Source organism: Manis javanica, chromosome 10, assembly GCF_040802235.1.
Source record: "Manis javanica isolate MJ-LG chromosome 10, MJ_LKY, whole genome shotgun sequence".
Taxonomy (NCBI): Eukaryota; Metazoa; Chordata; class Mammalia; order Pholidota; family Manidae; genus Manis; species Manis javanica.
In genome coordinates, this window is record NC_133165.1 from 36,813,764 (window position 1) to 36,957,942 (window position 144,179).

Consider the following 144,179-nt stretch of genomic DNA (forward strand, 5'->3'; position numbering starts at 1 on the left):
CATTTGCTCACTTACTATCCCGATGTTAATGGCGGCCCACTGCGTGCCAGGCACCAGTCCCAGGGGTGGGGGCCAGAGCCCTTGTCAAAACAAGTCAAGCCCTTGTTCTCATGGGGTTCACACTCTGGTAAGGAAAGAATTGTAAAAAAGTGAAATAGGTAATAGGTCAGGTGTGATAAGTACTCTAGAGGAAAACAGGAAAGGAGTGTGGGGGAAGCATGAAGTTTTGCAATTTTATGTGAAGTTACCAAGGGAAGCCTCTCAGAGGAGGTGCCATTAGAGCAGAAACCTGGAGAAAACGAAGGTGGGAGGTACAGATCCATAGTCCAGGTGGCACTGCAGGTGCAAAGGCCCTGAGGTGGGAGTAGCTTGGTATGTTCCTGTAACAGCAGAGGCCAATGTGCTGGGCCCAGGGGAGGCTGTGAGAAGAGGGTGGGAGATGGGCACCCCCACCGTTGGGCTTGTGGGCCCACGGGGGACAGTAGGTCCCCACACACGTGCATGCGTGTTGTCGCCCACATCCACACCACAGGTGTCTGAGAAATCCCAGAAACTGAAAGCAGAAACAAAGCCGTTGCTTGCCCTCCCTGCCCCCTCCTGCCTCCAGCCCCACTGCGACAGAAGTGACTTCCTCTTTCCAGCCCATTTAAGGCCCCGCCGGGAGCGCCCTGCAGCAGCGAAGGCGGTGCACAGCCATGGGGGACTCCTTTATCCGCCACATCGCCCTCCTGGGCTTCGAGAAGCGCTTCGTCCCCAGCCAGCACTACGTGAGTAGCCGGAATGTGCTGTCACCGCGCTCCCCTGGCGGCGGACGGCTGGGGACGGTGTCGTGGCTGATGACACCACGTCCCCAGGCCTCAGTCTGCCTGTCTGGGAGCGCAGTGGCCATGGGCCCCTTAACAGATGCACTCCTGGTACCTTGTCCCTTGCCAGGAGCCCAGTCCGCTCCCCGGCCCGTCCCTGCACCCCGAGCTCGTGTCCAGGGCACGCTCCTCTGCGCAGCCCTCCTGACCACCCAGCCGCCAGGGAGCGGTCCTTGGGGGTCCTTACAGCCTAGCCTTTCCAGCCCGGTGACACCCACACAGAGGCCACAAAAGCCTCCCTTCCTGCCCTGGAGGCCAGGGAAGTGTCTGCCCAGACATGGCCACCCCACCACAGGGTCCCCAAGGCCAGAAGAAGCCAGGAGCAGCTCTTAGCAAATGTGGGCTACTTGTGGAGTACGTTTAGTATTACTGGCTAAAACCTTTCTTCATTCTCTTAACTTTCACTATTGAACTAATTTCAGATTTACAGAAAGGTTGACCCCCAAAAGACCAGTAATTCCAATATTCCTTCACCCATATCCTCTCTCCAGCTCCCTCCCTCCCCATCTCTCCTTCTTTGAATATATATTTTTTAATCATTTGAGAGTAAGTAGAAGACACTGTGTTACGTTACCTCTAAATACCACCCTGTGAATCTCTTGCGTGTTTTAAGAACGCTCTCTTACATGACGACAGCAGCCGAGTCCAAATCAGAAAATTAACATTGATGAAACACTCATGTCCAACACAAAGACTGTACCCACGGTCTCACCCATTGTCTTCCTTCCTCTGCAGGAAAAATGTTTCAGGTCCACAATCCCATCCGGGACCATGTGTTGCATTTCACTGTTGGCCTCTTAGCCTTCTTTAAACTGGACCAATCTTAATCAGTCTTTCTTTGTGCTTTTCAACTTTGACGTTTTGAAGAGACAGGGCCAGTTATTTTGTAGAATGTCCCTCGATCTGGGTTTGTCTGATATTTCTCCACTGGAGTCAGGTTCTGCATCGGTGACAGGAACACCCCAGAAGACACTGTTCTTCTCATTGATCCGATCGGGTGGCAGGTGATTTTGACTCGTTCCCATATTGATGATGTTAACTTCGGTCACCAAGTCCTGGATGTGACCTGGACATGTGTCCCTACTGCAAAGCTAACTATTTTTCCCTTTTTAAAATAATAACTAACCTGTGGGGAGACTGAAACTATGAGAATATCCTGTGCCTTATAGTACACTGAAGACTCTTGCCAGAATCAAATTACAGTAAGGATTGCCAAATGGTGATTTTTAAACTCCATCATTCCTTCTGCATGTATTAGTCAACATTTTACTGGAAAACTCTTCCCTTCCTCCTTGCTTATTTACTTATGTCGATCTGATGCATAGACTCCTATTTTATTCAATGGGTTCTGATCGTTACTACCATTAATTTATTCTGATGCTCAGATATGGCCGGTGGGAGTTCCTTCAAGCTGGCTCCTGTGGCCTTTTGACTTAGCCTGTCATTCCTTGATCACAGTCTTATTTCTGGAACAAGATGTTCCAGGCTTACCCTGCCCCACCAGCCCGAACCCTGGGCTCAGCCGGTTCACTGAGTTCCCCCTTGCTTCTTTTTAGTGGGAAGTGATATTAGAACCCAAGATCTGGAAGTTTGGTGCGCTCAGGGTCACTGGGGTGTCATTGCTTGTGTCCAAAGTGGACAGGCTGGAGAAAATAGCCATTTCACGTCCTTGCCTGATGCCACCTTGGATGTGCGGCTCCTTTCCCTCGCCTTGGGAACCCCGGCTCCCGACAAGATCAATACATTTACTCCTTTGCTCAATTCTATAACACCCATAAACTTATTTTAGAATGACTACACCCCCTCATCATTATTAATAATAAATCTACTAACCTGTTAAGTCCAATTTAACTTTTCTTTGCAGTTCTTTTGATCCTTTTTGATTGGTGGTACTGCAAATACTGTAACTGAAAGTTTCTTGGATGTTTTCCTTTTCCAATTTCCTTCATACCAATTTGATAAGTGCATTTGTCTCTTTCCAATTCTGAAGTTTAAAAGATATCCTTGTCCTTGTTGGTTTCATTTTATTTTTTTAAATATGTAAAACATTTATCCTAAAAATATTTTTTTATATTTATTATTTTAATATATAAAATATTAACATGGAATCAGACACCAAAACTTTGCAAAAAGATGTACTTATAGACTCATTCTGGTTTATCTTTCCTGTATTTCTCTTTGCAAAAATAAAAAAAAGGAAGAAAATATATTTTCTTATGTTTTATTCTTTACTACACACAGATAATAAATATAAGATGACTTACAATATGTGCTTTTTTATTCATTTTTGTGTAATATCCTGGAGTTCCCTCCGAGTCTATCTCATTTTTGTAAATGTATTTAATATCCATTGTGCGACCATGCCATTGTTTCTTTAAACAACCATCTGGATTGACTTCATTAATTTGCAATTTCTTGACCATCCTGCCTTTATGCTGTTGTGAGTAAAGGCAAACACTTTTTTAAATGTTTAAGGGTTACATATATGTGTGTGTATGCCATGAACTTTTCATGCCTTCTGATCATTTTCCTATCAGATTTTGTTTACCTTTTTTCCTTCAAATTTAAGAAATTATTTATATATAGGAATATTAGCTCTTTATCTGTGTTATGTATTGCCAGTATTTTCTCCCTGTTTACCCTTTGTCTTTTGTCTTTGCCATGATTTTTGTATGCAAAAGTTTGAAAAAATATTAATGCATTTGAAATAGCAATCTTTTATTGCCTTTAAATTTTGAATCAGAATGTCTTCCTGTATACCGCTTTCCTACTAGCACTTACATAGTGTCAGTTTTTGTGGTTAGATTTCTGATCCATGTTGAATTTATGCTAGTGTGAGATGCGAAGCCAATTTACTTTATCCTAAAAGTCTCACCAGCTGTCCTAACATCAATTTAAAAAAAAAATCTACCTTTACTCCTATGATTTGAGGTACTACTTTATCATATCCTAAATTTCCATGTGTACTTGGATCAATTTCTAGATATTCTATTCTATTCCATTGTTTTTTGTTCATACATCAGTATCACACTGAAGTCCACTGTTAGAATGATAAAGGTTTTTTTAAATATTGTGATAAAATATACATAACATTTACCATCTTAACCATTTATAAGTATACAGTTCAGTGGCATTAAGTACATTTATATTGTACACCCACTTCCAGAGTTTCTTTGTCATCATAAACTGAACCTCTGCCCTGAACACTAACTCCCTATACCCCCTCTCCCAACTCCTGGCACCAACCAGTCTACTTTCTGTGTCTATGAATTTGATTATTTTAGGTGTGTCATATAAGAGGAATCATACGATACTAGTCTTTTGGAGTCTGCCTTATTTCACTTAGCATAATGTCTTCAAGGTTCATTCATGTTGTAGTACGTGTCAGAATTTCCTTTTTTAAGGCTGCATAGTATTCTATTGTATGGCTAGACCACATTTTGTTTATCCATTCATTCTTCCATGGACAGTTGGGTTACTCTCACCTTTTGGCTATTGTGAATAATGCTGCTAGAACATGGGGGTACAAATATCTGTTTGAGTCTGTTTTTTATTCTTTTGGGTGTATACCCAGAAGTGAAATTGCTGGGTCCATTGGTAATTTGGTGTTTCATTTTTTGAGGAACTGCCATGCTGTTTTCCTCAGTAGCTTTACCTTTTTCCATTCACACTAGCAATGCGCAAGGGTTCCAATTTTTCCTACATCTTTGTCAATACTTGTTTTCTGTTTTGTTTTTAAAATAGCTCTCTGAAGCACACTGTTAGAATGATAAAGGGTTTACAGTTTATTTTAATATTTGATAGGGATAGACTCCTGCATGCCTCTTCTTTTTTAGGGGTATCCTAGCTATTCGTTTTCCCCCAGGTTCATTTATTTACATATTGTCTATGATTATTTTCATGCTGAAACAACAGAGCGTGGTTCTGGGACAGAGACCATAGAGGCTGCAAAACCTTAAGTATCTGCTTTCTGGTTCTTCAGAGAAAAAGTTTGCTGAGTCCTGCTCTGAGACATGGTTCTTAGCTCTGCTCAGTAGAATCACCTGCAGTGTATCCTGTAAGATGCCTGGAGTCGATCTTTTTCTTTTTAAACAGCTTTATTGCCTATAAGTTACATACTAAATAGTTCACCATTTACAGTGCAAGATGGCTTTTGGCGCATTTACCGAGTTGTCCAATTATCTCCATAATCTAAATTTCCGAGCATTGCTATCATCCCAAAAGAAACCTGATACCCACTGGTGGCTATTTTGATTTCCCAAGATTTTATTCTGCAAGTTTTCAAACATAATGCAAAGTTGAAAGAATTTTACAAAAACAAAACAAAAGAAACAAAAAAGCAACCATTCAGATAGATACCCACTAGCTAGACTCAACCATTAAGATCTTTACATTTCTATCCATCCATCCATCAGTGTCTCTTATTTTCAGTGTGTTTCAAAGCCAAGTGTAAACCTCAGTGCTTCGCCCTAAGTGCTTCAGCATGCATATCACTAACAAGGGTTCATATTTGTTTGTAGTTTTTCCTCTTCTGGTGTAAAAGTTATGTAAAAGGTCATCTGCAAATCTGAGAGAGATGTTTGCTAAGTTTTGACAGTGCATCTCCCCATGTTACCCAAGTCCTCATCAAGATACAGACCATTACCGTCACCCCCACCCCAGTTCTTGCTCCTCTGCCCCGCAGAGGACCCAGGTGTCTTGAGTTTTTCTCACCTGAAGTCTATTGGGGTCGCTCTAGAATGTCCTGGACACCAGATCACACAGTGTGCAGCCCTTTGTGTCTGGTGTTTTTCACTCAGCATAATGCTTTTGAGATTCATCTATGGAGTTGCAAATATCAGTAATTTGTTCCTTTTTGTGTCTGAGTACTATTCTCCTAGCTATTGTTGCAGATGTATTTTCTTCACTGAGTTCTTTTTTTTTCTTTCTAATATTAGCTTTGTTGAGATACAATTCCCATACCATACAATTCACCTGTGCAAAATGTACAGTTCAGAAGGTTTTAGTAAGTTCACAGAGTTGCACAACCATTATACAACCAATTTTGGAAGATTTTCATCACCCTTCAAAAGAAATCCTGCATCCATTAGCAGTCACTCCCCAGTGCTCCTGCCCCAGTTTCCAGCAACCACTAATTCACTCTCTGTCTCTACAGATTTGTCTATTCTGGACATTTTGTATAAACGGACATTTCATATGATTATCTTCCTGAGTTCTTGTATTGTCTGTGTCCTGCCCTTTCTGTATCTTACCTCCTGTAGCCCACTTTGAGACCTAGGAGTGAGCTCCAACTTTTCTTTCCAATTTAAGGATGAGGAATCTTGAGTTAATTTGAGAGAGGGAAGCCAACCACCTTGCCCTAGGTCCTAAAGCTGCAGGATGGCAGGTCTGGGGACCATGAAGTTGGTGCTCTTCCTGTGGCCCAGGTTGCCCCAAAGAGTGCCACCCCCAGTCCTGTGGGCTTCCTCCAGGGGATGGGGTGCTTCCCAGGCATGTGGCTAAGCCCCCTCACAAGCTGAAGTGAGGCCCCCACCCCCGGCCACCCCCAGGTATATATGTTCCTGGTGAAGTGGCAGGACCTGTCGGAGAAGGTGGTCTACCGGCGGTTCACGGAGATCTACGAGTTCCATGTGAGTGCCTGGGGGTGGGGTAGGGAGGGGTCACCACGCCCGTCTTTGGCTGCCCTCTGGGGAGAAGAGAGGCCCAGGTGGGCCGCAGATCAAGGAACCTGGAACCTCCCACTACCCGCCCATAGTTAGAGTGGCCTCATTTTTTTTTTACTTTAAAAGACATTTTTACTTAAAGTATTTTTTATGGTGGTAAACTACACATAACATTAAGTTGTTCCATTTTAACCATTTAAGTGTACAATTCAGTGGCAATTCGATATTATGCACCCATCACCACCATCCATTTCCCAAATGTTTCCATCCTCTCCCCAGCAACTCCCGACCCATGAAACACGACCACTCTGAGGAGCCGTGCTGCTCTGTCCCTGCAGGGGGCGGCCTAGTCAGCGCCACCACTAAGCTGTCATCCCAGGATACTGCCCTTTAACTCACGGTCGCGGGCCTGATGACCCCCGGTGGATCAGGAGGAGGGCTGAGAATCCCGACACCCAAGAAACCGGGTTGTCTTGCCCTGCGGGTGCCTGCTGCCCACAAGGTTCATTCGAGAGAATCCCATAGGCTCTAAAACTCCATAGGGTCCCCCACTCCAGAGACTGTTTGACAAAACTGGTGTGATCATCGAGGGGCCAAGCTGGGCAGAGCTCCGCTGCTGGGTCCTGGTCTGAGACGGGGTTGGGTGGCTAGGGTGGGGGTCCAAAAAGTCAGTTAAGTCCTCAGACAGGGCCCTCCTTACCCAGGGAAGGGAGTCCTGGAACAATGCAGGTTTCTGCCCTTTTTTTGGGCGAGAAATTAAAAGCAAAATGCAGAGAAGACCTTACCCAGTCCTGCACAAGCAGCAGCCAGCATCATAATTGATGTCTCTGGGCCCTTTGCTACAGGGCTTTTTTAAGGTAGAGGAAATAAAACATTACAAAAGGTGTGAAAGGCTCCCTTCACCCCATACCCCGTGCCAGCTCCTACGCTGGGTGACTGACCACACATGGGCACACAGGCAGAACCTGAGAACGACACGCAGCGGCACCACAGCACAGCATGCATGTTCTGTCTTCCGTATAAAAGCCAGCAGCGTGCCCTTTGCTTCCTTCTCTGTTTTATTAACGTCACTAGGTTATGGTTTTGAGACCTTTGATATGTGTAAGGCTCCGTCTTTTCTCTTTAAACTGTTCTGCCTTATTTCATTGTAGGATGATCCCCTATTATTGATTAGGGGACTCATCCTTCATTCCACCACTATTTATCAACCACCTGCTAAGTTCAGGCAAGTTCTGCATGGTGGGCAGGAAACGCTGCTCCAAGGTGACAAGGGGATAAAGAGCAGTGCAAATCCTCCCCCTCCCTTGTAGGCCTGAAGGTCTAGTAGAGGAGTCAGGATAACAGAGAAACCCAAAATACCTAATTTATGTAGTATGTTATATGGTCATTAGAACTATAGAGAAAAAGGGGTGGGGAGGAGAGGGCTGGTAGGGAGGAACAGTCCTCAGGGAGAAGGCTTCACTGAAGGGGTGTCAGCTGAGCAGAGACTTGAAGAAGGAGAAGGAGAAAGAAAGAGCTCTATTGATATACATGGGGGAAGAATGGGAATAGCAAGTGCAAAGGCCCTGGGGCAGGAGTGGGCCTGGAGTATTACAGGGTGGCTGGAGCACAGCCAGCAAGGGGGACCGTGGTGGCAGAAGAGGTGAGTGAGACAGGCAGGGCAGTTGTGCAGGGCCTTGTAGACCAATGTGAGGTCTTTGGCTTCCATTCTGAGTGAACTGAGAGGCAGGAGGGCTCTGAGCAGAGGAGCGACAGGATCCAGTTCAGGTTGTAAGAGGCTCCCTCTGGGTGCTGGATTGAGAACAGACAAGGGTGGAAGGGCGGAGTGACATCAGAAGGTGGTGGTGATAATCCAAGTCCAGGGGAGGCAGTGTGCAGAGCAGAAGGGTCGGATTCTGGACAGAGCCAAAAAGGTTTGCTGGTGGCTTGGATATGAGGTGGGAGAGAGAGAGAGGAATCAAGGATGCCACCAGAAGTTTCTAGCCCAAGCAATAATTCTGTGGAAATTTTTACAGCTTTGTAATAAGGAATATTCCTTCATGTCTTCTTTCTGTCTAGAAAACCTTAAAGGAACTGTTTCCTATAGAGGCAGGGGACATCAATGCAGAGAACAGGATTATCCCCCACCTGCCAGGTGAGAAGTGGGGCTGAGTCACCCGGGCTGGGTCACCTCCGCCTGTCCCCCAGCTGCCCCCTCTATCCCGCCCCTCTCTGGCTTGATCTCATGAATGTGTTCACTGGCTCTCTGGTGCCCTTCCCTGGTCCGGCCAGCCCCGCGGTGGTTTGATGGGCAGCGGGCCGCCGAGAGCCGCCAGGGCACCCTCACTGAATACTGCAGCACCCTCATGGGCCTGCCCGCCAAGATCTCCCGTTGCCCCCATGTGCTCAACTTCTTCAAGGTGCGCCCTGACGACCTCCAGCTCCCCAGCGACAGCCAGTGAGTGGCTTCCTCATCCTGTCCCCCGGGGAAGGAGAGGGAAGGGGGTGAGCCCAGCCTGGAGGGGGCCGGGAACTTCCCACGTTACAGACCAGGGGGACTGAAGCTCCGAGAGGGAAGCAGCTTGCTTAAAGAGAGCCGCAGAGAAAAGAAGGCAGGATTACAACCTTGGCCCATGTGACCTGGAGCCATCCAGCATCTCCACCTGGACCCCCTGAGCCTCACGGTGCTGGGAGAGGCATTCTGGGCTGGGGGGTTTGAAGGCCTAGGTCCTCATCCTGACTCTGTGACTGCCTGGCCCTGGGACCTAGAGCCTTCTGAAAGCAGTTTCCCCACTGCAACAGGGTGGTGGAGGCTGGGGCAGCAGGGGGGCCATGGAGAAAGCTTACACACTGTGAAGTGCAGAGCCCCGAGAGAATGTGGAAGTCAGGGTCTCTGTTCATTGCTGAGCAGTCTCAGGCCACTGCCTCCCCTTTGTTACCCCACTTTCTGCCTGTCCCTACCTGGGGGTCTCCTGTACTCTAGGGCTTGCATGGATGGCATGTGAGAGGCTGTTGGAGGTCTCAGGAATGTGTCTCCTGCTCCAGGCAGGCTGGAAGATCCCCTTCTCTGGTCACTGTGTGCATGGGGAGGTCTGGAGGACAGGGCTGTCCTAGACAGACAGACAGCACCGCTCCAGCTGGTGCTCACTGACCCCTGAAGGCACCCCTGGTCCAGGACAGCGCAGCTTGTATCAGCCCCAGCGGTGGGAGGCCCCCACCCTGCTGGCTGTTCTCCAGGGCCTTTCCCGACAGGTGCATGGCCACAGGAGGGCCCTTACTCTCTTCAGCAGTTGGGTGCCTTCTCCTTTGGGCCTGCAGGGGGCTGGGGCCCCTCCTCAGGCTGCCCAGCAGGCGCCCCGTCCTTCCCAAAGCCCTTGCCTCACTGGTCTCTGTGCCACACACTCTCTCTGTGGTAGCCCCCAGCTCCCAGCTCCCTTTTTCTGTTGGGGACTCTTCTGCAGGTCTACCCAGAGCCTCCCCTCCCCCAGCGGGAAGCTGAGTGTCTGATACTCAGGCTGTTGTCCCCTGCAGGGTGAAAAAGCCCGAGACATACCTGGTGTCCAAGGATGGCAAGAACAGCATTGCAGGTAAGGGGCGGGGCAGCCATGTGCAGTCCACCCCACAGGTACTGAGACACGTCAGGGACCCTGAGCTTGGGGTGAGCAGGAGGCGAGAGCAGCTTGGAAGGGTCTTGGTGGCTGCACTGAAGAGCTGGGGTCTGGCAGTCCCTGGACAGTGATGGGTGCTCCTGGGAGCTCTCCTCCATGGCTGCACAGACCCAGGCTCCCAATGGCCTGTGGACCTTATGGCCAAATGATGAGCAGGTCTGGGGACAAAGATTCAAGGCTGACTTGGATGTGACAGTATCTACTTTTTATTGCATGATAATTGTTAATGATACTACCTAACACTTACCAAGCACTGACTCTGTGCCAGGCACTATTTTAAGTGGTTTCCATGTATTCACTCATGTGATCACCACTATATCAAACTGAAATAGGTACCACAGTGCTATTATCCCCATTTTATAGCTGGACACACTGAGGCATGATTCAAGTTGCCACTCTAGTCAGGGGTCACACAGCTACTAAATGTGGAGCAGGATTTCAACCAGGGATGCCTGGCCAAGTACTCTGGGCCACTCAAAATGTGGTCCAGGGACCAGCAGCGTCCGAGTCTGCTTGGGCTACCCCAAGTCCAAGATCCTGGTGTGGGCAGGGCTGCTTTCTCTGGAGGCCTCGCTCCTTGGCCTGCAGACGGCCCCCTTCACACTGTCCCCACGTGGCCTTTCCTCTGTGCACACCCTCCTGGTGTTTCTTCCTCTTATTATAAGCAGTCCTAGTGTGTCAGGGCCCCATGCCTATGACCTCATGTAACATTAATCATCTCCTTAAAGGCCCTGTCTCCAAATAAATTCTAAGGTACTGGGGGTTAGGGCTTCAACATATGAATTTTGGTGGGGACACGATTCAGCCCATAACACACAGCGATATCATCACCTGAGGGCTGGTTAGAAATGCAGGCTCAGTCCCACTGCAGACCTACAGATCAGAACCTGCGCTCTGGCAAGATCCCTGGGGGCTTTGCGTGCACATTAAAGTTGAAAAGGGCTGCTTGCTACTCTCATCAAACAAGAACAAGGATGTGTAAAAAGGATCAGTAGTGTCTGGAACCTGTTAGGCTCTTGATACATGCTGGGCTGAAGATTAGCTTGTCTGCTGCTTTCCAGTTTGCAGGTGTCTCCACATCTGGTGTAACTGGAGCTGATGCCAGTGCCAGTTCTGGTGGCCTACACAGGGGACCTTGGGGGGAGCCAGGAGGAGGCAGCCTACCCCTGAGGTGCCCCTCACTCTGTCCTCCCTCTGCCCAGACATCACAGGGCCCATCATCCTGCAGACATACCGTGCCATCGCCGACTACGCAAAGACCTCGGGCTCTGAGATGGCTCTGGCCTCTGGCGACGTGGTGGAGGTCGTGGAGAAGAACGAGAGTGGTCAGCCTCCCCCTTGCCTGGGCCCACAGCCACAAGCCCCCTACCAAGGGTCTGCCCCTGGCAGCCTCCGGCTGCCTCCCAGTTTAGTCCGCTGGGGAGATCTGACTCCTTCAGGGGTCTGGGCTGTCCTCCCGATGCCGCGGGTCACGCTCTGCCTGAGTGTGCGCTGCGGGGCTGGCTGTGGGTATCTGCCTATATTCCCTGCCACAGCTGTGCATCTCTGGGGGTGGTTTCCAGGTCGGCTGGCACACCTTTCAGCAGTGTGTGTGTGAAGTGGGCTCTGAGCGACAGCTCTGTGACCCTGTGTGCTTGTGTGATTTGGGGGTGGTGTGTGGCGAAGGTGACATTTTTAAATCTAAATGTTGGATGTCTGTGTGTCTGTGTCTAAATGCCCTCCCACCCCAGCGACTGAGGGAGGCTGCCAGGCCTGCATAGACTTAACCACTCATTCCCCTGGCACAGGCTGGTGGTTCTGCCAAATGAAGGCAAAGCGTGGCTGGATACCAGCATCCTACTTGGAGCCCCTGGATGGTCCTGATGAGGCGGAGGACCCAGAGCCCAACTATGCAGGTGCCCTGTCCTCTGCGGTGTATGGTGTGGGAGAAAGGGGCAGCACAGGCCCGGGGATACTGAGAACTTGGAAGGGACTGCTTGGGTGGGCCATGATTATGGGCTGGGCAGAGGGGGAGTCAGGACTGAGTCCCTGTAGTCTGACTGGGAGAACCTGGTGGTAATGCCTTTGGTTAGGACAGGGAACCAGGAGGTGCAGTAGAGGAGGGAGTGATGAGTACAGCATGGGACACGGGGTGGCTGTAGGCCTGGGGCCAGGTCCAGCAGGAATCAGAGTGATAAGCAGACCCGGGGGCAGGACGGAGTGCTTCCTGGAGGTGGGAGCATAATGACTGACTGGGAGGGGGAAACTGGCAGCCCTGGGCTGCATGGCACCCATGTGGAGTTTGAAAAAAAATTAGAATTGCTTGCCTATATTTTAAAATGAAGAGATTTGACAGTTTATGTAGGTTATGGCTCCTCTTTATAAACTGAGAAAGATGTGATCCTGGGCCTGCAGCCTCACATGCCCACAGGTGGCAGGACTCTCATGGCTCAGGTGCCAAGTGGACTGGTGCTCCTCCCCCGAAATCCCACTTGGCTTCTCCTTCTTAGGCACCTGGCCCCACCTCTGCAGGCAGGGCTACTCCTGGCCCCTGGTGTGGATGGTGTTGGGTAGGAGTGGGCAAGTGCCCTGGGTAGAGTGGACAGAGGGCAGAAGTCCAGGGTGAGCCCGTGAGTGAGTGGGAGGGGCCTGCAGAGGGAGATCAAAGAGCAAGGGGGTGGGGTGGTGGGAGGAGCAAGGGGAGGGGTCCTTCTGGTTTCCAGCTGGAGGAAGTCCCAGGCCCAGAGAGGAGAGAGTGCATGGCCAGCCCTGCACAGGGCGGATCCTCACATGCTGTCCCTCCCCTCACTATGCCCCAGGTGAGCCCTACGTTGCAATCAAAGCCTACACCGCTTTGTTGGAGGATGAGGTGTCCCTGCAGGAGGGTGAAACTGTGGAGGTCATCCATAAGCTCCTGGACGGCTGGTGGGTCATCAGGTAGGAGGACCCCCACACACATACTGCACCCACCCAGAGTGTCAGCTCTGGCTTGGGGCAGAGCCTGGCAGGCTCCGTGGTGACTTGGCTGTGTGACTGTAGGTAAGCCACTGCCTCTCTCTGGGCTGTTTCCATTTTATTTTCTTCCTGGTCCTGGGGAAAACAGTATCCCAGTGTTGCAGAGCCATTTCTCTAGGGCCACTGGGTCTCCCAGGTCCTTGGACACACTTTCAGAGCCCTGAGTCACAGGGTCAGTCCATGACCCCAGTGAGCTTCTGGCCATAACACCCACCGTCAGCATGGCCCTGGGCTGCAGGCTTTGAGGAAGGGCTTCACAACCTCTTAGAGCCACACTCAGTTAACTCCTATCATGCACCCCTGAGAATCTGCTTGTGATTCTCCCACCAGCTAAGAAGATTTAGAGTTTTACTGAGTGAATTTTGTATTATGCAAAGTTTTTTTCACTCCCAAATATAGTAGTGAGAATGGAAAAGAAAAATCTTTTCAACAAACCATCCTGGAACAACGGGATGCCCATATGTAAAAAAACAAACCTATGCCTCTACCTTGCACCATACACATTTACTTGGGAAGGACCACAGGTTTTATCAAGCACAAAACCCCAAACTAAAAAGCTTTTGGAAGAAATAGGAGGACATGGTGATTTGGAGGTAGGCAAAGTTTTCTTAGGACACAGAAACCAATGATCATAAGAGAAAAAACTGACAAATACCATATTGCAGATATATTATGGCAAACACATGTCCGTGGGGGAGATTTGGATCTGCTAACATCGTCCCCCTCTACTGTCATACCCGGGAGGGCCTGTGTTGCACAAATGAGGTAACAAGGACAGAGGGCGGGGACTGGTGGCCTTGACGCCAGCTGTTTAGAGGGAACGCTGACTAGCTACATGTAAGGCCTGTACTCCTTCCATGGCTGCGCGGGCTTCAAGCGCTGCCTGTTGCAGGAAAGAAGACATCACGGGCTACTTCCCGTCCATGTACCTGCAGAAGTCGGGGCAGGACATAGCCGAGGCCCAACGCCAGATCAAGAGACGAGGAGCACCGCCGCGCAGGTGAATGAGGGTCCTCGGGGCGGGGCGGGGCAGAGGGCAGAGTGTCCCGCTGTCGGTCCAGGCCCTGCACTGGCAGTGCTGGAGCAGGGGAGACCGGGCAGGGGCTCCCAGCCTGGCGCAGCACCTTCACCGGCCGAGGCTGCCCGTGCCCTCCCGCACAGCGGGGCTGGCAGAGGGCGGTCGGAAGCAAGGTGTGAGGTGGAGGTGCTGCGCCTGGGCTCTGCGGCGGGGATCCGCGTCGGTGAACGGGAGTCGCATTCCGGCCCCGCCCAGTCCCTGCCGCTACCCACTTTCTCGGGCCAGTCGATGGAGCCCAGGGGTAGCCAGGCGAGGCTCAGAGGGCAGGGACGCGGATGCGGCGGGGACGCCGGCGGCTGACCAACGCCCCGTCCCGCTGGCCCCAGGTCGTCCATCCGCAACGCGCGCAGCATCCACCAGCGGTCGCGGAATCGCCTCAGCCAGGACACCTACCGGCGCAACAGCGTCCGCTACCTGCAGCAGCGCCGCCGCCTGGGGCAGCCGGGGCCGCAGAACCCAGGGAGCCTGAGGCGTGAGTGCCGCGTGGGCGGGGCCACAGCGCTGCGGGCCTGGGGCGCGGCTGGAGGGTGTGTGGGCCGGGGTCGGGGCGGGGGGGGGTCACTGGGCCGGTGGTCTGCCGACAGAAGAGGAGCCGCAGACCCAAAGCCCGAAGCCGCAGCCAGCGGTACCCCCTCGGCCCAGCGCAGACCTCATCCTTCACCGTTGCAGCGAGAGCACCAAGCGGAAGCTGGCATCCTCCGTCTGAACCCGGGCTGGCGCCCTGGCCCCTCCGCCCTCTCGCGCCGCCTTCTGCCCCGAACCCTGTAGATACGTGTAAAGAGACTGAGGTGTGGACACAGAGGGCAGCCCGGGTCCTGCCCCAACCTAGCTGTTCCCTGCCCTCAATAAATGTTGCTTGGAGTGGGCATAGTCTCTGCAAGGATGCGGGGCGGGCTGTGCTGCCCTTGAGGGTATTTCTAGAATGAGGACGGAGGTGTGTGAGCTCCGCTGGGGGAAAATTGCAAGAACCAAGGTCCGGTTGCATACTGACCTGGTCTTGACCAAGACCAAGTTTGCACAAGGCCAAGTGCAAGAGGAACCCGCATGCCCTGCTGGCTGTTTGGACAGAAACTGCTTGAATTCTGGGCCCACTGTAGAAGAGCCCTGAAGAAGAGTGGAGACAGGGCACAGTCAGGGCGGTAACCTTGACTGTGTGCTCCAGTTGACAAAAAAAAATTGTAACTTAGGTATTAGGGAGGGGCACCTCTGATTATTCACTGAGAGCCTGCTCAGCCCAGAGGCTGTACCAGCAAGCGGTTATTCACTGATGAACAGAGCATCACCGTTTAGCCCAACACTGCAGCCAGCCCAAGGCCTCCGAGTCTTTGCTGGCAGGGCTTTCCCAAAGAGTTGATTCAAAGGAAAATAGCCCGTGAATGGTCCAGTCAACAGAAGGCCACCCAGCCTGACCCCTGCTGTGCCCTCACCTTTCCCCAACGGGCTAACCACCAGGGAGCAACACATGGCAGATGTGCTGAGGGTGCATGACAGACATCTGCTAGGTCCCCATATCAGGCACAGTGACCTTAGAAGAGGAAGAACATGGACTCTGGGGTCACAGAGACCGGGGTTTGAACCCTGACTCCTCCTCCACTGGTGGTGTGGCACCAGGCAGGCCATTAATCACTGAGCCCCAGTTGCCTGTGTATGTCCTGTAGGACTGGCAGGGCCACACCTCTGATTTGGTGTCAACAGCTGCTTGGGTACACCAGGAACTGGTCCCCACAGCTCCCATTGGAAACCAGACTGTCCAGTGTCCCTTCCCCAAGAGGAGTCTTCGAGCCAAGCAGCCCAGCTGCCCCTGCAGCCGGCCTCCCGAGGGCAGGAAGTGGGTCGCTTCCCCTGAAGACACGCACCCAGGCTCCAGCCAGGCCCGGTGCCTTATGCAGCTAACCATCTGGAGGCTGGTCTCTCCCTCCCACAGCCTGTACCATTTTTATCCAGGCCTTTCTCTCCATTGTTTCCCGAATGGGTCATCAGGTCCAGAGCCCCAGCTTTTTTGTACCCTAGTCAGATTTAATTCCTCCAATCCTTAAAGTACTCACAATTTTGGATATAATTCCAGTGACCGATAGAGATTAACACACACACACACACACACACACACACACACACACACACACACACAAAACATATGCTTTCAAATATATATGTATATGCTTTCAAATGGTAACCCTCCAAGGGAAAAATGCTATAAAGGAAAGAACATTAATTACTTGGCCAACTGGCAAAACTGGAGTCCGAATGGTAAACTAGATAAAAGTACTGCATCCATGTTCCACTTGGCTGGAGTTGGTAACTAAACTATGGTTAATTAAGAGAAAGTCCCTATTCTTAGAAAATAGTTCCTAAAGGATTAGGGTAAATGATGTAGGTAACTTTATCTCAAATGACTCAGAAAAAAAATTATGCACATACATTTATACACACATTACAGACACAGACATTCATTTATGCACACTTACAGGCAGTGCTGTACACCACACACACAAAAGGGAGAGAAAGCAAATGATAAAAGATACAATGTTAAGATGAGAATCTAGCAAAAGAACATCTAAGTGTTCTTCACACTGTTTTCATTTCTGCAACTTCTGTATAAATTTGAAACGATTTCAAAATAAGTTAAAAAAAAAAAAGGCAACCTCCAAACCTCACCTTACTTTGCCTTTGAAAGCCTAGGTTATTTATTTTGGGTTCCCCATTTTCAGCCCTACCTTTCTGGATTCGTGTGGAGGCGCAGAGATAGATAATACTGGAACACTATGGTATGTGAATACACCTCCAGCTGATTTTCCTTGAGCTTGGAAACATGTTAGATCATAAGGGATACCATACACAAGGGGGGAGATATACATGTGTGGAGATGTGCCCTTCAATGATTACACACATCCTTCCTACCCCACTGATTTAAACTTCAAGATGCCAGCCCCAGTGCCTACTGGGGTCCAGCAAGTATGTGACTGAATGAAATAGGGGAGACATAAGAAAATTCAACTACTAGAAATACAATAAAACTTTCTTGATTTTTACTGGACTACAGTGAAGCATAAAATGTCATACAAACAGGTGTGATACTGTAAAGTATATTTCTGAGTCAAAGTGGAAAAAACTGGACTCTGAAACACAGAAATGTTTAAGAATTCGTTTTCTTGTCTCACAATCCCTGGGGCCTGGAGGGGTCTGGTCTTATGCCCAATGGGCATGGCTGGTCTTGCTCAGGTCCCAATGTGAAGCATGGAATCCCACTGGGAGTCCTTTAACTGGGAGCAGTATTTAGTTTTACTCAGTTTCATAATAGAAAACAGCTGTTCACAAATGTAGGTGCTCCCAAACATAGAGAGCATCTTTGCACAGTGGTGTCTGTATTTCGGGTAGCTGCTCCAGAGGTACTTATAGAACTCTGGGATTCCGACCTTGTCGTATTTAGTCTTCAGTACCGTGTTGCACTGCAGATCGATAACCTCCATCTGAAGTGCTTCCTGTACACTCTCGATCTTCATGGAGAAAGGAGAGCTGAACAGGGTCAGTTCGCTTTCATAGAGTTTGAAATCGGACAACCTCTTCTGGAATTCAGTCTTTAATTCTGCAATTTTGGGAATGTATATCAGGCCATCACTTTCATTTCTGGAAACTGATTTCAGCGTGGGGAAGTGGGCCAGATTATTCCTGGCCAAGTGAGTCTCCCAAAGGCACAGTTTGGCTAGGAAGGCCCGAATCAAGTCGTACATTTGCGTAACGATTTGTGAGTGACCTTGAAGAGAGATGTTCAAAGTGTTGAGATGCATTGTCATGTCCACCAGAAAGGCCAAGTCCTTGATCCAATCTTGAGAGCTCAGTTGAGGAAGGGGCTTTCCTCTGGATGACATGAAGGAATCAATTTCTTCCAACGATTCAAAAAATCTCTTCAGCACCAGCCCACGACTGAGCCACTTGATCTCTGTGTAGTACAGAAGGCTGCCATACTGGCTGTCCAGTTCATAAAGCAGAGTTGTGAACTCACTGTGGTTCAGTCCACGGGAGCATATCCAGTTCACGGAGTTAATGACCACATTCATGACATGGTCCATCTTTAACTTTTGAGTGCAAAGTGACTCTGGGTGAATGATGCAACAAACAGACTTCAGATCTGAGCCCTTGCAAGCCAGTGCCACCTTGGCCTTCAGTTTTGTAACAAGTCCGTCCTTTGCATCTACCATCGCAGGGGTGCCAGTCGAGGCCACACTTACTAATTTTGACCAGTCAATAGTAAACTTTTTAAGGCTTTTCTCAACACGCAAAAACACCTCATTTCCAGATTTGGTACCTGTCATGGGCACTGTATCCAAAAGTTCTTCTGACACATCAAAATTCTCATCGACGCCCCGGATGAAGATGGCCAACTGGGTGGTATTATTTATATCTGTGATCTCATCGATTGCAATAGAATATGCCACAAATGATCTGATTTTTTCACGTAATTTCTCCCATAAGTTCCCAGCTACATCTTCTACAGGCTGCACGGCAGCATTTTCATTTGGACTCGCATTTGCAAACACTGGTTTTGGCTCAGGACACACAATTCCTGATGATCCTAAGAGGTATTTCCTGAGGCCTTTTTTCAGCTCTTGAAGCTTCTCATCACGCATCTTCTCGGTGTACTGGTCATAGTGTTTACTGTGGTTGGTCTGATAATGGCGTCTCAGATTGTATTCTTTTGACACAGACATGCTCTGCTTGCATATTAAACATGTAGGAATATTCTGCACTTCCACGAAGAAATATGCTCTCTCCCACTTTTCTTGAAATACACGGCCCTCTTGGTCTATCTTTCTTTTTCCCACTTTTGAGAAAAACATGGAGACCAGAGATATTTCACTTTTCCCTTACCTCTACTATCAGAGAAACAACAGCACAAGCATGACCACAAGCATGAGAACAAGTGGCTGGGAGTTAACTGGAGAGGACCCCACCCCTGCAGAGAGGGACGGCTGACCCTCAGCTCCCGCAAACTGCTGCTAGAGGCAACATGGGCCCGCTGCGGCCGGATCTTCAGATTTCTAAAGAAAACCTGGAAGCCGACTTTCATGAAAAAGTCTCTGGCTTTTCAATGTTGGCTACTAATTCCCATTTTTAAAAGGCATATAAGCCAAACAAAAGACATCTTTGGTGAGGTTCAGCAGGTACCTATGTTTGCCACATCTGGTTTAAACAGGAATGACTGGAAAGTATATTTGCATTTTAATATATATGTTTTTTCATTTGAATCTCAAGAGAGTTTTGAAAGGACAGAGATGGGAGTGAGCACAGGAGGCATATGATTTATCTGCTGTTTGAATCACAGAAGACACTGGTGATAGACACATAACTACTTGTTTTAAATTTAACAAATCTGGCCACAGTGCAGGTAAGCTTTACTTCGAGAGGGCACAAATATAAGAATTGACTTTAAGGACTGTAAACAGAGAAAGGTCAGCATAGTGGCTGCCCTATAGAGCCGGGGGGTGGGAACAAGAAATAACTGCAAATGGATATGAGGGATCTTTTTGGGGGTGATGGAAATGTTCTAATATTGGGTGGTGGTGATAGTTGCACAACTCTGTAGATGTACTAAAAATCATTGAATTGTGTATACTTTACACAAGTGAATTTTATCATATGTAAGTTATGCCTCAATAAAGCTATTAAAAATATAAAAAATCATTCAGCAACCAGAGGATTTTTGGAGTCATATTTGAGCATTTAAAAAAAGAATAGTTTTCAAACTTTAAATGAGGAGGTTCCCTAATGATTCAAATTCCTGAGAACATCTCTACACTTTCTGCTTTATGCGCCCTGCAGGATACTGACTTGCTTTCAAGCATTCCAGGGAGACAATCAAATAACAAGCAGAGTGGTGGTGGTGGGGCACTGCTCAGCTGGAACGGATGTTCACCTCAAAATCAAAGGGGGCTCTGGGAGCCCCTTTGTGTCAGGCAGCATCCTTTTGAGTTCTGAACTGTGGGGAGGTCGTAATGGGGGGTGCCCAGGGGGTGGGCCTGCGGTGGCCAGGCAGGCACTTTTTACCAGCTGAGACAGAGTTAGCTCAGTATGCTGATGCTAGCCCCTGCCACAAAGGGTTCTCAAACAAGAGTGCTATGTCTCCCATCCCACACAAGCAGTCTGATGAAGAACAAGCTCCATCCAACTGTTGTATGAGAAAAAACACCTGGCTAATAAAAGCCAAGCAACAGAATTAAAGGATATCATAACAAGCAGGAAAAATAAAATGCACGTAAGAGCGGGACACTTTGCTCTGAAACCCAAGAAGCAAGGGTCCCTTGGTGAGCACCGGCTGAGACCCTGAGCACGGCACAGCAGGCACTGGATGGATCTTACCCCCCCAAATACTCACCATTGCTGAGCTCAAGGCCTGGAAGTGGTCTGAAGAGAAAGAGACATTGGTGAATGCAACAAAGTTCATTTTTCCTCTTTTCCACTTTAATTTGACAAACTTTTGTGAGTGTCAACTCTATGCTAGGTGCAGTGAGAGATAAAACGGAGACAGGCTGCCCATGATCACCAAGAAACAGGAACATAGACACACAGCTTGCAAAAGCAGAATACGATAAAATGAGTATGAGGGACAGCAAGTTACTGCAGGGATGCACCGCCCATCTCCTGGGGTAAAAATCCCTGGGCTGCCGCTTGTCCACCCTGGGCAAGTTGCAAAATTCAGATTCCTTCTCATGACCAAGTGGGGGACTCTCGCTTACCTAATGACTGTGAATTTGATAAATTCTGCGGCGTCCAAGATCCTTCTCATGGAGCTGATTTCCAGGTAACCGGGGGCTTTGAATACCACCCCTGGGGGCATGCCATCAATGACCACACAGCCAGGGTTGAATGTGATTTTCCTGTAAGGAACTTTCACAGGGAAATCCACTCCAATTGCTTCGCCTGTGTTGAGACAAAGAGCAAGTAAAACCAGTTAAGTTGTCACTTACTTTTCCCAAACCATGCTTTAAAAATCAATCACGCCCAGTGACAACACTGGTGATCAGCCATTAGGACTTTATTTCCCAGTGGTACTGTGATATACGATTAACCTCACTGATTTTGAAATTGGCAGTGAGTTGTAAAACAGCCTCAGTTTCTCTATCTGTTAAATAAAATAGGGATTATCATAGTGTCTACTTGAAAAAGTTTCTTGTGAGGGTTAAATGATTAATCACATGTCAAGTGCTAAGAACAATGCTCAGTCATGGTAAGAACTCAGTAAATCAAAAATACCTATTATTATTATTATTGTAATTATTGTTTCCATGTAAAAGCTCTTCAGTAAACATATATGGTAATTTTGATCATACCTCCTTCACAGAAAGATCTATTTCTTAGATAAAATATTCAATTAAAAGGAAATATTTCAAATATATTAATTTTGGATACTTAATGATTTGAAAACTTACCAAACTTTCTGCTAAAGAGGTCATTGACTTGTTCTCTTAGTTGTTTTATCTTTTCAATGCTTGATAATCTTTCCTTCTCATTATCTAAAAATAATGAAACAAACAAGCAAACTAGGATTATTAAGATGTTTGCCCCCAAGAAAGCTGTTGGAGGAAATGGCTGAGAGCACATGAGAAAGCAGTTTACCTGGGTAATCATTCAGCTTAGTTTTAGCAATAGTTTAGGCATTTTGGGACTTTGTAAATGGAAGCCATTATGATGACAGAGAACTTTTCAAGCTATAGTTCTATAATCACAGTACAAACTACTTTAGGGAACACTTTCAATATCATGCAAGACAAAGATGTCTACTTTCAGCTCTGTTTTTCAACATTATAATAGAAATCCCAGCCAATGCAATAAGAGAAGTAGAAGGAATAAAATGTGCTAGAACGGAATCTTCCCAAAGCTTAACATTTTTATTCTGTTTAATTTTGAATTACTAAAGCAATTACATGGTTCAAAATGCCAAGATGTAAAATAGCACACATGGAAACATCTCTGTTTCATTCCCTATCTTAGCTCTGTTTCCTTTCTTGGAAGAGCTATATTATTAGATTCTTTTGTGTCTCTCCAGATGTATTGTACATACACATATTCACAAAGGAAGATTACTTGATGGGCAGCAAATAACTTTCACATCTGTGGTCAATTCCAATTCAACAGTAGCTGGTACTTAGAGTTATCTGTCCTGAAGTCTATTTTCCAGGTAATGCCAGGGCACAGCTATGAGAAGGAATGTATCTGATTAACAATGTCTGACATAAGCAAGATATTCAGTGTGTTGCAGATCTGTAGCACATTCATTCCTTAGTTGACAGGGTGAACTAAGCAAAAAATAACAGCCCTTAAGAGACTAACCCATGTCATAAAATGGTTAAAACATAACAAAAGGAAAAATATAAATTATGACAAAGTCAGATAAACTTCCATACCTGGAATTGTTACCTGAACGATGTTAAGATCATCAACACCTACTGCAGTAACATGGGGTGAATTTCTGCTTCCTTAAAACAGAAATTAAAATTCAGAATTTAAAGAAAATTAGGTAATTCTCCTCTAAAAATGTCAAAGTGCCACTCTGATCAGAAGCCCAGACTGAATTTTTAAAGCTTTAGAAAACAGCTGCAGGATACCAGGTGGCTGGGAATTGATATTTGAGTCTCTGAAGTTTAATGTTGATGTCAAAGGGGAAAGGGCCCAGTAGGTTTTATGTAGTCCATTGTCCCTAAATACTTCAGTCAGCCTATTTGATTTTTTAAAAGGGTGCTTAAAAATGTATTTCCTTTGTTGTTATTCTCCATTTAAAGAGGTGGTGGGAGGGGGAGGTGGGGATAAGACATAGAAATGTGTCCAAGAGGACACTTAAGAAGCAGACAACCTATGAAAAATGATTTAACAGACATAGTCAAGGAAAGGCTCAGACAGAGTTAAAGAGTAAATGTGAGAAACAGAAAGGAGCCTGATGAGCCCCTTCTGAGGACCTCACAGCTCCGGCCCATGTGCTCTGTGAAAGCCTGGCCATTCGGGGCTCTGAGATTCTGCATCTAAGAGCAAGGCCTCAAAGCGGGGCATGATGAGCCACACTTTTGTCAAGAAAAGCCCTCAGGTTTTCCCCAGTGTCCATGCTGCTTCAAACACAGAATCTTTGGTGGAAATATGGGAAAGTTTGCTGCTCATGACTTCAAAATTACATATTTTTCTGATAAATCTAATAAATCCTGGAAAGTCTGATCCCTAATCAGGTTCAACACTAAGAGATCACTGAAATCACTGTGAGGCTCCAGCATCACCCTGAGGTAAGAAGAATCTTTCAGGGCACCTAACACTGCTGTGCCTCTAAAAAACCCAGAACCAATTCAGGCCATCAGAAGAGCTGAGGTAGCGCCAGAAAATAAGGCATTATGCTCTGATAAAGAGCTAACGTTTTATCATTAAAACTGACTCCTCAAAGTATAAAACTCCACCATAAAATACACTATGCAAAATCCAATTAAAATTAATGCATAAATTGGCAGTTAATCCATCTTAGGGACCGTGACATTGAGAATAATGGGTGGCCCATTTCATGACTGCATCTAAGTCTAAATTCTTTTTCAATGCTCACTTCACATAAAGGATGACCCTGTTTGGAAATGACTGCTCAGGTACCTTATAATTTAAAACTGCTCATTCGGCTCCATATTCTAGGATCCATCACAGAACTCCTTGTCAGATACATACACATGGACTTCCAAATGTTATGGTTCTTTCTAGATGTTCGTTAGTGGCTAAATTACTTACCAAATAATCTATGACTAATTCTTTTTTATTTTTTATTTTTATTTTGATATCGTTAATGTACAATTAACGGGGGGAGTACCCATAGGAACCTCCATTATGGGTACTAGGCTCCCCTCATTATTAAGTTCCCCCCACATACCCCATAACAGTCACTGACTTGTATGACTAATTCTTAAAAAAACTGTTCTCCAGAACAAAAGGGTGACTTGGCCTCCCCTCCCTGTACCATTGTGATGCCCCACAAGACAACAGACCAGAGGCCACTTTGAGGATGTTTCCATCACCTGCATTGAAACCACTGTGGGACTTGGATTCTATCATGGGATTTTTCTCTTTATACACACACACACACACACACACACACACACACACACATATATATACACATTTTTTTTGGTATCATTAACCTACAATTACATGGGCAACATTATGTTTACTAGACTACCCCTTCACCAAGTCCCCCCACAAACCCCATTACAGTCACTGTCCATCAGTGTAGTAAGATGCTGTAGAGTCACTACTTGTCTTCTCTGTGTTGTACATCCCTCCCCATGCACCCCTCACATTATACATGCTAATCGTAAGGCCCCCTTTCTTCTCCTCCTATTATCCATACCTTCCCACCCATCCTCCTCAGTCCCTTTCCCTTTGGTAACTTAGTCCATTCTTGGGTTCTGTGATTCTGCTGCTGTTTTGTTCCTTCAGTTTTTCTTTGTTCTTATACTCCACATATGAGTGAAATCATTTGGTACTTGTCTTTCTCTGCCTGGCTTATTTCACTGAGCATAATACCCTCTAGCTCCATCCATTTTGTTGCAAATGGTAGGATTTGTTTTCTTCTTATGGCTGAATAATATTCCATTGTGTATATGTACCACATCTTCTTTATCCATTCATCTACTGATGGACACTTCACTTACGTTGCTTCCATTTCTTGGCTATTGTAAATAGTGCTGCGATAAACATAGGGGTGCATCTGTCTTTTTCAAACTGGGCTGCTGTATTCTTAGGGTAAATTCCTTGAGGTGGAATTCCTGGGTCAAATGGTATGTCTATTTTGAGCTTTTTGAGGAACCTCCATACTGCTTTCCACAATGGTTGAACTAGTTTACATTCCCACCAGCAGTGTAGGAGGGTTCCCCTTTCTCCACAACCTTGCCAACATTTGTTGTTGTTTGTCTTTTGGATAGTGGTGATCCTTACTGGTGTGAGGTGATATCTCATTGTGGTTTTAATTGGCATTTCTCTGATGACTAGTGATGTGGAGCATCTTTTCATGTGTCTGTTGGCCATCTGAATTTCTTCTTTCGAGAACTGTCTGTTCAGCTCCTCTGCCCATTTTTTAATTGGATTATTTGCTTTTTGTTTGTTGAGGTGTATGAGCTCTTTATATATTTTGGATGTCAACCCTTTATTGGATCTGTCATTTATGAATATATTCTCCCATACTGTAGGATGCCATTTTGTTCTCTTGATGGTGTCCTTTGCTGTACAGAAGCTTTTCAGCTTGATATAGTCCCACTTGTTCATTTTTGTTTTTGTTTCCCTTGCCTGGGGAGATATGTTCATGAAGAAGTCACTCATGTTTATGTCCAAGAGATTTTTGCCTATGTTTTTTTCTAAGAGTTTTATGGTTTCATGACTTACATTCACTTCTTTGATCCATTTCGAATTTACTTTTGTGTATGGGGTTAGACAGTGATCCAGTTTCATTCTCTTGCATGTAGCTGTCCAGTTTTGCCAGCACCATCTGTTGAAGAGACTGTCATTTCCCCATTGTATGTCCATGGCTCCTTTATCGTATATTAATTGACCATATATGTTTGGGTTAATATTTGGAGTCTCTATTGTGTTCCACTGGTCTGTGGCTCTGTTCTTGTGCCAGTACCAAATTGTCTTGATTACTGTGGCTTTGTAGTAGAGCTTGAAGTTGGGGGGCGAGATCCCCCCCCACTTTATTCTTCCTTCTCAGGATTGCTTTGGCTATTTAGGGTCTTTGTTGGTTCCATATGAATTTTTGAACTATTTGTTCCAGTTTGTTGAAGAATGCTGTTGGTAATTTGATAGGGATTACATCAAATCTGCAGATTGCTTTGTTCTCTTTATATTTTTAAAAGGACTTCGAGGCAACAACTCAAATATCCATCAGTGGAAGAATGGATAAACTGATTTATACACACAATGAGATATTGTTCGGCTTTACAAAGAAAGGAGGTTTTGACATATGCTGTAATGTGGATGAACTTTGAAGATTTACCCCAAAAGCCAGCACTGTGTAATTCTATTTACATGAAATGTGTAGAAAAGGTAAATCCATAGAGACAGAAAATGGATTGGTGGATGCCAGGGTTTGTGGGGAGGAGGGAATGGGGAGCAACTGCTTAATAGGTATGGGGTTTTCTTCTGGGGAGATGAAAATATTTTGGAACTAGGGAGGTGGTGGCCATATAGCACTGAATGTACTAAATGCCACTGTTCACTCTAAAATGGTTAATTTTATGTTATGTTAATTTCACTTCAATAAAAAAAAAATTCAAAGTAATCTAAGGGTTTCCTTTTGTGGGATTAAAAAAAAATCTGTTAGGGCTCAGAATGGTGGTACCTGATGCCACATTGAGGCCTTTATGATGACTTTGAAATTGGGCCATGTAAGTATCATGTTTTATCTGTAAAGCTACTCATGCCCCGTGGACTTCAGGTACAGTTGAATCAGCACAAATTCATACACGTTAATGAAAAATCTATCTGAAAATATGTGCCCTTGTGCTTTGGGTCAGGGACATCATCCCTGGATGGGAAACATCTCCTCTGTGCTCAGTGACCCTGGCAGTATGGCCACATGATTCCCAGTAACACTTCCAGAGCTGAGTCACTGTGGGAAGGCTGTCCATGCATACACACCCGGTCGATGCCTGAATTTCCCCCCTTAACACTTGAGGAATATGTGGACTGTGGAGAATGAGGGAAACAGTGAAAAGTAAAGGGAAGAAAAGTAAACTCATGTCTAGTTCCAATGCTGTTGGTATAGTTTCTCTTTTTGGATTTTCTCATACTTTGTTTCCTCCTACATAATATTTTTTCTAAACAAAACTGAGATTCTACTGTAAATTATCATTTCTTTTAGTTCCTCTTGGTTTGGTTCATAACTTGTCTTGAGCCACACAGCTTGCTTTTCACTGGACGTACTGTGGGCATCACCACGCCACATCCTCGGACTGCTGGACCCTTAAACTGCACCCACTTTTCCTTGTGATAAATAATGATGAGAGAAATTTACCCCTAAAGACAATCGACTGGAAAAAAACACTTTTGGAATTCAAGTAAACGAAGTGTAAACAGAAAAATAAAATCAGGATGGCAATATTCATTCAATCTCAAAATACCTCCAATTGTGGCAAAACCAATCCAGACCCTGTGCTCTTTATGTGAAGTTATGTTACCTTGAAATAAAAGGGACTCACTTAGAAAAGAAAATGTAAATACAACTTCAAGGGGATATATGTTGATTTTAAAAGCATAATTTGTATAGTTTACATACTATCATCCAAATGTCTTCTTGTTAAATCGTTTTTGATGGAAAAATGATAAAACTGGGATTATTTAATGCTATTTTATAACTCAGATTTCACTAATTCAAATCACATCATCTCAGGTGAGATATTATTAAATGCTAGGATAGAATTATATACCTAAGGACATTAATTCTGAGACCTCATAACATTAAATGTACAAAATAAAAGGACTTCTCATATTAGGAAGACACTATGGATCAGCTTGTTTGCCAGCAGTAGAGGGAAAAGTATTTTTTAGAGGATTTCTAAGTGGATCACAATAAAATAAAAAAGGGTACTTTTTTTAACTACAGGGGCTGAAAATGCACGAATTCCAGGATAAGTGGCTTTATTCATTTCTATGAAAAACGAAAAATGTTTTGAAAAACTCTTAATTGTAAAGAATATTCTTAGCATATGTTTATAACTATTAGATGTGGTTTTTAAACAAACATACAAACAAAAAACTAGACAGATTACACATGAGTTTGTAAGTCTTTTAAAGAAAATGATCTGATTTACGTAGAGGATCTTAACAAGTAAGTCTTTTTAAAACCACACTTTGAACTTCACTTCCTTTTAGATACTTGTTTTTAACCTGAACTCACTGATGCCAGGCTGACCAGCTGTTATTTTTTACCTCTGCTGAGCACAGGCCAGCAGGTGAGGAGATGCCGAGAACCGAGTCCTCCGGCGCCCTCCCCCCTCATTCCTCCCTCACAGGGGCGGGGCAGTCTGCTCTCCGCAGGCGGTGCTGACTGGCAAGGCCTCACTCTCTTGTCCAAAGAGCCTAGAGCATGTGTACTTGATGGGGTGTGGGCTGCTTTGCATGCACGCACGTATGCCCACGCAGACACACACACACACACACACACACACACACGATTTCAATTATTTCCCCGCAATAATCCTTTAAGAAGGAATAAAAACTATGCTGAGAGACATGACTGTGACAAGACTTTTTGGCCACTAACCTTCAGTTTTTGCCTCAGCTTCGGGGTCCTCACTTGTTTCTGAAGGGACAAGCTGAGTAGAATCTTGAAAAAAAAATTTCTAAAATGACATTCATTATGTATTCTCATGTTCCAACACCTTACTGCTCCCATACCAAAAGAGTAGCTTATCCTGGTATTTAAACACATTTCATACTTCATGAACACAAAGGATAAGCATAGTTTTAAGTTTACAAGGGATAATAGGGTAATAAAGGCTAATCTTATACAGATATGGGGAGATATGAAACGTCCAGATATTATCAAACAATTCGGATTTACCCACATAAATGGACACAGAATAGCCTTCTATGTGAGCTAATGGAATTCACGTGGTCATAGTGGTCTCTTGCTGTCAAGAGGAATTACTAGGATAAAGAAAAGCCATTTGCTTTGGTTAACAGTTCCCCTCTTATCCTGCCAGCAGCCCCAGGGGGATTCACAATCTATTATTACATAGTATCCAGATCGATTTTTCTGGTGGAGAAGAATTAGGGCATATGGATTAAGTTCAACATAAGACAAAAGCCTGGTTAGGTTATCTCAACCAACTCTGACTCATTTTAGAAAGATCTGCCAAAGCTTATGTTAATTGTTAATAAAGGAAGAAAGACTAGAATTCAAAACTAGTTTAGCTGTTTTGATATTGTACTATTGTTATGGAAGATGTAACTTCTGGGGAAAAATGGGTGAAGGTACACGGGACCTCTCTGTACTATTCTTGTAGCTTCTTATGAATCAATTATTTCAAAATAAAAAGTAAAAAAAGAAAAATCAGAGTAATTCCGCTTTATTGTAAATGGTTGTCCCACTTACTGTGATAATAAAATCTCTTCAGAAACAAAGTATTTCAAAGGCCAACACCCAGTGAAATCTTTCTGACTCACTCACACTAACTGTATAATGGACTTCTATGTAGGCTGTCTTATACTACAATAAAAATGTATGTAACTTAGAAAAATAAACAGAAGTTAAGTAATGACAGTCAACTTGTCTTCTTGGTTTAAAGCAATTAAGTTCAAGATGACTAATTTTATAAGTGAACAAAGAATTGTAAGGCTGGAATTCTTGGTTGAGAATTGGACAAATTACTCAGGGGGCTGCTGGAAGTTCAGACCCCCTCCCCCCAATACTAGAGAAGCAATTAAAAATGACTGCAGATCAGCTCCTTGGAGAACACCTTTCTTTGACTTTGAGAAAAATACAGGTCATTTGGTACTAAAAGCATTATCATCTTGTCTGCAAACTGACAAAGATATTCCACGTCTTTAGATTTGGAAAGGAAATTTCATTCATTCATATTACCTTGGACATGTATACCACAAGTTCAGGTCTTAAATATGATGCTCAAGATTAATATATGAATGCAGACAAGTATTATCAAATTTTACTTATAATTCAAGAATGTTCTAAAGTATTTTTCAACTCTGTTCAAAAGAATTTTGGCATGCCCACCGAGAAGACAAAGCAGGTGTGAAGCTTTCTTACCACTTAACTTCTGTATCCAGGTGCTTTAAGTAGAACCACTTACAGATCAGAAAAATAAGAGTGATAGCATTTTTAATAGTACATTTTAGGACTACTACTCAGCCAGTTTTCTAAGAAGGCATGCCAGTAAGTTACTTACTTTATTTTCAAACATGTTGTTTAAAAGAGCGTGTTCTCTATAACATACTGTAAATTAAAGAAAAAAAAAAGCCTCATTTTCTAACCTTCCATCGGTAATTCCATGTCTATTATTTCACTGCTCGCTGAGTTATAGCTTTCTGAAAGGAAAGCAAACAGTAGATAAAAAGGGCAGAAATATATGCACAGGAATGTATATGAAATTCTTCGACTTCTGGAAATAAAATTCACACAAGTGATCCTTTCTTTACATTTTTTTTCTTTGCTACTTTATCTATAGTTCGCAAAAGTGTCAAACATAAAGCAGAGAGAAGGTATAATGAAACCATCTGCCCATCCCCCGGTGCCAACATTCCTCAGCTCCCATAATCCTGTTTGTCTGTGCCCACCCAGGCTGTCTAAAGTGAATCCCAGGTATGGAATTCAGCGGGCAAATACTGCCTCTCCACGAGACAGCTCTCCTCCTGCAGCTCCACCACATCGCCCGAATAACGATTATTTTGACTATCATCTCCTATCTAGTCATTGTTCAAATTTCCTCAAATGTCTCATAAATGTGTTCCTCTAAAGAAACTTTATAAAGTTGGAAATAGTTTTTAAATTTACAGAAAAGTTGCAAAAACCATACAAAGATCCGTATACCCTTTACTCAGATAACATAATGTTAACATTTTACTCTATTTTCCTGTATCATTTGTAACCTTTGTTTCTCCCTCCCTGTCATTTTATCTATATAGATGTTTATTCTTTTTCATGCTATTATAAGTGGAATTTTCTTAATTTCATTTTTGGATTGTTCATTGCTTATAGAAATATAACTAATGTATACTGCCCTTGTACCCTGCAACCTTGCGAAACTCATTTATGAGCTCTAATAGTGTATGTATGAGTGTGCATGTGTGTAATGTATTCCTTAGGATTTTCTATGTACAAGATCATGTCATCTGCAAATAGAAATAGTTGTACTTCCTTTCCAATGTGGATGGCTTTTTCTTACGTCATTGTCTTACCTAGAACCTCCAGCACAATGCTAAAAAAAAGTGGTTAAGAACAGACATCCCGGTCTTAGCGGGAAAGCCTTCAGTCTTTCATCATTAAGGATGACATTAACATTAAGGATGCGGTTTTTGTAGATGTTCTTTATTAGGTTGAGGACATTCCCTTCGATTCTTTGTTGTTGAGGGTTGTTTTTTTTTAAACCATAAAAGGGTGTTAGATTTTGTCAAATGTCTTTTTCCTACATCTGTTGGGGTAATCCTGTGGTTTTTGTCCTTTATGCTGTTATGATGTATTTCACTGATTGATTTTCATATGTTGAACTAATCTTGCATTCCTAGGGAAGTCCCATTTGGTCATGATGTATGATCCTTTTATATGTTGCTGGATTCATTTACCAGTATTTTGTTGAAGATTTTAGTGTGTGTGTTAATAAGGGATATTGGTCTGTGATTTTCCTTCCTTGTGTTGTTTTTTGTCTGATTTTGGTATCAGGACAATACTGGCCTCATAGGAGTTGGGAAGTGTTCCTTCCTCTTCCATTTTTTTGGGAGAGTTTGTAAAGGACTGGTGTTAATTTAACACTTGGTAGAATTCACAAGAGAAGTCATCTGGTCCTGGGATTTTGTGGCAGAAGTGTTTTGATAACTAATTCAAATTCTTTACTTGTCATGTGACTATTTAAATCTTGTGTTTTATCTTTAGTCAGTTTCAGTAGCTTGTCCATTTCATCTGAGTTACTTACTTTGTTGTCCTATAATTGCATAGTATTTGTGGTAGGCAGATGCTCCCCAAAGATACCCAAAACTTGCGGTTATATTATGTTACATGGCAAGAGGCGATTAAGGCTGCAGATGGAACATCTTGCTTATCGATTAACCTTCAGAAAAGGAAATTACCCTGCATTATCCAGCTGTGCTCACTGTAACGGCAAGGGGCATTTAAATGTGGAAGAGGGAAGCAGAAAAGTCTGTGTCAGAGTGATGTGATGTGATGTGATGTGAGAAAGACAGTGTTAACTCCTTCACCTTAGGCTTTTGTACCCATTTTCCCTCGCCTGGAAGGCTCCTTCTCCAAGTCATGCAGTGTCAGCCAGGAAGAAAACTGAATAGTGTTTATATTCTTACATCTACTAATGTTAGGGAGCCGGGGCACAGTGTATCTTGGCAAAACTTGTACTGTGCATTCTTCATTTCCAGGGATCCTGGAGGTGGGGTTCTTGCACATGTGAAAGGCTCTATGGGACGTCCTTGGGCTCCATGTCAGCCTGGATGTGTGTATGTGTATGTGTCGGGGTTTTCCATGAGGTCTGTGCTGCAGATGGACTGTGAGGTCCTGGCTGTGAAGGGGTGGGGGGTCAGAGTTTCACACTAACCTAGTAGGAGTGTCTGAGCACTGGTGGGCCATGTCAGGGCGCTTCCCAAAGGTCAGTTGCCATTCTGACATGGCTGCATTTGTTGATTTTAGGAATTTAAAAATTTCTCCCTTACTTAAAGAATATATAGAGACATCAATACTTCAACATGTGGGTATTTAACCTAAACGGTTACACAAACCTTCAGTGATGAGGAATGTGGTTCATGATGTTGGGCAATTTTAACCCTTTTGGCATCAAGAAGGAAGGGGCCCAATTTAAGGAACTGTACAAAGATCTTTTCATTATTTCTGTCATTTCTAAGCCAAGTAAGAGAAAGATTTATAAACTGCACATCTAACTTAAATGTTTTTCTTCAAATAATGTCTCTGTCTGAAAAACTAAAATAGAATGATTGCAAGCACATCTATTTAATCATTTATTTCACTCCTGCCTTTGGGAACAGAATCTGCAACTCTCCTATCCCTAACAGTACTTGTTTTGATCAACACCAAGGTTATTTAAGTTCAAAGTATATTCTTGGGAATCAAGATATAATTTGATTATGAGCACTTTTGTCAAAACAACAGTAAGTTACAAACAGAGGTTACATTGATTCTTTGTTGAGGGATACGCTCAATTCAACAAGCACATGCAAGTGCCCGATGTGTTCAGAGCCCCCCGTGGCTGAGGGAGTCCTCAGCAAAAGCATGGATAGAACACAGCAGGCTGTTCTAAACGCTGTGTGCAGTTAGGGAGCTGAAGGCTCCGGGCAGGAGTTGAGGTTCTGATGGGCCCAGAAAGAGGGGTGGAACCCTCACAAGTGTTCAAAGAAGGGATTCACTTGGAGGGATCAGATTATGAAGAAGCCTGGGGGAAGGAGGATTTGGGACATCTTTAAGGGATCACAGGAGCTGTGTCTGAAGAACTAAGGGTGAGGGCTGGGGAGGCAGACGGAACAGCAGGGGAGGCCAGAAAGAGCAGTAGGAATGTCTCAATAAATCACACTGTATAGGTGATAAGGAGCCACAGAGAGTAAGGAGCAGGCGAGGGAGGAGACAGAGCCCACTTCTCAAAAAATAAATGCTGCAGCGGGGATCTAGAGTGTAGGATGGATTGAACCTAGAGGGAGGGAGATGGGCTGCAACGGACTGTGATGGCCAGGGTGTGTGTGTGTGAGAGAGAGAAGTAGAGAGACGGGGCTGGCCCAGGACACAGTAATTACAACAGACACTTTCATTGGTGTCTGCTTTTAGATTTTTTTTTGAAGACATTTTTGTAGAAGTTCCAGAACTATATAATGCTGCAGGAAAATTTCAAAGTTGAGATTTTGTAGGAGGCATTTCAAATTTGATCATAATGTTTGTGGAATTAATGGCCAGTTGTCTCACACTCTGCCAACATTCACAGGGGAGCTCAAAGATGGAGAAAGGATCCAATGTACAAATTCTTATACTATATTGCCAAACTGTTCTCACACTGGAGTCCAGAAGGTTCTGGTCTTTGGGCGAAGGATCAAACCACACAACTGCATTGACCACCAGACCACCTACCCGTGCCATGTCTGAAAAGTGTGTGTATTTGGTAATAATTGTCTGCTCTCCATTTAATTTGTATGATGTCAGTGAAGGAACTATTATTAGGAATGGGCATCTAAATTTCTTAACTCTTATCTCCATCTTTTAACTGTTACTATTTTCTCAGGAACAGACTGGACAGGAGAGGATTATGGGGGAAATGTTTTGAATACACAAAACATGAATATTTAGTCAATAAAGTCAAGTGAAATGCACCCTGGAATACTTTCACATTCATACATATATGCCTAGGAACTTAGGGATCTAGGCTAAACAGAATCTATTTCATGAATGTAACATGTTTTCCTCTAAATGGCAGTAGGCTGGATCCTAAGAAAACACAAATGGATCTTTATTACTCTTTGCCTGTTTTTCAGATAAGTGGTAATGGAAATTTTCCATCACAAATAACTTTTTGAGAAGAAAATTACTATAAAATGGGATTACCTTGTGTATTATATTGATAGTAGTTAAAATCCTCTGATTCTTTCTTGACTGAGACAGTTGTTGCTTTCGTGGAAATGCCTTGAATGCAATGGAAATTATAAAATTAGTGTTAGGCCAAACCCACCAATGAAAAGTAGGACCAGCTGATCAGAGTGTTAACTCCCAGGTTCTGTTTTGATTAACACTGCAACATTATCATCAGTGAAAGAACCTGTAGCTCACACTATCAACAAAAGGCATATCCCTTTAAAAATACAAATAATATAGAATAATATAAAATCAGTATAAAAGGAAAGAGGAGAGGAAGAAGAGGAGGATGAAGGAAGGAATGAAGAAGGAAGGGAGGGAAAGAAGGGAAGGAAAAAAAGGCCTAGTTTCTAGTTCCAGGAAATTTTCCCTTTCAGGATGGCTGAATTTACATGAAATACTCAAAGTATTCTTCTGTAATAGGACCTGAATTGGTATGTATAATCTTAATTTGCCTATTACAAAGAAATGGGTTTCAAAATGTGGGGAAAACTTTAGTAAAGCCAAAATCCTTTATCAGGGAAAGGTGTGGTAGATTAAATTTGCAAAAATCAGCCACAGATTTCTCCCACCCCAGGAGGCACACCTGTATGCAATGTGTCTTTCCCACTTCTCCTTTCTAGAAGTGCAGGCAACTTCACCCTTTAAATCTGGGCCTGGCCACGGGACATGCTTTGGCTATGGGACAGTGGCTACTGGGATGAAGGCAGAGGCTTGGGAAGTGCTCCTGCCTCAGTGCCAGCTTAGTTTGGAACCAAGCTGCCATGTGAACAGACCTGGGCTGGCCTCCTGGAGGACGGGAGACTGTAAGGAGAGAGAGGCTCATCTTCCAGTGAGGCCTCGACCATCCAACCCTTGCCGAACCAGCCCAGGCCAGAAGGAGGGCCCAGCCAACACACAGAACTGGGAGAAAGATGGATCACTGTTTGAAGCCACTAGGTTTGGGGTAGTTTTTTACACAGCAGTAAGTAACGGATATTGAAATATACATGTAATTTAATCATGAATGTTAACAGTAAAAGCAAAAACTGTGGCACAACTTGGTATTCACTGTTTAGCATTAATTTTCAAGTTCTGAGAGGTCTTCTGAAAACTTTTAACAACTCGGTTGGTATAAGGATAGTGAGATTAGATATTAAAGAAGGTGATTATTGAAAAGAAGAATTTGTTTAGAAAAGCTGAGGAGCAGAACGGATATGGCTGATGGCCACATTAATGAAATGGAAGATTAAGTTGAGGAAATTGCTCAGAAATGGACAAAATGGGCATCTGCTGGGAATGTTAAAGGGACATTGTTAAATGGAGAAGTAAAAGAAAAAGAAAAAGGCTGTTTATGTGTTTGTTTTTAAGTGATCTGAAAGAATTTTCACCTATCGGTTAAGAGTTGTTGCCCCTAAAATGGGGATGGGACCTGAGGTGCACAGACAGGTTTTGGGAGATGGGAGCTGCAGAGGGGGAGTGAAAGGCCAAGAGGAATTCTACTTCTACTTATTACTAGTCTGCATTTAAAAACTTTAACCATGTATAACTTGTATAATATTTCATAATAAATTTTTAAGTACTAGTTCCAAGTTGATTAGGACTAATGACTCTAATAGAAACATCTGATAAACACATGACAACTATTCTGTCAAAGAAAAATTCCTCTTAATCCAGGCAATTGAAACCAGATTTGACTGTGCAGGATATAGAATTTGTTTGAAATGCTAATGAAACAGATTTACTTCAGCCTTTCCTCTAAATGAGAGGGAGTGGATGGGGGACTCAAACTCAAAGCCACTGAAACACTTCTTTTATGTAGTAAGTGCTATGCAAACATCACAAGGAATCAGGCCCTTGGATGGCCAGCTCACCAAAGCCTGTAGGCAGCTGGAGGTGATGAACTGTATTGCATCATGAGATCTATAGTAGAAAATCACATTAATAGGGAGCATTTTTTTTGTTTGATGTGAATCACAGCTTCAAAGAGAAGTTTCCACAAAAGCAAACCATTTTAAGGTTGGGTGGGAAATGCTGCTCATCCCCCCAACAGCTGGTGAGGAAGGAGGCAGGAGGCATGGGCTGTGAATCCATAGAAGGCCCTCTTGGGGAGCTGACATCCTCCCACCCCCACCCAACTTGTCTTGCCAGTCTTTAAGAGGAGAGGCTGAGACTTGGAGGATTCTAAATTCTCTGTGAGCATCTGAGACACAGGTAGAACATATCTGAGCTCTGAAAGCCCTGGAGGCTAGATTAAACTGGGCCAGGGCACATGCATGGCATGTGTGAGATGATGGCTCCACAGCTGAATTCTGCTCAGCTAAAATTCTTGGCTTGTTATTTTCACTGACTTACCTAGAGTAATGAAACTGGACAAGCACCATGATTTTTCAGACTTTGCCATTTAGGATGGACTCTGTCATTTGGGATGGGAGGCTCAGGAGCACCCGTGGCAGGGGAGGAAGACCCTTGGGTATGACAGGGGAGGAGGCTGGTCCATGCATGTCCCGGGGTCCCCAGAGGGCTGAGGAGGCAGCTAAGTGTAAGCCACACCTGGACGGCTTCAGTGAAGCTGGTGTTCTGCCTCCCATTTCATTCACACAATAGACTCTAGTTTCTTTTTCTCTTCATATTTTCTTCTTAATATTGAATATTGTTTTCTTTTGAATTTTCTTGGATTTAATTTTAACTTTATATTTTGAGCTGTTCATTTCCTATCTCTACATTGCTTTTCTAAGCATGATAACACTAACTGTAGACTTACCCTCTTACAGCCAGCTCGTGTCCATATTTACTGAGTTTTGGCTTTATGTACTTATTTATTTTAGGTTTTCTAACCTTCCCACTTTTAATACTTTCAATATTTTCCCATTCCTTGATTAAACAATTGCATTAAAAATATTTTTTTCTTATTTTTAGCTATTTAACATTTTCCCTCTAATTAATGCCATTTTTATTTTTTTAAGAGGTGGGTAGACGCAGGGATGGAAATCAACTACTCTCATCCATCATAGAGGGACTTTTTTCCTAAAGACATGTCACAGTGATGCAGGTCTATTGTAGAACATTTATAAATGACAGAAGAGTGCAAGAAAGAGTAAAGTATGTCCAAAACGAGACCACTGCTCTGTTTGTAAATCCAGTCATAATTCAAACATGTATTCAAGGCCTTTTACTCATTTTGCAGTCAGGTTCTAATTTACATATAACTAAAATAATATTTTGTCCACAAATGGATCTACTTAATAGCATCTTAGTAACTAGTCTTTACTGCATCAGAAGGCTCTTTAGTCTAGCTATTTGAGTAGAATATTATTATTCTGCAGATAAGGCTCTGTTTGAGGTTCATTAGTGCCCTAGTCATCATTTTTTTGTTGTTGCTTTTTTTGGACTTTCTAAGAGACCATCATGTCACCTGTGAACAAAGTTTTATTTCATCATTCCCAATCTATATACCTTTTATTTCCTTTTCTTGTCTTATTGCATTATCTAGGACTTCCAGTATGATGTCAGAAGGGAGTGGTGAGATGGGACATCCTTGCCTTGACCCTGATCTTGGTGGGAAAGATACAGTTTATCACCATTCATATAATGTTAGCTATAGTTTTTTCATAGATTTATAAAATTATTTGGAGGAAGGTCCCCTCTATTCCTATTTTAGTGAAATTCCAAATTTTTAAAAGTAAAACAAAAGAAAGTAAATGACAACCTGCTAAATATTTTATTCTAGAGGTGTAAGTGTACATACCAGAATCTTCCATGGGTTCACTTTTCACATTGACAGGGCCACAACTGAAAATAAAAGGGAACCCCAGTCAAGACAGGGTAAAAACTACCACAGATGTCTGGACACTGGTTCAAATCCCCTGAGCTCCATGCCATCTATCTCCCGCGGAGCCCTGGCCCGACCAACCTGAATGCAGAACGGCCTCAGTTTTACCATTAACTGTCTTAAAAATCTGTTACAAAATTAAAGGTGTTAATTGAATATAGCCTTATAATCCCAAGTGTCCTTTTGAATAAAGAATATATAACAAACTCAGGAAGACTTTCCCTAGTCTAAAAACTAACACTTAGGGGTCAGATGTGGATTTTATTTTTTACTAATCCCTTACCTTTCATTCAGTGATGTCACTGATCTCTCAGCATCTGGAACCATCACAGGCCCACCTGTGCAGAAGTAAAAAGACACACACTAGCACCTTTCTGCACCCTGAAATATGACAACATTCAAAGGCATACAGAGTGAAAGCAAATACACAGGAAACAGAACTCCCAGCTCTAGGTCATCATGGAAGAAAATAGGGGGAAAGACCAACTCAGAGTAGTCCCAGCATCTACGGCCATTGGTGTGGGCAGAACAGGGGCTGAGGAGCAGATGGGGCCAGAGAGACCTCGTGCAAGTTATTAAACCTCCCTATGCCTCACTTTCCTCATCTGAAAATGGCAGTTGGGTTAGGATTAATTAATAAATTCTTAGTGCTTATAACAGTGCCTGGCAGGGTGTAAACACTAAATAAGCATCTGCCACTATTATTATTCAATAATGAAAATACAAGCCACCTGGGGCAACAATCACCTGGTCACCTGCAACCCCTCACCCTCAGGCCCCTCCAAATGTAAGAGACAGGATTCCAGGTACACACAGTTGATCCAGAAACAGACTCAGCTCTACGGATAGTGCATGTGCAAAAGAATGTCATGTCGCTCTCTGTACCCTGGCAATGTGACTCATGAACTATGCGACCCCACCACACGCCCGGGCCATTTCATTTCTGTACCTATGCAGGCTCAGCACAACACCCTCTTTAGACCTGGTCTTTCAAGAACAGCTACGGCCCAAGGTTTCCAACTATGTTCCAGAATAATAATCTGAGAAAATAAGAAGGGGGCATAGGTGGATTTCTAAATGCTTCTGGGTAAGATGACTATTTTGGTGGGGTCCCTTCATCATTATAAGTTAAGGAGATTGTGAGGGGTCCTGGGCTTCCCTGAAGAACCAGCCTGTCATGAACCTGCTGACCTTGGGGGCCAGCTCCTCCTGAAGCCCTTCCTTCCCAGGGACCCTCGGGATTTCCTCCAGCCACCCTGAGAGCTCCATGGGTCACCCCTGGTTCTCTGCAGGACAGTCTTATTCCTTCTCCTAGACCATGAGCCTCAGAAGCGTGGGAATGGTCTCATTTCCTACATCTACTCCTGAGCCCACCAATGCTGGCCCGTGGCTGCTCTGGGCAAAGACCAAAAGCGATCCAGCATCCTCGTGCTCCTGTGCTCAGGGACATGTTATGCCCTCCTGCCCTTGACGGTCTGGAGGTGGCAGTCAGCCGGTGGGACAGCTGGGAGGAGCACTGCACCTTGGCTCTCCTGGCCAGGTGTGTCCTACCTTCCCTGAGCTGCCCACCCTGCAAACATCACAACCCCCAAACCCTGGCTGACAGAGGCTGCCTCCTAGGGGGAGAAGGCAAAGAATAAACAAGCTTTACAACGTGCCTAACTTGCATTTTAATTAAGAGAAGCAGAACTGGTTTGGCAGCCAAGGGCAGTCACCAGGTCTGAGACGCTGTCACTTACCGAGCTGATTTGCGGGACCTAGGAAAGGTCTGCAAGAAACCAACATGGACACACGAGAAAGATTAAACATCTGAAAAACCAGCTGCAAAGTGTAGCAAGACATCATTAATAAACCCTGAGTTAAACTATCAGTGTATCTGCAAATGAGCTGCCTGGTATGAGGGGGTCAAGCCTGCCACCTGTTTATGATGAATGAAATCCCCACTTTGTTCTCCAAAATCCATTTCAGGGTGGCCAGATCGTAGTTCTCAGGGTGCTGAAAAGCTACTCCTTCTGGAAGCCCCTCTACCACCACAGCCTCCTGGTCTCTCAGCATCTTCTCATACGGAACAGGCACCATTGCTGTCGTCCCCACGGCTTTACCTAGAAGAGGCAAGATGTCTTTACGTGGTATGAGCATGAAAATGTAGTCAGTTTCATTTTATGTAATAAATACAGGTGGTGACACTTGGCTTTGAGTATACATTAAAAGTGAAAATGCCCTATTCCTCGGTATCTATCCCAAGTTTAAAAATTCCCAGCCAAAGGGATGAAAGAAAAAACTTATAAAATGTTTTACTTTAAATCTTCACATGAGGAAGGGGTTGCACAATTTGGAGTACCCAACCTGGAACACGTTGGGCTGCACAGGGCACCCCATGGTTACTGCCGAAACAGGATGAGAGCCCCCACCCAAAGCTTAATCACTCCTAGGTCCCACTGCACAAAGCAGGCCAACGTATATCTGGTAAAGTTATGGAATCAGCATGGCCTCACATCCCTGTCTGGGGTCATGTCAGTCTTCTCACACTGGCTGGCCACCTCTGAGGCAAAGGAGCCCCATTTCTCATAGAGAAGTGAAGCCTGAGATCCTAAGATCCTCTGAGCTGGGGGCCCCCAAAGTCAAATGCTCACAGGGACCTGCAGGTCACATGAATGTGTGAAGCTGTCTAGGAATGATAAACGAGGCCCTATGGTGCTGTAAGGTGCTGCTATAGCAATTAAGTTCGGCACCTGTACAGTTATTAGGGTACCTAGCTTTTTAAAACACTGTAGGTATTACAAACAATCCCCATCTGTGGAAAGATGTGGGTAGGTGGAGAGACCAGTGAGGGTGGTGAGGCTGGTGATGAAACCCACAGTAAGCACCTTTAACGACAGTATTGGCCATGTGGTACGGGCTTCCTGAAATGGAAGCAAAGGATGAAAGCTGCTCAGTGCGGAGGTTTCAATGGACCAGAAGAGACTAAATTATCTTCTATATGAAGACTTAATCTGGTACTTAGACCCGGCTCTTCGCTTGATGAGAACATGGATTTTTGAATGTTAGAGACATTTTAAATAGTCACACTAAAAAAGTGATCTGAACACTGTCCTACTCCTCAGTGAACTGTTCAGGGAGTTAATGCTTAAAGTGAACTTTACCGTAACAAAAGCAGAAATAGTCTTCGACTGCTTTTCTGAGTATTTCCTTTTCCCCTGACTCGATCTGCACCTCGTGTGCAGGGCATGGGGGTTTCATCTCATGCGACCCTTTGGCAACACCTGTGAACAAGTGATCATCACTAAGTCAGTATGACAGCAGCTGTGCTATGTGCTTCCTCAATGTCTAGGCTTCTGGTATTGAAAGGGAGAAGGGAAAAAAGGGAATAAACATAAAACAAGATCTCTTAATTAAAAACAACAAAGGACAGGGTGTTTACGGTGAACAGGATAATATAACATGGCGATCATCTCTAAAATGAGTCTACGCATAAACAACTACAAGTAATTCAACACATAAGGAAATGCCCATAATGCAAAGGGAATTAGAATGGCAGTGCTATTTGCTGTACAGTCTGGATGTAAGTCGCCATGTAGGAAGACCTTCTCCACTGAGCACGTTCAGGACCAGCCCCACAACCGCTCACTTCTCCAAAGGCTTTGAAACTAATTGTTTTAATTAGAGTTAGCCGAGACAGAAACCACCCAATAATTTGAATGGGAAAGCTTAATAAGAGAATCATTAGCTACTAAGGGGCACTGAGAACGCTGGAGAATACATAAGTAGGTAGCAGAGCAGTGCCTAACGCCAGGGCTGCAGCTGCTCCCCAGAGGGAGGCACTAATCTGGAAGAGGGTCCCCCTGGTGCTGAGATCCAGGCTTCTCTGGGGAGGACCAGCCATGGCCTGTTGGGAGTAGAACAGTTGAGGCAGGAAGCAGGGTGCCAGTGGAAACCGCTGGCAAGTTGCCCACTGGGTGCCTGCCAGACTTGCTGTCCCTATGGGACACTGGCAGAGCTCTGGAAACCATCTATGGGGTGCTGCCAACAGAACTTTCTGGAAGCCACATTCTGGGGTATTGGCAGAACTCCCTGGGAAGCTGCCTATGGGTATGGGGCCACTGAAATTTGCTGGGAAACCTTCTGGAACTTTCCGGGCTGTGGGTGAGACTTGCTGTACAGTCTGGATGTAAGTCGCCATGTAGGAAGACCTTCTCCACTGAGCACGTTCAGGAGACTTGCTGGGAAGCTTGTGGGAAGCCAGTGGAAATGACTGGAAACAGCATGTGAGGGTGCCACTGGGGGTCACCACATGCCACAGATGTGAATAGGTGAGAACCCACTAGTCAGGAAGGGACACTCCTTCCTCCTGCAGGGGCCTCAGAGCCCCCTTCTAACAAAGCTAAACACTGTGCCAGCTGCCTAGGGAGAGATGTTTGCAGGGTCCAGCTCCATTATCACAATGCAGGCAAAGAAGTGGGATGTGAAGTAGAGTGGCAATAAATTGGTAACTGTCACACTGAAGATTGTCACACAGTGACTTCTTGAGCCAGAGGGGTCCACACAAGAGTTATGTTCTAAGGGCAAATGTAAGGCAAAAAATATGTAAAGGCAAAATTATACAGCAGAAGGATCAGTGACCTCAAAAAAAGGTCAAAATAAGTTAATCTAACCTGAAGCTTGAATAGGAAAAAGAATGGGAAAAAAAAATTAAAAAGGAACAGAGCCTTAATTACCTGCAGGACACTATCAATTTTCTTCTGTATGTTTAAGTAAAGAAGAAAATAGATATCAGAATACATATTTGAAAAGATAATGGCCAAGAATGTCCAAAATTGCTGGTGATATTGACCTGCAGATTCACTAAACTCCAAAGACCAAGAGGGTAAAAACAAGGAGACCATGACTAGGTACAAGACAGTCCAGCTGTTGAAAAACGAAGATGAAACAGAGCTGGAAAAAAGATACACTACCTTCCGAGGAAGAAAGATTAAGAATCCAGCCTGACTTTGTACTTAAAAACAGTGGAAGCCAGAAGGCAATAGAGTGAAACTTTCAAAGGCCTGAAAGAAAAAAGTTGCCAAGATAGAATTCTGCATGAAATAATAATATTCTTCAAAAACAACAGCAGGAGAGTGACATGAGCAAGACTAGACTAAGAAGCAAAAGGCCTTCCTTCCCCATAATACACTGAGTTAACAATACAGTCAGGGCACCTGTGAGAATCTACAGACCAGCTGAGAAACCACAGCTCCCAAGCCACTGTCAAACCAAGGAGGGATTCCAGCACAGGGGCAGGAAAATTCCGGGCCTTGGGTGCACCTGTTTACGCCTCTCCCTCTGTATGGCATAGTGCTGAGCAACAAGGACACCACCCACCCTGAGGCTCCTCACTTGGGATGGAAACAAGAGTGGTCTATGTGTGTGTCCAGCATTCTGGCTCACCCGGGTCTGCTGGAGGAACTGGTTTCTGCCTAGAGTGACTCAGAATGGATTGGTGCCAGAGTTTGGAAAGTGACAGACTGCTTGAAGCAAGCATAATAATAAGGTGTGGCAGGATTTATAATATGTTAGGGCCAGAGGGAAGTAACCAGAACTATAGCTTAAGGTTCTTACATTGCAGGTATAGTTGTAAGATATTAATTTTAGATTCACTGGGATAGATTAGGAGGGCATACTGTAGTCCCTAAATCAATAAAAAAATAAAGAAAAAAAGAGCTGAAAAGCTAAGAGAGGAGATAAAATGTAAAAAAAAAAAAAAAGAAAATATTCTCAATGTAAAATGACACAGGGAAATAGGCATAAAGTAGCAAAGAAAATACTGGACAAACAGAAAAGAAAAAGCAAGACAGAAGCCTTAGAGTAGATCATATAAATAATTATATTAAGTATAAATGGATGAAACAATCCAAGGAGAAGAGATTTTTCAGACTGGTTTTAAAAAGAAAGAGACACAGATTAAATTTAAAGACATAACAGGTTGAAATTAATGAATGGAAAAAGATATGACACTATATAATATAGCTGGTGTGGCTATATTAGTACAGGACAAAGTAGACTTTAAGATCAGGAATACCAATGGAAACAAAGAGGAATATTTCATGAGGAAAAAAGGGTCAATTCACCAGGAAAACATTACAATCCTAAATGTGTATTTATCTAATAATACAGCTTCAATATATGAAGCAAACAGTACTGCTAAAAGGAGGAACAAATACACAATATAATTAGAGATTTTAACATCCCTCTGTCATTAACTAATAAAATAAGTAGGCAAAAATCAGAATGACACAGATGAATTGAATAACATTATTTAACAACTTGACCCAATTAGTCCATTAAATGGAGAGTCCCAAATTCTTTTCAAGTGCATATGGAATATTCACCAACATAAATGGTGTGCTAAGTCATAAATTAGGTCTTGATAAATTCAAAAGGATTAAAATATGGCATATGTTTTTGGACTACAATGAGATTTAATTGGAAATCAATATAAAAAAATTCCCAGATATTAGGATATTAAGCAATATGGGGCCAGAGGTCAAAAAGAACTAAGTAGGGATATTAGAAAGTTATTTTGAACTAAATTATAAAGAAAACATATAATGAATACACAAGTGCGGAGGTTTCAATGGGCCAGAAGAGACTAAATTATCTTCTATATGAAGACTTAATCTGGTACTTAGACCCAGAATGCAGTTAAAGTAGAACCTAAAGGGAAAATTATAACCTTAAATGCATATTTAAAATAAAGCCAATGACCTAGTTACCAAATCAAGAAGTTAGAAAGGCAATTAATTCAAAGAAATTATAATGAAACAATAAAGGTAAGTGTAGAACCAAATGACAAAGAAAATAGGCAAAAATATAGAAAAATCAATAAAAACAAAAGGTGGTGCACTGTAGATGTAAGTAAAATCAATGAATCCCTTTTAAGATTTATGAAGAAAAAAGAGAGGAAACACAAATTGTGTTTCCTCATCAGAAACAAAAGTAGAGACATCAGTATGACAGGCGCTAAAATTATATGGCAAATATCATAAACCATTTCATGCCAACAACTTTGACAATTTAAATGAAGTAAACAGATTAAAGTTGAAAAAATAAAGTTTACTGAAATGGGTACAAGAAGAAATAGGAAATGTGAGGAGTCGTGTATCTGAAAAATAAGTATGCAGCTGTGAAACTTAAAAAAAAAAACCTGTCACTAAATTTCAGGGACTAGAAATCCAATGGGCAGCTGACATTACTGAATTGAGAATACCCTTCCTGTCCACCAATTATACTCAGTGTATTGTTTAAAGACTGCTTCATTTTTGAATCTATCTTCTTAATAGTGGAGACCTAATTTGGTCTTCAATGTTAATCTGATCACTCAATACTTCTCTCAATGTTAATCTGATCACTCAGTCCTAATCTTGTATAGGTATAGATTTGCTTTGCAGTCAAGTGGCATAGATGTGTATATATACATATATGTATTCCCTCTGACAACCCTCTGAAACATCTCTATTTCTCTCTCTCTCCACTCCCACCCCCGCCTTTATATTCTGATAAACCTAAACTTTTGTGGGGTTTGTCATTTCTTCTCAATACTTCTTACAGTGGTGGAGATAACCAGTAGACAAGGAGGAGGTTTTAACACCCTACACTAGTTTCCCTTACTTAGGCCACACAAGCTCTGGAAAAAGTGAAACCTCACTGACATGGCATCTGGAGACCAGCAGGGGGAGCTCTCAGGCCAAACCACTCTGCCTCAGTTGCAGACCCAGCCTGGAGAGGACTTCACAAAACCTACCTACTGCATTACCACCCAGCAGGAGGAAGATTCCCTCCTCCTCTGGCAACAGCTCACCCAAAGAAACTGTCACAATTCAACCAATAAGAAGCCACAATGCTGGGAATTCCCAGTTTATGCAATGGACTTTTTGGTTTATAGGAGCACCCCCCCACCTTGCCACCTTCAAGTTTGCCCTTTCCTTTTATAAAGAGTGTTCCTCTCCTTTGTTTGCTGGACTTGCCTATAGTTAGGCTGTAACTTGCTTGTCCTGAATTACAGTTCTCTGCTATTCCGGACCAAACTCACTTTTGTTGATAAAATAACTGACTTATTTTTAAGGTTAACAGCTCACTAATGCTCTTGGACACTTGTAACACAATTGGTTTATTGAAGGCTCTGAAAGTCCCATAGTAAAGAACAGGCTAAAGGAGTATAATGATTACTAACACAAAGGAATACCTCAAAGCCCAGAAAGAATTTTTCCCCTTTCCTTTGGGAAGGTGTTAAGTATCTTTTTAATAGTGGGTTTATTTTAGGAATCAAAGACAATTTTTCTCTTTGTTCTTCAAATTCATTCTACAAAACCAAAGTCTTGCTGAGGACACAGTACAAAATACATTGACCGTGTTTCTTGGACTCAGTGTTAAGTAGGTATTCACTGGTATGTCAAGTCAAAGATGTGTGAGAACCATACTTAGGAAATACTTTATGACATCTTACAAGAAAACATTATGTAAGTCTTGCCTGCAAGTATTTTAAGATTTATGATACAAAGGACAAAATTATTAACACCTACAGTATTTTGCAAAGTCCTTCTGCAAGTCTGTCCTGGCATTAATAAATGCACGTCCTCTCTCAGTTCCCACGACAAACACGTCTGTTTCATACATTGCGATGCAGGCCACTTCTGCCTTAGACTTGGCCAGTTCCTTACACTGAAAACAGAAACAAAAAATGAAGTATTACATACAAGGGCAGACCCAGATCTTGGGGGGGCCTGAGAGGTCTGCTTTAAGAAAAGAATACAAAATTCAGTACAAAAGTTGAGTATTTATTTAGATTAGAACAATCAAGAAAAAAAGCTGAACAAATTTATCAAGCAAATGTCATAACATCAAACCCACAGAAAAACAGGTTTTTATTAACTGCCTGTGATATTGTGATTTATAGCAAGAGATGTATTTGGTTTTCCACCATTCTGGCACAGTGCTCCTTGGAATTTCCTCGGAGTAAAAAGGTGTCTTTTGTTATGTTAATGAGGTGGCTCTTGGACCATACCTAAGGATGGGGCTGGTTGCTAGGAGAAACGACCATGTGATTAGAGGGTTGGAAATTTCAGTCCTACCCTCCAACATTCTGGGAAGGGAGAGGGGCTGGAGTTTGAATTCAATCACTAATGGCCAATGAAATAATCAATCAAGCCTGTGTAATGAAGCCACCATAAAATCCCAAGAAGGCTGGTTGATAGCTTCTGGGTTGGTCAACACATGGGAGATCTGTGGAAGAGTGGCACTCTTGGAAAGGGCATGGAAGCTCTGTGCCCTTTCTCCAAACCTTGCCCTATGCATTTCTTCCATCTGGCTGTTCCTGAGTTATAGTCTTTTATAACAAACTGGCAGTATGGAAAAATTCTGAAATGTCCTAAATTAGGTGACAAAAGGGCTAGAGATTGAGGGAGGTAAGTAAGGAAAGAGCAGTAGCTCAGCAGAAACTCCACACTCCTGGATGAGACACTTTCAACAATTATCTAGAAAGTCCCCATGGCCACTGCACCCCCCTGGTGTGACCACTATCTGACCACCATCAACAACCAATCCACAAGCCTTCTCTGTGGACTAACCACCTATGCCAGGACTTTCCCCAGCTTCATGTACACCTGCCTTTCTTATCTGTAGCCAATGTGAACTTAAAGAACTTTCTTTCCTTGGGTCCCCTCATAAACGTGCCCTCTATCTTGAGGCTGGTGGGCAAGTTGTCTCTGTGAACTGGCTTTGCTGCTGGGACAGTAACTGCTGGTCCCAGGACTGAGTCCTTATCTGGCTGCATCTGTAAAAACTCATTAAACACTTTTATTCCAGAGGTCTCTTGGTCTTTATAGAGTTTTTGATTTGTCACTAGTAATCTAATAAGTAAAATGCTTCTCTGAGTTCTGTGAGCCATTCTAGCTGATTAATCAACCCCAAGGGTCTCAGGAATGTCTACTCTGCACAGCTGGTCAGAAGCTCAGGAGACAACCTGAACTTGGAATTGGCATGTAAAGGATGCATGTGTGTGGGTGGCGTCTTGAGGGACTGAGATCTTAACCTGTGGGATCGGACACTATATCTAGGTAGATCACACCAGAATTGAGTTGAACTATGGGACTCCCAGCTGGTGCTGGAGCACTGCCTGGGGGCACAGTCATCCCCAAATACATTGGAACTGGTTGCAGAATCCCAATATGCCTTTTTTCTCTACATTTTTGGCTGCAGACTCTTTGCCTTACCCTTTGACAACAATTCTATAATTTCTATGGAGACAGTAGAGAGAGAACCTAGTATTTCCTCCAACATGGTTGATTACATTTTATTATTGATGGTAGAAGATACATAAAACAGGGAAAGTCATACAGAATCCCAATATGCCTTTTTTCTCACATTTTTGGCTGCAGACTCTCTGCCTTACCCTTTGACAACAATTCTATAATTTCTATGGAGACAACAGAGAGAGAACCTAGTATTTCCTCCAATGTGGTTGATTACATATTTTAAAATCTTTTTAATTTTTAATTTTTTAAATTTTGTTACCATTAATCTACAATTACATGAAGAACATTATGTTTACTAGGCTCCCCCCTTCACCAATTCCCCCCAACAAACCCGATTACAGTCACTGTGCATCAGCATAGTAAGATGCTGTAGACCCACTACTTGTCCTCCCTGTGTTGCACAGCCCTCCCCGTGCCTCCCCCCACATTATACAGGCTAATTATAATGCCCCCTTTCTTTTTCCCTGCCCTTATCCCTCCCTTCCCACCCATCCTCCCTTGTCCCTTTCCCTTTGGTAATTGTTAGGCCATTCTTGGGTTCTGTGATTCTGCTGCTGTTTTGTTCCTTCAGTTTTTCTTTATTCTTATACTCCACAGATGAGTGAAATCATTTGATACTTGTCTTTCTCCACCTGGTTTATTTCACTGAGCATAATACCCTCTAGCTCCATCCATGCTGTTGCAAATGGTAGGATTTGTTTTCTTCTTATGGCTGAATAATATTCCATTGTGTATTTGTACCACATCTTCTTTATCTATTCATCTACTGATGGACATTTAGGTTGCTTCCATTTCTTGGCTATTGTAAATAGTGCTGCGATAAACATAGGGGTGCATCTGACTTTTTCAAACTGGGCTGCTCCATTCTTAGGGTAGATTCCTAGAAGTGGAATTCCTGGGTCAAATGGTATGTCTATTTTGAGCTTTTTGAAGAACCTCCATACTGCTTTGCACAATGGTTGAACTAGTTTACATTCCCACCAGCAGTGTAGGACAGTTCCCCTTTCTCTACAACCTTGCCAACATGTGTTGTTTGTCTTTTGGATGGTGGCGATCCTTACTGGTGTGAGGTGATATCTCATTGTGGTTTTAATTTGCATTTCTCTGGTGACTAGTGATGTGGAGCATCTTTTCATGTGTCTGTTGGCCATCTGAATTTCTTCTTTGGAGAACTGTCTGTTCAGCTCCTCTGCCCATTTTTAATTGGATTATTTGCTTTTTGTTTGTTGAGATGCATGAGCTCTTTATATATTTTGGATGTCAACCCCTTATTGGATCTGTCATTTATGAATATATTCTCCCATACTGTAGGGCACCTTTTTGATCTATTGATGGTGTCCTTTGCTGTACAGAAGCCTTTCAGCTTGATGAGAAGTCCCACTTGTTCATTTTTGCTTTTGTTTCCCTTGCCCAGGAAGGGAAGTCACTTCATGAAGAAGTCACTCATGCTTATGTCCAAGAAATTTTTGCCTATGTTTTTTTTAAGAGTTTTATGGTTTCATGACTTACAATCAGATCTTTGATCCATTTTGAATTTACTTTTGTATATGGGGTTAGACAGTGATCCAGTTTCAATCTCTTACATGTTGCTGTCCAGTTTTGCCAACACCAACTGTTGAAGAGGCTGTCATTTCCCCATCGTATGTCCATGGCTCCTTTATTGTATATTAATTGACCATATATGTTTGGGTTAATTTCTGGAGTCTCTAATCTGTTCCACTGGTCTGTGGCTCTGTTCTTGTGCCAGTATCAAATTGTCTTGATTACTGTGGCTTTGTAGTAGAGCTTGAAGTTGGGGAGCGAAATCCCCCCACTTTATTCTTCCTTCTCAGGATTGCTTTGGCTATTCAGGGTCTTTGGTGTTTCCATATGAATTTTTGAACTATTTGTTCCAGTTCATTGAAGAATGCTGTTGGTAATTTGATAGGGATTACATCAAATCTGCATATTGTCATGGGCAGGATGGCCATATTGACGATATTAATTCTTCCTAGCCAAGAGCATGGGATGAATTTCCATCTGTTAGTGTCCTCTTTAATTTCTCTTAAGAATGTCTTATAGTTTTCAGGGTATAGGTCTTTCACTTCCTTGGTTAGGTTTATTCCTAGGTATTTTATTCTTTTTGATGCAATTGTGAATGGAATTGTTTTCCTGATTTCTCTTTCTATTAGTTCATTGTTAGTGTATAGGAAAGCCACAGATTTCTGTGTGTTAATTTTGTATCCTTCAACTTTGCTGAATTCCAGTATTAGTTCCAGTAGTTTTGGATTGGAGTCTTTAGGGTTTTTTACATACAATATCATGTCATCTGCAAATAGTGACAGTTTGACTGCTTCTTTACCAATCTGGATTCCCTGCACTTCTTTGTTTTGTCTGATTGACGTGGCTAGGACCTCCAGTACTATGTTGAATAACAGTGGGGAGAGTGGGCATCCCTGTCTTGTACCCTATCTCAGAGGAAAAACTTTCAGCTTCTTGCTGTTCAGTATGATGTTAGCTGTGGATTTATCATATATGGCTTTTATTATGTTGAGGTATTTGCCCTCTATACCCATTTTGTTGAGAGTTTTTATCATGAATGGATGTTGAATTTTGTCAAATGCTTTTTCAGTTATCTATGGAGATGATCATGTAATTTTTGTCCTTTTTGTTTATGTGATGAATGATGTGGATGGATTTTCGAATGTTGTACCATCCTTGCATCCGTGGGATGAATCCCACTTGGTCATGGTGTATGATCCTTTTGATGTATTTTTGAATTCAGTTTGCTAATACTTTGTTGAGTATTTTTGCATCTACGTTCAGCAGGAATATTGGTCTGTAATTTTCTTTCTTGGTGGGGTCTTTGCCTGGTTTTGGTACTAGGGTGATGCTGGCCTCATAGAATGAGCTTGGGAGTATTCCCTCCTCTTCTATTTTTTGGAAAACTTTAAGGAGAATAGGTACTATATCTTCTCTGTATGTCTGATGAAATTCCGAGTTAAGTCCATCAGGCCCAGGGGTTTTGTTCCTGGGTAGTTTTTGATTACCGATTCAATTTCTTTGCTGGTAATTGGTTTGTTTAGATTTTGTGTTTCTTCCTTGGTCAGTCTTGGAAGGTTGTGTTTTTCTAGGAAGTTGTCCATTTCTTCTAGGTTTTCCAGCTTGTTAGCATATAGCTTTTCATAGTATTGTCTAATAATTCTTTGTATTTCTGTGGGGTCCGTCATGATTTTTCCTTTCTCATTTCTAATTCTGTTGATGTGCTGATTCTCTTTTTCTCTTAATAAGTCTGGCTTGAGGCTTATCTATTTTGTTTATTTTCTCATAGAACCAGCTCTTGGTTTCATTGATTGTTTTCTATTCTTTTATTCTTCTCAATTTTATTTATTTCTTCTCTAATCTTTATAATGTCCCTCCTTCTGCTGACTTTTGGCCTCATTTGTTCTTTTACCTATTTTGATAATTATGACCTTAGACTGTTCATTTGGGATTGTTCTTCCTTCTTTAAATATGCCTGGATTGCTATATACTTTTCTCTTAAGACTGCTTTTGCTGTGTCCCACAGAAGTTGAGGCTTTGTGTTGTTGTTGTCATTTGTTTCCATATATTGCTTGATATTTTTTTAATTTGGTTGTTGACACATTGATTATTTAGGAGCATGTTGTTAAGCCTCCATGTGTTTGTGAGCCTTTTTGCTTTCTTTGTACAATTTATTTCTAATTTTATACCTTTTCTTGTCTGAAAGTTAGTTGGTAGAATTTGAATCTTTTTGAATTTTCTGAGGCTCTTTTTGTGGCCTAGTATGTGGTCTATTCTGGAGAATGTTCCATGTGCACTTGAGAAGAATGTATATCCTGTCGCTTTTGGATGTAGAGTTCTATAGATGTCTATTAGGTCCATCTGTTCTAGTGTGTTGTTCACTGCCTTTGTGTGCTTACTTATTTTCTTTTCAGTGGATCTGTCCTTTGGAGTAAGTGGTGTGTTGAAGCCTCGTAAAATGAATGCATTGCATTCTATTTCCTCGTTTAATGCTGTTAGTATTTGTTTCACATATGTTGGTGCTCCTGTATTGGGTGCATATATATTTAGAATGGTTATATCCTCTTGTTGGACTGAGCCCTTTATCATTATGTAATGTCCTTCTTTCTCTCTTGTTATTTTCTTTGTTTTGAAGTCTATTTTGTCTGATACTAGTACTGCAACACCTGCTTTTTTCTCCCTGTTGTTTACATGAAATATCTTTTTCCATCCCTTGACTTTTAGTCTGTGCATGTCTTTGGGTTTGAGGTGAGTCTCTTGTAAGCAGCATATAGATGGGTCTTGCTTTTTTATCCATTCTATTACTCTGTGTCTTTTGATTGGTTCATTCAGTCCATTTACATTTAGGGTGATTATTGAAAGATATGTACTTATTGCCATTGCAGGCTTTAGATTTATGGTTAGCAAAGGTTCAAGGTTAGCTTCTTTAATATCTTACTGTCTAACTTAACTTGCTTATTGAGCTATTATAAACACTGTCTGATGATTCTTTATTTCTCTCCCTTCTTATTCCTCCTCCTCCATTCTTTTTATGTTGGTTGTTTTATTCTGTGTTCTTTTGTGTTTCCTCAGACTGCTGCTTTTGTGGGTAGTTGATTTTATTTCTTGCCTTTAGTTAGTATTTGGTTGGTCGTCTTTCTTTGCTGTGATTTTATTTTCTCTGGTGACATCTATTTAGCCTTAGGAGTGCTCCCATCTAGAGCAGTCCCTCTAAAATACCCTATAGAGGTGGTTTGTAGGAGGCAAATCCCCTCAACTTTTGCTTGTCTTGGAATTGTTTAATCCCTCCTTCATATTTAAATGATAGTCGTGCTGGATATAGTATTCTTGGTTCAAGGCCCTTCTGTTTCATTGCATTAAATATATCATGCCATTCTCTTCTGGTCTGTAAGGTTTCTGTTGAGAAGTCTGATGATAGCCTGATGGGTTTTCCTTTATAGGTGACCTTTTTCCTCTCTGTAGCTGCCTTTAAAACTCTGTCCTTGTCCTTGATCTTTGCCATTTTAATTATTATGTGTCTTGGTGTTGTTCTCCTTGGATCCCTTCTGTTGGGAGTTCTGTGTACTTCTGTAGTCTGAGTAACCATTTCCTTCCACAGTTTGGTGAAGTTTTCAGCAATTATTTCTTCAAAGACGCTTTCTATCCCTTTTTCTCTCTCTTCTTCTTCTGGTATCCCTATGATGCGGATATTGTTCCTTTTGGATTGGTCACACAGTTCTCTTAGTATTGTTTCATTCCTGGAGATCCTTTTATCTTTCTCTGCATCAGCTTCTATGCGTTCCTGTTCTCTGGTTTGTATTCCATCAATGGCCTCTTGCATCTCATCCATTCTGCTTTTAAATCCTTCCAGAGATTGTTTTATCTCTGTAGTCTCTGTCCCTACTTTGTTGGTTATCTTTTGCCTTTTTCTCTGCAGCTCCATCAGCATGGTTATGACATTTATTTTGAATTCTCTTTCAGGGAGATTGGTTAGATCTATCTCTAAGCTCCTTCTCAGGTAGTCTCTGTGATTTTGGTCTGGATCAAATTCTTCTGCCTTTTCATGGTGATAGAGGTAATTGTGGGGAGCTGGCGTGTGTGTTGGCTAAGAGAACGTCCCTTCTTGCTAGTTTGTGGCCTTCCTCTCCTGTGAGAATGGCGACCCTAACGGCTTGTTCTGGGCAGCTGAGTGCAGATAGGGTCTCTGATTCTTGCCCGGCTGCTGTAGAGTAGGCTCTGCGCAGTTGCTGTGGGCATGGTCGCTCTCAGGCTGCTGCTCCAATGTGGCGGAGCCGCTTTGGAGGAGGAACAGGCAGGAGGCTGTTTATCTCCATGAGGGGCCTCAGAGATGTGCTGCTGCCCAGAGTGTTAGGGTACCCGGAGTTCCCTGGGATTCCCAGCTGCTGGGCTGAGTGTCCTGGGACGCTTCTTTCCAGCTGTGGGGTCCCTGTCCCTTTAAGACTTTCAGAAAGCACTCACCTTTCTTTGTCACAGGGGCGCCAGCTGCAGGGACCCGCTCGCAGGTCTTACTGTTCCGTTTCCCTAGTATCCAGCACACCATGCACTGTGTGTCTGCGCTCCAGTGCGGATGACTAGGGCTGGGTGTTTAGCAGTCCTGGGCTCCCTCTCCCTTCCTGCTCTGACTCCTCTCCTCCTGCCGGGAGCTGGGGTGAGGGGCACTCGGGACCTGCCGGGCCGCGGCTTGTATCTTACCACCTTCACGAGGCGCTGGGTTCTCACAGGTGTAGATGTAGCCTGGCTGTTGTCCTGTATCTTGTGGTCTCTCTTTTAGGGATAGTTGTATTTGTTGTATTTTCAAAAATATATATGTTTTTGGGAGGAGATTTCCGCTGCTCTACTCATGCCGCCATCTTGGCTCCTCCGCTGATTACATTTTATTATTGATGGTAGAAGATACTTAAAACACGGAAACTCATAAACAAGCCATACTCGCTGTTTGTCATGGTGCTCCAGGCTTGTTCCTTACACAAAAGAATCCTGATGAATTCTGCTTTGTGTTAATTCCTTTCCAAAATCTGAAATATTTGTTGTATTTATAACTGCATGTGCTACATTTCTGAGTACATTACTGACCAGACAGAACTGCTTCAGCCAGGCATAATGAGAAACAAATCCTCTCTCTACAATTTGACCTGCTGAATGATGGGAAGGATTTTCCAGACTCACTTCTGCCTCTGTATACTTTAAACTTTGTTTTTCCTCTACAACCCACATACTTCTGAAGCTGAGCATGTATTCACACCATAATATGACCTCAGGCTTTGCCCTGCAGGAATGTTTCTGGAAACCATTCCCACACTCAATGTGTAGCAGTAACTTAGCCAGACACAGAAATAACAGTAAGCCCATAATACCACTAAGCTCAAACTAAATATTTCCCCAACCCAGCTTCCCCTTATTGAGACCTCAAAGATGCCCATGTCTACAGCACCCCCTGACGAAGGGGATTATGGGAGGCAGAAGAATCGCCCCCTGAAGACGTCTGTGTCTTAATCCCCAGAGTTTGTGAACTTTGCCTTACGTGGCAAAAGGGGCTTTGCCAGTGGGATAATACTTAGGATCTTGAGATGGGAGATGGTCTTAGATCATCGAGAGGGGTCTCATGTCATCACGGGGTGACATCCCTTATAAGAAAAGAGGGAGGCAGGAGAAGGGGACATCACAATGGAATCAGAGGGTGGACTTGGAAGGGGCCATAGGTCAAGGAATGTAGGTAGCCTTCAGAAGCTGAAGAAGGCAGGGCACAGATTCTCCCTGGGAGCCTCTGGAACGAACCAGCCCTGCTGACACCTTAATTTCAGCCTTGTGACCCATCTTCTGTCTTCCAACTTCCAGAACTGACATAATAAATGAGTGTTGTTTAAAACCACTAAGTTTGTGTAATTTGTTATAGGAGCAAGAGGAAACTAATACAGGGCTTGTGGCAGAGAGAAAGTAGAGTGGGAGACAGCGACCTCAACTGATGTGGCTAAAATATCTTACTTTAGCAAATTTTACAAAAACTTACATGCACATATTTCTAGGACTCTTCCAAGGCCGTGGAAGGGGCCAGGGCAAGGCGAGAGCCCAGAAGCTTAAGCTCCATTAGTGTTACGGTAAATCTCTGTGTCAAGTGAATAAAAAATTCAACACAATCTAAAATACAGTATATGGTATCAGGTGAAATTATTGATTTTTAGCCTTACTTCATCATCACTGGTAGAAGAGATCTTTTTAAAAGCATTTTCTCTCAGTATAAAACATGTATATTATAAACATTTTAGCAGATACAGAAAAGTACACCGAAGAGAAAAGAAATCACCTATGACCCATTACACAGAATTATCCACTATTCACATTTTGAAACACACACACACACATAATTTTTACAAACAAAACTAGAATTTCACTACTGTATATGGGTTGGCATTCTGCTTTATTTGCTTATTGTTGAGATTTACAATCCTAGAAAACATTTTTGAATGAACATGCAGTATTCTGTCCAATATGTATGTCACAGCTTACCTATAACATCACTGAAAAGTTTTTTCCCAATTACAGTAACACTACAATAAACATCCAAGAACATAAACATTTCTGTGCATCTTCGGTTATTTCCATGGGATGGAATCATACACACGGAACTCCTGAGTTAAAGGGTGTAAATTTTCCTTTAAGGTTCTTGAAACACATTATAAACAGCTGGTGGGACTCATGCTCCTACCAGCACTGCAAGAGGCCATGGCTCCTTCCCACTACAGTGCAGAGAATCGCTGCTTGTGGGCTCGGCTTGGTGACTCACTTCCCAAGAACAGGGCATGGAGAGGGGAAAACAGTAATTTAACAATTGAGAAATGTGAAAAACACTGCCTGTATGAGTCAGGGTTCTCCAGAGAAATGGGACTAATTGGAGATTACAGATGTATAAGATGAGGCTCATTATGAACTGGCTCAATCGATTCTGCGGGCTGAGAAGTCCCATGATCTGTTCCTAATCTGTCAGAGGCCCAGGAGAGCTGATGGTGCAGTTCAAAGGCTTGAGAACCAGAAGTGCCAAGGGCAGGACAGGACCAACGACAGGAACGACGACCCAGCTACGCAGTCAGGCAGTGAGGGAATTCAACCTTTCCTCTACCTTTTTGTTCTGTTCGGGCAGAACAGATTGGATGAAGGCCACCCACATGGAGAGGGCCACCTGCTTTCCTCAGTCCCCCAGTTCAAATGCTAATCTCTTCCCAAAACACTTTTACAGGCACACCCAGGAATATCATTCAGCTAGCTAACATGGGCATCCTGTGGCGGCCAGGATGACACAAAGTCAGGCATCACACCACCTTGACCACTGCGACCAGCCACGATGGGGTTGTGCGCTTGGTACAGTGTGGTGAGAGAAGCACCTTACCTGTGTGGTCTTCTTTCCAAAACCCATCTACACAGGAGGGAAACATCAGAAAAGCCCGAATTGATGCACACTTGATAAGATACCTTTCTAGTATTCTTCAGAAACTGTCAAGGTCATGAAAAACAAGGGGAGCCTGACAAACTGTCACAGAGCAGAGGAGCCTAAGGAGACAGGACACGCAAAGCAACATGGGACCCCTGGGTGGGCCCGAAACAAAAAAAAGAGGCAGGTAGAAAAACCGGTGAAATCCAAGTACAGTCTGGACTTGGTTAATAATAATGTACCAGTATCAATCTATTAAATTTGACAAGTGCACCATAATTATGTTAAATGTGCCACAGTGATCTGAGTGGCGGGTGAGGAATATTTGGAAATTCTCTGCACTATCTGCAGATATTCTGTAAATCTTGGAAGTATCCTAAATAAGAATTTATTATTAAAAGAAAACCTCCTTGATTTCCAGACACCCTGGGGAGGCATGAATGGGGAGTGAGTGTTGATGCAGTTTCAGTTTAGGAGGATGAAAAGGTTCTGGAGGTGGACGGTGGTGATGGTCACACACCAACATGAATGTACATAATGGCCCTGCCCTGTGCACTTCAGAGTGGTTAAAGCAGTTAAGTTTTATGATCTATATCCATATATGTTAATATAATTTTGAAAAACAAACAACAACTCTTGATTTGCCCACAAGGAAACTTCATAGCTCACACCCAACCCTCGAGTAAGTCCCGTCAATGCTATCTTCAGCAGATGGTTCTGGTTCCACTGTTCCCACCCTAGTCCAGGCCACTGAAATATGCTGGCTGACCCACAGTCGCAGACGGCTAACTGGTCTCCCTGCTCCTGCTACTGCTCATGTTAAGTGACTGCTCACACAGCCATCACCCACCCCCCATCACTCCATCACTCAAAACCTTCCGATGGCTTCTCGCCACACCAAGGAGAAAGGTCTGGAGCTCTACAGGCTCCGGCCACAAGGTGCCTCTGAGCCTTACCTCCGACCACTTCTCCTTTGTTCACTCTGCTCCAGGGTTACTGGACTTCTCGATTTGCCCAGCCTAGGGAGGGTCCTTGCGCAGGGTGATCTCATGAACACTGTCGTTGGATACTGGCCTAACTCACTTGCTGACTTCATTCTGGTCTTTGCATAAAAGGCAATTAACTCCCCAGGGAATTTCTCTCACTGTCCCATCCCAACCTCTCCTTCTCTTATCTACATTTGTTTCTTGACCCTCCTTTTCTTTATGGTATTTTATTTATTATATTTACTGACAGAAACACATATAGAGTTTATTGTCTCTCTCCTCAAATAGAACATGAGATCTATATGAGGAAGACTTTATCTATCTACTCAGTCTTGTGGCCCCAGTTCCTTGAAGGGAGCCAGATGCAGGAGGCACATCACAGTGCTGGTCAAATGAAGGAGTGTGGTCAGTTCTTGAGTAAAATATTTCTAGTTCTCTTCAACTAGATCCTGACTCATATTAAAATTTACTAAAGGATTTTTAAAGAACAGTTTTATTTACCCTAAAATAATCCAGGATAATCTCAAGATCTTTAACTTAATCACATCTGTAAAGTTCCCTTTGCAATATTAGGTAATGTTCACAGGCTTCAGGAGGAGAAATTTAATCTTGCGGGCCATTAGTGAGTTTACCACAGGTTGCTTTCAACATTTCTCTACATTTGGTTTTCTAGACCGTAAAATAATGGGTCTAGGTGTGTATGTGCATGTGTGGACATGCATGTGTGTATGTGAGTGACTTATGTGTATGTGTGGTATTGTGCCAGTTGACTCAATGATGTTCTTTGTTGAAAAATAGAAATAAATATAACATAAATAAAATGAAAATAAAAATAAATCTATTTTTTTCTGGTCAAGGATCCAACCCAGGGTCACACTTTCCATGTGACATCATATCTCCCAACTGGAGCAGTTCTCCAGTCTTTGTCTTTCATGACACTAACATTTTTATTAAAAGTCCAGCATAGAAATCGTGAATACCCCTTAACCTGGGCTTGTCCAATGTCCCCTGACTAGATTCGGGCTACGCGTGGCTGGCAGGGGCTGCCAGGAGTGCTGCTAATGCTCCTCCTCCGTGCATCGGATTGGGAAGCCCATGACGTCGGTCTGCCCCATTCCTGCTCATGGCCACTTTGATCACTTGACTAGTGGGATGTCTCTCCAGTTTCTCCACTTTCATAAGGTTACTGATTTGCTCTTTTTAATCAATAAGCATCTTGTCATCAGATACGTTGAGGTTATGTAAATTTCTCATCCAATTTTCACTCATAGGCAAATTTTACATATTGGAGGTCAACAGATGCATGTCAATGGATGATTACTTTATCTGTGAATTTAGACAAAAATTATTCTCAAGGTAAGAGGTGCCTTCATTAAATTTTCAGACCTGGGAATCTCATATTGATCGAATTACATCCGTAACGTAACAAAAAATTTTTTTTCGTTACCTGACAAGCTCATTACCTCTACGAGGAATACTGAATGTAAAACTGAAGGCGAACGTCAAAAATGACAGTGCAGTGTCTCACAGTTCTGCTACTTTGACAGTGATCCATCTGCAAACACAGTACAGAACTGCAGACTGTCTCACCATGGACTCGAGGGCAGACACAAGGAACGTCACCACCATCCTGCTCTCTGAGGACTCCTCATCTTCAACAGGCAGGGCAGACATTGCTACTTGGGCCATGATCCCTAGGAAAGAGAAGTAATGAAGTGAGTAGTAGAAATTTGCGTCGTCCTGAACACATGGTTAGAGTTGTGAGCATCCTCCCACATGACCTAATCCAAACCTTTCTTGTTGAAGAGACAGACATTTAAGGACATTAAGGGATTTACCCATAATCTCTAGATAGTAATGCTAACTTCTATCATCATGCATTTCCATGGAACCCTGATATCACCTCCTCATAAAATAAGTCAGATATTAGGCTAGAGAAGCATGTTAACTACTTCCCAGATGAGGAGAGGAAGGAAGTGTACCTTACTGATCGGATTTCACACACACAGGAAAAGGGGATAAGTGGGTTTGTTTACCCAAGATGGGAAGAGAAAATCCCTTCTTTCTTTTCCTGCTAGGATTTCTCCTGCATAAAAGCTCCCTCTAAATTTCTCCAAATTCTAAATCAAGTTAGCATTCCAAAATTTTCTCAAAAAATTTCTTCAATATCATAGAAAGACTTTTTGAAACAGAGCATGCAAAATAAATACTGTCTGATGTGTCATGGCCCTCCAATAGATGGCTTTATCATATTTCTAAGAAAAAGGTAAATAACCAGATCATCATAAGTATGTACATGGAAAGACTAAGACAGAAGGGAGTGAAGGATGGGGGTCATATAAAGCTATCCAGAAATATCTGCAAACATTTCTTTCTGAGCACGTGGTTCGATTCCTTGTCCACAGGAATGCCATGTGGCTATGTGCCTAGTGTTGGCTGATGACGTCAGCGAAGTGACATCTCTTCCATGCAGAGGCTCTGACACACTATTCCCTTCCTCTGCCACGTGACAGCCAACGTTCCCCATGGGACTGGATTCCAGGTTGAGGAAATCATGGAACAGACCCAAAGCCAATTCACAACAGATCTTCAGTGCAGGCAATAAGTAAATCCTTGCTCCTTTCATTGACTGGAATCTGGCAGAATTTTAAACCAGAGCATACCCCAGCCAATCAGGATGGATAGAGTGGGCTGAAACAGAATTCTGAAACAATTAACGGCCTCTCTAATCTCTGAGGTCACTTGAGGATGCTTTAATCAGACATCCTCCTGAGAAAGAGCACAGACTAGCACTTGCAGAGCCATTAGGATGCGAACTGGGATAAACATTTTTATAAATCTGTCTCCCTATAATGAAACAATGTGAGGGGAGGATGAGACTTCATACCAGGCAGGGCCTGGGCATGAGCAAATAAGGAAACATATGCCTCCATTTGAAGTTTTGAAATAATTACCTTAAGATGAAGCCCTTGATACTCTTCTTGTTATCACCTCCCTACTTGAGTACAAGCAGAAGTTTGTGAATATTGGTTTTCGCAGCAAAGACCCTGTTCCAACAACCGACTATGAGTCAGAAAAAGCAGCGCCCAACAAGGAAATGTGAAAGTCTTGGAATGTGTTTTCTCTAGCCATCCAGGATCACAATTATCACTTAGCACGTTAGGCCAAGGAAATCCATATCCAAAAGTATGAAACCGCATGTTATTCTTCCACTCGCCAGAATATTCACCTAGATTATATTCTACCCTTATTATTTCAGAAGCTCAGGATATTTTCATTTACAATCTGTTTTTGTCTTTCATATCCCAGCAATAGAAAAAAGAGTAGATGTATTTTCATGTCACAAACTTGGCAGTTTGTCCAACCCAAGCTAGAACACACACCAGGGCAATTTTCTATCTACCACTGTCTCTGCTTCTCATCTTAACATCCATATATCTGTTGTGACGTCATTCATACTTAATGACTGTTAAGAAATAGGAGACAGACACTACACCAACAGCCTGTAGGGGTGCCACAGGCCATCAGCTGTCCCGTTTAACCACCGGAACTTTTCAGGAGGCGGCATCACAGCACTCTTCTGGAAGAACCCAGGAGGTCACCGAGTCCACTCAGGCATGGTGGGGAAGGACGGGTTTGGTTTGGGGCTTCCTGCTCTCTAGAAATGGGTGCAAAGGATAGCAAGAGATTCACTCTACTGCTCTTTGCCCATCCCATGAGGTAATTTCTCTGGGTGAACAGCCTTTAGTCAAGACTATTCATGGAACATTCTCTGCACCCTCATTTGGTGACTGCTACCTCTCTCCTATCCCTTTCCCAGAAAGAATCCACCATCACACAGTGACATTAATGACCAACACCAGGGCATACACCACAGCCCCAGTCGGCTCCTCTTCCATGAACGGAGACACTAAATCAACCACTTCCTATGAAGCCTCCTTTCACCTCTGGCCTTTTAGGAGCCCCTCGTTTTAAAGTCAAGGGAACCCCATATTATATGAGTCCATCCATATGAAATGTCCAGAATAGGGAAATCTATAGACACAGAAAGTAGATTAGCTGTTGTTTGGTCCGTCGGGTAGCTGAAGGGTACAGGGTTTCTTTGGGGCCATGAAATGGTCTGGAATTGACCGTGGTGATGGAAGCACAACTCTGTGAATATACTAAAACCCATAGAATTGTACACTTTAAATCGGTGAACTATGATATGTGAATTTTATCTCAATAAAGCTGTTAAAAAAATCAAATGAAATCAAAGAGAGGTTAGGTGGAGAAAAAAGAAATTAAATAATTTATCAACTACATACAACAGGCCAGTGCTTTTCCAATCATCCAATTTAATACTCATACACCCTCTAAAGGAAAAATTATTTCCATGCACACAGAGGAGAGGCAGCCTGCTCAGGGCTGTGCAGGAGTTCACGGTGGAGCAGCAGGGACTGGGCACACAGCGGAGGAGCAGACAGGCAGGCAGCAGAGCTCATGGAGCCGATACATGGGGCTGGCAGGGCAGGTGTGCTAGGGTTAGAGTGACCACCCATCCTGGGCCAAGGCAGTCCTCGTTCACCTGCCTCGTGGTCGAAATTACCAATAGTGCTTCCTTCACTCCCCAGTGCCTGGAACATAGGCTTAAAATGTTTACGTGCAGGTGGTTTGTAAAATGAAAGAAAAAAAAAATCATAGGACACAGAGTTCTGTGTTCTTAAAACAACAGTCCGGGTTCAGAAGTCTCTCAATGAAGCAGATCAAAAACAATCAGAGGGGACACTCACCTGTGACTTCCAACACTGTCTGCATCTTTTACTTAGCAAGAAGAAAAATGGCCAAAATGATCCTTCACTCTGATTTCTTTTTTTTTTCTTTTTTTTTTTTTTTTTTTGAGAGGGCATCTCTCATATTTATTGATCAAATGGTTGTTAACAACAATAAAATTCAGTATAGGGGGGTCAATGCTCAATGTACAATCATTAATCCATCTCAAGCCTAATTCTCGTCAGTCTCCAATCTTCTGAAGCATAACGAACAAGTTCTTACATGGTGAACGAATTCTTACAGAGTGAATAAATTCTTACATGGTGAACAGTACAAGGGCATTCATCACAGAAACTTTCGGTTTTGATCATGCAATATGACCTATAAACCATCAGGTCAAATATGAATATTCATTTGATTTTTGTACTTGATTTATATGTTGATCCCACATTTCTCCTATTATTATTATTATTTTTATTTTTAATAAAATGCTGAAGTGGTAGGTAGATGCAAGATAAAGGTAGAAAACATAGTTTAGTGCTGTAAGAAGGCAAATGTAGATGATCAGATGATCAGGTGTGTGCCTATGGACTAAGTATTAATCCAGGCTAGACAAGGGCAGCAAGACATCCACGGATGCAGAAGATTTCTCTCAAAGCAGGGGGGGTGAGGTTCTGAGCCTCACCTCTGTTGATCCCCAAATTCTCACCTGATGGCCCCCCTGCGACTGTGCCTGTCTTAGGTTGTTCCTCCCTTGAGGAATCTTACCCGTCTCTGGCTAACCAGTCATCTTCCGGGGCCATACAGGGAAATGTAAAGTTGGTAAGTGAGAGAGAAGCCATATTGTTTGCAAAGGTTAGCTTTTTACTTCTTTGCAGATTTATGCCCTGTGGCTTCTATGCCCAGCACTTGTCTCGAGGTATCTTTACCACCTGGAGGAATTATGATACTCGGTAAATTCGATATGAGGCACGAATTCTATTTAAGGTTTGTAATTAGGAAGGAAGAAGAAAAGCTATAGATGTAGCATATGAAGGAAACTTGGGAGGATTGATTATTTCTTTGACATATCTTCTTGTATAGTACCTTAAGTATGTATAGGTTTTAAACTACTAACTAATTTGCACACACATATTAACATAATAGGAATACGGTGACATAAACAAAGCAAATCTATAATTACCAGCCGTCTCCAGTGAAGCCAAGAAAACCATTTAGGCACCCTAGGCATTTGTGAAAATTTATCTATAATATGATGGATATTTTCCAACTGTACTTGAACCATCAGACAAATTAAAGCAGCCCATTTCTGGGATCTGTTCACATCCCATATGTTCTTTTAACCATAGATAGTCTATAGTCATGAGATTTTGGGGTGCTACAACTTGCACCCCTCCCAACTCCTGGTTGAGTTCCAACAGTACAGATCCAGTCAAATTCGTTGTCTCACTGTATGCACATGCCAGCCTAGACATCTCCCTCCTCCTTCTTATGGCAAGTCCAGGAGACGGTGGGCTGGATGCAGCCACAACCGCAGCATCGTCCGGATCCCTGGGGAGGCTTTTTGATGATCATCCCCCGGCACGAGTCCTCCAGAGAGTGCTGATGCCGGAAGCTCCTCCTCATATCGTATCTTATTTCATTTTCTGGGTATCCAAGCTAGGCCTTGATCTTCTGCGTAGAAACAAACAGACCCTTTGCCCACACTTTGACATGCCCTCTATACCACTGTGCAGAACTCATTGGAGGTCAGCACACAGTAACTGCTTTTTTTTTTTTTTTTTTAATTAAGAGAAAGGAATATTATCAGAAAAGAGTACCTCCATAGCTGATCATCTGACACCCTTTAAGTGATCAACATTAAGGATATTTAAAGCATGCGTTGATCTTTGATTTACCAATAGTTTTATCCTGTTAACGAGTAATCCCCTTTTCTTTCTTTCTTTCTTTCTTTTTTTTTTTTTTTTAAATTTTTAATCTACCCTTACATGAAGAATACTATGTTTACTATGCTCTCCCCTATATCAGGTCCCCCCTAACAACCCCATTACGGTTACTGTCCATCAGCTTAGCAAAATGTGGTAGAGTCACTACTTGTCCTCTCTGTGTTGTGCAGCCCACCCTCCCCTTTCTCCCTCCCCCCCATGCATGCTAATCTTAATACCCCCCTTCTTCTTCCCCCCCCTTATCCCTCCCTGCCCACCCATCCTCCCCAGTTCCTTTCCCTTTGGTACCTGTTAGTCCATTTTTGGGTTCTGTAATTCTGCTGCTGTTTTGTTCCTTCAGTTTTTCCTTTGTTCCTATACTCCTCAGATGAGTGAAATCATTTGGTATTTCTCTTTCTCCGCTTGGCTTATTTCACTGAGCATAATACTCTCCAGCTCCATCCATGTTGCTGCAAATGGTTGGATTTTTCCACTTCTTATGGCTGAGTAGTATTCCATTGTGTATATGTACCACATCTTCTTTATCCATTCATCTACAGATGGACATTTAGGTTGCTTCCAATTCTTGGCTATTGTAAATAGTGCTGCGATAAACATAGGAGTGCATCTGTCTTTCTCAAACTTGATTGCTGCGTTCTTAGGGTAAATTCCTAGGAGTGGAATTCCTGGGTCAAATGGTAGGTCTGTTTTGAGCATTTTGATGCACCTCCATACTGCTTTCCACAATGGTTGAACTAATTTACATTCCCACCAGCAGTGTAGGAGGGTTCCCCTTCCTCCACAGCCTCGCCAACATTTGTTGTTGTTTGTCTTTTGGATGGCAGCTATCCTTACTGGTGTGAGGTGATACCTCATTGTAGTTTTAATTTGCATTTCTCTGATAATTAGCGATGTGGAGCATCTTTTCATGTGTCTCTTGGCCATCTGTATTTCTTTTTTGGAGAACTGTCTGTTCAGTTCCTCTGCCCATTTTTTAATTGGGTTATTTGTTTTTTGTTTGTTGAGGCGTGTGAGCTCTTTATATATTCTGGACGTCAAGCCTTTATCAGATCTGTCATTTTCAAATATATTCTCCCATACTGTAGGGTTCCTTTTTGTTCTATTGATGGTGTCTTTCGCTGTACAGAAGCTTTTCAGCTTAATGTAGTCCCACTTGCTCATTTTTGCTGTTGTTTTCCTTGCCCGGGGAGATATGTTCAAGAAGAGATCACTCATGTTTATGTCTAAGAGGTTTTTGCCTATGTTTTTCTCCAAGAGTTTAATGGTTTCGTGACTTACATTCAGGTCTTTGATCCATTTTGAGTTTACCTTTGTATATGGGGTTAGACAATGGTCCAGTTTCATTCTCCTACATGTAGCTGTCCAGTTTTGCCAGCACCATCTGTTGAAGAGACTGTCATTTTGCCATTGTATGTCCATGGCTCCTTTATCAAATATTAATTGACCATATATGTTTGGGTTAATTTCTGGGGTCTCTAATCTGTTCCACTGGTCTGTGGCTCTGTTCTTGTGCCAGTACCAAATTGTCTTGATTACTATGGCTTTGTAGTAGAGCTTGAAGTTGGGGAGTGAGATCCCCCCTACTTTATTCTTCTTTTTCAGGATTGCTTTGGCTATTCGGGGTCTTTGGTGTTTCCATATGAATTTGTGAATTATTTGTTCCAATTCATTGAAGAATGTTGCTGGTAATTTGAGAGGGATTGCATCAAATTTGTATATTGCTTTCGGCAGGATGGCCATTTTGACGATATTAATTCTTCCTAGCCATGAGCATGGGATGAGTTTCCATTTATTAGTGTCCCCTTTAATTTCTCTTAAGAGTGACTTGTAGTTTTCAGAGTATAAGTCTTTCACTTCCTTGGTTAGGTTTATTCCTAGGTATTTTATTCTTTTTGATGCAATGGTGAATGGAATTGTTTTCCTGATTTCTCTTTCTATTGATTCGTTGTTAGTGTATAGGAAAGCTACAGATTTCTGTGTGTTGATTTTGTATCCTGCAACTTTGCTGTATTCCGATATCAGTTCTAGTAGTTTTGGAGTGGAGTCTTTAGGGTTTTTTATGTACAGTATCATATCATCTGCAAATAGTGACAGTTTAACTTCTTCTTTACCAATCTGGATTCCTTGTATTTCTTTGTTTTGTCTGATTGCCGTGGCTAGGACCTCCAGTACTATGTTAAATAACAGTGGGGAGAGTGGGCATCCCTGTCTGGTTCCCGATCTCAGTGGAAATGCTTTCAGCTACTCGCTGTTCAGTATAATGCTGGCTGTGGGTTTATCATAGATGGCCTTTATTATGTTGAGGTACTTGCCCTCTATTCCCATTTTGCTGAGAGTTTTTATCATGAATGGATGTTGAATTTTGTCAAATGCTTTTTCAGCATCTATGGAGATGATCATGTGGTTTTTGTCTTTCTTTTTGTTGATGTGGTGGATGATGTTGATGGATTTTCGAATGTTGTACCATCCTTGCATCCCTGGGATGAACCCCACTTGGTCATGGTGTATGATCCTTTTGATATACTGTTGAATTCTGTTTGCTAATATTTTATTGAGTATTTTTGCATCTACATTCATCAGGGATATTGGTCTGTAATTTTCTTTTTTGGTGGGGTCTTTTCCTGGTTTTGGTATTAGGGTGATGTTGGCTTCATAGAATGAGTTTGGGAGTATTCCCTCTTCTTCTATTTTGTGGAACACTTTAAGGAGAATGGGTATTATGTCTTCTCTGTGTGTCTGATAAAATTCCGAGGTAAATCCGTCCGGCCCCGGGGTTTTGTTCTTGGGTAGTTTTTTGATTACTGTTTCAATTTCTTTGCTTGTAATTGGTTTGTTTAACTTTTGTGTTTCTTCCTTGGTCAGTCTTGGGAGGTTGTATTTTTCTAGGAAGTTGTCCATTTCTTCTAGGTTTTCCAGCTTGTTGGCATATAGGTTTTCATAGTAGTCTTTAATAATTCTTTGTATTTCTGTGGAGTCTGTCGTGATTTTTCCATTCTCATTTCTGATTATGTTGATTTGTGTTGACTCTCTTTTTCTCTTAATAAGTTGGGCTAGAGGCTTATCTATTTTGTTTATTTTCTCAAAGAACCAGCTCTTGGTTTCGTTGATTTTTGCTATTGTTTTATTCTTCTCAATTTTGTTTATTTCTTCTCTGATCTTTATTATGTCCCTCCTTCTGCTGACTTTAGGCCTCATTTGTTCTTCTTTTTCCAGTTTTAATAATTGTGATGTTAGACTATTCATTTGGGATTGTTCTTCCTTCTTCAAGTGTGCCTGGATTGCTATATACTTTCCTCTTAAGACTGCTTTCGCTGCATCCCACAGAAGTTGGGGCTTAGTGTTGTTGTTGTCATTTGTTTCTATATATTCCTTGATCTCTATTTTGATTTGTTCATTGATCCATTGATTATTTAGTAGCATGTTGTTAAGCCTCCATGTGTTTGTGAGCCTTTTTGTTTTCTTTGTAGAATTTATTTCTACTTTCATACCTTTGTGGTCTGAAAAATTGGTTGGTAGAATTTCAATATTGTGGAATTTACTGAGGCTCTTTTTGTGAGCTAGTATGTGGTCTATTCTGGAGAATGTTCCATGTGCACTTGAGAAGAATGTATATCCTGTTGCTTTTGGATGTAAAGTTCTATAGATGTCTATTAGGTCCATCTGTTCTAGTGTGTTGTTCAGTGCCTGTGTGTCTTTACTTATTTTCTGCCCAGTGGATCTATCCTTTGGGGTGAGTGGTGTGTTGAAGTCTCCTACAATGAATGCATTGCAGTCTATTTCCCTCTTTAGTTCTGTTAGTATTTGCTTCACATATGCTGGTGCTCCTGTATTGGGTGCATATATATTTAGAATGGTTATATCCTCTTGTTGGACTAAGCCCTTTATCATTATGTAGTGGCCTTCTTTATCTCTTGTTACTTTCTTTGTTTTGAAGTCTATTTTGTCTGATATTAGTACTGCAACCCCTGCTTTCTTCTCACTGTTGTTTGCCTGAAATATGTTTTTCCATCCCTTGACTTTTAGTCTATGCTTATCTTTGGGTTTAAGGTGAGTTTCTTGTAAGCAGCATATAGATGGGTCTTGCTTTTTTATCCATTCTATTACTCTATGTCTTTTGATTGGTGCATTAAGTCCATTTACATTTAGGGTGACTATTGAAAGATATGTACTTATTGCCATTGCAGGCTTTAGATTCGTGGTTACCAAAGGTTCAAGGTTAGCTTCTTTAGTATCTTACTGCCTAACTTAGCTCGCTTATTGAGCTGTTATATACACTGTCTGGAGAGTCTTTTCTTCTCTCCCTTCTTATTCCTCCTCCTCCATTCTTCATATGTTGTGTGTTTTGTTCTGTGCTCTAGATGGGGTGCTCCCATCTAGAGCAGTCCCTGTAGGATGCCCTGTAGAGGTGGTTTGTGGGAAGCAAATTCCCTCAGCTTTTGCTTGTCTGGGAATTGTTTGATCCCACCATCATATTTAAATGATAGTCGTGCTGGATACAGTATCCTTGGTTCAAGGCCCTTCTGTTTCATTGCATTAAGTATATCATGCCATTCTCTTCTGGCCTGTAGGGTTTCTGTTGAGAAGTCTGATGTTAGCCTGATTGGTTTTCCTTTATAGGTGACCTTTTTCTCTCTAGCTGCCTTTAAAACTCTTTCCTTGTCCTTGATCCTTGCCATTTTAATTATTATGTGTCTTGGTGTTGTCCTCCTTGGATCCTTTCTGTTGGGGGTTCTGTATAATTCCATGGTCTGTTCGATTATTTCCTCCCCCAGTTTGGGGAAGTTTTCAGCAATTATTTCTTCAAAGACACTTTCTATCCCTTTTCCTCTTTCTTCCTCTTCTGGTATCCCTATAATACGAATGTTTTTCCTTTTGTATTGGTCACATATTTCTCTTAGTGTTGTTTCATTCCTGGAGATCCTTTTATCTCTCTCTCTGTCAGCTTCTATACGTTCCTGTTCTCTGGCTTCTATTCCTTCAATGGCCTCTTGCATCTTATCCATTCTGCTTATAAATCCTTCCAGGGATTGTTTCACTTCTGTGATCTCTTTCCTGACATCTGTGATCTCCTTCCGGACTTCATCCCACTGCTCTTGCATTTTTCTCTGCATCTCATCCCACTGCTCTTGCATTTTTCTCTGCATCTCATCCCATTGCTCTTGCATTTTTTTCTGCATCTCTGTCAGCATGTTCATGATTTTTATTTTGAATTCTTTTTCAGGAGGACTAGTTAGGTCTGTCTCCTTCTCAGGTGTTGTCTCTGTGATCTTTGTCTGCCTGTAGTTTTGCCTTTTCATGGTGATAGAGATAGTTTGCAGAGCTGGTACAACTGACCGCTGGAAGAGCTTCCCTTCTTGTTGGTTTGTAGCCTTTTCCTGGGAGAATAGCGACCTCTAGTGGCTTGTGCTGGGCAGCTGTGCGCAGACAGGGCTTCTGCTTCCTGCCCAGTTGCTTTGGGGTTTATCTCCGCTGTTGCTGTGGGCTTGGCCTGGCTGGGGCTGTTCCTCCAAAATGGTGGAGCCCCGTTGGAGGGGGAGCAGCCAGGAGACTATTTATCTCCGTAAGGGGCCTCTGTGCTCCCTGCTGCCCAGGGGGTTAGAGTGCCCAGAGATCCCCAGATTCCCTGCTTCTGGTCTAAGTGACCTGTCCTGCCCCTTTAAGATTTCCAAAAAGCACTCTCCAAACCAAAACAACAACAGCAACAATGAGAGAGGGAACAGAAAGAAAGAGAAACAAAAAAAAGGAAAAAACAAGCGATTTTTTTTTTTTTTTTTTTTTTTGTCCTCAGGTGCCGGTCCCAGGCACCCGCTCACTGGTCCTGCTGCCCTGTCTCCCTAGCACCAGGGTCCCTGTCCTTTCAAGGCTTCCAAAAAGCACCCACCCACCGGTCCCGCAGGGAAGGAACGCTCAATATTCTTTGTCCTCAGGCACTGGTCCCACGCACCCGCTCACCAGTCCCGCCGCCCTGCCTCCCTAGCACCGGGGTCCCTGTCCCTTCAAGGCTTCCAAAAAGCACTCGGCAAAAAGAGAGAAAAAAAAGGGGAAAAACGCGCGATTTCTTCCGTCCTCAGGTGCTGGTCTCAGGCACCCACCCACCGGTCCCACAGGGAAAAATGCGGGATATTCTTTGTCCTCAGGTGCCGGTCCCAGGCACCCGCTCACCAGTCCCGCCACCCTGCCTCCCTAGCACCGGGGTCCCTGTCCCTTTTAGGCTTCCAAAAAGCACTCGCAGAAAAGAGAAAAAAAAAGGGGGAAAAACGCGCGATTTCCTCTGTCCTCAAGTGCCGGTCTCAGGCACCCGCCCACCAGTCCCGCAGGGAAAAACGGGGGATATTCTTTGTCCTCAGGCGCCGGTCCCAGCCACCCGCTCACCAGTCCCGCCACCGTGCCTCCCTAGCACTGGGGTCCCCGTCCCTTCAAGGCTTCCAAAAAGCGCTCGCCCAAAAGAGAAAAAAAAAAAAAGGGGAAAAACGCGCGACCTCCTCCGTCCTCAGGCACCGGTCTCAGGCACCCGCCCCCAGGTCTCGCAGGGAGAAACGCGGGATATTCTTTGTCCTCTGGCGCCGTTCCCAGGCACCTCCTCACCGGTCCCGCCACCCTGCCTCCCCAGCAACGGGGGCCCGTCCCTCTAAGGCTTCCAAAAAGCGCTCGCCAAAAAAAAAACCGCTCCGGTTTCTCTCCACCCACCGGGAGCCGGGGGGAGGGGCGCTCGGGTCCCGCCGGGCTGGGGCTTCTATCTTACCCCCTTCACAAGGCGCTGGGTTCTTGCAGGTGTGGATGTGGTCTGGATGTTGTCCTGTGTCCTGTGGTCTCTATTTTAGGAAGATTTTTCTTTGTTATATTTTCATAGCTCTATGTGTTTTTGGGAGGAGATTTCCACTGCTCTACTCACGCCGCCATCTTGGCTCCGCCCTCCACTCTGATTTCTTTTAATACCAATGTTTTATTGTACAAATTCCTTTAACTGCTGTAAACTAGGTCCTTATTAGGATTATGCTTCATTTCTTTATTAAAAGTGAAATACATGTTTATGTTATTTAAAATTTCTTTTAGTTAAGGTAAAATTTATATATAATAAAGTTCACCCTTTTTAATGCACAATTCTATACATTTGAAAAAATATAAAGTCATGAAGCCAACACTAAAATCAAGGTATGGACCACTTCCATCACCCCCCAAACTCTTCCATGTGCCTTTGTAGTCAATCCACAGCCCCCATCCTAACCCCTGGCAATAACTGATCTATTTTCTGCCCCTGCAGTTTTGATTGTGCCAGAATCATCCACTGCATTCTTGGGCATTTCGGTAGTTGATTCTTTTTATTACTGAGTGCTCCACTGTAGGGACGCAACACAGCTTGTTCATTCTTTTGCTAGTTAACGTTTGAGTTTGCAGTTTTATCATGATTACCAGCAAAGCCACTGTGACTATTCACACATAGGCTTTTGCGACAACCTAAAATTTCATTTCTCTTGTGTAAATACCTAAGAGTAGGATTGCTGGGTCATATGTTGACTGTGTTATTTTTAGCTTTATAAGAAAGTATCAAACGGTTTTCCAAAGTGGCTGTACCATTTTGTGTTCCTACCACTAATGCATGATAATTCTAGCAGCTCCACATCATTGTTAACACATAGTGTTGTCAGCTTTAAAAAACACTTCAGCCATTCTATTAGGTTGGGAGTGGTACCACTTTGTGGGTTTAATTCTCCTACTGACTAAACATGCTGGGAAGCTTTTCATGTGCTTATTTACCATCCATATACCTTTGGAGAAATGCCTGTTCAAATTTTTGTGTTTTAAAATTGAAACTGTTTGCTTATTTTTTATTACTGAGTTGACAGAGTTATTTACATATTCTGGTTACAAGTCCTTTATATGTGGTTTGCAAATATTTTCTCTTTTGCTATAGAGAACATTACTGGTACAACTGGTAAAACTTTATGAGGTCTTAGGTTTTAATATACCTAGGTTAATTTCATTTTTATTGCAATATTGTTGTTATGTAGGAGAAATCCCTGTTTCCTGTTCCTAGGAGATACACATTATGAAGTATCTGGTGGTGATGGAGCCGAGCCTAAGGTTGATAATTTCTCTCAGATGATTCAGAAAAAATAAGAGTTCTTTGTACCCTACTTCAATTTTTCTGTAAGTTCAAGATAGCTTCAAAATTTTTAAAATTATTTTTTTAAACTGGCCATACTCTTTGTCAATTATTTATACATTTCTATTTAAAAAAACTGGATGGTCCATATTATGGTAATTCTTTTGGGGAAAATCAGTATCTAGAATGTATCATCAAAAACTCATTATTTCACAGAAAATAAGTAAGGACACAGAGGCACTGAACAACACACTAGAACAGATGGATCTAATAGACATCTACGGAACTCTACATCCAAAAGCAACAGGATACACATTCTTCTCAAGTACACATGGAACATTCTCCAGAATAGACCACATACTAGGCCACAAAAAGAGCTTCAGTAAATTCAAAAACATTGAAATCCTACCAACCAACTTTTCAGACCACAAAGGTATAAAACTAGAAATAAATTGTACAAAGAAAGCAAAAAGGCTCACAAACACATGGAGGCTTAACAACATGCTCCTAAATAATCAATGGGTCAACAACCAAATTAAAAAAAAGATCAAGCAATATATGGAAACAAATGACAACAACAACACAAAGCCTCAACTTCTGCGGGACACAGCGAAAGCAGTCTTAAGAGAAAAGTATATAGCAATCCAGGCATATTTAAAGAAGGAAGAACAATCCCAAATGAACAGTCTAAGGTCACAATTATCAAAACAGGTAAAAGAACAAATGAGGCCAAAAGTCAGCAGAAGGAGGGACATTATAAAGATTAGAGAAGAAATAAATAAAATTGAGAAGAATAAAACAATAGAAAAAAATCAATGAAACCAAGAGCTGGTTCTATGAGAAAATAAACAAAATAGATAAGCCTCAAGCCAGACTTATTAAGAGAAAAAGAGAATCAACACACATCAACAGAATTAGAAATGAAAAAGGAAAAATCATGACGGACCCCACAGAAATACAAAGAATTATTAGACAATACTATGAAAAGCTATATGCTAACAAGCTGGAAAACCTAGAAGAAATGGACAACTTCCTAGAAAAACACAACCTTCCAAGACTGACCAAGGAAGAAACACAAAATCTAAACAAACCAATTACCAGCAACAAAATTGAAGTGGTAATCAAAAAACTACCCAAGAGCAAAACACCTGACCAGATGGATTTACTTCAGAATTTTATCAGACATACAGAGAAGACATAATACCCATTCTCCTTAAAGTTTTCCAAAAAATAGAAGAGGAGGGAATACTCCCAAACTCATTCTATGAAGCCAGCATCACCCTAATACCAAAACCAGGCAAAGACCCCACCAAAAAGGAAAATTACAGACCAATATCCCTAATGAACATAGATGCAAAAATACTCAACAAAATATTAGCAAACCGAATTCAAAAATACATCAAAAGGATCATACACCATGACCAAGTGGGATTCATCTCAGGGATGCAAGGATGGTACAATATACGAAAATCCATCAACATCATCCACCACATAAATAAAAACAAGGACAAAAACCATATGATCATCTCCATAGATGCTGAAAAAGCATTTGACAAAATTCAACATCCATTCATGATAAAAACTCTCAACAAAATGGTTACAGAGTGCAAGTACCAAAACATAATAAAGGCCATATATGATAAACGCACAGCCAATATCATATTGAATAGCGAGAGGCTAAAAGCTTTTTCTCTAAGATCAGGAACAAGACAGGGATGCCCACTCTCCCCACTGTTATTCAACATAGTACTGGAGGTCCTAGCCATGGCAATTAGACAAAACAAAGAAATACAAGCAATCCAGATTGGTAAAGAAGCAGTCAAACTGTCACTATTTGCAGATGACATGATATTGTACATATAAACCCTAAAGACTCCAATCCAAAACTACAAGAACTGATATTGGAATACAGCAAAGTTGCAGGATACAAAATTAACACACAGAAATCTCTGGCTTTCCTATACGCTAACAATGAACCAATAGAAAGAGAAATCAGGAAAACAATTCCATTCACAATCGCATCAAAAGGAATAAAATACCTAGGAATAAACCTAACCAAGGAAGTGAAAGACCTTATCCTGAAAACTACAAGACACTCTTAAGAGAAATTAAAGAGGACACTAACAAATGAAAACTCATCCCATGCTCTTGGCTGGGAAGAATTAATATCATCAAAATGGCCATCCTGCTCAAAACAATCTACAGATTCGATGCAATCCCTATCAAATTACCAACAGCACTCTTCAATTAACTGGAACAAATAGTTCAAAAATTCATATGGAACCAACAAAGACCCTGAATAGCCAAAGCAATCCTGAGAAGGAGAATAAAGTGGGGGGGATCTCGCTCCCCAACTTCAAGCTCTAATACAAAGCCACAGTAATCAAGACAATTTGGTACTGGCACAAGAACAGACCTACAGACCAGTGAAACACAATAGAGACTCCAAACATTAACCCAAACATATATGGTCAATTAATATACAATAAAGGAGCCATGGACATACAATGGGGAAATGATAGCCTCTTCAACAGCTGGTGTTGGCAAAACTGGACAGCAACATGTAAGAGATTGAAACTGGATCACTGTCTAACCCCATATACAAAAGTAAATTCGAAATGGATCGAAGACCTGAATGTAAGTCATGAAAGCATAAAACACTTAGGAAAAAACATAGGCAAAAATCTCTTGGACATAAACATGAGTGACTTCTTCATGAACATATCTCCCGGGGCAAGGGAAACAAAAGCAAAAATGAACAAGTGGGACTATATCAAGCTGAAAATCTTCTCTACAGCAAAGGACACCATCAATAGAACAAAAAGGCATTGTACTGTATGGGAGAATATATTCATAAATGACAGATCTGATAAGGGGTTGACATCCAAAATATATAAAGAGCTCATGCACCTCAACAAACAAAAAGCAAATAATCCATTAAAAAATGGGCAGAGGATCTGAACAGACACTTCTCCAAAGAAGAAATTCAGATGGCCAGCAGACACATGAAAAGATGTTCCACATCACTAGTCATCAGAGAAATGCAAATTAAAACCACAATGAGATATCACCTCACACCAGTAAGGATCGCCATCATCGAAAAGACAAACAACAACAAATGTTGGCGAGGTTGTGGAGAAAGGGGAACCCTCCTACACTGCTGGTGGGAATGTGAATTAGTTCAACCACTGTGGAAAGCATATGGAGGTTCCTCAAAAAGCTCAAAAAAGAAATACCATTTGACCCAGGAATTCCACTTCTAGGAATTTACCCTAAGAATGCAGCACTCCAGCTTGAAAAAGACAGATGCACCCCTATGTTTATCGCTGCACTATTTACAATAGCCAAGATATGGAAGCAACCTAAGTGTCCATTAGTAGGTGAATGGATAAAGAAGATGTGGTACATATACACAATAGAATATTACTCAGCCATAAGAAAAAATCAGATCATACCATTCGCAACAACATGGATGGAGCTAGAGGGTATTATGCTCAGTGAAATAAACCAGGCAGAGAAATACAAGTACCAAATGATTTCACTCATCTGTGGAGTATAAGAACAAAGAAAACACTGAAGGAACAAAATGGCAGCAGAATCACAGAACCCAAGAATGGACTAACAGTTATCAAAGGGAAAGGGACTGGGGAGGATGGGAGGGAAGGGAGGGATAAGGGCAGGGAAAAAGAAAGGAGGCATTACGATTAGTATGTATAATGTGGCAGGGGGGCATGGGGAGGGCTGTACAACACAGAGAAGACAAGTAGTGATTCTACAGCATCTTAGTACGCTGATGGGCAGTGACTGTGATGGGGGTTGTGGGGGGAACTTGGTGAAGGGGGGAACCTAGTAAACATAATGTTCTTCATGTAATTGTAGATTAATGATACAAAAAACTCATTATTTCATGTGAAAGGTACAACTTGAAATACTTTCCATTTTATGCAAAATATGTCTATTGGCAAAATTTAAAGAGTTTTCACTCCAATTCCTTGTCTGTATTGTTAGAAATCAACAACATAACTTGGTTGAAATATTAAACTTATTTTCCCATTGGAAGTTACAAAAATGTCACGAATATTTTTAAATAAGCCTTTAAATATGCCGAACATGTGTTTTCCAATTTTTATCTAAAATGAAGTAAATATCTGTTTTAACAAAGGGTTAACGTGGGTAAATTTGAACTGTTTTAAAAAGAAACATGCAAGCAAACTCTTTAAAATGTTACTGCTATATAAAACTAAGAAGCTGATACTCTTGACCATTCTCTTTCAGAGTAAATGAATACCTTGTTAAAAACAAAAAACAAACTATAAGACACTCTTAAGAGAAATTAAAGAGGTCACTAACAAATGGAAACTCATCCCATGCTCTTGGCTGGGAAGAATTAATATCATCAAAATGGCCATCCTGCCCAAAGCAATATACAGATTCGAAGCAATCCCTATCAAATTACCAACAGCATTCTTCAATGAATTGGAACAAATAGTTCAAAAATTCATATGGAAACACCGAAGACCCCGAATAGCCAAAGCAATCCTGAGAAGGAAGAATAAAGTGGGGGGGATCTCACTCCCCAACTTCAAGCTCTACTACAAAGCCACAGTAATCAAGACAATTTGGTACTGGCACAAGAAGAGAGCCACAGACCAATGGAACAGAACAGAGACTCCAAACATTAGCCCAAACATATATGGTCAACTAATATTCAATAAAGGGGCCATGGACATACAATGGGGAAATGACAGCCTCTTCAACAGATGGTGCTGGCAAAACTGGACAGCTACATGTAAGAGATTGAAACTGGATCACTATCTAACCCCATACACAAAAGTAAATTCGAAATGGATCAAAGACTTGAATGTAAGTCATGAAACCATAAAACTCTTAGAAAAAAACATAGGCAAAAATCTCTTAGACATAAACATCAGTGACCTCTTCTTGAACATATCTCCCCGGGCAAGGGAAACAAAAGCAAAAATGAACAAATGGGACTATATCAAGCTGAAAAGCTTCTGTATGGCAAAGGACACCATCAATAGAACAAAAAGGTACCCTACAGTATGGGAGAATATATTCATAAATGACAGATCCAATAAAGGGTTGACATCCAAAATATATAAAGAGCTCACACACCTCAACAAACAAAAAGCAAATAATCCAATTAAAAAATGGGCAGAGGAGCTGAACAGACAGTTCTCGAAAGAAGAAATTCAGGTGGCCAACAGACACATGAAAAGATGCTCCACATCGCTTGTCATCAGACAAATGCAAATTAAAACCACAATGAGATATCATCTCACACCAGTAAGGATGGCTACGATCCAAAAGATAAACAACAACAAATGTCAGCGAGGTTGTAGAGAAAGGGGAACCCTCCTACACTGCTGGTGGGAATGTAAATTAATTCAACCATTGTGTAAAGCAGTATGGAGGTTCCTCAAAATGCTCAAAATAGAAATATCATTTGACCCAGGAGTTCCACTTCTAGGAATCTACCCTAAGAATGCAGCACTCCAGTTTGTAAAAGACAGATGCACCCTTATGTTTATTGCTGCACTATTTACAACAGCCAAGAAATGGAAGCAACCTAAGTGTCCATCAGTAGATGAATGGATAAAGAAGATGTGGTACATATACACAATGGAATATTACTCGGCTATAAGAAAAAAACAGATCCTACCACTTGCAACAACATGGATGGAGCTAGAGGATATTATGCTCAGTGAAATAAGCCAGGCGGAGAAAGACAAGTACCAAATGATTTCACTCATATGTGGAGTATAAGAACAAAAGAAAACTGAAGGAACAAAACAGCAGCAGAAGCACAGAACCCAAGAATGGACTAATAGTTACCAAAGGTAATGGGACTGGGGAGGACGGGTGGGAAGGGAGGGATAAGGGCGGGAAAAAAGAAAGAGGGCATTACGATTAGCATGTATAGTGTGGGGGGGGCATGGGGAGATCTGTGCAACACAGAGAAGACAAGTAGTGATTTTACAGCATCTTACTATGTTGATGGACAGTGACTGTGAACGGGTATGTGGGGGGGACTTGGTGAGGGGGGTAGCCTAGTGAACATAATGTCCTTCATGTAATTGTAGATTAATGATACCAAAATAAAATTAAAAAAACAAAAACAAAAACAAACAAAAGACAATGTGCCATAGAGCAAAGTCCCATCTTACAATGGAAGGCGGTACATGCAAAAGCAAATTCAAGCATGGTCAAAATTATCTGAGGAAGTGGTAAATATCCCAGAGAGAACATTTTTCTTCTATGATTTCTTTGTTTAGGGAGAGGCTGTTCCAGCTCTTTATCAGCAGATGTAACTTTGCCAACCGTACACATTTTTTCAGATAAGTAATTAATTAAATCTGTTAACCACCCTTGGAGGGCTTTCAGCTATCAGAAGATCATCCCTCTGTGGTGCTGGGTTTCAGTTTTTTTTTTGAATTCTGCCATTGATAAGTATGTCTTTCGAGCTGAAGTCTTTCAGTCTCTCTAAAATCTTATCACATACTTGGCTAATCACCAAGCAGCGACTAGAACACATCTTGGTGCCACAGGTTGCTGACGCTCATGCTGATGGCATAAATACTGGATTCTCTGTGACCACACCTCTAACTGGGATCTCCCACTGAGTCCTGCAGGCCAATTTTTCCTGCAGTGTAGCCATAGCTCATTGTTTCTTCATTAATCATCCAGTGAAGTAGTTTAGGGGCTAAACTACTCCAAAGTACATATGTATGAAAAATATGCATTTTTGAACACTAGACTCACATGTGTTGTGCTGAGACCACTGAAGGGATTGAGGTATGCCAGGCTCCCACCCACTTCAGGCCACTCCTAAGTCAGATGCTCCTATATTAGAATGGCAGAAAGTGCCTACAATATTTAAATAGCTACTCTTCTACTTTCATTTTTGCAGTTCAAGGATGCTTAAACTCTTACAAGTTAAACGTGTATGGAATGACTCCATTGTGTCTATTATTTTCTACAAATGCTTTCCATAGAGTTTTAACAAAGTCTTCCTCTAAAACACAAAACTAAATTGTTTGATTGACATCTGTTACTGCCAGTGGTAAAAGATATCATTTCTGTAAATTACACCATAGAAAACCCTAAGAAGACTGTCATGTCAAAACTCTGGTTTTTAAGAGGATAAAATCATAGGCAGAATGAAACTAGGTGGAACTCAAAAAAGGTAGTATCCGTTTGTATCAACTGTGCTACCAGCAAGAACCAAAAAGCCCCTGACTGCTTCATAATTACTGTTTTGTTCAATCCTTTTCTTAACAACAAATGGAGCCAGGAAACTTGTCTTCTAAATGTTATGATTTAGAACCCAACATGCATTAAAAGAACATCATAAATAATGAAACATGACTCTAAGCCAACATGGGGATTTGCCCTTGGAGAACATTTCCTTGTGAAAAAAAAATCAATGCATTCTAATAAAGATAAAAATCCTTGACAATGAGAGCTATACCACGGAGTAATACCCACTAAAGCATACATAGTGATTATTAACTTAATTTCTGTTCAATCTGAAGCACCAGCAATATTCATTTAGATCACGGGTTTTATATAGTGTTTAACTTTTTGCTCTTAAAAGCTGGAGACAGAAACAAAAACTCTTAAACCTCACATAGTTTTCCCAGCAATCCTTGAGGACTTTCTCTCCTTTTCAACTTAATATTTTACTAATGAAAAGCAAACATCTAGAACAGGGGTCAACATTCTGCAGCCTGTGGGACAAATCCAGACTGTCACCTATTTTGTAAATAAAGTTTTATTGGGACACAGCCACACTTATTTGTTTACATCTCGTCTATGGCTTTTTTCCTGCAAAGGCAGGTTGCCTGCAAGTGACAGAGACCACGTGTCTCCCAAGGTGAAAATATTTACTATCTGGCCGTTTCCAGAAAAAGTTAGTCTATCCCTGATCTAGAATTTATTTCTATCACTTATAATTCTCATCATTTGGAATGTCGTCCACTCCATTTACCAAATCTCTGAAATCTTGAAATAGAAGCATGGTTTATTTTTTTAGACTGTTTTCAAGTTCTCCTTTCCAAGGGTTAATAGGTATCTAAGGCCTTGATGTTAGTTAATTAACAAGTTCCTGAGAGGCCACCTTCTCCACAACTCAGCCCAGGCCTACAGTGAATGGAAATTACAAATTCAAGTGTACTTACTCACCATTCAGCAGAAATGTATTAAGGGGTCAAAAGGCACAAACCTATTATAAAATAAACAAGTCCTGGGGGTTGTAATATGCAGCTGGGAGACTGGAGTTAAAAACACTGTATTGTATATTAGAAAGTTGCTAAGAGAGTAGATCTTAAAAGTTCTCATCACAAGAATAAAACATTTGTACCTAAGTAGGGTGACAGTTGTTAATAGACTTTTCTGATTTCATAATATACACATATAACAAATTACTATGTTGTACACCTAAAACTGCTACAGTGTTATATGTCAATCAGTATAACTGGGGGGAAGTTTTTTTCAATACAATCACAAGTTTCAAGACAACAAAGTATTCTATCCTGAAATGACCAAGTATGGAAGAGAACTAGAAATGTGTATTTCAGTATAAAAAAAATTGAAACAATTTGTCACATTTAAATGACTAACAGTCAAGAACTTTAGCTTACTCAAATTAATAAAAAGCAAAAACAAGTAAAAATGTATCAAGCAGTAAACATAATGTTCTTCATGTAATTGTAGATTAATAATAACAACAACAAAAATGTATCAAGCACCTGCTATGTGAAAACATAAGCTGCTGGCAGGAAGGGCGTGGGAGAAACAAAGGGGAACAAAATCCACCTCTGGCATTCTCAAGTGAGGCAGACCTGCACAGACACGACAGAATAGCAGGTAGTAAATGTAAGATGAATGCCAGACACCCCTGAAATGGTCCAGGGCATGTGGAAACACGGAGTCAGCAACTGGGAGAGAGAGATGAGGGAGTGATACCTGTGAGCTTCACTTCTAAATTCTCCAGCCTGGGAATGAGGGAATACATTGCTGAGGCTAAAGACCCAGAGCTCTGGGCAGCAGCCCTCAGGGGCTAAACAACTTGAAGAAGAAGCCTGACCCGCTCCTTTCACCCCTGCATATTAACACCAGCCGCTGGGTAGCCAGCCAAGCCCTAAGTGCACTGGAGGCACCAACGGTCAGCCACACAAACTACGCTTTCTCTGTCAAGTGGAGGAAAAAACCTCTGTTCTATTCTTCAGTTGAAGCTGTGAACAATATCCATTTTTGAGCAATATCCTTTTACATCTAGACATACATTTACTTCAAATTAAATACGTGTACGTGAATGTTCATTGCAACATTATTCAAAATAGCCAGAATGTGCAAACAACCTAAATATCCATCAGTTGCTGGATAATGAAAATGTGGTATATCCATTCACTGAATTATTATTCAGCCATAATAAGGAATGAAAAAAGACAGACTCTGTATTATGATTCCATTTATAGGAAATATCCAAAATACGCAGAGCGATTGAGACAGAAGCACGTAAGTGGTTGCCAAAGGCTGGGAAGGGAAATGGGGAATGACTCATTAGTATGGGGCTTCACTGTGGGTGCTGAAAATGTTCTGGAAGTAGTCAGAGGTGATGGTTGCACAGCTGTGCGAACATAGTGAATACCATTTAATGATACGCTTTTACGAATTTTATAGCGTGTCTCAAAGCTGTGATTAAACAGCACAGCTTGGGTTTGAAGGGAGAATACAGCCCTGCGAACCTTTCCCTCCTTAAGTAAGCCATAATCGTTTCAGATTGTAGTCTTGGGCTGGAGGCTCTTCTGGCCTCTGTACTGGATTTCTGCGAACAAACACACCCCTGGAGACGGCCCCACGGGATAAGTCCCACAACAAAACCCACAGCAAGGAACCGCCACGCCACGAGCGACACGAGGGGCGGAGTCGAGGAGCCGCGGAGTCCGGCGCAGTTACCAGGCAACAGCAGGGACTCTGCCCCCACACCGAACCAATCAAGCACGTCCGGAGCAACGCGAGAGCCCCACATACGCCAGGCGGAGCGTGACCTACGCGCACTGGACCCATCAGTGCCCCAGGCGACACGCCCCCCCCCAGCCCACACCCAGCCAATGAGAAAGGAGAGGGATGCGCGTTTGTGCGTGCGACCGCTGCCCCCTCCGTTGGGGTTTCCCGCCCCACCCCCACACCTGGGGCCCGGTCTGCGGGAACCGGATTTGCGGCCCGCCGTGTGGGCTGGGAAGGGGGCGCCGCCCGCCATGCACCGGGACGGCTGGTCTCCCCGGGCCTTCCCTTCGCCAGGCCCGCGGGAGGAGAAAGTTCCAAGAAAAGCGGTTCTCAATGGCGGCTGCGGCGGGGGCGGGGTACGCACCTGAGGACCCCGCCAGCGGACAGCGTCCGGCCAGCCGTGGGCTCCGAGGACTGGGCCTCCGGGGAGCGGCCGGGGGCCGAGGGCGGCGGCCGGGCCGGCGAAGAGGCGGGGGCGCGGCGTGTGGGCGGCGGCCGTAACCCTGCTCGCCACTATCCCTCCTTTTTTCTTTCTCCCCCCCACCCCGCCTTTTTTTTTTTTTTTTTTTTTTTGGCTTCCTGGAAGGCAGCCTCTACTCGCGGGTCCGCAGCGCCCCCAGCGGGAGCTAACGTTTCCGGTGTGCTCGAACCGGGGAGGGCTGCGCACGGATTGGCGCGGAGGCTTTCAGCCCCTTTCAGACTTCAGTTCGACGTGCTGATCCCTGAGAAGTGTCTGGCCCGCATCCTGTCTCACCCCAAGATGCCGCCTCCGCATTGGGGGGCGCCCTTTCATGCTGCTATTTACTATGATGCTTTTGCATGATTGCAACTTTTAACTTTAAAGCCATAAGGTCATAACTCTAGTGACCAGTGAATCTGCCTTAAAGCCGTGAAGTTATTATGAACTCCATTGGTGTAAACAATATGTCTTAAACTTTTGATGGGGTCCGTGACGACAACCAGCCCTGCGCTGCCCATCAGCTGGCAGCAGCACTCTAGCAAATAGTCTAATGTTACAGTTAGATATTTAAGTATGCCGAAAGGAGAAGAGGATAATGGAAACCATTTGCCCGTTGCTCAGATTGATCATAGTATGCCTTATTTACTTCACATTTTTAAGAACTGTTACAGACACAATTAAAAGCACTGTTCTCATTCGTCTCCATTTACTCCCCAGAGGGAACTACTGTCTGGAAGTTAGTATATATGTTCCAATACACATTTTGCTTCACAAAAAAGTCTCAAATTTGTTGACTTTTTTTCTATAAATGGCTGTCAAAGATAACGTTTCCTAGTAGATGCTGTTAAAAAAAATTGCCCTTTCAACGTAAGGATTAACAATTCAACAATTGAAGAAGTACCTGCTTTCTCGTCATTTTTAAAAGAGATGTTTGAAAATACATACGTGGGTAAAATTGTAATGTTTCCAGAATATCTTGCCTGGCTTTAGTGCATCTGCATATTAACTGGGCATTCCTAAGGGGTGGAGACAGTAGTCATCTCCATATCAATGGGTAATTACCTGGGCGAAGGAGAGCTTATCTGAACCTGACAGGTTAGGGGGAGGTCTTCCTTCTGCAGGAGAAGGAAAGAGAAACGGTCCGGACCGCAGTTTCTAAGCAATAATCGGGTTTTAAACTATTTCTCCTTTTGACTGATTTCGGTTTTAGAGGTATTTTGCCTTTCCCGGGAGTTACAACATATGTTACAGTTGATTCTCCTTATATGGGAGAGTTATGTTCCATAAAGTCTTAGCGAACAGTGAGCAAAACTGAATCCTTGCTCCTAGAGGAAATACAAGGTATGGTTTCTCTAGCCTCTGGCCATGACTTTCTTGGGAAACTATTGAAAGGGTATCTTGCTGTGACCCTCCTTACTCCAGAACGTCTCAGGAGACACAGGCCCGCGCAAGAGATTTTATTATTTGAAAGAGAAAATGGCTGCCCTAGAGAGAGGAAGCAGCAGCTCGTGGGTGATGAAGCCCGTTTTTAAGGAGTAGGGGTAGGGTGTGTTCTACGTTGGTGATTGGATCTTAAGGGGTGGGCAACCACCTGGTCATTGGTGATTGGATCTTAAGGGATGGGGGTCTTAGCGTGCCAGAATTTGCCCTCATTCCCATGTTTTTCTTTTCTTAATTGGGCCTCTGGGAAAGTGGGCGTAGAATCTCATTCTCTAGCTACTTCTTGCTGGAAGGGGGTGCAGATTCTGGGGTTAGTGAGGCCATTGCTGTAAAGTTGGGGAAGGGCGGGCATCTTGAGATGATTCGTGATGTCATCTAGCTGGTTTTGTTATTCTTCCTGAGAAAGCCTTGATAGCCCTGGAGGAGTAACTGGTTGACAGTATGGTTAGAAATGTTCAAAATTTGATTTTGAATGAATTTTTGGAATAGGTTAATGAAGCAGGGAACAAAAAGGAAAATAATAATAATAAAGGTAATAGGGGCTAGGAGGGGCAGGAGCCAATTGAAGGGGTAAGGGAACAGATTGTTAGGGGAGTTTTCTAGGAGTTTGGAGGCTTGTTCACAGAGGTGTTTTGCGCCATCCTAGACAAGACTGGAATTGTTGGTGTAGAAGCAGCATTGTTCTTGGAGTAGGGCACATATGCCGCCTTATGCAGTTGTAAGGAGGTCCTGTTTGGTTTGTGGAGTAGATTACTGGAGGATTTGTAGTCTGTGGAGTTGAAGGTGTAAGTGGTCCCATTGGGATGGAGGAGAATTGTGAAGAATGCATTTTTGTGGTCACAGATGGAGAAGTAAGTAGAAGAGATGGGGATAGTGGATAATAAAGTATAGGGGTTAGGGACTACTGGATGGATTGGAATAACAGCTGCACTGATAATTCTTAAATCTTGAACTAGCTTATAAGACCCATTAGGTTTTTTTGATAGCCAGTATCAGGGTGTTGTAAAGGGAACTGGCTGGTTGTAGTAGCCATTTGTATAAAAGTTCCTGGACAATTGGCTGCAGGCCCAGTAAACTCTTGAGGGGCAGTGGATACTGATGTTGAGAGGGAAAAGAGGCTGGATCTTTAAGTCTGATCATTACTAGGGGGCAGGTGGCAAAAGAGGGGATGAGGGTACCCAGACTACAGGGTTGATTAGATGGGGTGGCAGAGGAAAAGGAGAGGAGGTGGGTTTTCAGCGGGTTGGAGGGCGAGTAAAAGTGGGATTGAAGGTGAGTCAGGGTTGAGGTGTGGTCTGGGAGCAAAAGTAATAGAAGCTCCAACCTTGTGTAGTAGGTCTCTTCCCATAAGGGGGATGGGACACTGGGGAATCACCAAAAGAGTGAGAGAGGGCAATGCCTCTAAAGATGCAGTGAAGCATGGGAGTTTGTAAAGGTTAATGAGGTGTGCCCTCTACCCCGACTATAGAGGACTGAGAGGGAGGTAGGTCCCCAAAACTCCTTCAGGACTGAGTAGGTGGCCCCAGTGTCCAACAGGAAAGAGATGGGCCTACCCGCTACCTCAGTGGTTACCCTGGGCTCCTGTACAGTGATGGTAGTGGTCGGGTGGAGGAGTCCCGGGGCCCCTCAATCATCAGTTACCAGACCCAGAAGGTCTATGTGTGCAGTGTTATTGCTGGGTGGCCTGGCACCTCTCGGTGTGTGAGGACAGTCAACAGCCCAGTGTCCCTCCTGATGGCACTTAGGGCATGGACCGGGGGGCTTCTGTGGATTTGGGCAGGCTCTAGCCCAATGACCCATTTGACCACATTTGAAGCGTGGACCAGGAGGTCCTCCTGGCTGCTTCCTAGGAAGTGAGGATACCCAAGCACCAGTGGTTGGGGTAGGTTGAAAGGCCTTAGCCAGCATTCAGTATTTTTGTTTACGGGCCTTTTCATCTCTTCCATTATATACTTTGAAGGCCACTGCCAGGACTTCTGCCTGAGGAGTTCAGGGTCCCTTCTCTAGACGTCTAAGTTTAGCCTTAATGCTGGGGAAACTCTGGGTGAAGAAGTAGGTCATTAATAATTGTCTCCCATCTGGGGTCTCAGGGTGTAGGTTTGTATATTATAAAAGAGCTTTGGTGAGATGGTCTAGGAACATAGAGGGATTCTCATTTTTATCCTGAATAACCTCTTGGGGTTTTTCATAGTTAATGGCTTTATTGGCTGACTTCCTGAGACCCGCCATGAGGCAGGTGATGAATTGATCTTGACTGGTGACTCCCCCTGCCATATTATAGTCCCAATTAGGGTCTTGGTCAGGAACCGCCTCAGCACCAATTGGATGAGCTGGAGTAGTTTGGTGAAGCTCATTAGCATGAGTTCTAGCCTGTTCCCAGACCCACCTATGCTCCTCGGGCAAAAGTGCATTGGATAGGATCATGTGAATATCATGAAAGTTAAGATCATATGACTGAGTTAGGTACTGGAACTCTTTTATGTAAGTAGCTGGGTTGGAGGTGAAAGAGCCTAATCTTTTCTCAATTTGAGATGGGTTGGAGAGAGAGAAAGGGACATGGACCCGGATGACGCCCTCTGTACTGGCTACTTCCCGTAGTGGGGCTACGATCTGGGTTTGAGAGTGAGTGACTGGAGGGCTTGGCATGGGACTGGATGAGGGAAGGGGAACTGGTTGTGGAGGAGGAGGAGGTGCTGCGACTCCTGCAACAGCAGTTAGGGGAGCTGAGAGGGTTGGGATTTTGATCTTGCAGAGAAGGAGGTTGGGGCGGGAGAGGAACTGGTGGTTGAGGAGCTGTAGGGGTTTGAGATTGGTAGGAAAGAGTTATTAGCAGGGTCAAAGTCAGAGGACGTGGTGGGAATTGGTGGGTGGTGGGGTGAAGTTTTTTAGAGTGAGAAGATGTTTAGGATTGCAAGGGAGACAGAGAGCAGGCTTGGTTCGGAGGTAGGAGAAAGCCTGGATATAAGGGATCTCTTTCCATTTGCCCGTGCGCTCACAGAAGTTGTATAATTCGTGGAGAATTTTAGGATCTAAAGAGCCATTGGGAGGCCATTTAGACTTACTGTCCAAGGAATATTGTGGCCAGATCTCATTACAGTAGCAAATAAGCTTAAAAGGTTTGAGGTCTGGAGTGAGGTGGAAGGGTTTGAGATTACTGAGTATGAATAATTCACCCTAGCAGCGAATCTGCGGGAATGGAGAGGCCAGATCCCATGGTGAGAATGAGACCGTTCACAAGTTGCTGAGGTGTCCAGAGCAATTGAGAAGGTCGCAGAGACCAGACATACTTAGGGGGTCATCACCACCTCTAACCAAGCGGTCAAGGCGAAAACGCCGAGGAGGCTCGGTACCTGGTACCAGGAGTTTACGAGTAGATAAAGGGAGACTGGGCCTCAGTGAATGAGGATTCTCACCATGAGGAGGCAGATAAGGGTTGACTATGGGGATCAACCATGACTCTGAAAGTCATGGTTGGGGGTGTCCCTGTCCCAGAGGAGCCCTTGGGGATGCTGGACACTCAACAGTCACTTCCTGGGTTCCAAAGGGACATTTAAGTTGACCATGAAGGGGAGACTCACCAAATTGAGAGCCAGTATTGGGCAAGAAGACGAGCAACTGGGGAAATGGACGGTGAGCCTGTGGAGGAGGATTGGGCAGTGAATGTTCTCAAAGCAGCTCAGATTCCCAGAGAAAGAGCAGAGTCAATGGGAGAACCCCATCCGAGTCACGGCACCAATGAAAGGGTATCTCGCCATGACCCTCCTTACCAAGAATGACTCAGGAGACACGGGGCCCATGCAAGAGATTTTATTATCTGAAAGAGAAAATGGCTGCCCCCAGAGAGAGAGAGAGAGAGAGAGAGAGAGAGAGAGAGAGAGAGAGAGAGAGAGAGAGCAGCAGCTCGTGGATGAGGAAGCACGTTTTTAAGGAGCAGCAGCTCGTGGATGAGGAAGCACGTTTTTAAGGAGTAGGGGTAGGGTGTGTTCTGTGTTGGTGATTGGATCTTAAGGGGTGGGTGACCATCTGGTCAGTGGTGACTGGATCTTAAGGGGTGGGGGTCTTAGCGCGCCAGAATTTGCCTTCAACTATCAGTATATAACTTTGTTTTTTGGTGTGTCTGTTTAGACATCTTGTTTCATATACACAGTTGATTTATTAGTTGAACTCATGGCCAATAATATAACTCTCACCTGAAGGAAGCTTATCTTAACAAGTTACTCCCTACCCAAGGCACAGCACAGCCTTTTTGCACTTAGGAATGCCAGACAACACTTGTGGGTAAAATTGTAATATTTCCAGAATATCTAGCCTGGCTTTAGTCCTCAGGGGTGTAGAGAAGTATGGCTTTAGTGCATCTGCATATCAATTGGCATTCATCAGGGGTGGAAAGAAGTTCATTTCCATATCAATGGGTAATTACCTGGGCAATGGAGGGTTTATCTGAACCTGAGAGGTGAGGGGTGAGGTGAAGGGCTGGTTTTGCTTTCTGCTGGGGCAGGAGAGACAGCCTGTGACTGCAGTTTGTAAGCAATAAATGGGTTTTAAACTTTATTTCTCCTTTGGACTAATTTTGGTTTTAGAGGTATTTTGCCCCAGGATTTCCTCTCCCCGGAGTTAACACACTTCATCACTACATTTGAGGTTCATTTTAAACAGCAAAGTCACCAGCAAAAAGCACAAAATGTGAAAAACGCAGCATTAATAGGTCAGGAAAAGGACATTTGTTCACAGCACAGGAGATGAAATGAGTATCACCTTGTTCTACCTCAGCTGGGAACATGGGCATCAGGCTGGGGACCTGAGCTCAGGGGACACATTTTTTGCCACTCTGCTTATGTCCAAGAATGACCAAAGAAAGCACGGTATTGGTTTTGGACTTTTACTGGTAAATTTTGTTGAGTAGGTGAATTCACAAATACAAAATTAGTAAATACTGAGAACTGATTCTATTTTGTTGCCCAAAACAATGAGCATAAAACTCTCATACTTGACAACTTAGTCTACAATTTTCTAATTTGCTTTAAATTATTCTATATGAAGTGTCAGTGTTTTGACACTTGTTAAAAATGTCAAAATACACATCTTATTGGCTTGAAAAAACAGCTGACATCAGCAAGAGCTATGTGTGTTCACTCTAATTTCTCTCATTCTCTCTTAAATCCACTCCAAGCAACCCCCACCACACCACTAAAACTATTTTTTCCAAGGTCACAAGTGACTTCCAATTGCTAAATCCGGAAGACAATTTTCAATCTGTGAATTACTTGAGATATCAGCATTTGACATAAACAATCACTACAATTCTTTGAAGCACTTCTAGGTTTCCATACCATCCTTGGCTGCTGTTCTGCCTACTTTTTGGGCAGCTTCTCTTTAGTCTGCAGCGGGTCCTGCTTTCCCCCAACCTTTAAGTAGTGCAGTAGTTCAAGGTTCAGTCTTGGATTTCTTTTCCTGCCTGCTCTCACTCCTTAGAAGACTATCCAGTCTCAGGGCCTTAAAAAACAGATACCGTTATGATCCTCAGTAGGTATCCTCAGCCCAGACCATCCCCCTCATCTCCAGTCTGTATAACCAGTTGCCTCCTTTGACATCTTCACATGGAGGATGAAAAGGCCTTCCAAGCAGAACATGTGCCCCTTCCTCCATTCCTCCTGCTGTCTTTCCCTTCTCAGTGAGTGAAATTCCATTCTTTGAGATATGCAGGCTAAAAACCTTGGAAGCATTCTTTACTTCTCCCATACCCCACACTAATCCTTGTGATATCCTAGTCAGCTCTCTTTACCAAGATCCTACAACTTTCTGCCCACCGCCACTACCACACACCATCCAAGCCAGCGGTGTCTCTTGCAATAGACTCCCAATTTGTCTTCCCGATTTGGCCCTTAACCCTCTTCAGACTATTCTTAACACAGCAACTAGAAGAATTATGTAACCTCTCTGCTAAAAAAAAATCCACTCCTCTGCTCAAAACTGTCCAATAACTCTCTGTTAGGAAAGAGTATAAAACCTAAATGTGATTTATTCCCACTAGGATGTTTAAACATTTTTAACAGTAAGGTATTAACAAAGGGCCACGTGATGGAAGCTGCTCGGGCTGAGAGTGGGGGGTGGGGGAATTGATAAGGGCCTGGCATACCTGTTTGAGTTTTTTAAACCTACCAATAAGATTAAGACAAATGTAAAGGAAAGATATAATGGGCTTAGGCGATGTCCAGGGAAGAATGTGAACCCTGTAGTACTCAGCCAATGAGGAACCAGGGGAGGGACTTGCACACTAGGAGATAAATCACTGGCGCCAATCTCCCCAGGTGTGCCTGCCCACCAGACACCTGATCTTGCAAGACCGTCATTAAAGCCTCCCTCAGCTGTTCTTTTTGCCTCCATGTCCACTTATTGAATTTGAACCAGTGAGTGTGTTTCTCACACTCTCCATCTCAGAATAAGTGTAAAGGTCCTGACTTAAAGCTTCTGGCCAAGATGAAGTAACAAGGATTGGGTTTACCTCTCGCCTGAAACAATTAAAAAACAAGAGAACAAAATATTGATGACAAGGCAAAATTATGAGCCAGTTTTTGCCGATTTAAGCGAAATGGACAAATTCCTTGAAAGATGCACATTACCGAAGCTCACTCAAGAGCATAGGTAAGTTGAATAGCCCTCTATTTAAAACATTGAAATTTAGTAAAAAATCTTCCGTCAAAGAAATGTCAGGCCCAAATGGCTTCACTGGTGATTCCTACCAAACATTAAGGTAAAAATAATTTCATATGAACACTTCCCAGAAGCTGAAGAGAAAATACTTTATAATTCATTCTCTGAGGCCGGCATAGCCATGATACTAAAACCAAAGACCTTACAAGAAAAGACAGACCAAGATCCCTTATGAACATAGATGTAAACACTTTCGATAAAAGTTTTCCATTTTAAAAAACTGTGGTAGAATGTCCCCAAAATACAATCTACCACCTTAACCATGTTTAAGCATACAGTTCAGTTCAGCGATAATAAATACCTTCCTAGCAGTAGGCAACCGCCACCATCCATCTCCATAATTCTTTTCATCTTGTAAAACTGAAACTCCACACCCAGGAAGCAATAACTGCCCATTCCGAATGCCCTTCTCCCAACCCCTGGCACCCACCATTCTACTTTCTGTCTCTATGATTTTGACAATTTTAGGGACCTCACGTAAGTGGAGTTGTACATTATCTTTTTATGACTGGCTTATTTCTCTAAGTATATTCTGTATATTTCGGTTAGATCTAGGTGGTTTCTTGTGTTGTTTAAATGCTGTATTTCCTTACTTCTTCTGTCTGGTTCTCTCCATGAATTTGAGTGGGATATTGAAGTCTCCAGCTGTGGCTGTAGAACTATTTCTCCCTGTAGTTCCATCAGTGTTGCTTCATGTATTTTGGCAGTCTGTCATTAGGTGTGTAAATGTTTATAGTTGTGTTGTCGTCTTGGCTGTATTTAAACTTTTATTAATATAAATGTCCTTTGCCTCTTTTTTGATTTCGTCTTTGTCTGATATTAGCCTAGCCACCCTGCCCTCTTGTGGTTACTCTTTGCATGGAGAACCTTTGTAATTCCTTTCACTTTCATTTGGCGCTTTTGGATCTAAAGTGAGTCTCTTGTAGACAGCATATATTTGGTTCACGTGTTTTTATCCATTCTGCCAATCTTTTCATTGGAGGGTTTCATCAACCTACTTTTCAAGTAATTATTGGTAAGGAGGGACTTTGTCATTAAACTATTTTCTGTATGCCTTATAGCCCTGCCCCTCATTTCTTGCATTGCAGTCTCTTTTTGTGTTTAGTTGATTTTTTATAGTGAAACGTTTAAATTTCTCATTTCCCTTTGTGCATATTCTAAGCTTTTTTCCTTGTGGTTACCATGGGGATTACATTTAGCATCCTAAAGTTATTAACACTCTAATTTGAATTTATACCTGCTTAACTTCAATAACATGCTCCTTTACAGCTGTCCCCACCCCTTTCAGTTGTTAATGTCACAAAAATTACATCTTTGTACAGTGTGTGCCTCAAAACACAAACTAATAAATCTTTTAAATACATTCTCTTAAATTATGTAGAAACAAGGTTTGGAGTTAAAAACCAAAGTTACGATAATAATAATTTTTCTTTAAATGTATTAGTCTTTTAAATCTTGTAGAAAACAAAATGCACAGTTTCAAACCATTGTTACAATAATACTAGCTTTCATAACTGTCCATGCATTTACCTCTATTGGGATCTTTATTTCTCCATATGGTTTTGAGGTACTGTCTAATATGCTTGCATTTCGGCTTATAGGACTTGGGCATTTCTCGCAGGGTAAGTCTAGTGTCAAAGCTCCTTCCTTTTGTTTATTTTCGACAAGGGTGCTAAAACTATTTAACAGGGAAAAAATAGTCTTCAACAAATGGTGCTGGATAAACTGGATATCCACTTGCAAAAAAATTGCATACATAAAAATATATACTATACGCAATTCGCACACATCCAGTTCCTCCTGCCATCACATGCAATGGTGTATCTTTTTCCCTACATATATGTGTAACAGTAACAATATTATACACAGCAGTAATAGTAGTATAACGTCATTCAAGTACCTGTACCCAATTTGTGTAAATATGTGGGTGGGGGTCTTCCCACACATATTTACACCAAGCAATTCTCAAACATTGGCAGGCTGTTGGAGAACTCAATTCTGATTCTATCTGCCGGGAGACAGCCTGAGATTCCCAGGTTCAAGGGCTCCATCCTGCAAGACTGCCCTCCAACCTCCCTACTCCAGACACTGGTTGCAAGCCCCAGGCAGTTACCTGTGCTTCTGACCTGCTGGCTCCAGACTGGAGGTACCCACAACCTCCCCCTTAGGTTCAATTAATTTGCTAGAGTGGCTCACAGATTCAGGAAAACACTTATATTTACCATTTTAATAAAGGATACTGTAAAGGATACAAGTTAACAGCCAGATGAAGAGACATTGGGAAAGCTCCCAAATAAAGAAGCTTCTATCCTCGTGGAGCTTGGGGCCTGGCTCGGTGGCATGTGGAGGCATTCTGGCTGCCCAAGAATAGAAGCTCTTTATGACCAAAAAGCAGGATTCAACCGAGTAGAGCAGGCAAAGCAGAGCAGAGAGGGAGAGAGCTCTTCTCATGGGTGTTGTGAGGGCTTCAATGCATAGTCATAATTGACTACTTATTGGCCATTGGCTGATTCAGCTTCCAGCCCCTTCCCTTGGAGGGGGGTATGTGTGTGTCCAAAAGTCTCTCATTAACATGATGAAACACCTGTTTCACCTTTAAGACTATTCAGTGTTTGCAGGAACTGTGAATGAAGACCAAATATACCTGGGAAAAATATATGAATGACCAAATATGTATTTCTTATAACTCATTGTATCACACTATATATACAAAACATGCACCACATACAAAATGATATGCAAAACATATGATGTATAAAACATACCCAAATATTAACAATATATACCACATATACAAAACATATATTGCAATATATACAAAAATTAACTCAAAATAGATCAAACACCTAAACAGAGCTAAAACTATAAACTCTTGAGGAAAACATAGGGAGAAAGCTTCATGACCCTGGATTTGGTATAAATTCAAATTCATCAAAATTGAAAACTTTTTTGCATCAAAGAATACTTTTAACAGATTAAAAGGCTACCCACAGGTGGGAGAACATATTTGCAAGTAATATATTTGATAAGGGATTAATATTAAGAACATGTAGAAAACTACAACTCAATAACAACAGAAACACAGAACTTATGAAAAAATGCACAAAGGTCTTGAATAGCCCTTTCTCTAAGGAAGACACAAATGGCCAATAGGCATGTGACAAGATGTTCCATGTTGCTAGTCATTAGGGAAATACAAATCAAAACCACAATGAGATATCATACCCATCAGAACTGTTATTATTTTAAAAAACAGAAAATAACTAATGTTGGTGAGGATGTGGAGACATTGCAACCCTTGTGCATTGCTGGTGGGAATGCAAAGTGGTCCAGGTGCTATGGAGAACACCGTGGCAGTTCCTGAAAAAGCTAAACATAGAACTACCATATAACCCAGCAATTCTACTCCTAGGCATATATCCAAAGCAATAGAAAGTAGAGATCCAGACAGATACTTGTACAGATCCAGACAGATACTTGTACACCTATGTTCGCTGCAGTATTATTCACAACAGCCAAAAGATGGAAATAACCCAACTGTCCCTGAATAGATGAATGGATGAACAAAATGTGGCATATACATACGATGATCTATTATTCAGCCACAAAAAGGAATGCAGTTCTGATAAATGCTACAACATGGATGAACCTTGAAGATATTAAGTAAAAATAGGCCAGATGCAAAAGGACAAATATTATATGATTCCACTTAGATGAGCTACTTAAAATAGATAAATTCATAGATACAGAAAGTAGATTAGGAGTTACCTACAGTTGGGTAAGAGTGGAGAATGGGCAGTTACTGCTTCGTGACTGCAGTTTCTGTTAGGGGTCATGAAAAAGTTCTGTAAATAGAAGCGGCAATTTTTGTAAATAGAAGTTGCACAACATTGTGAATGCAATTCCATTCCACTGAATTGTACATTTAAAAATTGTTAAAATTATAAATTTTATGTTATGTACATATCATCACAATAAAGCATTTTTCAAAAAGTGCAAAGATCCTCCCACTATAGGATGCAGCCATTCCACTCACAAGTATTTACTTAAGATAAAAAGAACATATGTGATTATAAAGCTTTGTACAAAAATATTCACAGCATCTTTATTCATAATATCTGAATGCAGGAAACAAGCGAAACATTAATCAACAGGTGAGTCAATAAACTGGGATATGTCCATATAATGGAATACATGCAATAGAAAGTAATGAATTATAGGTACACATACTCTCCAAATTAATCATGCTTAGAGAAGCCAGACATAAAAAAGAGTCCACATTTTATGATTATACACATATATAATTCTGGAATGGGAAAACTATGTCATAAAGGCAGAAAACATCCATTTCCTAGTGCTGGGGGTAGAGAAAGAGATTAACTCCAGAGGACAAGATGCTTCTGTGGCAGAACGGCATCATGCTGTGCTGCGGTTGTGGCGGTGTTCACACAGGTGGATATGTTTTGCAAACTACATCGAACTATCAGTTTAAATGAATGCAGTTTAATTATACATAAATTATACCCCATACAATAAAAATGTGAGCTCTTCACATTCCTGTATCATGAAGTGTTAAAACTATTTTAAATTAAGCATATGCATTAAGTCATATTGTTCACGTTAAAATCACCTTGCTATTACTATTTTCCTACCACTACTATTTTAATGGTTTAAAAAACCAAAGATATTTGTTTAAAAGTTATTGTTAATCTTTATCTCATTTAAATAATTTCTTTGTATATTTTATAAAGTACATACTAGTATAATAATGCACATAAATTATTTGTATGTACTTTTTTCTTTATTTAAAAATTTTTTTCAAATGTACTTCACAGTGGTTCAATAGTACCTCCCACCCCATCCATTCCCCTCCCCCTTGGTAACCACTAGTCACTTCTCAGTCTATCAGTTTAATGCTGTTTTGCTTTGTTTTTACATTCCACAAATAAGTGAAACCATATGGTATTTGTCTTTCTCCGCCTTTGTATATAGTTTTTCATGCTCACAAACTGTACCATTAAGGAAGTGTAACCAAAATAATTTAGAGACTACTGCCCTAAAAAGTTGGAAGGTACTGTTTTCAGAAAACTGAGAGAAGTTATCTACAAGCAGAGGGCTGAATTCATTCAAGTAGATAACTGGTAATATTAGAGTCTACCACATTTATGTGATATGGGAAGACTCAAGATTGTAAAATGTCAGTTCTCCTAGTTAATTTCTCTCAATTAACTCATGAATTTAAAGCAATTTCAGAAAAAAAATCCCAGGTGGGGTTTTTAATGAGACCTGACAAAATAACTTTAAAATTTATGTGGAAATAAATGTTATGAACAGAAAAGTCAATTTTGTAAAAGAACAAAGAACACTTGATTGAATAAATATCAGAGCCTATTATTAAGCTGTAGCAGCTGAACACTTGTCATACTGGTTCAAGAATAAATCAGTAGGAATAACGTGTTTCCAGAAATTGACCCATGTATATGGAAATGTATCAAATGTTATAAATGGCATTCAAATCTTCAGATAAAATATGTTATTACTAATAAATTATTTTGGGACAATATCTGAAAAAATTTCAACATGTAAGTATGCAATCTGGTCTCATACCACTCATAAAAATCAACTATACATCTAAATATAAAATATAAAAGTATGAGATTAATTGTTTAAAATCTTAGATACAATATCTTTATATTATGGATAATAACAAAGACTTCCAAAATAAGACACAGAAAGCAAAAGCTCTAATGAATAAGACAAATAAAACTGATTATATCAAAATAAAGTTCTACAGACAGCAAGTTAAAAAAGACAGGAGAAAATATTTTAACACACAAGGGCTTCTATGTAGAATATATCAATTACATCTATAAATTAAGGAGACAACCTAATAGAAATGTGGCCAAGAATACAACTAAAAGTTTCCAGCAGAGGAAACATGAAACGCCAGTCATCATAGATACTCAACCTTCATAGAGATGGCGGAAATACAGAGTACATCAACAATGCAATATGCTTTAGATACTGGACTGACACACATTTTTAAAGTTTGTATCAGCTGTTGGTTATGTGGGAACATAAATCAATCATATACTATTGAAGTACAAGTTTTGGAGAACAAATTGAAGACATCTATTAACATCTTTCAAATGAGCATTCTTTATGATCCAGCAGTTCTGTTTATCAGTATTAGCTCAGGAGATAACCTCATACAGGTGCAAAAGGAAACATGTACAATATTCATTGTAATATTGTAATAGCAGCAAGAAAAAAGAAAAAAGAAAAAATAAACAACCCAAATGTCCATCAAGAGATGAATGGTTAAATAAGAGGTAATTTGTTCATATTAATATGGAAGAGTGAAAAAATGGGGTAGCTGCAAATAAATTGTTGTAGAAGTATTTCCAAGAGAGTTTTGAGTGAAAAGAACTTTCAAAATGAGATACATACTATTTTCTGTAAAGATGCACACAACAAAAAATCCATTTTTCCTAGATATATGTGGGGCTCTGGTTAAAGAAACTTTTAGCCTTATCCATACACAGTGTTTAATTTTTTGCAAAGGCAAAAATAATACATTGTATAATTAAAAGTTAATAAATATTAAAATATATGACTGATTAAGTTTACTTTTCCCCAAACTTGAGAATTTCAGTGGCCCCAAAATAACAAAGAAATAGAATGTCTACAGCAAAATGTTATTGTAGATGGGGAAAATTGAGCTTGGCTAACATTAACAGACATTTTAACACTCTGGGGAAGCTGCTATTTTGCTGAAGAACCATATTTGCCATGCAACTATTTGGACAAAATGCAATTACTTGCCAGAATACACCTAGTATATAAAACCAATCATTTTTTCATCACAAAATATAAAGGCCCAGTTGTCACTATAAAGTCAGCTGTTCATTGGCCCAAACAAGCTTTTCAGGCTGTTTAATCCTGTTTCTCCATGATCTGGAAGCCACAAAAGTGATGTGTGAACACTGCCGCCTAGTGGTTATGGTTCACATTGCAGTCCTCATCACTGCACCCTTTTATCCCCCAGATCTCAAACCAAAGGTACTGTCTTTTGGATATCCCTTAAAAGTGAAATGTCTTAGAAATTCAAGAGATTTACGTAGGTAATCGATTTTTTAAATTCTGACAAGTAAAGCTTTTCTCAAAAGCCTACTATCTACCATTATTGCCAGTGTGTAAAAGAACAGGTATTTAAAACCAAATAGTCAGAGGAGGCCATAAATGCAGATAAACGGCCAGTCCTTTTTATGAGAGAATAGTTGAAAATTATATACACATTTCGTGAATTTATCAATATCTTGAACCTGTATTAATAATTGTTATGGTTAATTTTTTTTTGGTGTCATTAATCTACAATTACATGAAGAACATTATGTTTACTAGGCACCCCACTCACCAAGTCCCCCACACAAACCCCATTACAGTCTCTGTCCATCAGTGTAGTAAGATGCTGCAGAATCCCTACTCATCTTCTCTGCTGTACAGCCCTCCCCGTGCCCACCTCACCCCACATAACACATGCTAATCGTAATGCCCCCTTTATTTTTACCCCCACTATATCCCTCCCTTCCCACCCATCCTCCTCAGTCCCTTTCCGTTTGATAACTGTTAGTCAATTTTTGGGTTCTGAGATTCTGCTGCTGTTTTGTTCTTTCAGTTTTTCTTTGTTCTTATACTCCACATATGAGTGAAATTATTTGGTACTTGTCTCTCTCTGCCTGGCTTATTTCACTGAGCATAATACCCTCTAGCTCCATCCATGTTGTTGCAAATGATAGGATTTGTTTTCTTCTTATGGCTGAATAATATTCCATTGTGTATATGTACCACATCTTCTTTATCCATTCATCTACTGATGGACACTTAGGTTGCTTCCATTACGTGGCTATTGTAAATACTGCTGCAATAAACATAGGGGTGCATCTGTCTTTTTCAAACTGGGCTGCTGCATTCTTAGGGTAAATTCCTAGAAGTGGAATTCCTGGGTCAAATGGTATTTCTATTTTGAGCATTTTGAGGAATCTCCATACTGCTTTCCACAATGGTTGAACTAAGATCCATCCCCACCAGCAGTATAGGAGGGTTCCCCTTTCTCCACAACCTTGCCAACATTTGTTGTTGTTTGTCTTTTGGATGGTGGCAATCCTTACTGGTGTGAGGTGATATTTCACTGTGGTTTTAATTTGCATTTCTCTGATGACTAGTGATGTGGAGCATCTTTTCAAATGTCTGTTGATCATCTGAATTTATTCTTTAGAGAACTGTCTATTCAGCCCCTCTGCCCATTTTTTAATTGGATTATTTGCTTTTGGTTTGTTGAGGTGCATGAGCTCTTTATATATTTTGGATGTCAGCCCTTTATCGGATCTGTCATTTATGAATATATTCTCCCATACTGTAGGATATCTTTTTGTTCTATTGATGGTGTCCTTTACTGTATAGAAGATTTTCAGCTTGATACAGTCCCACTTCTTCATTTTTGCTTTTGTTTCCCTTGCCTGGGGAGATATGTTCATGAAGAAGTTGCTCATGTTTATGTCTAAGACATTTTTGCCTTTGTTTTTTTCTAAGAGTTTTATGGTGTCATGACTTACATTCAGGTCTTTGATCCATTTCAAATTTACTTTTCTGTATGGGGTTAAACAATGATCCAGTTTATTTCTTTTACATGTAGCTGTCCAGTTTTGTCAGAACGATCTGTTGAAGAGACTGTCATTTCCCCATTGTATGTCTATGGCTCCTTTAGCGAATATTAACTGACCATATATGTTTGGGTTAATGTTAGGAGTCTCTATTCTGTTCCACTGGTCTGTGGTTCTGTTCTTGTGCCAGTACCAAATTGCCTTGATTACTGTGGCTTTGTAGTAGAGCCTGAAGTTGGGGAGCGAGATCCCCCCCACTTTATTCTTCCTTCTCAGGATTGCTTTGGCTATTTGGGGTCTTTCCATATGAAATTCCATGTGAAATTTAGAACTATTTGTTCCAGTTCGTTGAAGAATGCTGTTGGTAATTTGAAAGGGATTGCATCAAATCTGTATATTGCTTTTGGCAGGATGGTCATTTTGACGATATTAATTCTTTCTAGCCAGGAGCATGGAATGAGTTTCCATTTGTTAGGGTCCTCTTTAATTTCTCTTAAGAGTGTCTTATAATTTTCAGAGTATAGGTCTTTCACTCCCTTGGTTAGGTTTATTCCTAGGTATTTTATTCCTTTTGATGCAATTGTGAACAGAATTGTTTTCCTGATTTCTCTTTCTATTAGTTCATTGTTAGTGTATAGGAAAGCCACAGATTTCCGTGTGTTAATTTTGTATCCTGCAACTTTGCTGAATTCCAATAGTAGTTCTAGTAGTTTTGGATTGGAGTCTTTAGGGTTTTTTACATACAATATCATGTCATCTGCAAATAGTGACAGTTTTAACTTCTTCTTTACTAATCTGGATTCCTTGTATTTCTTTGTTTTGTCTAATTGCCATGGCTAGGACCTCCAGTACTATGTTGAATAACAGTGGGGAGAGTGGGCATCCCTGTCTTGTTCCTGATCTTAGAGAAAAAGCTTTTAGCCTCTCGCTATTCAATATGATATTGGCTGTGCGTTTATCATATATGGCCTTTATTATGTTTTGGTACTTGCACTCTGTAACCATTTTGTTGAGAGTTTTTATCATGAATGGATGTTGAATTTTGTCGAATGCTTTTTCAGCATCTATGAAGATGATCATATGGTTTTTGTCCTTCTTTTTATTTATGTGGTGGATGATGTTGATGGATTCTTGAATGTTGTACCATCCTTGCATCTCTGGGCTGAATCCCACTTGGTCATGGTGTATGATCCTTTTGATGTATTTTTGAATTTGGTTTGCTAATATTTTGTTGAGTATTTTTGCATCTATGTTCATCAGGGATATTGGTCTGTAGTTTTCTTTTTTGGTGGGGTCTTTGCCTGGTTTTGGTATTAGGGTGATGCTGGCTTCATAGAATGAGTTTGGGAGTATTCCCTCCTCTTCTATTTTTTGGAAAACTTTAAGGAGAATGGGTATTATATCTTCACTGTATGCCTGATAAAAATCTGAAGTAAATCCATCTGGCCTGGGGGTTTTGTTCTTGGGTAGTTTTTTGATTACTGCTTCAATTTTGTTGCTGGTAATTGGTTTGTTTAGATTTTGTGTTTCTTCCTTGGTCAGTCTTGGAAGGTTGTATTTTTCTAGGAAGTTGTCCATTTCTTCTAGGTTTTCCAGCTTGTTAGCATATAGGTTTTCATAGTATTCTCTAATAATTCTTTGTATTTATGTGGGGTCTGTCATGATTTTTCCTTTCTCATTTGATTCTGTTGATGTGTGTTGATTCTCTTTTTCTCTTAGTAAGTCTGGCTAGAGGCTTATCTATTTTGTTTATTTTCTCATAGAACCAGCTCTTTGTTTCATTGATTTTTTTCTATTGTTTCATTCTTCTCAATTTTATTTATTTCTTCTCTGATCTTTATTATGTCCCTCCTTCTGCTGATTTTAGGCCTTATTTGTTCTTCTTTTACCTATTTTCTATAATTATGACATTAGACTATTCATTTGGGATTGTTCTACCTTCTTTAAATATGCCTGGATTGCTATATACTTTCCTCTTAAGACTGCTTTGGCTGCATTCCACAGAAGTTGGGGCTTTGTGTTGTTGTTGTCATTTGTTTCCATATATTGCTTGATCTCTATTTTAATTTGCTTGTTGATCAATTGATTATCTAGGACATGTTGTTAAGCCTCCATGTGTTCGTGAGCCTTTTTGTTTTCTTTGTACAATTTATTTCTAGTTTTGTACCTTTGTGATCTGAAAAGTTGGTTGGTAGAATTTCCATCCTTTTGAATTTACTGAGGCTTTTTTTGTGGCCTAGTATGTGTTCTATTCTGGAGAATGTTCCATGTACACTTGAGAAGAATGTGTATCCTGTTGCTTTTGGATGTAGAGTTCTGTAGATGTCTATTAGGACCATCTGTTCTAGTGTGTTGTTCAGTGCCTCTGTGTCCTTACTTATTTTATGTCTGGTGGATGTATCTTTTGGAGTGAGTGGTGTGTTGAAATCTCCTAAAATGAATGCATTGCATTCTACTTCCTCCTTTAATTCTGTTAGTATTTGTTTCACATATGCTGGTGCTCCTGTATTGGGTGCATATATGTTTATAATGGTGATATCCTCTTGTTGGACTGATCCCTTTATCATTACATAATGTCCTTCTTTATCTCTTGTTACTTTCTTTGTTTTGAAGTCTATTTTGCCTGATACTAGTACTGCAACACCTGCTTTTTTCTCCCTGTTGTTTACCTGAAATATCTTTTTCCATCCCTTGACTTTTAGTCTGTGTATGTCTTTGGGTTTGAGGTGAGTCTTTTGTAAGCAGCATATAGATGGGCCTTGCTTTTTTATCCATTCTATTACTCTGTGTCTTTTGATTGGTTCATTCAGTCCATTTACATTTAGGGTGATTATTGAAAGATATGTACTTATTGCCATTGCAGGCTTTGGATTCGTGGTTACCAAAGGTTCAAGGTTAGCTTCTTTACTATCTTACTGTCTAACTTAACTCCCTTACTGAGCTATTATAAACACTGTCTAATGTTTCTTTATTTCTCTCCCTTCTTATTCCTCCTCCTCCATTCTTTATATGTTGTGTGTTTTATTCTCTGCTCTTTTGTATTTCCTTTGACTGCTTTTGTGGGTAGTTGGTTTTATTTTTTGCCTTTAGTTAGTATTTGGTTGGTCTTCTTTCTTTGCTGTGACTTTATTTTCTCTGATGACATCTATTTAGCCTTAGGAGTGCTCCCATCTAGAGCAGTCCCTCTAACACACTCTGTAGAGGTGGTTTGTGGGAGGCAAATTCCCTCAACTTTTGCTTTTCTTGGAATTGTTTAATCTCTCTTTCATATTTAAATGATTATCATGCTGGATACAGTATCCTTGGTTCAAGGCCCTTCTGTTTCATTGCATTGAATATATCATGCCATTCTCTTCTGGCCTGTAAGGTTTCTGTTGAGAAACCTGGTGATATCCTCATGGGTTTTCTTTTGTAGGTGACCTTTTTCCTCTCTCTGACTGCCTTTAAAACTCTGTCCTTGTCCTTGGTCTTTGCCATTTTAATTATTATGTGTCTTGGTGTTGTCCTCCTTGGGTCCCTTCTGTTGGGAGTTCTGTGTGCTTCTGTGGTCTGAGCGACTATTTCCTCCCCCAGTTTGGGGAAGTTTTCAGCAATTATTTCTTGAAATACAGTTTATATCCCTTTTTCTCTCTCTTGTTTTTCTGGTACCCCTATAATGCAGATATTGTTTCTTTTGGATTGGTCATACCATTCTCTTAATATTGTTTCATTTCTGGAGATCCTTTTACCTCTCTCTGTGTCAGTTTCTATGCGTTCGTGTTCTCTGGTTTCAATTCCATTAATGGCCTCTTGCATCTCAACCATTCTGCTTTTAAGTCCTTCCAGAGATTGTTTTATTTCTGTATTCTCCCTCCCTATTTTATTGGTTAGCTCTTGCATTTTTCTCTGCAGCTCCATCAGCATGGTTATGACCTTTATATTGAATTCTTTTTCAGGAAGATTGGTTAGATCTATCTCCCCAGGTTCCGTTTCAGGGGAGGATGTCTGTGTGATTCTGGTCTGGATCAAATTCTTCTGCCTTTTCATGGTGATAGAGGTAGTTGTGGGGAGTTGGCATGTCAGCTGGGAGAACATCCCTTCTTGCTAGTTTGTGGACGTCCTCTCCTGTGAGAATGGCGACCCCTAGAGGCTTGTGCTGGGCAGTTGTGTGCAGATGGGGTCTCTGATTCTTGCCTGGCTGCTGTGGAGTTGCTGTGGGCATGGCCGGCCTCAAGCTGCTGCTCTGCTATAGTGGGGCCGCACTGGAGGGGGAATGGGTGGGAGGCTGTTTAACGCTGTGAAGGGCCTCCGAGCTGCACTGCTGTCCAGAGGGTTAGGGCACCCGGAGTTCCCCGGGATTCCCAGCTGCTGGGCTGAGTGTGCCAGGACGCTTCCATCCAGCTGTGTGACCCCTGTCCTTTTAAGACTTTCCAAAAGCATTGATTTTATTTTGTCCCAGGGGCGCCAGCTGCAGGGACCCACTCTCAGGTTTTACTGTTCCATTTCCCTAGTATCCAGCACACCATGCACTGTGTTTCTGCGCTCCCAGTGTAGATGGCTAGGGCTGGGTATTTAGCAGTCCTGGGCTCCCTCTCTTTCCCCGCTCCAACTCCTCTCCCCCGCTGTGGAGCTGGGATACGGGTGTTGCTCGGGTCCCACTGTGCCATGGCTTGTATCTTACCCCCTTTGTGAGGCGCTGGGTTCTTGCAGATGTAGATGTAGTCTGGCTGTTGTCCTGTATCTTCTAGTCTCTCTTTTAGGAATAGTTGTATTTGTTATATTTTCAAAAATATGTATGGTTTTGGGAGGAGATTTCCGCTCCTCTACTCACGCCACCATCTTGGCTCCTCACACCACATTTCCCACCCCTATGTTTATTGCAGCATTATTTACAATAGCCAAGAAATGGAAGCAACCTAAGTGTTCATCAGTAGACGAATGGATAAAGAAGATATGGTACATATTCAGCCATAAGAAGAAAACAAATCCTACCATTTGCAACAACATGGATGGAGCTAGAGGACTAGGGAGGATGGGTGGGAAGGGAGAGATAAGGGGGGAAAAGGGGCATTATGATTAGCACACATAATGTAGCAGGGAGACACGGGAAAGGCTGTATATAAAGAGAAGACAAGTAGTGATTCTATAGCATCTTACTATGCTGAGGGACAGTGACTGTAATGGGGTATGTGGTGGGGAGTTGATGATGGGGGGAGTCTAGTAACCATAATGTTGCTCATGTAATTGTAGATTAATGATACAAAAAAAAAAACTGCATCATGGAGGCCTGCTGGTTTTCACAGTATGCCCTGAGTGAACAGCTGGCTGATCTAAATGTGTCATCTTTCTTCAAGCCTTCCTACACAGTTAATAAAGCAAACTAACTCCATAGACCTTTCTGTTACTATTAATCTCATACTATTTACATGATAGATGTACAGCTTAACCAAATAACCCAAAATAGTCCCGTACAACTCAGGTTGTTTTTGGTAGGTGGTGATAGCCACCAAAAATTTTGCCTTGGTTATAGATTAGCTCAGCGTCCAAACCTCATTCGCCGATTATAATGAAATGAAGTCTTTGCCAAATATTGTCACATAGACATTTACTTAAAAACATTCATTAGCAAGACAAGGATGCCCACTCTCCCTACTTTTATTCAACATAGCACTGGAAGTCCTAGCCATGGCAGTCAGACAACACAAAGAAATAAAAGGCATACAGATTGGCAAGGAAGAAGTCAAACTGTACCTGTTTGCAGATGACATGATATTGTACAAAAAGAACCCTAAAGAATACACTCCAAAACTACTAGATCTAATATCTGAATTCAGCAAAGTTGCAGGATACAAAATTAATACACAGAAATCTGTTGCATTCCTATATACCAATGATGAACTAGCAGAAAAGAGAAATCAGGAAAACAGTTCCATTCACAAGCTGTACTACAAAGCCACAGTAATCAAGACAATTTGGTACTGGCACAAGAACAAACCCATAGACCAGTAGAACAGAATAGAGAGCCCAGAGATATAAACCCAAGCATATATAGTCAATTAATATACAATAAAGGAGCCATGGATATACAATGGGGAAATGACAGTGTCTTCAACAGCCGGTGTTGGCAAAACTGGACAGCTACATGTAAGAGAATGAAACTGGATTATTGTCTAACCCCATACACAAAAGTAAATTCAAAATAGATCAAAGATCTGAATGTGAATCATGAAACCATAAAACTCTTAGAAGAAAACATAGGCAAAAATCTCTTGGACATAAACATGAACAACTTCTTCATGAACATATCTCCCCGGGCAAGGGAAACAAAAGCAAAAATGAACAAGTGGGAGTATATCAAACTAAAAATCTTCTGTACAGCAAAGGACACCATCAGTAGAACAAAAAGACATCCTACAGTATGGGAGAATATATTCATAAATGACATATCCGATAAGGGGTTGACTTCTAAATTAAATAAAGAGCTCACATACGTCAACAAACAAAAAGCAAATAAGCCAGCTAAAAAATGGGCAGAAGAGCTAAACAGACACTTCTCCAAAGAAGAAATTCAGATGGCCAACAGACACATGAAAAGATGCTCCACATCACTAGTCATCAGAGAAATGCAAATTAAAACCACAATGAGATATCACCTCACACCAGTAAGGATCACCACCATCCAAAAGACAAACAACAACAAATGTTGGCGAGGTTGTGGAGAAAGGGGAACCCTCCTACACTGCTTGTGGGAATGTAAACTAGTTCAACCATTGTGGAAAGCAGTATGGAGGTTCCTCAAAATGCTCAAAATAGAAATACCATTTGACCCAGGAATTCCACTTCTAGGAATTTACCCTAAGAATGCAGCAGCCCAGTTTGAAAAAGACAGATGCACCCCTATGTTTATCGCAGCACTATTTACAATAGCCAAGAAATGGAAGCAACCTAAGTGTCCATAAGTAGATGAATGGATAAAGAAGATGTGGTACATATACCCAATGGAATATTATTCAGCCATAAGAAGAAAACAAATCCTACCATTTGCAACAACATGGATGGAGCTAGAGGGTATTATGCTAAGTGAAATAAGCCAGGCAGAGAAAGACAAGTACCAAATGATTTCACTCATCTGTGGAGTATAACAACAAAGAAAAAACTGAAGGAACAGAACAGCAGCAGACTCACAGAACCTAGGAATGGACTAGCAGTTACCAAAGGGAAAGGGACTGGGGAGGATGGGGGGAAGGGAGGGATAACGGGGAAAGAGGGGCATTACGATTAGCACACATAATGTAGTAGGGGTCGGAGAACACGGGGAAGGCTGTATATACAGAGAAGACAAGTAATGATTCTATATCATCTTTTTACACTGATGGACAGTGACTGTAATGGGGTATGTGAGGGGGACTTGATGATGAGGGGAGTCCAGTAACCATAATGTTGTTAAAGTAATTGTACATTAATGACACCAAAATTAAATTAAAAAAAAAAGAAATGGTGAAAGGGGGTATCTTTAGCCTTTCCCAAATTTTAGAGATTAAGCTTTAGTCTTCCACCATTGAGCATGATGTTCCTTGTGGGTTTTTCATATATGGCCTTTATTATGTTGAAATAGTTTCCCTCTATGCCCACTTTGTTGAGTATTTTTATTATGAAAGGGTATTGACATTTGCCAAATGCTTTTTCTGATTCAATTGAGAAGGTCATTTAAGTTTACTTTGTAGTAAAATTTTTTCTTATGCCAGCATATGAAAAAATAAAAAAATAAAAATTTTATCCATAAGTAAAGCCATTCTGATTGAAATGAACCTTATTTATCTTGGTTTATAATACATACAGATAACAATTTTAAGAGCAATATAATGTGTTAAGACAGACAAAGTCGACTAAACATTGAGAAATTTAATTTTTCAAAAAGTTTATAAATCCTTTACTGCAAGTTGTACTTAGACAATATAAAAAAAGAGAGTAAAGTTACATTATGAGTTGTATTCCTATTCAAACAGATATATTCTGCCAGACACCAGTTTTTTTTAATCACTGAAGAAACTTATTAACTTTCTGTGTTTTGACATACTCTCAAATTATCAAAAGCTTATTAAAAAGATAATCCCATCAAAAAAAACACAAAAAATCATTCATTAGGAAGGAGGGATAAAACAATCTATAAAACCTAATCAGTAAACTCAGGAAAGTCTCAGCTTTCTACCCTTTTAGACACACCTACCAGCCCTGTGCATGGAAGATTTTCTCAAACAGAACATTCTAGAAACAGAATTTTTGCTTCCCTTCTAACAGCAGCTGGCCTTGGGCTTGGCAGAACTGCTTAGGGATCAAACATCTCTTGAGAGTAACAGTCTCACTGGATTCTCTCTTATACCTGTTCATGCAAGGGAGGAAATAGCTAAAAAATCTGGTTTCCAAGACTTGACTACCACTAATTTCACAAAGTAAAGCCCCCTTCTCACATCCTCCACTTCTGTCAGATATCAATTTAGTGCCTCTCAGCCCAGATCCACTCTTTGTTGCCTGCTCTGGGCCATCAAGGACACAGTTCAAGTCTGACTCTCAATGAGGGAGAGGAAGAGGGGAGGCTGGGTAACAATGTCCTACAATGCTGTGTGGTCTAAGGAAGGCTTGGTGAGGCCACTGGGGAGTCTTTGAGCCCAAGAAGGATCCATGTCTTCCAGGAACAGGTCAGCCTGAGTGTCTATCCCTGACTCCACTCAGTTGTTGGGATGGGTCCAAGGGAAGCCTGACCTCAGTGCACACAGATGATGGATTTCACAGCCCAGCAGACTCCTGATTTCATAGCTTTGGTTAATTATGTTCCCTGTGGTTGGAGGCCTTTGAAGAGCAGCCTTATGGCTACCAGAGCCTATCAATCAGTTTTCCTGATTACCTTCTATAACACAGCCCCACAGAATGGTAAAACATCAACCATATTTCACTACAGCATGGTCAAGACATGTTTCGCAGACTGGATACAGGCACATTCCAGGACAACAAGAGTTTGAACAGGTTTTGAGAATTGGTTAAACTGGATTAGTTCCAGGTATCAAGCAATAAAAAGAGGAGGAGAGAAAAGAAGCAAGGGAGGGAAGAAGGAAGTTTGCATTTGGGACTTGTATTTGGAATGTCCATCATGAACCATAATGGGCTGCAAGAGATCCTACAGGTCAAAAAGTCCAACCACCTCATTTATTTCAAAAAATCCATTTCCTGTATTTTTTTTTTTAATCCCTTCACTTTGGAGGGAGATCCAGAGAAGGGAAACAACTTCCCAAGGCCATGTAGCATGTCAGTAGCAGAGTCAGGACTAGAACCCAGGGGCAAAGAACCGAGGTCATTTAGGAGGGCATCTCTTTTCTGGCTGCAATGCTGTAGTACAAAACCGGTGAGGACAGTCTGAATGAACGGAATGAAGTTCCTGCCTCCACTTAACTTCAAAAGGGGTGCTCGAGCTAGATCTTAGAAGATGGATAGGACTTTACCAGAAATCCACAGGACAAGGCGGGCAGTGGGAAGGGCATTCGAGGAGGGCAAAGCAGGGAGGGCTGAAACAGACCTGGGGTTCAGAAATTACAAGTAAAGCCATCTGACCCAAGAGGAGTGACGGGCTGAGGGGTGTGCGGTGACGCTGGGGAGGATGATGCACTGAAGACCGCAGCGCATCGCTGCAGGCCTTGGGGCTGCGAGCGCCGACCTCAGCGAGTCACTGAGGGTGGAGCCCGGACTGAGTGGTCTGGCAGAGGATGTCTGCCACAAGGTCAGGGAAGAAATGACGAGGGGCCGGGGGGACACCACTACACTGGAGCTGAGTATAGGCAAGCAGCAAAAGGGCTTTGCGAAACTTTAGCACCCTGCACCCTTCTGAGCCGGGAAGATGCTCAGGAAACGTGCATTGCGCGGGAAGGGACGTGGCTGCAGGCGGCTGCTGCAGCTCGGAGAAGGGTCGCGCACTAAAGGGCAGGGCCAGGCCTGAGTCCCACAGCCGGCTCACTCGGCTCCCAGCCTCCCCCACCCCTCCCCCCGAGCCATTGTCCGCCCTCAGCGCTTTTACCTTCAGCCAGTAGTAAGCGTGGCCACGGGCTCTTCCGCCGGGGCGTGGGGTCAAAGGTCACGAAAGATGGCGGCGGCCAGCAGCCTCTGAGGCGTGGAGCAGGGGCATGGCGCTGGCAGCTCTGGCGGCCGCGGCTCGGCTGGGGTGGCGGCTGAGCTGGCCGGGGCCGGGGCGCGGGCACTGGACGGCGTCTGAGCGCTCGCGGAGCCGGCAGGAGGCGGACGCGCCCGTGTTCCAGTACGTGGGCGAGCGCGCGGCCCGCACCGACCGCATCTTCGTGTGGGGCTTCAGCTTCTCGGGGGCGCTGGGCGTGCCCTCCTTCGTGCTGCCCAGCGCCGGGCCCGGGCCCAGCGCCGGGTCGCGGCCGCGCCGCAGGATCCAGCCTGTGCCCTACCGCCTGGAGCTGGACCAGAAGGTGCGGGCCGCAGCTCCTTCCCTCCCTACCCCGACCCTCGCCGCCCCTCTCCGCGGCACTCGGCCCACTTCGGGGAGGTGGCGACGATGGGTGGTCAGACTTCGGGGATGACTGCCGTCAAGCGGCTTCAGGGAGCTGCTAACAATAACCGAGCGGCTGAGATGTCCCGGGTTGTCTCCTCGCCTTAGGTCATTCGCACATCACCCCGGGAGTCGGTCATTCCCCACAGTTACTGGGGAAGCTCAGAGAGTTAAAGGGTAGGTCCAAGGCCCCCATAGGTGTACGTACAGTAGGATTCGCACTCAGGAACTTGTCTGGTTTGAGAAATTCTCCTGTTAGGAAAGCAGATTTCAAAAGGTTGGAGAAAATGTGGGCCGACTGAAGTCCGTGAACAACTCAGAAAGGAAATGTTAACGGAAGCAGTTAAAGGATGAAAGAGGAAGGATAAACGGCCCACTCAAGAATAGTTGCACAAGAGGCTTCTGAGTGAGATTGTAAAGATGACAGCGAACGACAGCTACCGGAGGGCGGCTTAACTTAGAAGTCAACATTCAGAAGAGCAAAAATGGATGCTTAGGATAGGTTCTTGCTTGGGGAAAGTTGTGGAAATCTTGGTGGGGGATGAAAAAGAAGCAGATTTCACCAGGTTGGCTTCTGATTTATATGTCAAGGATAAATGATCTTTTAATTGAAAAGGGGAGAGAGGAAAGGGAATTCAAGCTCCAGATGAATGAAAAGTTGGATTGACTTCTTAGTGATTGAGTTGTAAGTGTTATTTATGTATTCTGGTTCTATAGGTCCATTAGCGTGCGGGTATTTTCTGCCAGGCCACACCTTTTCTTTTTGATAGTGACTTTTGAAGAACAAGTTTTTAATTTTAATAAAATTCGATTGATGAGTTTGTGATCGCTGCTGTAGATCATGCTTTTGACATATCTAAGAAATATGCCTAATCCAAGATCACAAGATGATTTTCCTGTTTTCTAGCCGCTTCAAGATTTAGTTCTTACAGTCAGTTCTTTGAGCCAATCCTCTGAGTTGATTTTTGTGTATGATGTGGGGTATTGGTCTGTTTGCATGTGGATTTCCAACAGTTACAGCATCATTAGTTGAAAAGACTACTATCCTTCCTTTATTGAATTGTCTTGGGGCTTTGTGGAAAATAAGTTGATAGTAAATGAAAGAGTTTATTTTGAACTCCCAATTGTGTTACATTGATCTGTATGTCTATTCTTATGTGAAAATTACACTCTCTTGATTACTGTAGCTTCAAAGTAAGTTTTGAAATTAGGAAGTGTAAGTCTTCCAACTTTGTTCTTGTTTTTAAAAATTGTTTTGACTATTCTGGATCTTTGCTCTTCTACACAAATTTTAAGATTACCTTGTCAATTTCTGCAAAAATACTTCTGGGATTTGATAGGGGTTATGTTGAATCTGTAGATCAATCTGGGTACAAATGCCATCTAAACAATTTTGAGTCTTCTAATCTATGGACATGGGAATATCTCCCCATTTAGGTAAGTCTTTAATTTCTCTCAACTATGTTTTGTAGTTTTCAGTATGCAAGTCTTGCACTTTGTTAAATTTATTCCCAAGCATTTTATTCTTTTTGATGCTAATTTGAAATGAATTGTATTCTTAGTTTTATTTTTGTAGTATCCATTGCTAGTATATAGAAACACAATTAGTTTTTGTTTATTGACTTTGTATTTTGTGATTTTGCTGTACTTGTTTATTCTATAGATTTTTGTCTATTCCATAGGACTTTCTACATACAAGATCATGCTGTCTGGTTGTCTGTAAATAAAGATAGTTTTACCTCTTCATTTCCAGTGTGGATACCTTTTATTTTTCTTGCCTGACTGTACTGGGTAGAACCTTCAGTAAAGTGTTGAATTGATGTGGCACCTTTGTCTTGTTCCTGATCTTAGAGAGCATTTAATCTTTCACCTTTAAGTATGACATTAGCTGTATGTTTTTCATAAATGTCTTTTGCAAGTTGAGGAAGTACCCGTCTTGTCCTGGTTTGTTGAGAGTTTCTTTTTTAAAATCATGAACAGGGATTAGATTTTGTCAAATGCTTTTTCTGTGTCTGTTGAGGATCATGTATTTTTTGTCCTATATTCTGTTAATACATTAATTATATTAGTTGATCTTTGGAAATTAAACCAACCTTGCAATCTGGGATTAAACTCCACTTGCTGTTGGTGACTAAACCGTGTTATATTTTGCTGGATTTGGTTTGCTGATATTTTGTTGAGGATTTTTTCCTTGTGATGTCTTTGGTTTTGGTGTCAGGGTATTACCGGCCTCATAGAATGAGTTTCTGTAAAGCTACATCAAGAATTGGTATTATTTGATATTTAAATATTTGGTAGAATTCACCAGTGAAGTCATCTGGATCTGGCATTTTCTTTGTAGGAAGAGTTCTTATAGTACTAATTAAATTTTAAAAACTTGTCTTCATTCACCCTAAAGTATTTGCAGTGTCCTTTGTGATTTCTTCTTTGACCCATGAATTATTTAGAAGAGTTTAATTTCCAAATGTATGTGGTTTCCCTAAATTCTTTATTTGTTGATTTCCAGTTTAATTTTCTTGTAGTTAGCAAACATACTTTGTTTAGTTTCAGTCCTTTTAAATGTATTGAACCATTGTTTTATAGCCTGGCATAGGATCTGTGCTGTAGAATCAGTGTTCCATGTTTGCTTGAAAAGTATGTGCATCCTACTGTTTAGGTGTAGTGTTCTATAGACGTCAGGTCAAATTGGTTGAGAGCTTCTTAGTTAACCTATTTTTTTTGCTCCAACCATTATCTACCACCTTGGACAGCTACAATATTCATCATTAACCTCTGCTTGTTCTGAGGAAACATCCCTGGGGAAAAGGCTGTTTGCATTGGGTGATAACTGGGTTAGGTCAAATAAATAAAGCCATGTGAATAGGGTCTTCCAGGGAACCACTAGACAGAGCAAGTAAGAATTCTCTGGGAATGTAGCTTTGAAGTTGTTCCACTCCTGTTCTTCCTGTAGTGGCTGTCACACTGCACTCATCATAATCGTGAATCTTGGTTTTCAGGGCTACTGCAGAACTGAGGTGGGTGGGAATAGGTCAAGTTAATGCTATAAAGCTTGCTGTTCTTACTGTGACTTGAGTCACACAGCTGGTAACAGTAGGTCAAGATTCAAATGAAGGCAGTCTTCAACTTAACTACTGTGCTAGACTATGTCTTAGTGAATGAGGATCATGGGGACAACTAGTTCATAGGGTGTTTGTGAAGATTAAATGAACTAATCCGTATCAAACACTTAACGCATGGTTATTGGTCAAAAAGTGTTATTGGCCATATTAATAAAACGTGTTCTTTGATTGGGTAAAACAGCCTGTCATTTATTGCCAAAAAACTTGATATCACAAACCAGTTACTACTTCATAGGCACTCTTTTTCAGATTTCATCTGCTGCTTGCGGCTATGGATTCACATTGCTGTCCTCTAAAACCAAGGATGTTACGAAAGTTTGGGGTATGGGACTCAACAAAGATTCTCAACTTGGATTTCACAGGAGCCAGAAAGACAAAAGTGAGCATTCTCACCTTGGCTTCTCTGCTATGATTGGTTTTCAAAAATGTTTCATAAACGAAACTGTAGCAACAAAATAGTTGGAGTCCTCAAGGGATGTTGTTTGAAGCCATCTGGACTAGACTGTTTTTCAGCCTCTTGGGTAGTAATATTGAACCTTTAGGCAGAAGGACATTGGCTGATAAGTAAAGATGTTCCTTTTCGGCCCCCAAAGATGACCTTTCTTTCTCAGCTGGAGGTAACTTGAGATACTCTGCAGTACCTGGAACATGGTGTGGGAAAAAAATTAAAATGGAGGCTTGAAACTTGGATTGTAAAAATGTTAGAAATTATATAGAATGTCATTTTAAAATGTAGACATTATCCAAAAAGTATTATAAGAATAATGAGAAACAATTTTAAAATAAGGGTGAAATTACCCTGAACTACATACTCAGCATACCTTTCTTTTAATTTTTTTTGTTTTCTCATTCATATGAAAATATATTTAATTTAATTCTGATCATAGTATATTGTTTTCTGTCCCTTTTCACTTAATTTTATACCTGAATTCTTTTATAAGGCAGTATTGAAGTCTTTATTAGCTGTAGGATGCCACATTACATTTTTCATACCTTTTATTAGGGATTTTAGACATATACAGAAATAGAGTAGTATAATGAATCCCATGTCCTATTACTGGCTTCAGCGATCAATTCATGACAATCTTGTTTTATTCATTCACCCTAACCCTTTAACAATTTTAAGTAAACCCCAACATTAATTTCATTCATAAATATTTCAGTGTGTATCTAAAAAAAATGACCCACAAAAAAGAAAAAGGGTCATTTTCATAGCTAAAAATAATTCACAGTATAATTCTTAAACAACATCAACTGTCCAATCAGTGTTCAGATCGCCAGTTGTCTTATAAATGTCATTAGATTTTCATTTTATTTTTAAAATTTTGTTTGAATCAAGATCCAGGTAAGGTCTAGACATTGCATTTAGTTGTTTAGACTTTTAAAAGTCTTTTAAGTCTATTTTAGTCTTTTTTCCTTGAAGTTGGTTAATTGAGGAAATACCGTGTATCCTGTGGAATTGTCCAGTCTGGCGTTTGCTGAGTGCATCCCTGTGATGCCATTTACCATGAACCTCTGTCCTCTGTATTTCAGTTCCATTTATTGTTGCATTTAGAGCCAGATTCCCTTTAAGTGTTATATATTTACTGCCTCCCAGGCCCTTAGGCGTCTATGCAGAGAGTAATGGGGGATGTGAGTCACTCATCAGTATTTTAAAGTACTTTCAACTGATAAGGCTGTTTAAGCTAAAACATTGTGCAGTTTCTTTGGTTTTGCCTAGAATCACATCCTCTCATTGTGATAAACCAGTTATCCATGGGGATCAAAAGCTCCCTTTGAATATTTTTTCAGTCACTGATGAATGCAGATGGGCAAGTGTATTGTCATAGCAGTAATAATGCCATTTATTTGTAGACAGATTTTCAACATGGGATTCATAGGAGGAAAGGGAGGGGCCTTTAGTGGGAACAGGTTGAGTGCTGTTGCATTTGCACATCTCCTGAACTCCAGCCTCTGTAATAAATATTCGTTAGCTCATTGTTTAACATGTAGGAGAGGGATCCCTACATAGAACTTTCTGGCTTCTCCAATAGGTTATAAAGAACAGTCAGTTTCTTCTTCAGAGTGACTTCTAGAAAACTTTTCCCCATACTTGCTTATTTAAATATTAAGAATTTCTTTTTAGAATTGCATACTTCAGAAACCTAAAGGCACAGTAGGATATGTGGTGAAAAGTCTGCTGTCTGCCTCTGTCCTCCCAGCCAGTTTTTCTCCTTAAAGACATCCTGGATTAATGGTTTCTGATTTATCATTCTGGAGAGATTTAATGGATATGCAGCAAATTCATCTCCATATTCTCTTTGCCTCCTTCTAATATAAGTGGTATTAACCTTACTGAGGAAAATGCTGTTACTTTCCTTGAAAACCTAAATGGCATTAAGTGACATGTGAAGGGATTCTTCAGTAATACTGTGTGTGCTTTCCGATTATCTGAAGTACAATGGAGGCAGTGGGGTGCGGTGGTTGGGAATTGGAGTCTGGGCTTCTAGTCTGAGCTCTGCTATTCACTTATGCCTTGAGTAGGTCATTTTGATCTCTGTGTACCAGTGTGGGGTTTGGGCGGTATGACTTCTAATGTTGCAAGTGCTGTGGCTCCCAGTCAGTGTCATGTGCCGTGAACCTGATCATTTGGTTTCAGCGAGGGGATACGAGTATGTTTTGGAGCCCTCGCCCATCCCACTGCCCCTGGACAGACCTCAGGAGACACGGGTACTGCAGGTCTCCTGCGGCAGAGCCCACTCTCTCGTCCTGACAGACGGCGAAGGAGGTAACTTGACTCGTCCAAGGTTGATGGAGGAGTGGGGACCACTTTCTTGCCATTGGGCCATCTGTCTGGGATAGGTGGGTTCATCTAATTAGTGAAGCCATTGGCTCCCGAGTCAGTCAGCAGGATGGCTCAAGAGAGCTGTACTGGGCAGGCCTTGTCAACTCTTACGTGTTCTCTGCTCTCTGCGGTTCTCGGAGAGTCTTGGGATTTACAGTGTGATAGCGCACACCAGGCAGCCTCGTCAAGGCCTCCTACTCACTTTGCCAGGAAGTCACTGACCCAGGCAGTGTGTGAACAGCCTTTTCTGTTGTGCTGAAAGCCTGTTTGCTAACCCTTCTCCCAAGGAGTGGGGGCTTTCAGAGTCCAGGCTTCTAGTTAACACTGACTCTCTCCAGAAGAGCGGTCATTTCCAGGGAAAGGCTGACTTGACTACGTTTTTCAAATTTCACTTTCTGGCTAAGTGTGCTTCGTAGGAAAAAGCGAACTCTTTAAAGAGGGGATTTGGCATTGAGGGTAACCTAGAGACAGGTACAGGGAATGAGGGTGCTAGGGCCTTGCCAGGAAATGCTGAACTTGTGCTGTGGAATTCCCAAGAGGCAGACTAGGATCCTGAGGGGAAGGCAGAAGGAACCCCGGCTGGTGTGCGGGTCTGGAGCCCAGCATGCCTGCAAGGCTGGGAATGGTGGGGAAGGACACCAGTGGCGGGTGGGGGAGTGATGGACCAGGACCACTTTTGCGACCCCCTTACAGTCCTGATGTTCTGGGATCCCAGGAACCTGCAGAACTGATTTAATTGGTGGTGTTATGTTCTAGTCTTTAGCCTGGGAAACAATGCCTATGGGCAGTGTGGAAGAAAGGTGGTCGAAAATGAAATTTACAGGTGAGTTCCCAAAGGAATACCCCTTACCCAAATTGTGTTAAGCAGTTAACATTTCTTGACTGATTACTCAGAGCAGTGAACTGCAAGGGTCCTCATGCCAGAGAGGGGTGGTGAGAACCCCCCCGAAGGCTGTGGACAGTATTGTTTCCTTCAGGTTGAGCTGCATACCTTAGCTTGGTGAGTGGGAGGGCAGATGAGCATTGATTGTGATGCATAGACCTCTGAGTTAATTTCATATTTCTACCAGATTGATTAGTTTAAAAAATTTTAGTCTTTGAAGAAGTTTCCCTCTAGGTCCTCACATTATGCTGTTGGGTCTAAACACCAGTCTCCACTCTGGCATCATATTAAAATCACCAAAAGATTATGTTTTGTTTTACTTTCATGCCTAAGACTGCCTCTACCTTATATTTGACCTTGTGAGTTTCCCTAACAGTTATTCTATGTGCATGGGGGAGGCCCGGGGAGGATAGAACTGCACAGTGCTTCCCAGGACCATGACGTAGCTCTTGCTTCTCTCCAAATTGCTCTCGGCTCTAGTGAAAGCCACAAAGTCCATAGAATGCAGGACTTCGATGGACAGGTGGTCCAGGTAAGAGATGGGCTGAGAGCCACTGGTCTTGCTACCTGCTTTTGAGAGGGTGAAAGCTGGGTGGGGTTACGCAGATTTGTTAGGGGATTTTCTGCATTAATACATTCTAAAGTTAAAATGATTGCCTGCCTAGTGTAGGCCAGGATTTATACTAGACATGGGGTCCAAAATATAAGGTCTGGGAGGGTAGTATTCTAGTAAGAGAGACAGGTTAGAAAAGCTGTGACAGACAGTGACTGTTAAGGGGTATGTGGTGGGAACTTGTTAATGTGGGGGGAATGTAGTAACCACAGTGTTGCTCATGTGAAACCTGAGCATAAGATTGTATATCAATGATACCTTATTAAAAAAAAAAAAGCTAGCTGTGTCATGGCACAACACTGCTGTGTGTGTTCCAGGCTGCTTTCTTTTGCTCATCATTTTATCCCATCCCTGGTGCAGTGCCTGGCACATGGTAGGTACTTAATAATAAATATTTAAAATGTAAAAGGATACATGCAGAAAGTGCTCTGAGAGCACCAGAAGGAATTGTTAAGTCTACCAGGGGTGGAAGGGAAGGGAGAGAAGGCATTGTGGAGGAAGTGGCAGAGGAATCTATCAGATAAATTGGGGTGGGTGGTAAGAAAGGTTTTATGGCAGAGGTGAGGGAGCAGCCTGAAGGCTGTAGCATGCTGAGAGCGTGCAGTGTGGCTGGAGTTTGCTGTGCTTGCCCAGGTGGGGTGGGATAGATGGGAGACAGGTTGGGAGTGAACGATGCAGGGTCTCGTGTGCCCTGGTAAGGAGGTTAGACTTCCTCCTCATGAGAGTTGGGGGCTGAGTGACAGCCAAACCATGATTAGTTCAGAAAGGCTACTTTGGCCATGGTGTGGAGCAGGGTTGGGGAGGAGGTGATGAAAAATAGGTTGGAACTCAGCAGTTGTTGAGACTGGAGAGAAGCGTGTAGAGGTGACCGGGAAAGCCTTGGGAATGGATGCAGGCAGCTTCCCAGGAAGTGTGAGTGGGAGAGAAAGGGCCAGAGACAGTCCCTGGAGAAGGAGTCCAGCACTGAGGGGCATGAAGCAGAGGCTGAGCTGGTGACAGAGACTGGACATGACAGGAGGCAGAAGAGAGTACTGGAAGAGGGAGAGGTTCCTCAGGGATGGAGAGGTGGGGAGGGGCTCTTGGGCTTGCCCCTCAGGACCCCTGGCACTGTATGGTAGCAAGGACAGTGCCAGTGCAGTGGGGACAAGGGCTGGGCAGGTGTGGATTGAGAAAATTGGATGTGGAGGTAGTATGGGCAGCCTGCCTGGACTGGGCCCTCTCTGCTTGGGAGCAGTAGGGAATGGAGCCAAGTTTTGGGACTGTGGCCTGGGATACTGGGTTTCTAAGGATTTCCCCTCTGTTTGACAGGTCGCTTGTGGTCAGGACCATAGTATGTTCCTAACGGATAAAGGAGAGGTCTATTCCTGTGGATGGGGCGCGGATGGGCAAACAGGTAGCAAGCCTTTCACTTCCTCAGGATGGTTCAGGATGGAGCAGGATGGAGCTGTGAGCTGTGGGCTCTCGCGCTGGAACCCACATTCCGTGATTTAACTCTTAACCTCTATTGTCACTTCCTGAGCATGCTGTTCTATGTGTCCCTCACTTTCCTCCCCCACCTCTCCCTGTTCCCATGGAAATATCCAATAAAGGTTGGAGAGGATTAGAGACTCCCCCAGTAACAGAGTTTGCAGGTGCCACCTGAGGTGCTCCACAAATGAGGAGCTCAATTTTAACTTTGGAGAAGAGTATGTTTAAAGGAGGAGGAATGAGGGATAAACTTTATCAGCCTGCTATACTTAATCTTTGGCTTTTGATATTTGTTTGAAAGGAAGGCCTTTGAAATTAAGTCTTGTATGAATCCTCAGTAATCCTGCCATTGCTACCAGTCATCTTTGTTCACTGTTACCTGTTTTCTTCCAGTCCTTGTTCATATGTGTACATCTTTTATATCATAGTAATAGCATAGAAGTCTTTTATATACTTGTTTTATCATTCAAGTTTACATAAAACATTTCTCCCTCTTGGTACAATTACAGTTATGTTTTTAATATTTGTATGATACAGTATCAAATTACCATAGTGTAAATTAATCATTTATCAAAAAATTACCAATCATTACCCTGTTGTCAGAAGGCATACTTCTTTTTGGGGAGAGGTTACAGTAGACATTGGGAAGAGAGAACATTTTTCATATATACACACATAGCTTTTTCTTTCATTTGGATTTATTGCCCTAGGACAAATTCCCAGGAATGAGTCAAAGAATTAGAATATTTTTATGATTTTCAGAATCTGTTGTTAAATTATGTTCCAAAAATTTTACCATTTATACTGTATTAGTGATGTATAGAAGTTCTACTTTGCCCTTAACCCCTCTAGTAAGTAAAATATTTAAGTGAGCTAATTTAATTACTATGCCAGTTTATTTATTTTTATTTATTTTATTTTTTATTAAGGTATCATTGATATACACTCTTATGAAGGTTTCACAAGAAAAACATTGTGGTTACTATATTCACCCATATTATCAAGTCTCCCCCATACCCCATTGCAGTCACTGTCCATCAGCGTAGTAAGACGCTATTCCAGTTTTTTAAATGTGTGTTTCTTTGGTAATGATAACATTGGACTCACACTGCCTGATTCCAAAACTTACTAAAAAGGTACATTAATCAAAAAGTACTAGCATAAAGTCAGGCACATAAACCAACAGACCAGGATAGATAGCCAATAGCCAGTTTTTCCCAACACCATTTGTTACAAAGGCTGCCCTTTCCCCATTGAATGGTCTTGTATCTCTTGTCAAAAATTATCTGACTATATGTGCAAGGCTTTACTTCTGGCCTGGCTGTTCTTTTTTGAGGTCATTTGGCTATTTAGGGTCCTTTGAGATTCCATTTGGATTTTAGGAAGAGTTATTTCCATTCTGCAAAAGACATTGTTGGGATTTTGATGGGGATTACTTGAATGTAGATTACTCTGAGTATTATTAACGTCTTAGCAATATTAAATCTTCCAGTCTATGAACCTAAGATGTCTTTCTGTGTATTTATATCTTCTTTAATTTCCTTCAGCAGTGTTCTGTAGTTTTCATTGTACAAGTCTTTCACCTCTTTGGATATGATATGTTAGTTCCTAGGTATTTTTTCTTCTGAATGCTACTGTAAATAGAGGTGTTTGCTTGGTTTTCATTTTTGGATTGTTCGTTGTCAGAATAAGCAGTTGATTTTTGGGTGTTGCTTTTGTATCCTGCTTCCTTGCTGAATGTGGTTCATTCATTTATTTTTTATATGTAATTATTTAAACTAAGGTATCATTGATATACACTCTTATGAAGGTTTCACATGAAAAACATTTTGTTTACTACATTCACCCATATTATTGAGTCTCCCCGCATGCCCCATTGAAGTCATTGTCCATCCAGCATAGTAAGGGTCATTCATTTTTATGGCTGTCTGATAGTCTGCCATGGAATATAACTCAATTTATTCATTTTCCTGTCAATAGATATTAGGATGGCTTGTAACTTTTTGTTCTACAATAGTCTGTCCTTCTGTGGCCATCCATATGTCTCCTTGTACATGTGTTCAAGAGTTTAGGAGCTGTAGTGAGGAGTCCATCAATAGAAGCCAGTTGTAGGGTATGCACATGTAGTCAAATGGTTGTTTTCCAGCACAGTTGTAACAGGGGACCCCCACAGCAGCAGGGTGCTCTTCCACAGCCTGGCCAGGGCTTGGTATTAGCCACCTAACACTTGTTGCCTGTCTGGTGAATGTGAAGTAGTATGTCATTGAGGTTTTGAATTTGCATTTTTCTAATTACCATTTGAGAGTGACCATCTTTTTTATACGTTTATTGGACAGGCTTGGTTTTTTTTCTCTGAAATGTACATGGTGTCTTTGCCCATTTTTGTTGACTTACTTGTCTTTTTCCTACTGATTTTTAGGATTCTTTATACTTTATCTGTGTCCTTTATCATTGATAGCATTGCACCCTTTATCAGTGATAGCATTCTCCCAGATTATGACTAGATTGTGACTAGCCTCTCTGTCCTTCCGTTTGAGTTTTGCCTTTGAACTCTATTTTTTCATTTCATTGCTTCCTTTTCAAGTTTACCTGGCCGTATTTGGCAGTCTCCTATTCACGCTTTTATTTCTGGAAGCATTGCATACAGAGTTATTTCCTATTTTGTAGATCTGAATTCTCCTGTGTGAAGTCTGGAGGGTATAAATCGATTGTTCATTGGTTCAGTTTTCTCTCACTCATTGTGGCATCTTTGCTTATGTGTTTAGTAGGTTTTGACTTGGAGGAAGCCTGGTTTACTCAGGGTCTGTGGCTGAGTGCTCTGCCTTGGCCGGCTGCCCGGGGCTACCCTGCGCACAGGGCTGATGGCGACATTTGTCCTTGGGGCAGGTCTGTCCTTTCCTCTTTACCACGCCAGTCTGTCAGTTTCAGTTCACTGTTATTTTTGGGGGGGATTTGGGGAGTTGGGGTGGGATGGGCCCTTACGTATTGCCTTTATTTTCTGGCAAGCCCAAGAGTATGTTAGAAACTGCTTGTTACAATATTCTGTATATGTATCCTAATAGGGTCTGGGGGGTCCAATAGGTTCACTGTGTAGTGAGTGGTGTTTCACCTTGCAAAGATTTCTAACTTGAATCAGACAGAAAATTTCAAGGGTTTAAAAAATACACAATTACTACTATGTTTTTTCTTTACGAGAACCTGGAGAAGGAAGTTGTAGAGCGTGCAGAGGGACTGATGAGGGTTTCTTAGTTGGTGTTTGTAAAGTGCTTAAAACTGTGCCTGGCACACAGTAAGTCTATATAAGTGTTTTTGTTAAAAGAATAAATAATTAAAAGTAAGTAACATGATTTTCCATTGTATTAGGTCTGGGTCACTACAATATCACCAGCATGCCCACCAAGCTGGGCGGAGACCTTGCTGGAGTGAACGCTGTCCAGGTTGCCACCTACGGTGACTGCTGCCTGGCTGTGTCTGCTGATGGAGGCCTCTTTGGTTGGGGAAACTCTGAGTACCTGCAGCTGGCCTCTGTTACCAACTCCACGCAGGTATGAGGTCACTTACAGCCTGGTGCTGGGAGGTTTGGAAATACAAAGTGTTATGGACATTTATAAGAGGTCTGTTACCAAAGTATGATGTATAAAGTGGTGTTTAGACCTAACCTGCTGTTTAAAATATTTGCCTTTTCAGGACACCGAATTCTTGGCGATCTCATTGGAGCCTGGAAAGAAAACTTGGGTTCAAAAGCCATTGTAATCAGTACCTCCCTTAGGTAGTCCTGGTTTAGAGCACTATTTTAGGTGTGTTCTGTGTGTCTTGTTCTAGAAGGGATAGGAGGCTATTTATATAAGTTTCTGGGATTTCACAGGGTGCTCTTTGTTGCAGTATAACATACATGCTCAAAAGCACACAGGTCGTAAGTGTGCATCACCATCAAGGACACTATGTTGCCCCACCCAAATCAAGCAGTAGGATGCTAGCTGCACTCCAGAAGCCCTGCCTGTGGCCTCTCCCCATCACTACCCACTCCTCACTAAAGGGAGCCACTGTCAGCACAATACAGAAGGATTTTAAGCATTTTATTAAGGAAAACTCCAACAACACAGAAAATAAGTAGAGCTCTGTGCATAATTAACCGCCATGTATCCATCATCCATCTTCAACAATTACCAACTAATGGCCTGTTTTAAAAATAGAGATATAATTCACCATTTAAAAGCATATAATCTAGTGGTTTTTAATATAGTCACAAAGTTATATGACCATTACCATTGTCTAATTGTAGAATATTTCCATTACCCACTGTAAAAAAACCCATACCCCTAGTGGCTAGTTTTGCTGCATCTGTAATTCCATCTACTTCTTTACCCTGAATATTTTGAGGCAAATCTAAGACATATTTCATCCATACAAATTTCAGTGTGTATCTCTAAAAGTTTAAAGGACTATTAAAAAAAATACTACATTTGTTAGTATCGTCAAACTTCTGACAGCATACAGAGGTAATTAAATACATATTCATAGATATATCTGCACAAAGGGAAATGAAAGGTCGAATGATAAAAAATGCATCCCTCTGGTCTGGCACTGTGACTAGAAGTGGTTGCCGATTTGGCTCCGAGCTTCCTAGTAGCCAAAGCAAAGAAGAAAACATGGTCACTTAAATGATTCATTGTTTCCGTGGGATAAATAGCAGATAATGTACTCAGGAGAAATACTGCTGTTCCTGATTCCAAGGCCTGAGAAAAATATCTCCCACAGCCTTCCTGCGGGGGACAAATTGGTGGTGTGTCTTTGTTATGTATTGTTACATAACAAATGACCCCAAAGCTTAAAACAACACAAATTTATTATCTCACAGTTTCTGTGGGTCAGAAATCTAGGGGTGGCTTAGTGGGGTCTTCTGGCTCTGAGTCCTTCAAAGGCTGCATTTGTCTTAGGGCTCCACTAGGGAAGGCTCTGCTTCCAGGACCATGCCGGTGGTTGCTGGCAGCATGCTGGTCCTCGTGGAGCGTTGGACTGCGGTCCTGGTTCCTCCCTGCTGGTTGACCAGCTAATAGTTGTTGGCTAAGCCTTGGTTCCTTGCCATGTAGGCTTCTCCCTGTGGCAGCTGGATTCATCAGAGTGGGCAAATGAGAGGGCAGGAGAGAGTTCTCGTGAGACAGAAGCAGTGTTTCATCATTTCATCTTGGAAGTGACCTCCCCTCTCTTTTGCTGGTATTCTCCTCATGAGAAGTTAGTCATAAGGCCCAGCCCCCACATGGGGGAGGGTTTGACCCATGGTGTGAAAAGCAGGAGACAGGATCATTGGGTTCATCCTCGAAGCAGCCCACACACCAGGACTCTACTGTGGCCTGAGCATCATCCTGTCAGTGGCAACAGTGGGGCCTCTCCAGTGGCTCTCTGCTGGGGAGTTCCTCAGTGTTTGCTGAGGTGAAGACACCAACAGCCGAGCAGCAGAGGCCAGGCCCGAGCCCTGACAGCCACTTGCTCCAGGCACACATTTTCTGCCCCAGTAAGCCCCTGTGTTCTTTTCGAATCAACTTAGGGATTGTTTTCCTCCAGCTGTCTCCATTTGAAAGTGGATCTGTAAAGATTCATGGCTGTCCTGAAGTACTTAAAATCTCTCCAAAAAGTTCTCCACAGAGGCGCCAAGACCAAATCCTGTTGGAAAGTTGCACTGGCCACACTTCATTCTTCAGTCCCCTGACTCTCCCATCTCTTGGTTTCAGCAGATCTTGCCTCCTGTTCAATTGAGAGAACAGATGCCATCAGGGGAGAATGCCCTCCGCTTCCCACTGACTCCCACACCCGCCTGGGCCCCGTCCTCATTGGAGCAGGGGACGAGGTAGAGCCCTCTCTGTTGGAACCAGTCGCTCTCTCCGTGCCCTGGATCCCATCTCCTTCCACCTTCTTAGAAGCCTTACTCTGCTGGGCCTTCTTTCCCACAACTTCAGCCTCTCCCTCTCTGGTGTCTGCCTCTGCTCCTTGTGACTTTGATCTTGAAAAGCCCTATGTGGCTCCTTGATCTCCCCCAACCCTACTACCCCTTTGCTTTACCTCCTGCCCCTCCTTCTAGGCCAGACTTCTCAGGAGCTGCATTGACGTACCATCTCTCCTCATTTCCTTGTCTCCTGCTTGTCCCCCCATCCATTGTGCTCAGCTTCCACCCTTACCAGTTTGCAGCATTTGATACTGACCATTGACATGTTGACCATCTTTGTGAAAAACACTCTCCCTTTGGCCCTGTGACTAGGCTCTTCTAGTGCTCTCTTGCCCTTCTCCTTGTTCCTTCTCAGTTTCATTTAACAGTTTTATTCCTGTGCCCAGCCTTTAAATGTTGAAAAGCCATGCAGTGGTATGGGCTTTGCTCTCCCCTTTTCTGTCGTCTCCCTTCTGAGGTCTTAGCCACACCCATGGCTGCAGGACAGCCTGGATGCTCATGACTCTCCAGCTTATGTGGCAGGACCAGACTTCTCTTAGTGCCACTTGAGATTTCTGCTTGGGCCTCTCTAGGTGCTGTGAGTTCAGTACATCCCTAAGTGAACCCATGCTCATCCCCACAGCCTGGTCCTTCATCCTTGTACCTACATCCATTCACAACCCCCCTAGAAATCATGTCCTTCCCCTGCTTAGAACCCTTTCTGGCTCCCCACTATGCTTAGGATAGAGCACATCCCTGCCATGGCCCCAAGCATCCTGGGCAATCCGGCCTCCCTTCTCCTCACCAGCATATGCACCACTTTGACCCACTCCTGCCCAGCCACACTGACCTCTTGTAAATACCTGAATGCGCCACATGTACCACGTTCTGTCGCATGTGCCATGCCTGCTACTCGGGAAGTCCTCCTCTTCTCCCTTTAGCTCGCCATCCTTCACATCAGGGTGAAGTGAAGTCTCCTCTGACTGCTTCTCCCCCGAGGCTGGATCAGGCCCCCCGACATTCCCACCTGGACTTTCAGAGACTCCTGTACTTCATTGCACTCAGCTCATACTAATTTTTTGTTCATTCTGGCTGACATCTGCCTCCTCCACCACACTTTACTCTGGGAGAGGGGCTGGCACTCTTGCTCTCCGTTGTGTTACTCATCCCCAGCTAGAAGTTTGGCATACATTCAACAATCAGGAAATATTTGTAGAGTGAATGAATAAACTGGGACTCACCAGCTCTGCACACAAGACAGCATATTTCCAAGTTCTCATTCATTTGTCCTCCTAACAGTGCATTCCCTTCCTTTGGTTCAGGTGAATGTCCCCCGCCACTTACCCTTCTCAGGAGTGGGGAAGGTGAAGCAAGCCGCGTGTGGTGGTACAGGCTGTGCAGTATTAAATGGTGAGACCCTCCTGCAGGCCATTCACCGGGAAGCTGTGGATGGGCGGATAGGGGCAGGGCCTGAGACCTCAGCCTGAGGAAGGGAACCTGGCTGTGGAAAGATTGAGTTAGATTGAATTCAGTTAGCAGAGGAGGAGTATGACATTCTTGACAGATGATAGCTGGGATTTATGTGTAGACTAATAGCAGTAGAGCTTAGTACTTCTGTAGCAAACCTCTGGAGTTTTGAGAAGTCCTTTCTCCCCCTTACCTTAGCCTGGGCCAGAAGCTCCAGCTCTGCCTCGTCTAGAGCGGCTGTGCCAGCAAACAAAAGGCAGGCAGGAGCCGAGTCTTAGTGTTGGATTCTGACAGCTATGCCCTTGGGATTAAACGTCTGGTACAGCTGATGAGTATTAAACTCTTATAACCAAAAAATCATTTCTGAGAGCTTTAGGGATCTAGCCAGAAGTTGTTTATGTATTTGGCTTGGTCTTCTGATCGTCGTGAAACATAGAGCAGTTGGTGTGCGGAAAGCGTCCTCCAGGGCTCTTATTCAGTCGCATGGGGTTTCTGGGTGACTTGTGAACTGGTGTGTGGAAGTTTGTATTCTGAGGCTGATAGGCTAGCTAGACATACTCCACAAGCAAGAACTTGAAAGAGGAGAAAAGAAAAATTATTTTATTTGTTTATATTGTTATGTAGTTGATACACAGTATTATATTGGTTTCAGATGTACAGCATAGTGATTTCAATTATATAAATTATTAAATACTGACCATGGTAAGTGTAGTTACCTCCTGTTACTATACCAAGACATTACAGTATTATAGGTTACATTCCCTATGCTGTACTTATATTCCTGTGACCAATTTATAATTTGAAGTGTGTGCCTCTTTATATCTCCTTCACCTGTTTCATCCATCTCTCTACCTCCAAAACATTCTTGCCAAGCAAGGAGATTAAAAAAAAAAAAATACATGTTTATATAATGCATCTCAATGGCATGGTTTAGATCTCAAGTGGGGTGGTGGAGGTTAGGGGTGCACTTGGTCTGACTGACTGTTGTTTTACTGTAATGTAGGGGAAGGACATGTTTTTGTCTGGGGCTATGGAATTCTTGGGAAAGGACCAAACCTAGTGGAAACGGCTCTTCCAGAAATGATTCCACCCACTCTCTTTGGCTTGACGGATTTCAATCCAGAAGTCCAGGTTTCCCGCATTTGCTGTGGACTCAGCCACTTTGCTGCCCTTACCAGTAAGTAACCAGGCCCGTGTGGCCCAGAGACTGGCAGAGCTTCCCTCTCAAGGTTCAACCCCGAACTGGGCAGCTCTCAGTTTTTACCTATCTAGTGGAGCGGTGCCCTTGTGTGGATAATAAAAGAGAGCAGCTAATCCAAAATTTGTTTGGTTTTGAGGTTGTATAATGTGTATCTTTTTTTCATGCTGTAATTTTGTTTTTGGTTCATTTGGTTTGTGGTTAGGCTAATGTAAAAGTGGATTTTCTCAAGGGGACACCGGTTGGTTGTAGGAGAGGGGCCCTTGAGTACACCAGGGTGCTAGAGGAAACCAGTAGAGGTTTGGCGAGACCATGGTGGGTAATTAGGAAATGAACGTGTGGGCCTTAATCCCCTTCTCTGGCCAAGCCAGACCCTGATCCAACCCAGGAGCATGGGGTGGCAAGAGGAAGATTTGTAATACCATCCTGTGGTTTTGGGGAGGTAAATCTGCCCAATTTCTCCAACATGCTGGGGGAGAGTGATCAAAGGGGAGGCCAAAAGGGAGGATGTCTCAAAAGTCTTGCCAAATTACAAAGTCATAGATACCCAGTCTGCAGACCTTTAGTGTCTGCTTGTCTTGATTGCAACTTTTATTCCACCAAAGTGACTTTTCGGTCCAGTTTGCCCCCGTTAGTTGACTTGAATCATAAGCCTGGACTAAATTAATTTCATGTTGTGATTCTCAAGTAAATTTATTATTTCCTTGAGATTAAGACATCTTACTGTTTTCCTGTTAAGTGTCTGGGCTGGGGCCACCCATTTGGGTCATCCTTGTTTATATTAATAGGCTTCAGCCTACTCTAACTTCACTGACTCCAACTCCTAGCTGCCATATGCAAACCCTGGGCACACAGACAAAGGACAAACCCAGGCCCCGATGCTCCCTCTGCTGAGGGACAGTGACTGGCACTTGGAAGGTGGCTGTTGGGTCTTGGGGGAATCAGAACTCTGGCCCCATGCTACTAAGAAGAATGTTCCAGATGACCACGAGAGTTCCTGCCATCATTTGATTATTGTCTGAATATCAAAATTTCAGGGGCCTTAAAACTTACAGCCATTGTGTGGCCTGGCATGGTGGGGGGAGTTGTCTGTGTGTGTCACCACCACCGGGTTGCTGTGGTATCTGGGGGGAAGGCTGCCTTACCATTAGCCATGCTGAGTGAGCCACTTCCATTTGCAAGTGAGTCTAGGTCATGGGGTTTTTTTAGAGCTATTTTGATTTGGCAAGTAAGTGTCAGTATGGAAGAATTCTGGATGTAACAGTTACTTATTTTCCAGAAATTTTTAAGGCTTAAACTACATGCAACGTCACATACTTGGAAATCCATATGAAGCATTCTCTTAGGGTAGACAATTTTTTGTTTGCTCTTGTGCCGTGTGGCCATTTGGGTACCACTGAAATGAAATCCCAATCTAGATTTCCCCCAAGACCCAACAGCCACCTTCCAAGTGCCAGTCACTGTCCCTCAGCAGAGGGAGCATCGGGGCCTGGGTTTGTCCCTTGTCTGTGGGCCCAGCGTTTGCATATGGCAGCTAGGAGTTGGAGTCAGTGAAGTTAAAGCCTACTAATATTTTGAGGACCAGACGTAATTGTTCTGTTAAACACACAGCGTCAGAGAGTGGAGGACCAAAGATGATGGCAGACCAGAGGGCTCTGACAGCTCATAACACAAGGATTCCCCATTTAATCAGCCCAGATTATATTGCCCTGGCTTCTTCATGACTTGTTTTCAACTTCCCATGACCGGAGCCTTTGCCAGATGGGGGAATGGTGAAACGGGGCCTATGTGCCAGTGAGTGCCCAAAGCTGGTGTAGACAGGAGTGTCTGATGAAGGCTGGGTGGTGAGAGGCTGCCCTGGTGGGTCTGTGCTTCCGGGCTGAAGGTTGGCATTCCCTGGGCCCCAGTGTGGGCTCAGTCACCTGGCTGTCCTCTGCAGCACCGTCCCCTTTTCCTTGGTGGCATTTTTTACAGTTTGTAAACATGCATTTATTGGTTTGATCATTAGTTTATTTCTTTCTCCTTGAGTAGCTTCAGCCCCGTGAGGACAGGAACCACGTGTGTTTAGTCCCTGTCCTGTCCCTGGTCCTAGCACATAGACACAGACCCGGCTCAGAGAGTAAGCATGTGTCATCTGAGCCGAATGCTCCTGAGATATGGAAATCCAGACAAGAAGTGACAAACTGCCCCACTTCTCACTTTTACCAGGATGACCAGGATTTGAGGATGCTCATATTTCAGGATTTGTGGAGGGCAGGGTTTGGTCGGATATCACTGTGGGCGAGGGGTGTGCTTGAGGGGTGAGCAGAGCGGGCTGTGCACAGGAGCCACCTGTGCCCACGGCTCCATGCGTATGCTCATCCACTGTGTGACAGGCACAGTGTAAATCTGGACTTGGGCATGTGTTTGGTATGGAAACAGCATACTTTTCCCTTCAAAAGAAAGCATTAATGCCTGGTAGGAATTGAGGTTTAACATTGGGCTCTGTTTGCACCTGGTTCTAGAAAGCCCATCCTCATAACCCTTTCTTTCTCTTAGAGACTTGCCCTTGGCCTAGCCCCTACCAAGCCACTGTTTTCTTTCTTTGCAGACAAAGGAGAGCTGTTTGTGTGGGGCAAGAATATCCGAGGGTGCCTGGGAATTGGCCGCCTGGAAGACCAGTATTTCCCATGGAGGGTAAGGCTGGGCTGGGTAATGCCCACAGAGCAGTCACTTGATGGGGCAGCAGCACCCGTGTGCCACTGGGCCAGCCCCAGTCCCAAGGAACCACTCCCCCTGCTGGCTCCTGGCCACCCTCCCCCTGCCCCATGGCATCAGGTGACGCTGCGCAGTGGTGAGGGGCCAGAGCAAGCACCCAGCCCGTTTCTCAGGCTGCAGGGCTCACCGCCCTGAGCTCCTTCCTGGGGCCTTTGTGTGTGGACTGTCCAGGGAGGGAGCAGCCTGACCAAGGGCTGCAGGTCCACAGTGCCAGGTAAGAGGCCTCACTGGAGGCTGTCTTCAGGCACATGGAGCAGGGAAACCAAGGCATACTGGTGCCTCAGAGAGGAAGCTGAGGGCCGGCACTGTGAGGCCCTGAGCGGCTCCTGAGAAGGAGAGGTTTGAAATGAAGACAGTGGTGTGCCAGGAGCTGTTTACGGAGGCCCGTGTACAGGAATGTTTTATAGCAAATTTAAAAGAAAGCAGGATGTTTTAATTTTTAGAATGCCTTAACCACAGCCACCAAAATTAAAAAATAAAGACTTTTCTTAGGGGGAGGATGCAGTTGAACAAAAAGACTCACTTCACAATTAAAAAGGAAATAGGTTCTTTTAAATTATAGTTTACCTTAGTGTTATTTACTAGCTTCTGTAAGTTCTAAAAAAAAAGCTATTTTTTTGAATACCAAACATATATACAAAGGACGAAATATATTATGAAAAGTAAGTCTCCCATCTTGTCCCCAAGACAGCTGCTGCTCCTGGCGTCTTCCCTTCCCTTCCAGAGACAGTCCCTGGGAAGAGAAGCATGTGCCAGTGTGGGCACATGCCTGTGTGTCTCTTTGAAGTTAGATTTTAATATTTTGAAATTATGTAAAGCCTTTTTTAAAAACACATGTAAAAAACACAAAAGAAATGAATAATTTAAGTAAAATAAGGATTCATCTGCAGAATGTTTCGAGCTACTCCGGTATCTGAGGGGCTATTTCCCTCGGCCCTCCCGGGGTCCTGTGAACTTGGCAGCCCTGCCTCCTTTATGAAAGCTGGGTGTCATCTCGAAGAGGACGGGTCAAAGTGGAGACTTTAGGGTTGTTGGAAAATAAGTGGTTGAGCACCAGGGTTGTTGCCCAGCTGTTTGGTGCCCGCCCGCCTGTTCCCTGAGCCTGGGAACACCATCACACGGGAGGCACAGGGAGTTGGGATGGTGGCGGAGGTGATGTGCCCAGCATTTAATTCCGCCAGGGCTCTGGGAGCATGGTGGTGGCGGGAACCTGGTCTTAGATCAACTAGATGGACTCCTTCAAGGTTAGTCTGTGGTTGGGTAGCTGGACCTTACTCCAGCCTCTTCTGTTGTACTCACTATTTTTATTTTTAATTACAGGTGGTTATTCTTCTTTAAAAAATGATTTTCTTATTAATCTTCAGTGAGGGATTTTTTGATTTGTTGTATCATTTAAAAAGTATTCCAGGAAAGGAAAAAAAAAGACTAAAGCTTGTCAGTAGCTCCATACTGGTGCTAACTAGTTATTCATAGACTCTCAGAATCTGGGCTTTTCTGTCAGTATGTCGGCCTGGGAAGTGACCTCTGAGGCACCGGGTCACACCTGTCCTCCAGGAGGTTTCCAGGATGTTTTCCTGCTACACATTGATACTCAGAGAGGGTCAGCAGTTTCGTCAAGGTCAAGTCTAGTATAAAAGCGGAGCCAAGATTCAGACTCTTGTGTTCCAGACGATGGTCTCTTCACCATGTCCACCTCTGCCACAAGGGCCTGGAGCTGCAGACTTAGGGTCCCTGGCAGCAGAGAAGAGGCAGGCAGAGGCAAGGACACCCTGTTCAGGTGTTAGCTGGCCTTCACTGGAACTTCTGAGTTAAATGGCAGCACTGCAGGCCTGGGACTGGCCACTAGGGCAAGTTTTGAATAGCCTCAGCCCCTCACCCCAAGAAGTGCACTTGCTTTCCAACAGACATCCTTTTTGTGAGTGGGGCATAGGTGTCCAGTGTGCGAGGTGCTTGGCATTCGTTATCCTGAAAACAACCCAGGGAGGCTGCGCACTCCCCCACCACCTGTACCTGTGGGTGCTGACCTCAGGAGTCACGGGGGTGGGGCTATCTCCCTGCTGCTCAGTGGCTGCGGTGGACTTGGGTGAACTGCATGTACACTGTGCTTCCCTCTCACTGTGCACCCCTCTGGTCAGGACTAGGGTGGGTTCACAGCCCAGGCTGGGAAACTCTCAGACTTCCATCCTGTATCCTGTGTGGCCGCCTCAGTAGTGACGGGCCCTGGAGGTTTACATGCCCAGGAGAGAGGTGGCCTGTGGGAGCTGGGTGCTCAGGGAAGCCCCTCCTTGCAGGCTGAGCTGCCCCCATCCTCAGCCTGCCTCTTGGTGCCATGAAGGACATTCCAGAAGCAGCCCCTGGGGCAAGTGGCGAGTCAGGCTGGGCCCGATCCCAGCGTGGCTCAGGTTCCCCTCAGCCTTCCTGTATTCACCCGGTGGGCATCTGTTTTCAGGACTTGTAACTGTGAAGAGAAGTGTTCCTAAACTGATTCTGCTCAAACTTGTAAGAGTCACTCCAGCCAAATGTGGTTCAATTTTTGGAACTGTTTTCCTTTGCAGTGATGTGAGTAAAAACTGGTTTAGAATAGAAACTCCTTTTAACCTTGATGAGGACAAAAATAAAACATGGCCGAAGGCAGTCTCCTCTTGGCCTCAGTTCAGAGCCTGAGGGACAACTGTTCCCCAAGGAGGGCTCTCCGAGGCTAGGCCTGCAGCTGGGGCCCACCTTGGCCCAGACCATCGTCCTGGCGAGTAAACCAAGGCCAAGTGGTTTGCTCTGCTTTGGACAGCGCACTTGGGGAACAAGGACATAGGTGCTTAAGTGCAGCGTTTGGGTACAGATTTGCACGGAGAGTGTCATTTTCCCTGGGAAGGTCAACAAAATGTGCTCTAATGGCCTGAAAGAGGTTGCTAAGCATTCACCTGGACCCAGTCACCTCAGAGGCAACAAACACATTTTCTCTGCTTCCATGGCCAGACTGGAATGCTTTCTGCATCTCTGTGTCTTTGCGATGAACTGGGGGCACCACTCTTGTTTGTTTAGTGATTTCTGTAATAGTTTTGCTAAAGATGTTTGTTTAAGGAGGGAGGGGCTGGTAGCAGACTTGGTGACTAGCATCCATTTGCCTTGCTGCCTGGAGTTCTTAATGGACTTGTCACCCCACATGGAAGGCGCCAAGCTCCGGGCTCAGAGCTGCTGCAGTGCAGCTTTTAGGCCAGGCCATCTGGACCAGGACCCTTCCCCTCCTGAGCTCAGTAAACTCCACAGGCTGTGACAAGATCCCCTTCCCAGCTGTCACACTGCCTGGCCAAACACTGCCACCCAGGAGGATGGCAGGTTCAGATCTGCATGGCAGCCCTAGCGTCTGGCGAGGGTCTGGGGAGTAAGCGGTGTGGGTGCGCTTCCTGGCACAGTACTGCCTACGGGGACACTGCCCTGGCATTTGCTTCTGTTTGCATCAAGAACCTCCTGAAGGACAAAAAAAACAGTTAAAAGAAGTTTCCAGTTCAGAGGGAAGCTGGGGAAGGGACAGATGATGACAGGGGTGGTGTTAAAAGGTGCTTAATACTTTTTTTGTTTTTGATGGAAGGTAATTTTATGTTGTAGTCATGTGCATGCATTACCTATTCAAAATAATAATAGTAATTATTATTATTATTGAAAAACAAGGGAAAAGGAAAGTGCCCCTTTTCTGGAGAGCTGGGTTGGCTCTATGCACATGGAAATTCTTGAGTTGTGGGCACACCTGGAGCTGGTTGGGGTGTCTGTCTCTGAGGCCAGCCTGTAGAACCATGAGAGCCATTTTAAAGGCAGACAGGCCAGAGCCTCCATATCTGCAGGAGGGCTGTCTGCTCATTACCTTGAGGGTTGGGCCCTCTTTGAGGAAATGTCAGCCTGGATGGGCAGTGTTGGCAAGACTGCCAGCAAGACCTCTGGTACCATCTGAGACACAGGAAACATCCTGCTTGGAGCTAGAGCCAGTGGGTGAAGACACCGGGCCGGGCCTTGTTCCCAAAGTGGACCCTGAAGGCAGGAGAAGGGGTCACTTGAGCTGTGGTGATGACCCCTAGGAAAGGTCATTGAACACCTGGCTTGAAAGCAGGTATTGACCTCTGGTGGAGCCACACTCAGGGGTGTAACCTCTGAGGGATGTGTGCGTCCCTTGGTGCACTCAGGGTCCGTGCTTGTGCCCAAATGGGCCTCTCATGGGTGGGGGGGTCGGGCACGGGAATGGTTGCATCTGCTGCTGACTGGGTCGGGAGCTAGGATGGCCCTTTCCACAATGGTCACATTCCCATGTCCCGACCTGCCTGTGCAGAGGTGTGACATCCCTACTTCCAGGGGAGGCACCATGGCTCGGAGTGGTTGAGGTCAGGCCCAGGTCGGGCCATCCGCAGCCTGCCTGCCTCCCAGCTGGTCACCTCATGGTGGGCTGGGTCTTGTTTTTCAGGTGACAGTGCCTGGGGAGCCTGTGGATGTGGCATGTGGTGTGGATCACATGGTGGCTCTGGCCAAATCATTCATCTGAATCGCCTGCCTGACTCGCTCCAGACCAGCCCTGGTCTCAGAACCACTCGGACCACTTAGCAGAGCAGGGGCACTTGGTGAGGGCCTGCTGAATTCAGCCCAGGATGATTGTCTATCTGGCCAAGCTCTGGCGAGACAAGTCCTGGGCAGTGTGGCCCTGGCACCATCTGAGCACCAGCCAATTTTTCCATGTCCTCTAGCCACTCTTTTTCCTATACTCAGACTCTGCCCATTCATGGGTGATGGCTTCTGGTGTCACACCTGGTTTTAGGAAAAGCTGAACTGTCACAACATGCCATTTCATTTTGATAGGTGGCCTGACACCTTTTAAATGTAACTCCCAGGAGGGCCCCTGGAGGCCCTCTGGTCACAGCAGAGCTCTCGGTTGGTGTCTGGGCAGGCTGCGTGTGTGCACTGGGGAGCCCCAGCCTCACTGGGGAGCCAGGTCCTCCTTCCCACTCAACCTTTCTGGGTCGGCTGCTCTACAGCCAGCTTGCTTCTGGGCACAAGCTGGAATTCCTTGGACTGGAGTTCTTTGTGGAAATGCCAATGGGCACCAGCCTGGTGTCCTGTGGGCCTACGGCTGTCACCAGCCTTGGAACCATTCTCACTCCCTGGCTTGGAAAACTTGAGAAGCCCCTGCAGGAAGAAGATCAAAGCCACATTCTTGTGGGCTGAGGACTTAGAACATATCCTGCAAAAAGCTTGGCTGGAGTGCCAGCCTAGGAAAAGAAAGATTGAGAAACTGAAAAAACATTCGAGTTAGTAGCAGAACTTGTCTTTTTCTTGAAAAATGACTTCTAAAAATCTCTTTTGGAATAAAGTCTATTTTCTGCCTTTTTATTTTTAAGAACTGAAGAGGTCATCTTTATTTTACTTGATCATTTATAGATTAGCTTTAAAAAAATAAGGCTTTTGGTAAAGAGGCACCGAGAAGCCAGCGAAAAATACTTTAGAAGATAACCCTACTTGAAAGTTATTTTCTGAATACTCCACAGTTCAGTTGGAAGAAAATGATGAAGTGTAAAAATAACTGGTAATCATATCATAAACTGACATCCCACTGCCGGCCTACATCCCCTCCTTTTATTCATTCACTCATCAAATACTTACTGTCTGCCGCTTATGTGCCAAGGACTGTTTATTGCACTGGTCACAGGGACAAACATGGCCGTAAGCAGGTTTCTTGAAGCAAGCCTACAGTCTAGGAGGTGAAACAACGAAAAGTATGTCAGATGGTTATGCGGGCTCTGGGGAAAAATAATGCAGGGGAAGGGGCCGGGCTGTGTTGGGAGGCCTGCAATTTCAAGTGTAATGGTCACTGAGCAGGTGTCCTTGCTGTGACCCAAGGCAGCAGGAACCAGCAAGTGGTGTCTGGGGTGTGGTCCTAAGACCCCTCAATCCAGGCTCATGCTCTTCCACTTCTCTGGGGGTGGGGGTGGGGCAGTTCTTGAGTTTATTACAGCAAAGCTTTTCCATAAACTTGAAATAGAAATTGAAAACGATGGGTCATTTTCCTTCCTGAAACTCGTGGTTGGGCTGTGTACCATGTTGCAGTAATCTGTCTGAAACACACACCTTGAAGCCCATACAGATGTCCAGAGGGTGAGTGTCCCAGAAGGTCCCCTGGGGTCCCTACAGTGGGGTGCAGGGAGGGCAGGTGGTGGTGGTGCAGAGTCCTGGTGAAGGTAGGGATGGCTTGGAAGCCTCCCACCTAAGTGCCAACCAAGATTCGGATCCCATAACTACCTCCGCCTTGGGACACAGCAACTGGGTATAACAAGGGATGTCCTTGAATTTGTCTTAAAACAGTGTCTTCCAGTTGGACTTGGTCTTCCCAGCTTGTTGGAGGGTATCTGCCACACGCCAGGCCCTTTCCATAGTTGTCCTCTGTTCGTGACCCTTCTTAACTTTTGTCACCTTGCTCCTGGCAGTTAACACAGGCATTGATGCGTCCTATGCCATTAGCTTGGTTGCTATGATCTGTCATTTTGTTCCTGTGAGAAGTTAAGTGTTTGCAGGCTCCCGGCACCTCTCACTTTATCAGGTGCATGGATAACACCTGGAATGAAGCCAAGGGTCACCTCTGCTGTGTCCTCTGGCTGTTCCCTCTTCCCTACATTCAGACTCTGTCCATTGATGTGTACTGAGGTCAGTAGTGAGGCCAGTGCAGAGCCCCAGGGGAAGGTGTGGTCTGTGAAGGTGTGGGGATCTTGTCATTGGGTGCCACCACTGTCTCCCTTTGAACAGTTGTTTCTAAGGTGCCTGGGTCTCTGTCTTCCATCCACTGCCAGACGTGCAGGCTGCCACTCCCTGGTGATCTCTGGGGGAATGGCTCTTTTTGGAGTGCACAACCTTAAATCCGCAAGTAAGTCACTTGGCCAGCCGTTCTTGTAAGGTCAAGCCTGACACACTCAGCATCCTGTTGTGACCATTCTTGTTTCTTGAGTATATGGTTGGCCCATGTTTTTCATGAATTCAGTACACCTGCACTCGCTGTATTCTGTGTGATGCAGTCGAATACTGAACCATACAACAGAGCCAGGCTCTGACTTGGCACAGCAGGCTAGGGCCTTGTTGAGGGCCCAGCACTAGGCCTGGCACACGTAAAACAGGCTGCATTTGTGAAGATCCATGCTGTCCTGTTAGCTCCTGTTCCAGTACCTGCTCCTCCTGACCAGCAGCGAGAGTTACTCAGACTGCTCTTTGTGATCACTGCATCAGAACCAATCTGAGGCCTTGGCCTGCCCTGGCACGTGGACAGTCCCTTTAGATGGCTTTGGGGGCAAGCACCCCATCAGCTTGGCTCTGTGAGGCCACCACGGCCCCAGGGCCTGCCCTGCCCTGTGATTGTACCCAGGAACTTACCCCATGAGGGTCCCACACTTGCCCTTCTCCCTGTGCATTAGCCAGCAGCTACCCTCTAGACACACCACCCAGTCAAGAAATCCCAGCCTTTCTTCCACACAGACCTTGAGATTTAACATGGAGTGGCGGCATGGATTACCCCTGGCCTGGAGACAGTGTTTGGAGGTCTCTAAGCTGTGCTTCTCTCAGATCTGGGGCCACACCGAGATGCCTGCAGTCAGGTTTGAAAGTAAATCCAGATGCAGTGGTCACACCCTCAAGCCAGGAGGTCACTGTCTTGCCAGGAAGGCCAGCCGGTGGGCTGTAGCTGGGCGTGGGGGGGGCCACCATTGGAGGAGCAGAGGAACTTGGTCTTGCTGTTGTTCTGGTGGCAGGCTGGCAGCTGAAGTGCCAGGAGACCAGAGTAGAGGACACAAAGCCATGGCCGTCAGACAAACGCCCCGGTGAGTCCACCCACGGAGATGAAAACTGACGGCTCGGACTCCCACTCCACAGCTGCAGCTGTCTCCCTCATTCTGGCGGGAGAACAGTGAAGAGGCAAGGGCTTGGTTGGGCCTGTATTCCTGAGCACCTGCTGTACGCCAGCGCCTGCCAGGCGAGAAGGAAGCGTTCTCTGCAGCTTGTGCTTCTGGGGCTGGCTGCCGAGGCTTTTCCTGGCCTCAGAATGAAGGAAATCAGGACGAGGCCTCCTGCCCCACAGAGCAGCTGAAGGAGGCAGCACTCATGATGCGCCCTTTGGGATTCCTTTGGGCAGAGTCCCTGTAACCCTTAACTTCCCAGCCTTGGCTGTATGAGAGAGTCATCTGGAGAGGTGGTTTATCTTGCTGGTATACCGCCTTTTGTGTATTGCATCATCAGTTGATGGACACTTGGGTTGGTTCCACTATTCAGCTGTTATGAATAATGCCAAAATGTCCATGTACAAATTTTACATTGGCTCATTGGTTGTTTTTTGCGAACATTCCCATGCAAGTGTTTCTGTAAACATGTTTTCAGTTTTCTTGGTTACATACCCAAGAGGGGTTGCAAGGTCACCCACTCATATTTTAAGTCTGGCACTTGAGTTGTATAATCCACCACATACTCTGTAATCTTGAGTTCCAAGACACAGGATATTTATTTCCCTGAATAAATAAATATTAAGGCCCTTTAGAGGCTCTCTGCCTGCTTCTCCCCAGTTCTGCCTCAACAGCGGGCCTCCCTCCGTGCCCAGTGCTCAGCAGTGTGCAGATGGGCCACGGGCCTCACTGCGGCTGCCAGAACTCCCACTGGCTCAGCCTGGGGAGATGGTCCTTGGAAAACCATCTCGAATGAGATGCTCCACTACTAGCCTTTGCGAGGTAGGCACCCCGTGCCCTTCCCCCTGTCCTCTTCCTTCTCTCTGCTACCCTACCCTTGCTTTAACCACCAAGAGCTGTCAGATTAACTCGCCTTCTTCTGGCTGGCCTTCACCCATGCGTCCACGCCTGTTACTCTTCCTGTCACAACCATTTTTGTAAAAACCTGCGGTGTGAGTCACAAAAACCATTTTAGAGTGTACAATTAAGTGGTTTTAGCACACCGTCTGTGCGGTGCGGCCATCACCACTGTCCCATCCCATGTGCCCCTTTGGAGAGCTTGTGTTTGCCCTGGGGCCTCTCCCCTGCTGGTTGACTCAGAAAAGCCAGGGCAGGTAAGGCAACTACAGGCATGCTCTTTCCTCCTGAGGCCTTGCGTGCTTCCTGTTACTTTTTCAGAGCAGCTCAGGGAGCTTTTAGAACTACTGTGAAGCCAAGAGGACTTGACTCAGACTCTGCAGGCCAGAGTCTGCAGGCGATTCTCCTGTGCTGGGGTGAGACCTCTGCCGAAATGCAGCCAAAGCTGCTCCCAGGAGGAATTATGCCCTGGCTGCAGAGGCACTGGGACACATTCTGAGGATGTCAGCCAGCTCTCTACACCCATAACTGCCCCCCACCCCTGACTTTGCTCCAGCAAGGCCTTGAGCCAGCCAGGGTCATCACTCCTGAGAACTGACGCCAGGAACCTGGCCTCAGCCATTCCACTTTCCCTTGTTCCACCAGCCACATTCAGCAACCCAGACCCACCATTCAGATGCAGTTTGCTATCCTGGGTCAATGTGTTCAGGGGCTCCCCAGGGCCTGTAGGAGAGTGTGGGGCCCCTGGCCCACCTGAGCACCCACCTTTCATTTCTGCCTCCTCTACCAGTCCCATCCATTTCCTCCCTCTCCCATTCCACTGCTCTATTCCAGCTACAGTTCCCTCTAGGTACTCTGTGCCTTTGCTGTTCCCTTTGTTTGGGTCCCCGGCTTACCAGGCCCAACCCTGGCTTCTTGGTCTTCCCCTGCTGTAGTCATTCTCTGGCCCCAGGGCACAGCGTCCCCTTGTGGTCCATCCTGGTACTGCATGCCCTGGAATAGCTTGTTTCCCTGTCTTTACACCTTCATCTTAACTCAGGGGAGGGGCAGAGGCCGATTCTCCTGAGTCCCCAGCACTGGCACAAGGTCTGGCACCGCCCGAGTGGCAGTGAACATGAATGAGCAGTGGAAAGGGAGGTCAGGCACTGGAGGACTTGGTGACTATTAAAGAGTTTTGGGGACAATCAAGAGTCCCAGTGGGGGTCCTGGCTGCCACTGAGGTATCTGAAACACCCAGGGGGCCCTCAGCCTGCAGACCCCAGAAAGGAAAGGCTTCACAGCAGCCAGAACTTTCCTGGGCCCAGGGTGGTGAGAGAACGCTTCAGCCCCTTTCCACTCCCTCCATCTCCAGGGTTGCTTTTCTGGCCGAACAGCGGTGGTCAGGTGCAGGGACAGCACTCAGCCCTGCCTTCCAAGGAAAGTACCAGAAAGGGGCAGGGTGAAGGGTGTCCAAGGCCCAGGACCTTTTTGTTGCCTGGACAGCCCCAGTGCCCACCTGCCAAGAGGGCAGGAGCCAAATGCCAGGGCGCTGTGGGAGGGGCTCTGGGCATGGTGCCCTCCCGCCTGTCCCCAGGGTATCTGGAGACATCAGCTCCTGGGCTTCTAGCACTGAGGAGCCCTTCCTGGGGGTGTGGCGTCTGCAGAAGGGCTCTGGGCTTGGGGAAGAGGTCCTGTGGCCAGGGATCCAGCCCCGATTCTCCCCCTGCCACCAGCAAGGCCCTGTCCTGCTCCACGGGTCCCCCAGCCCCCAGGCCTGCCTCTCCCAGAGGTCTGGGGAGGCACAGTGGGGTCGTAGCCAGTTTCCAGCCACCTTGACCTCTTGGTTTTCACCCCCTCATGTGGTTTTCTCTGGGTCAAATCAGAGCTGGGCTGTATGAGAAGAGTATGGGAGAAGTGACGGAGTGTGCCCTCTGAGGCCAGCACAACACATTTGGCTTCTCCCTTGGCCCCCAAGTCCCTTGTTATGGGGGAAGGCAGGCACCACACTGTGAGGAGGCCATGCAGAGAGGCACAGGCTTCCTGCCAGCCAGGCCCAACCTCCAGGGTGAATAAAAGGCCCCAGAAGTGGATCCACCAAGACTTCAGATGACTGCAGCCTCTGGAGGAACTCGAGACCAAACTACTCAAACTCCCCCAAACCCCCTGACCCCCAGAGACCGTGGCGCATCCTCATTATAAGCCATTACATTCTGGGGCCTCGGGTAGCTAACACAGCCCCTCACTTGGGGGCTGGGGGTGCTTCCTCTCTCCTCCTGGGTATTGGACTTGGAGGCGTGCTCTGGTTCCTCCCAGCCACTGGCCTGTCCCCTGACCACAGGACGGGGAAGAGATGCGATGTGGCCCTGGAACAGCACAAACCAGACAGCCGTCAGCCAACATCATTTTTTTTCCTCCATTTTAATTAACACTTTACAAAGTACAAAATATACTGTCTTTTTTGGGGGAACATTAGGTACTTTTTTCTTCCATCATACAGTACATGAGTCTCGAGGGTTTTTTTTTGTTTCTTCAATAAAGAAAGTAAGCGTGAGAGCCCTGGCGTGTGGGGCTGCCCAGCCGTCCCCTCACCCGGACCTAGGGACAGGTGTAAGTACCACTGCTCCTGCGGGTGACTCGAGGCATGCCCGGTGAGGGCCAGACCCCCCAAGACAAGTCCTTGCCCAGGATGGGGATCCCTTAGAGCCCCACTGAGTAGCCAACATCCACTCAACCCCGTCTCACAATAACAGAAATGATTTTGGCGTAGAGCAAGAGGAGGGCTTGGGATCTTGTTTGTTGTTAAGCCCCCATCCCCCGAATTTTGGAGTGAATCCTGCTCAGTTCCTTCTGGACCATTTTCTGAATAAGTAAACTGAGGCAGTGGACAGTAGTAACCTCTCCTTGGGAATACTGTCTTCAGGACTGGGTGCTTCTGAGTCGGCTCGGCAGGTCTAGCCCCTTTGGGCTGGCTGCGCGGACTGCCAGGCCTCCCCCGAGCAGAGCAGGGCCCTTCCTGCTGGGACGATTCTGCCCCTCTCCACTGAATTTCAAGAGTCAAGTGTAACGTGGCCTACTGATACGAAGGCTGCTGAGGCCTCAAAATACTGAGTGTCCCTTAGCTTGGATTCGGGCTCTGCACACCTGTGCTTGCACACACACTAATGGGTATGCATACAGCATGTGCTCACACTGACCTATGTAGAAACACACGTGTGGCCACGCACAGAACACTGTCATGAACCCAGGGCAGAGGAGGCCCCGCACTACTGCTCACAGCCTCCTGTTCCTACAGCCAAGAGCCACACATCCTCTCACCACCAGGCTGTGCAGGCCACAGGCTCCTACCCCTGCTCCGGGCTGCTCCTGGTGCCGTCAGCCCCCGGGATGGCAGGCTGCCTCAGCCAACAGCCCTGGCCCTTACCTTCCTGAGCGCAGGCTTCATCGGACAGCGTGGACATCAAGGCTGAGGCCACAGCCCACCCCGCACTTTCTCCCATGTCCACGGTAAGGGTGTGAGACAATTAAACTTGGCCTTTACTGCCTCTAATTTGGAAATGAAACAAAAAAAGCAGGGAGGAGCTCAGAAGTAGGAAAAGGTCTCCAGCTGTACTGGGGGCTCATCTCCCCTCAGACAATCCAGGCCTGCCCTCTGCTGGGCCGTTCACCCTCCATCGCCCCGGCTGGCTCCCCTCCCAGGCAGCCTCTGAACGGAGAGCACAGGTATCTGGGAAATCCACCACCAGGACGCTCATCCTCCCCCTGAAGCCAATCCTCAACTCCACTCTTGGTGGCTGACGGCAGTGTCTGGCCGCCCCCCAGGCCTGGTTCACAGTGGGCAGTATCTTCTTCCTGCTCCCCAGAGTTCATGCAGGAAGTGGCATAAAAAATTCCTCAGTCACAGGGCTGGAGTG

General features: G+C 43.4%; 3 protein-coding genes across 8 annotated transcripts; 2 read left to right on the forward strand and 1 right to left on the reverse strand.

The window, feature by feature from the left end:
* The first annotated feature begins 621 nt into the window (after positions 1 to 621).
* NCF1 (neutrophil cytosolic factor 1) lies at positions 622 to 15,111 on the forward strand. 3 transcript variants are annotated; one of them, XM_017649876.3, is made up of 12 exons: positions 622 to 767; positions 6,413 to 6,493; positions 8,585 to 8,660; positions 8,798 to 8,963; positions 10,037 to 10,092; positions 11,376 to 11,498; positions 11,961 to 12,068; positions 12,972 to 13,089; positions 13,833 to 13,932; positions 14,060 to 14,167; positions 14,572 to 14,717; positions 14,830 to 15,111. In XM_017649876.3, the coding sequence occupies exons 1-12, from the start codon at positions 696 to 698 to the stop codon at positions 15,011 to 15,013; spliced, it is 1,338 nt and encodes a 445-aa protein (XP_017505365.2). In that variant the 5' UTR covers positions 622 to 695; the 3' UTR covers positions 15,014 to 15,111. The 3 variants fall into 3 exon arrangements, with proteins under 3 accessions (XP_017505365.2, XP_017505368.1, XP_017505367.2); XM_017649879.3 differs by lacking the exon at positions 13,833 to 13,932 and having other exon boundaries at positions 623 to 767; XM_017649878.3 differs by lacking the exon at positions 6,413 to 6,493 and having other exon boundaries at positions 643 to 767.
* Positions 15,112 to 17,249: 2,138 nt separating this feature from the next.
* GTF2IRD2B (GTF2I repeat domain containing 2B) lies at positions 17,250 to 84,625 on the reverse strand. Of its 4 annotated transcripts, none has more exons than XM_037002699.2 (16): positions 83,788 to 84,610; positions 60,180 to 60,283; positions 46,929 to 47,067; positions 41,517 to 41,636; positions 40,292 to 40,475; positions 40,113 to 40,141; positions 38,657 to 38,711; positions 38,290 to 38,333; positions 34,536 to 34,613; positions 30,248 to 30,301; positions 28,518 to 28,580; positions 22,645 to 22,716; positions 21,670 to 21,753; positions 20,977 to 21,160; positions 20,616 to 20,644; positions 17,250 to 19,064 (listed from the first exon to the last, which is right to left on the reverse strand). In XM_037002699.2, the coding sequence occupies exons 2-16, from the start codon at positions 60,276 to 60,278 to the stop codon at positions 17,461 to 17,463; spliced, it is 2,838 nt and encodes a 945-aa protein (XP_036858594.1). In that variant the 5' UTR covers positions 60,279 to 60,283; positions 83,788 to 84,610; the 3' UTR covers positions 17,250 to 17,460. The 4 variants fall into 4 exon arrangements, 3 of the variants coding, with proteins under 3 accessions (XP_036858594.1, XP_073071313.1, XP_073071314.1); XM_073215212.1 differs by lacking the exon at positions 83,788 to 84,610 and adding an exon at positions 72,030 to 72,048; XM_073215213.1 differs by lacking the exon at positions 41,517 to 41,636 and having other exon boundaries at positions 83,788 to 84,611.
* Positions 84,626 to 110,845: 26,220 nt separating this feature from the next.
* RCC1L (RCC1 like) lies at positions 110,846 to 136,849 on the forward strand. The gene is made up of 11 exons (XM_017667100.3): positions 110,846 to 111,154; positions 114,603 to 114,732; positions 116,992 to 117,120; positions 117,934 to 118,000; positions 118,541 to 118,592; positions 119,982 to 120,066; positions 123,504 to 123,685; positions 127,383 to 127,470; positions 128,531 to 128,704; positions 131,316 to 131,401; positions 135,930 to 136,849. Exons 1-11 carry the CDS (start codon positions 110,846 to 110,848, stop codon positions 136,005 to 136,007), a joined length of 1,380 nt encoding a protein of 459 aa, XP_017522589.3. The 3' UTR covers positions 136,008 to 136,849.
* The last annotated feature ends 7,330 nt before the right edge of the window (positions 136,850 to 144,179 follow it).

Excerpts from the sequence above, each read along its gene's own strand:
- NCF1 (XM_017649876.3), top strand. The coding sequence starts at position 696 with ATGGGGGACTCCTTTATCCGCCACATCGCCCTCCTGGGCTTCGAGAAG. Across the intron at positions 8,964-10,036 it reads CAGCTCCCCAGCGACAGCCA|GGTGAAAAAGCCCGAGACAT; the intron begins GTGAGTGGCTTC and ends TGTCCCCTGCAG. Across the intron at positions 13,933-14,059 it reads GCCTGTGTTGCACAAATGAG|GAAAGAAGACATCACGGGCT; the intron begins GTAACAAGGACA and ends TGCCTGTTGCAG.
- GTF2IRD2B (XM_037002699.2), bottom strand. The coding sequence starts at position 60,278 with ATGGCCCAAGTAGCAATGTCTGCCCTGCCTGTTGAAGATGAGGAGTCC. Across the intron at positions 38,334-38,656 it reads GTGACATCACTGAATGAAAG|TTGTGGCCCTGTCAATGTGA; the intron begins GTAAGGGATTAG and ends TTTTATTTTCAG. Across the intron at positions 21,161-21,669 it reads CCTCTTTAGCAGAAAGTTTG|GCGAAGCAATTGGAGTGGAT; the intron begins GTAAGTTTTCAA and ends GTCTCAACACAG.
- RCC1L (XM_017667100.3), top strand. The coding sequence starts at position 110,846 with ATGGCGCTGGCAGCTCTGGCGGCCGCGGCTCGGCTGGGGTGGCGGCTG. Across the intron at positions 117,121-117,933 it reads CCTGACAGACGGCGAAGGAG|TCTTTAGCCTGGGAAACAAT; the intron begins GTAACTTGACTC and ends GTTATGTTCTAG. Across the intron at positions 128,705-131,315 it reads CCACTTTGCTGCCCTTACCA|ACAAAGGAGAGCTGTTTGTG; the intron begins GTAAGTAACCAG and ends CTTTCTTTGCAG.